The sequence below is a fragment of the Amphiprion ocellaris genome, chromosome 19, assembly GCF_022539595.1.
Source record: "Amphiprion ocellaris isolate individual 3 ecotype Okinawa chromosome 19, ASM2253959v1, whole genome shotgun sequence".
Lineage (NCBI taxonomy): Eukaryota > Metazoa > Chordata > Actinopteri > Pomacentridae > Amphiprion > Amphiprion ocellaris.
The window spans coordinates 9,291,860-9,411,607 of record NC_072784.1 but is presented as its reverse complement, the minus strand read 5'-3'; the positions used below and the strand labels follow the sequence as shown (position 1 = coordinate 9,411,607).

The 119,748-nt window shown below is 39.9% G+C and overlaps 5 protein-coding genes and 1 long non-coding RNA gene across 17 annotated transcripts; all 6 read left to right on the top strand.

The window, feature by feature from the left end:
- Positions 1 to 3,058: 3,058 nt before the first annotated feature.
- On the top strand, positions 3,059 to 12,050 carry LOC129347663 (uncharacterized). Its single transcript, XR_008599864.1, has 3 exons — positions 3,059 to 4,379; positions 4,940 to 5,098; positions 10,713 to 12,050. It is a non-coding gene; the product is annotated as an uncharacterized LOC129347663 (long non-coding RNA).
- Positions 12,051 to 15,966: 3,916 nt separating this feature from the next.
- LOC111583433 (rho GTPase-activating protein 27-like) lies at positions 15,967 to 47,841 on the top strand. 3 transcript variants are annotated; one of them, XM_023292534.3, is made up of 22 exons: positions 15,967 to 16,095; positions 25,995 to 26,098; positions 26,220 to 27,088; positions 31,793 to 31,987; positions 33,067 to 33,213; positions 33,962 to 34,099; positions 34,207 to 34,263; positions 34,630 to 34,713; positions 34,792 to 34,887; positions 35,266 to 35,346; positions 36,181 to 36,237; positions 38,302 to 38,369; positions 38,442 to 38,529; positions 39,428 to 39,529; positions 39,728 to 39,826; positions 39,919 to 39,988; positions 40,756 to 40,869; positions 41,555 to 41,653; positions 41,905 to 41,982; positions 42,197 to 42,331; positions 43,064 to 43,169; positions 43,957 to 47,841. In XM_023292534.3, exons 2-22 carry the CDS (start codon positions 26,068 to 26,070, stop codon positions 44,132 to 44,134), a joined length of 2,892 nt encoding a protein of 963 aa, XP_023148302.2. In that variant the 5' UTR covers positions 15,967 to 16,095; positions 25,995 to 26,067; the 3' UTR covers positions 44,135 to 47,841. The 3 variants fall into 3 exon arrangements, with proteins under 3 accessions (XP_023148302.2, XP_054861109.1, XP_023148304.2); XM_055005134.1 differs by lacking the exon at positions 34,207 to 34,263; XM_023292536.3 differs by lacking the exon at positions 36,181 to 36,237.
- A 1,050-nt stretch (positions 47,842 to 48,891) lies between these two features.
- Positions 48,892 to 51,800, top strand: ccdc103 (coiled-coil domain containing 103). Its single transcript, XM_023292543.3, has 3 exons — positions 48,892 to 49,008; positions 49,807 to 49,982; positions 50,837 to 51,800. The coding sequence occupies exons 2-3, from the start codon at positions 49,834 to 49,836 to the stop codon at positions 51,012 to 51,014; spliced, it is 327 nt and encodes a 108-aa protein (XP_023148311.2). The 5' UTR covers positions 48,892 to 49,008; positions 49,807 to 49,833; the 3' UTR covers positions 51,015 to 51,800.
- Positions 51,801 to 51,944: 144 nt separating this feature from the next.
- abi3a (ABI family, member 3a) lies at positions 51,945 to 62,696 on the top strand. Of its 2 annotated transcripts, XM_035958296.2 has the most exons (12): positions 51,945 to 52,213; positions 53,484 to 53,697; positions 54,232 to 54,402; positions 54,771 to 54,947; positions 56,256 to 56,314; positions 56,389 to 56,442; positions 58,593 to 58,906; positions 59,789 to 59,926; positions 60,736 to 60,870; positions 61,513 to 61,644; positions 62,051 to 62,179; positions 62,346 to 62,696. In XM_035958296.2, exons 2-12 carry the CDS (start codon positions 53,566 to 53,568, stop codon positions 62,507 to 62,509), a joined length of 1,605 nt encoding a protein of 534 aa, XP_035814189.2. In that variant the 5' UTR covers positions 51,945 to 52,213; positions 53,484 to 53,565; the 3' UTR covers positions 62,510 to 62,696. The 2 variants fall into 2 exon arrangements, with proteins under 2 accessions (XP_035814189.2, XP_023148310.2); XM_023292542.3 differs by lacking the exons at positions 60,736 to 60,870; positions 61,513 to 61,644 and having other exon boundaries at positions 51,949 to 52,213.
- Positions 62,697 to 66,405: 3,709 nt separating this feature from the next.
- Positions 66,406 to 80,698, top strand: LOC111583435 (globoside alpha-1,3-N-acetylgalactosaminyltransferase 1-like). Of its 3 annotated transcripts, none has more exons than XM_023292538.3 (11): positions 66,406 to 66,662; positions 68,973 to 69,216; positions 70,394 to 70,426; positions 72,000 to 72,047; positions 74,135 to 74,191; positions 75,726 to 75,758; positions 75,870 to 76,004; positions 76,081 to 76,213; positions 76,282 to 76,477; positions 76,563 to 76,782; positions 76,850 to 80,698. In XM_023292538.3, the coding sequence occupies exons 2-11, from the start codon at positions 69,158 to 69,160 to the stop codon at positions 76,986 to 76,988; spliced, it is 1,053 nt and encodes a 350-aa protein (XP_023148306.2). In that variant the 5' UTR covers positions 66,406 to 66,662; positions 68,973 to 69,157; the 3' UTR covers positions 76,989 to 80,698. The 3 variants fall into 3 exon arrangements, with proteins under 3 accessions (XP_023148306.2, XP_054861165.1, XP_035814187.2); XM_035958294.2 differs by lacking the exon at positions 66,406 to 66,662 and adding an exon at positions 67,682 to 67,831; XM_055005190.1 differs by lacking the exon at positions 72,000 to 72,047.
- A 1,465-nt stretch (positions 80,699 to 82,163) lies between these two features.
- LOC111583436 (integrin alpha-3-like) lies at positions 82,164 to 112,475 on the top strand. 7 transcript variants are annotated; one of them, XR_008599757.1, is made up of 31 exons: positions 82,164 to 82,434; positions 83,373 to 83,542; positions 87,298 to 87,425; positions 88,339 to 88,424; positions 89,158 to 89,294; positions 89,371 to 89,477; positions 89,659 to 89,751; positions 89,921 to 89,980; positions 90,084 to 90,237; positions 90,818 to 91,011; positions 91,092 to 91,180; positions 91,603 to 91,736; positions 91,850 to 91,927; positions 92,102 to 92,169; positions 94,572 to 94,708; positions 96,502 to 96,645; positions 97,185 to 97,282; positions 97,470 to 97,638; positions 98,421 to 98,507; positions 98,605 to 98,684; positions 98,760 to 98,837; positions 100,163 to 100,265; positions 100,339 to 100,515; positions 100,640 to 100,759; positions 102,343 to 102,453; positions 103,269 to 103,367; positions 103,455 to 103,580; positions 105,058 to 108,508; positions 109,238 to 109,379; positions 110,363 to 112,196; positions 112,301 to 112,475. XR_008599757.1 is itself a non-coding variant. In XM_023292540.3 (29 exons), exons 2-28 carry the CDS (start codon positions 83,385 to 83,387, stop codon positions 103,845 to 103,847), a joined length of 3,126 nt encoding a protein of 1,041 aa, XP_023148308.2. In that variant the 5' UTR covers positions 82,169 to 82,434; positions 83,373 to 83,384; the 3' UTR covers positions 103,848 to 103,885; positions 105,079 to 105,216. The 7 variants fall into 7 exon arrangements, 2 of the variants coding, with proteins under 2 accessions (XP_023148308.2, XP_023148307.2); XR_008599758.1 differs by having other exon boundaries at positions 112,267 to 112,475; XR_008599756.1 differs by having other exon boundaries at positions 112,260 to 112,475.
- The last annotated feature ends 7,273 nt before the right edge of the window (positions 112,476 to 119,748 follow it).

Here is a 119,748-nt window from a genome sequence, read left to right as displayed (position 1 = left end):
CCAGACGGAGGCTTCAGGACCAGACGGAGGCTTCAGAGTTTCTGTCTGATTGTGTCTCAGACTGTCGGAGGCTTCAGGTTTATAGACGGATGAATCACGTGACTTTCCTCCTCTGTGATGCTGCAGACACAGAAGATAAGATAAGAGCCTTGAACATTATCAGCATCCAGTCAGTGTTTAAACTGTTACATTTTTTCTCCACTGATAAGACACTGTTCCTGAAAAATAGCACACATTTCCCAAAACACTGCACCCTATTTTCTTTACAGTTTTTTACGAATGCTTAAGCACGATTTGGAAAACAGGACAGGGCTCAGAATTTCAAAACACTACACACAATTAACGCAACCACACACACAATATGCAGAACACCTCAGATCCTGTGCAAAATGAAACACTCTTGTAAAAAACTATATACACATTTCTAAAAACCATATTATGTTACTATATGAAACACACATTTCATAAGGCTTAATTTTGTTTGAACTGCTGTGTTTAACTTAAAACACGTTTAGCAGTTCTACCTCTCAGTGAATAGATTACTGTAAGTGAAGTACACAGAGAAAGTGCAAACATACAACATGGTAAATTCACCAAAGACAACACAAGATCAATGCTGCAGACTATTGAAAATATGATTTATTTCTCTTCATATAACCAAAATCAGTCAACATCGACAATCACAACAAAACATGTCCCAACAGTGTAAACCCAGAAAATAGACAAATAAAAATACAGTACTCCCACTATAGGTTAAAAGTACTGTAAAGTAAGAGAAGAAAACAAAAAAGAAATCTGAATAAAATAAATACTACCCATCTCTTCGCCTAGCTGGATCTGGCCAGAGAATTTCATCAACATTGCAGGCAATATCCTCATCGGCAAGACAATGTGGGAAGAACTGTCTTGAATGACGAATCCATCCTTGCACAGCTGCAGCGTCAATTTGGTCACAAGTCTTCTTCCATGGCCTGAATGAGGAGCACCTGAGCCTGGGGCCAGAGATCATAAATCTTCCACCACCATGCCGAGAAAAACTCCTGGATGGGGTTTAGCAATGGAGAATATGGTGGGAGGTACAGTGCTGCAAACTGTGGATGGTATTGAAACCAGTTCTGGACCAGAGCAGAGCGGTGGAAGGACACATTGTCCCAGATGACAATGTGTTGCATCTGGTGTGTTTGGTTAATTACTGTGACGAGGTTGTGCAATCGGTCCAAAAATGTGAGAATATGATCTGTGTTGTAAGGGTCCATATTGGCATAACGGTGGTTTTATTATCGTGCTCAAACCTGATAGGTTTGTCTACAATAAAGTAATGATGTGTTTGCACACCTGATGTGTGTGTTTAACCAACTGGCTCATGGGTGTAGTGATTTGTCAGTCAGTGCTTTGGAACTGCAAGGAAGTGACATCATGATTGACTTCTGTGTCTAATGTGTGTTTCGTGTTCGCAAATCACTGTGTATTGTTCTGCACAAAGTGTGAGGCTGACTTTGTGTTTATAGTGGTGAAAATCTGGTCCAATGTTTTGCTCCTTGAATGTAAGGTGTTGATAGTTATGTTATTCTTTTGTTTTTAGTGTTTATGCAATCATAAAAAAAACTGTGTAGTGTGCAGTTCATTGGCAAAAGTGTGTTCAGTTTTGACCTGTTGTGTCTTAATTGTGACAGCAGTGTTGGAACAGTGTCCCAATTCTGCTTCCCAGTGTTTACTTTTTGAAAAATGTGTGCTATGAGTGAAAAGTGTGTTCAAATGAGCAAAAAAACATGTTCAGTGTTTTGCTAAAAGGGTGCAAGAGTTTTGGAAACTGTGTGCAAACCAAGAATAGTGTCCAAGGTTTTGACATCAGAGTCCTGTTTTTGAGAAATGTGTGCAGTGAATGGAGTTTAGCGTCTTATCAATCGAGAGAGAGACTCTGAGCAGTCGTTTCTGTCTATTTGTGGTGGTTTTCTGTATCCTTGAGCTATTTTTGTCTTTTTGTGTCTCTTTGTGGATATTTTGAGTCTTTTTGTGTTTTTTTTTTTTACTCTTCGTGGTAGTTTTGTATCTGTTTGTGGTTGTTTTGTGCATTTTTTTCATCTGTGTCTCGGTGGGCTTAATTTAGTCTGTGTTGCTTTGTGTCTCTTTGTGGTTGTGTTTTGTTTCTTTGTGCTGTTTTGTGTGTTTCTGTCAACTTTTTGTGTCTCGTTGTGGTTGTTTTATGTCTCGTTGTGGTGGTTTTGTTGTTGTTTTGTGTCGTTTTGTGCTGTTTTATGTGTCTTTGTGGTGATATTTTCTCTTTGTAGTGCTTTCTGGTTGTATTTTTGTCCCTTTGTTGTAGTTTTGTGTCTCTTTGTGTTGTTTTGTGTATCTTTGTTGTTGTTTTATGTGTCTTTGTGTTGTTTTTTGTCTATTTGTGGTAGTTTTGTATGTCTCTGTGGTGTTTTTTGTCTCTGTGTGGTTTTGTGAGTCTTTGTGATGTTTTTTTGGTCCCTTTGTAGTAGTTTTGTGTCTCTTTGTGTTGTTTTGTGTCTCTTTGTGTCTTTGTGGTGTTTTTTTGTCTCTGTGTTGTTTTGTGTGTCTTTGTGGTAGTTTTGTGTTCATACGTGACACACATAGCCTCAGAATGTTCTACTTTGACCAACTTTACTGACTTTTGGATAAACTGGTGACAAATGTCATCATAGATACATTTGAATTGTGCTCATTTCGCAGTTTAACTCTTGTTGTCGCCTCCTCAGAGAGTTTCACATCCTGAATCCAACATCCTCAATTCAACATCCTGAATCCAACATCCTTTACAGTTATTTCCACATGAACATTTACTGGAAATCAAAGCAGTCCAATAGTCCAGTTTGATTTGTTTAAACTGTCCTGTTTGTATTTCAGTTGTAAAGCCAAAGTCTGTCAGTACAAGGACAACCTTATGGACAGCCGCTGAAAGAAGCTTTTGCAGTATTTATCCTCCTTCTCTCATCAAAAAAACTGCTTTAACCTGAACTTGGCCTCATGTTTCTTATGTAATATGATTTCAGTGCATCAAATTTATCCCTTGAAAATGGCCATATTACTCCTGCAGCGGCAAAGGAGACGCTGCAAACATTTCGGAAATATCAGTAGAAAAATTAAAAAATACACCAAAAATATGGGGAAGTACTGGTTTAGATTTATCTGATACATTCATTACAGTATTGGACACATCATTAGCATTGCAGAGATTCTTTCTTAAATAAAAATACTTACCAATGAAGTATTAATATTGGACAGACTTGTCTGTAAGTACAATAGATATTGCAGAGTTTTCAAAAGTACAGAATATACATAATTCACAGCTTTGTGTTGATATTGCACAAAAAATCCAAAACAAAACAGATGTACCAGAACCCCAGGTAGGGCATGTGGGAAGTTTACATATCTGAAGGTTCACACTGATCAAACCTGTTGAAGAAAAGGTTCAACTCCCCGATCTTTGTTGTCTCTTTGTGGGTTTCTCGTGGCCAGAGATGTTTATTTTCTCTCCAGACCCTGCTGATGTTCTGCTGCTCCTCCTGTCAGAGTCTTGATCCTCTTCTTCCTCCCTGACTCTCCACCTCCTCTCTCCCTGAACAACCTCCAGCTTCTATTTGCTTCCTGATCCAAAGGCCTCTTCTCCTCAAGAAGAGTCTTTATGTCCAGAGAGATCCAAGGTTTATTGCCGGAGGAACATTGTACAGTCCTAGTGGGTTCGATGTTTCCACACAAATGTTGACGGAGCTGTTAATGTTCTAATCCTGACCATCAGAGAACCTCACAGTCCTTCAGAGCCTCATCAGAACATCTCCTCACAGTCTGGCTCACAGCTGGCTGTCTCTGTCTGCAGGTCTGTACAGGCTGGAGGTGGTCGGATCTTCTCAGGGCAGGAAGAGCTGATGAGCTGGAGCACTGTTCCCTCTAAGCTGCGCGCGTGCGCACTGCTGACAAGCTCTCCGTGCACAGAAAATCTGCGCTGCGCACACACACAAAAAATCCAACCTAAATTGTAAATAAAATTCTGTGCTATTTTTCAGTGTGAGTCAGTGAGTGACCGGTGACTGGCTGCTGCAGCCAATGATGCGATTCACATACGTATTTACCATAGACTGTATATAATGGTATTTACGCAGCTAATCAACGTCATTGACAGGCGTCCTTATGTACAGCCATCGTTGTTGTCATAGATATGAATGAGTAGATAGGACACGCCCCTTTGAGCTGCGGCTACAGCGAGGCTAAGCTAGTGGGGGCAAAGTTTCAGTGCATTCCGTTGATGTAGACGGCGTAAAAACGGAAACAACAAGTATGCCGGCTCACTATGCTGCATACAGTTACACACTACGTCGTACGATTGAGACAAGGAAACTTGGAATGACTTTTCATAGGTAAGAATAGTTTTTGGCTCTTTTTTCATTATGAAATCTTGTTGAGAGCTTCCAGTCTATGAGAGCTAACTAGTTAGCCACTAGCAAAAAGCTAAGGCGAGCTAGCAGCTTGACAACCAAATACCAGACGATTAATAGTAGCTGTAGTATAGTTGTACAAGCAGTAGTAGTAATACTAAAAGTACAAGCAGTAGTAGTATAAAATAGCTGTTAGAGTCATAGAAGTAGTATCAGCTACTACTAGTAGTAGTCACATTGCTATTACTACCACCAATACTACCAATAGTAGTTATAAAGCTTAACTCATGTATATCCAGATTACCATGTATGTTCTTCCTCCAAACCCATTTTATGATTGGGATTACAGGCAGTTCTTTAGGACTGCTCTCAAATAATTGAAATGTTACTAAACAAGGTTATACTTATCAAATTAAAAAGCTCTGGTCTCCAGTATATTGGCGAATTCGGTTCTTTGTACTTAATTTATTAGTATAATTTCTTTTTAATATGTTGTGTACAGACTTAATTACTTCTCTGTCTACTTTTCTTACTCCATGTAGGTTTCCCAGAGACTATGGGTTGAGGAGGAATTGGAAGTTTGTCGGCTTAGACCTGGTGTCATTCCATCAGTGTTAAACTTCCCGGCTCATCTTGGAAGAGTACGTGCCAGAAAGACCACGACCAAGCAGCCTTGAGATCTTAGGCAGCGTCTCCCTCAGGTGGGTGTCAACGGTGTTCACAGTCAGGTCTGTGGTAATCCTGTCAAAAAACAAAACAGAAAAAAATCTAGATTATAAATCAACATGTAACCAAAGCACTCTGTGTATAACGCCATAGTATAGGATGTAGTTCAGAAAATGTCAAAGTATAGTATACTTTACTCAAGAATAACATAGTATGGCCTGTAGTTCATAGTGTAGCATGTCGGCAAAAAAACCCCATAGATTATTATGTGGTTCAAAAAGCACAAAATGATAGGATGTTGCCTAAAATTGTCATGTATGATATGTGGTTCAAAAAATGTCATAGTGCAATATATTGTCAAAATAGTATGTTATTCAAGAAAACATCAGAGTATAATATGTCGTCTAAAAAATGCCATAGAATAATATTTCATTGCACAAGTAAAAGTATAGTAATTTTTAAAACTGTTCAAATTCTTATATGTTGCTTAAAAAAAAAAAAAAAAAACTAAAACAAAAAAAAGGTCAGTAATATGTCAATTAAAAAAGCCTATAGTATAGTGTGTCGCCCAACAAACATCATAGTATAGCATGTTGCTCTAAAAACGTCACAGTATAGCCTTTAGTCCACAGCTGTCAGTAGGTGAGGAGCAACACAAAAACAGTCCAAACGCTGGTTTCCAGAGGGTTAGACGAGAATTTATTTGAAAGAGTAAGTTTACAACAACACAACATTTGAGGGGGTTAAAAGCAAATAGGTGTTAGTAAAATAAAAATAAATCAACAGAACTAAAAGTGAACTTCATGTTGACATTGATGGGCAGTCCAACCAGGAACAAAGTAAAAGATAATCAATACGAAAAAAACCCTCTTCCTGTTCACCTCTTAAAACCCAAAAACACACCACAGTAGCACCCTAAACTAAAACTACCAATGGCTTCCCTGTTTTCCTTTCTGAACAACTCAAAGGTCCCTCTCTATCTCCCCACACATCCACCAACCACTGGAACACATCTCCAAAGTTCTGCTGGACCAGCTCAGCTTCCCCTCAGAAGAAGTTCCACCACCTGCCAGATGAAGGAGCCTTTTGAGAGGCAGCTGGCATCGTGATTGGACTGTACTTTGGTCTGTTCCAATCCAGCTTCAGCTCCAGAGACGGCAGGCGGGACGAGTCAACGGAGGCCTGGTGGACGAAGGCATGAAGCTGAGTACAATCCAGAAAACAACAGAGGAGTGCAGGGCCAGAACAAAGAGAGTAGCATCATATGTCTCTTAGAAAACATCATAGTATAGCCTTTGGTATGAAAAAACACCATCATATACATCGTATATTGTACAAATAACAAGTCAAAGGAAAGAGATCAACTGTAGAATTGTAGTAATTGTGGGCTGACTGATTTACTGATTATCAGTATTTTATTTTTTACTGATTTACGGTAATAAATACATTTAATAATGGCGCTACTTTGGCTCTGAACCTTTATCTATCTGTGGTTGCTCTGTCTTCTGGAGTGATTTGATTGGTTATACGTCACGGATAAAACTCCTTTAACATCTGTAAACAAAACAAAAACATATCAACAAAGTTTTCTGTTAGAGTTTGTGTTCCTCTAAGTTTAACTCCAAGATTTTAAATACTTTCATTTACTGCAAATGAATCTCTACTCCAAATGTCTCACTAATAATCATTATCAGCCTTAAAAACCCACAAAACACCCCTCTATACTCGACCACACTTAGTACAGTCTGGTTCCCCCTTCTATAAATCTGGTTGGAATCTTCCACTTCCTGTTTGTCAAAGTGGCCTTCTACCTGGACAGGTTTTGTTGGAGCTCATGCAGCAAACATTTTGGGTAACTGCACTTTAATATGGATAGATGACACTGAATTAGAGCCTGTTTTAATGAGACTGAGTTAAGATGTGTAGCTCTGTCATTAAATAGGAAATTATTTCTCAGAATTCACAGAGAAAAATCTGAAATGTTTGCTAGGTTAGCGTCCCACAGGTTCTTTGGCTCAGCTAAAGCTAACTCTCTCCAACTTCTGGATCTCTTGAGTTACTTGTTGTTAAAATATCTTGCAAGAGGTGCTGAAGCTCAGAAAGTCTGAGATGTTTGTTCAAAATAAGCTCATTCTCAAGTCTTATCTGAACTGTCCTCTTTTGTTTGAACTTTCCCTAAACTTAGGAGTTAATGACAGAGCAGCACATCCAGACTCAGTCTCATTTATGTAGAGATTAAACTTAAGTGTCATTCATTGATGTTAAAGTGCAGTTTTTCAAATGTTTGTTGCACATGCTCCCGACCAAACCAGTCCAGGTGGAAGACGATGTGAAGAGAAAGCTCCAGAGGATGAATATCACACATTTACGTTGGAAATAAATGTCCTTTAATTTGACATTGTCATGCGAAAGTTGGATTTCCCTTTAATGATGTTCAAATCTTTGTTGAGTGTTTTGTTGATGTTTGTTTCTAAATGTTTTTTGACACTCTGCCCCAAAGATTAAAACATTTTACGCCTCACAAGCTGCAGCAATTCACACATTATCAACTATCTTTCTGACTAAACTAAGATAAAAAGTGAAAAACTGCCTGATTCCTGCATCATGAATGTAAATCTTTTTGGTTTTTATGACAGTAAACTGAATATATTTGGGCTTGACATTTTATAAACCAAAGCAAGAAATGAATTACTGGAGAAAACAATCAACAGATTAATGGACAAAGAAAGTGTGTTTTCTAACATATAAGGCTGAATTACTCCAACATTACAAGGTACATACAATTTGAATTCAATTTTATTTATATAACGCCAATTACAGGTCAAATTGTCTCAAGATGCTTTATTTTTATATTTTTTTGTCATATTTAAAATATGACAAAGTAAGAAATTTAAACCTCTTGACTAATCCAATTTATTGTTTACTTTTTAAGAGACTAATTGACAAAACTTTCTCCACTAAAACTAATAAACATGAGGTCAAATAGAAGGAACAGTTTTAAATACTGCAGTCCTACGATGACAAGAATAAAGTTTGTCAACAAAAACTAAATCTGCTGGTGGATTCCATTAAAGTCCTAATAAATGATAATAAAGTGTGATACTAAAGGTTTGTGGTGCTAAAAATAAAGTAAAGATATCAAGTTGAACATCTGGATGGAGGTTGATAAAAGTTGACCTTCCTTCATTTCTCTGGAGCGACTCCATGGATTTTATGGATGGTGGTTAAAGACCTGCTCTTCTAGTTGTCTTCCTTCTAGTCGCTGTAAAAAGTCAGTCCATCCTGGCCGACTTCAACACCTCTTCATGACAACTTGTTCTGCCTCCGACCTGGTGGAAACTCCAGAAACTCGGGAAAACCCGTGGAGACTCGAAGAACTCGTGGAGACTCGAAAAACTCGTCGGGCGGGGGAAGGTGTGGTGGGTGGTGGGGGGAGGTGGGGGAGTAGAGGGGGGAGGCCGCCACCCACCTCCCCGCCTACTCTCCGCCCTGACTCCACCCAGACTCCGCCTTGGCTCCACCCATGTGGTGACTTCAGAAACTACGATGACAAAGGGACGACGAATTTATTTCTTTTCATCTGATCTGTAGCTCAGTGAGTTAAGGATTTGCCTATGGAGCTGCAGGTCGCTGGTTCAAGACCAGACACTTCTTAAATTTTCTCAAAATCCTGACAAAGACAAAGAAAGAAAAAGGCCGGTGGCGGGTCTTGAACCTGCGACCTTCCACTTGGTAGTCCTCTTCTTATCCCCCTGAGCTACTCGCTCAGATACTAATTCTTCTTTTTTTTGCGCATTTATCATCTATTTTTTGTCGTTTTCGAGTTTTTTTTTTTAACTCGAGTCTCGACTCGACCGTTTTTCTCAGGAGGTTGGACTTCAGCCTTTGTGCTGGAGGGTTGAACCCTCAGTTCCAAGACTTTCCAAGCCTCCACACCTCCCGAGTCCTCAGGACCTGAGCTTTCACACAGTCTGAGGGCTGAAATTTTCTAAGTCCCACAGTAGTTCTCTGTTAGATTTAACTTTCAGACAGTCCAAGGACTGATATCCTCTAAGTTCCAGAGTAGTTCTCTGTTCGTTTGAACCTTCAGACAGTCTGAGGACTGAAATTTTAAAAGTTTCTCAATACTTCTCTGTTAGTTTGAACTTTGTGGTTAACAGAAGCCTTAAAAATTGTGACCATGAGTCTTGATTTCACATTTAGACCATCCATCTGAGCTCTTCCCAGACCTTCACCTGTGGGTTTTTTAGAAATCCTGAACAAACTTTGATTCTCTTCACTGAACAGTAAAGTTTGTGGCGATCAGAAGGTAACATTAGTTTGATCGATGCCTTCAACTACTAGTAGACTTTATCTGGAAATCAGTTTTCTGAAATGAGTTCTTAGTAAATCTGTCCACAATCAAACCAAGAACATAGAAAGAGGAAATGTTTGAAGAAACAACTTGATGTTTTCATTTCAGACTAGAAAAGGCTTTAAGACCTTCATCTGTTTTTGCTCTTTTTGATCGTTTTGTCTCCTCTGTTTAATTTGATCTTCTGAAGTCTAACTTGTGTCTTTTCAAAGGTTTTATCTTTAGTTTGACTCTTCTTAAATGATTAGTTTTGCTCTTTTCTCACCTTTTATTCTGTTCTAATGTCTGATCTGATTTCGAAATGTTTTGTCTTTTTAATGTTTAATTGTTTTTTCAAATGTTTTATTGGCTTGTTTGAAAAATTTCCTTTTCTTTCCCAATGTTTAATTTTTCGATTAAATCTTTAAGGTTTTTCTTTTTAAATGTTTTACCACCTTTTAATGTTTAATTTTCTTTTTTAATGCTTCATTGTATTTTCTGTTTAATTCCTATTTAAAGTTTTATTGTCTTTAAGATTTAATTTTCTAATTAAACATTTAATTTTTTAATTAAATGTTTTGTCTTTTTAAAGGTTTACTAATCTAATTAAATGTTTTGTATTTTTTTAAAAAAAGTTTAATATTCTACTTGTTTAATTGTATTTCTTAATTGTTTAATTATCTAAAATATTTCATCTTTAATGATTTATATTTTTGTTTAAAAATGTTTGTTTAATTTCATAATTACATGCTTTGTATCTTCTGTTTAATTATCTAATTAAATATTTTGTCTAATATAATTTAATTGTATTTAATGTTTAATTTTCTTTTTAAAAGTTTTATTATATTAAATGTTTTTTTCCTTTGATTTAAATGCTTTTTTACTGTAGTTTATTTCTTTAATCTTTTTTTCTGTCAAGATTTTAACCCCAACCTTAAAAATGAAACAAACCCTTAAATCACAATGAAAATACTTCTGTTGTCACAATCATGAGTTAGTCAATTATTCAGTTTATCAATTCAACTTTATTTCTTTAGCACCTTTCACACAGATGACAAAACTAAACAAGCAAAGAGAAAAAACTATGGTAAAACTATGATTAAAACTCAAAAACAAAAAATATATATTCAACATTGTAATAAAATATGTCGTGTCCAGGGGATGGAGGGAGTTTATTGAAGTCTTCTTGGGCTCACATGGTAAATCATTTAAAATATAAACTTGATATTCAGTCTAAGGAAACTGCAGAGCGACAGAAGAACCAACAATATCTCCTGTTTTCTCCTTTAATGAGTCGACTCTTCTTGTGCTTTCAGACCAAAGAACTACAGACTCTTCACAACCTGCTCAAACTCTTGGTACAGGACCTCACCACACGGGTCAAGAAGGTTTCTGTCTCATTTCTACTCTGAAGCTCACCTTCTCCTGCTCAAACTGCTGATAAATGTTTCTGCTGCTCTAAAGTCTGGTCTCCAGAACTTCCTAAAAACTCTCAAAGTCTCTTCTGCTGCAGGTTGCTTTGTAGAACTGTTCCAGAAAACCTCACTAAACCACATGGAGGGGCCTCAAATAGTCGTCCAAATGAAACCATACAAAAACCAAACTAGCACAACCCAAACGCTGAAGTCTCCTGCAGCCTACCAGAGAACCTCTGAGAACAGAGAATCAGGACAGGAACTCTTACCTTCTGGACAACCAACGTTGGTTCTCAAACCAGAATACAGATTGTGTCTGACCAAAAACCTCTAAAGACTCACTACAGCCAAGATAAAGACACAACTCAGCTGCACCAAATCCACTAATCACTGCACACATTAGCACCATGTGCTAACTGTGGCTAAAGCACCACATTTACCAAGACAACTATCCAGTACAAAGCCCTAAAACACACCAAGAAACACATTAAAGATGATTTTACTGCTGGAAGCTGCAAGCCAATGCCTAAAGAACAAACGAAAGCAACGGAGCCAAACCCGGTTCACTGGTGAAGAGAAGCAGAGGAAATGTTTGTCTGCAGCTAAATAAAGCAGGAAGACACTGAGCTGCTCAGGTGTTCCTGATAACACCAAGCTGCTCAGGTGTTCCTGATAACACCAAGCAGCCACCTGGACAGCCAATAGGAACACAGCTTCCTGGAAGTCCAGAGGGCTGGGTTAGTGAAGGAAATTTAATTTAAAGTTGAAGCACAAAGTTAACAAAGAAAGTTGAAAACCACCTTCTGATACCTGAAATCTCTGAGTTTTCACACAAAGAACACCTGAACATGTCAAACTGGTTCCATAGTAGAACCAGAATTGTAAAAACATCATAGTATGGTGTGTTGCTCAAAAAACATTAGGACCCGGCTGTCAGGGGACAAACATGTAAGAAACATGAGAACAGAGAGAATCCAACCAGTAGGTCACAGTTTATCATCCCCCAGTCATCTCCTGAAGTCCATATGGTGAGAGACATCAGTATCTGGTTGTTAATTTACCAGAGGATGCTTATAATCATGCTGATGTGGTCTGTACAGTATTTTAGTGACTCAATAAATGCCTAAGTTGTTTTTTTAAAATGCTTTTTAGTTTTTAATAAACATTTAACAGCCTATATGTAATCAATAAATGGCCTTTGCCTGTATTAAGAAAAATTCACTCAGAACTCTGATGTGTTAACAGTACTAAATAAATCAATAAATACATGCATACACACAAAAATAAGTTAATACATTAACTGTGTTAAGATAAGATTTAGATTTTAAAAAAAAGTTGTTTATGTTGTTTCAGAACCCAGTATTGCTCACTGGTTGGTCATTACATTTTGTTAGTTTGATTTCACTGTTTAAAATGATGCCACCTCTTTTCAGACAGAACCTGTGATAATAAAACAATACAAAATGTTTAGTTCTGTGTTAATAAAGCACTTAAAGTTTTAAGTATGGCTAAATGCTTTTTTCAAAATTAAATATATCACTCCTTGGGTGGTAGTGGCCCCGAGTTCAGTAAAGTTGGAAAGATATTCACAGATTCGGACTTCCAGCATCAATAACTCATTAGATATAGGTTGTCAAAACATAAACGGTGCCTCTTTCCCATTGTTGCAAGGCAGACAATGTGCTACAAGCCCAGTTTTATCAAAAGTAGCTGTCTTTCAAGCTACAGGAATAACATTGGTGTCTATGGAGTGAACAGGGTCCGTCTGCAATTTGCAAAACCACTGCAACAGTAAAGAGAGACAAATATTCAATAACTTCACTCTTATACATTGTAGTGTCACTAAAATCACTGCAGCCTTCAACTGGCTCCTGTTGACAAAGTGTTTTAACAGAAATGTAAATGCTGTAATGTGATTCTTTTAATGAACCATGTAACTTGAATGGATGTGATGCTGGTGTGACCACAGTGCACACGTCTGATGTTGCTCACAGTGGTCCAAGGGACGCTCAGGGAGTTTGTGTGTTTGCTCAGACTCAGGAAAAATTACAGGGAACATTACAGTTTATCCCATCATCTTATTATCGAGACTGGAATATGTCATTGGTATTAAATGGACTGAACTGGTTTAAATCATATTTCAGACAGATTCCAGTTTTTTCATGTTGATGATGATGATTCTTCCAGCAGAATTAGATATGGAATTGCCCAGAGTTCTGTGTGAGGACCAATATTATTTACTTTGGATATGCTCCCCTTAGGTAATATTAATAGGAAGCACTGCATAAATTTCCATCGTTGTGCAATGGCTTCTTCATTTAAATCCAGAAAACTGAGGTTACTGTATTTGGCCCTAAACATGTCAGAAACACACTGACCAGATAGTTACTCACATGTCATTGCCTTAGCCTGCAGTTCCATTGTCAAGAACCTTCAACATATATATAAAACAAGTTTGGAGGACAGCTTTCTTTCAACTACGTAATTTGTAAAAATCAGGAACATCTTGTCTCAGTGTTAGAAGGCGGTCATAGAGCTCAGGTGCAGACACAGAACTGACAGACTGATGGATTAAAAAAGGGCTTTATTTTATCCAAAAAAAGAACTAAATCCAACACACAAAGTGGGAAACAGAACTAAGGGGGAAATACGACCAAATTCAACTTGAAACTAAACAACACTACAAGAACCTAAAACATTCCCAACTAAACCCAAAAATGCAAATAACCAAGAAATAAAAACAATAAACTAACAAAACTAACTCAAAGGGGTACTCACAAAATGGGGAAGTGAATACAAAAGGGGATGGCAGGCTTGGGGAATACAAGGTCTGTGTGAGAGGCTCAGGACTTAGACAAAGACTTTATTATCCCTGTGGGGAAATTCTTCTCCACAGCACCATTCCATTTAATTTACATTAACAGGACAGTACAAAAAAAAAACCAAAAACACATTCTACAGAAATGCAGAGAGTGGTCTGGGATGTCGCAGCAGTGCATGTGCCATCTTGCTGAGCTGAGCTGGTGGTAGGCCAGGCAGGTATGGGCCAGCGAGAGTGTTGCCGATGCAGGGTCGGGGAGCTGGAGCAGAACCAGCAGCAGTCAATGCTAGAGCGGTCTGGCGAGTGAGTTGCTGAAACCGGAAGGCAGAAAGCGGTTCGTGGAAACAGTAGACTGGGGACAGAGCAGGGACGAACAGGAATCCAGGGCGAGAAGAGAGCCCATGAGTGGCTGTTACTGTCTGGAGAAAGAGGGAAAAAGAGGGAGAAGGACATAGGCTGGAGCAGGGATCATAACACAGTGTGATGCTGAGAAACTAGACCATGCATTTACAACTTCTACTGTTGTAATTCCTTATTATCAGGATGACTTCAATAATTATCCTAAAAACCTCCAGCTAATACAAAATGCTGCAGCCAAAGTTCTGACAGGAACCAGCAACAGAGATCTTATTTCTCCCATATTAACTTCTTTTCAGTGGCTCCCTGTAAAATCCAGGATAGAATTTAAAATCCTGCTTCTAACATATAAAACTCGTATTGACCAGCTCCTTCGTCTCTTAAAGACCTTATTGTACAGGGATTTTTAAAAAGAATGAACCGATTTTATTGCACAATATTTTAATAAGGAAAAGCAATGGAAAACTCCAGCCAAGTCATAAGTATTCTACTCACAATCAACTTTTATTTCCTGTCCTACAAGTGCTCCATGTGGCCACCACCTGCAGCACAGGCAACATCAGTGCAATAAGAGATTTCCTCCCAGACGCGTATCAGCATATCACGATCCACTGAGTTGATCACTGTTGTTATTTGATGTCATTCGATGACTTTAAACATCAAATTAAAGTTGATTGTGAGTAGAATACTTATGACTAGGCTGGAGTTTTCTATTGCTTTTCCTTATTAAAATATTGCACAATGAAACTGGTTCATTCTTTTTGAATAACCCTGTACCATATCATTCTATCAGAGCCCTTTGCTCTCAAATGACTGGTTTACTTGTGGTTCCCAGAATTTTAAAATTAGGATTAAAATTTTAGTGAACAGAATAAGTCTTTGAAGAAGCTGCTGTCTTGGTCCAGTTTGAAATGCAGGAGCAGGCAGCCTCCAACATCCAATAAGATGCAGTCAATTTTTGCGCATTTTTGTCATAAGGGGGCGGAGTCTGTGCAGATTCCTGTTGATGAGCAGCTGTCAATCATCAGTCGTACACTGACGAGTCATACAGTAATCAAGTGATCAAGTGTTGGACTTTAGGAAGCGATGCGATCCTTCATCTGTAAAGACGCCTGTGTGGACATGAATGCTAACAAGAGCTATGTTAGGACGCCTGACTAGCTGCTACAGCTACAAAGTTGTTTAATGCGGTACAGAGCTTCCAGAATAATGAAAATACGACATTTATTACAAGAACTATTACTATTATTAAAGGCGGTGAGTAGCTGAATATACGGCGCACTGAGCAACACAGCGATAGAAGCCATATGTAGCTTGTTAGCTGTTCGGCTAGTGGATCTGAAGCATCAAATTATATTAAGATCTGTAACCGGGTTTTGCACGAGTACTTTAGGAGAAAGCTTGTATAATAGATTGAATTTAACTGATTGTACAGAAGGTTTCAGTGCTAATAGGCAGACTTTAAAATGATCTGAATCCCTGAATATGTCACTTGTTAAATAACTGAAAGCCATTGTGTCCCTGAATGCAGCACATGTTAAATAACTGAAAACCATTGTGTCCCTGAATGCAGCACATGTTAAATAACTTAAAGCTTAGTGTCCTCGAAGTACCAGGTTAAATAACTGAAAACCATTGTGTCCCTGAATGCATCACATGCTAAATAACTGAAAACTTTGTGTTCTGAATGCACCACATGTTAAATAACTGAAAACCATTGTGTCCCTGAATGCATCAAGTTAAATAACTGAAAACTCGTGTCTCTGAATGCATCACGTTAAATAACTGAAAACTCTTGTGTCTCTGAATGCATCACATTTTAAATAACTGAAAATTTTGTGTCCTTAAATACATCACGTTAAATAACTGAAATCTCTTGTGTCCCTGAATGCACCACAGCACTAGTCAGTGCTGCAGTTTGGTGCCGCCTGGAGGCTGCCTGCAGGTGGCGCTGCTGCTCTGTTAATGAACAGGGAGGTTGACTGACAGGTCGGTGGGTGGAGCCACAGAGAGAGAGGAACCTGTGTGAGTGGGTTGGACTGAAACCTTCAGGAACAGAAGAGAAAAAAAACAGCAGCAGGATGGTTGATCTGACTTTAACTGCAGGTAAAACTCAACAAACTCTGTCTATTGATCGATCAGTCTATCAGTCATTGATCAGCTGTAGTCAGGATCCAGGTTTCTGTGAATCTTTTGTTGGTTTTTGCGCCTTAAGTGTTGTTTTTAGTGCAGAAATCTGAAGAACAAAACTGTTTTCACTGAGAGTTTATAAAACCTCCTACATTACAGTTTAATTTTAGCTTTCAGATGTTTGGTGGAGGCCACAGTGTGTGTGTGTGTGTGTGTGTGTGTGTGTGTGTGTGTGTGTGTGTGTGTGTGTGTGTGTGTGTGTGTGTGTGTGTGTGTGTGTTGTGTGTGTGAGTGTGTTGCTGGTTTGGGTGTTCGGGTGTGTTTCACTCAGAGAAAAACACTGTGTCCTGGTTTCAGGCTCCACTTACAGCTTCTATATGTTTTACTTTGTAGAATGAAATGAAGCAGAAAGAAAGAAAATAAAAAATAAGTCAAACTCATTTTGCTGTGAAGATTAGAGTTGTTGGTTTAAATTGGAAAGGAGACACGACGGCAGCACGAGTTCAGAATACTCTTTAACAACTGGAATATTCACATTTTTGTATTTTAGTGACAGAAGCAGAATAAAAATCGAGGTGATTCTGTTTGCTTTATGTGATAAAATGATCAGAAGTCTGTTTATTTGATTTGTAGTCAAAGAAAGAAAAGAACTGAAGGAAGAAACTCAGATCTGCTGACATGAGCTCTGAGCTGGAAAAACTCATGTGGATGACAAATGAAATGCTTCACTTCAAATGTTTAATGTATTAAAGTCTCAGATAAGTCCAACCTGATATATATTCATATATATTATGGAATATATCTTTAAAAATGCAATAGATTACTCTGAAAATCATTTGTAAAATACTCCAGGAAACATGCGGTACATGTACTTTTATTTTAGTTTACTTAGATGTGAGTGAATGTCTCACATCCTGTCACATTTATCTGACACACATGATAACGTGTATTTGTGGAAAAAATACGTAATTTCCTAGTTCTTCTAGTTTTTTCTTAAAAAAGCACTAGTTTGTTTTTTTAATCAACATTTATTGACTTTATTTTCATTTAATCCTGCAGCTTTATTAACACACATTTTAACTTAAACAGAGCAAACTAATTTTACATGATTAAAGTGCTTTGATTTTAAACATCTTACAAACATTAAAAAAAGCTGCATTTTAAAACAGTTTGGCTTCTGTCAGCTCTTTACTGAAGTTCTTTTATAGTTAATCCATTGGCTTCATTAAAACTAATTTTCCTTTGAGAAACCAAAAAGTTGGTGAACATTTACTGTGTTTTAATAATTAAAATCATATATTGGAACATTTTTAATAGAATAAATATAAACATTTCTGATATGTATACAATTAAAAGTAAAGCACAGACACATAAGTATATATAGTCAGTTTTTACTGTGAATTCAATGCTTATGAATGCATGAATCTCATATCATCTACTCTCAGTAAAAATAATTATCAGGCATAAACACCTTAAAATAAGACATTTACATACATACTGTGATTTCCATTAACATATATTAGAACTGTGTGCGTCTTTGCTACATGTTAATCTTTATTAATCTGCAATATAAGATTTCAGCTAATTGAATTTACATTTTTGATTAGTTTCTGTTTTATTATCTTCTGGTCTTTGTTAAAAGATGCAAACATATGGAGCCACATTTTCTACCTCAGAACATTTAAATCTGACAGTTCGGACCAGCTGCATTATTTTATTATCATCATCAAACACGTGAATTAATGTTCTGAAAACTGTAAAAATGTGTTAAAAAGCAGCACAGGTTCCATAATCTGCATCAAAGCTCCAGAATTTTGGGGTGACGAAGATATTTGTATGTTTCTATTAGTGTTTAAATATCTGAAATTAGGTCACAAAAATACAAACAAATTACGAGAGAAAAATTTTATTGTGAAAGAGGCCCGAGAGGGAGGATGTTATTGTGAGCTTAGCACAAGGAGGTGAAGCTACGGAATGAGGGCTTGAAGATCCTTGATCACATTTTAGAAGGTTGTTTTGGTCTTCCGGAGGTTCCTGTGATCAGCGAGCTCGTGGGAATGGTAGTGGATGAAGTTCTTGAGGTCCTTGAGGTCCTGCATCAAGTTCAGGGGTCATTGACTAAATCATACAAGTCCCTGATGAGGCTGTAGTGGTTCTTCATGATGTTACTGTTCTGCTTTAGGTGCTAGTAAAGGTAATGGATAACAGATAGAGGTCCTTGAGGTTCTTTCACCAGGTTCAGGGGTCCTTGACAAAGTTGTATAAGTCCTTGACAAGGTTGTAGTGGTTCTTCATGATGTTCCTGTTCTGCTTTAGGTGCTAGTAAGGGTAATGGATGATGGTTAGAGGTCACTGAGGTCTTTGAGGTCCTTCATTAGCTATGAGGCCCTGGAGGACATTATGGAGATCCTTGATGGCAGTCTAGAAATCCTTGAACAAGTTGTGGAGGTTCTTCAGGAAGTTCTCAAAGTCCTTGGGGAGATTGCAGATGTACCTGTTGAGGTTTTCAAGATCTGTGAGGTCCTTGATCAGGCTTTAAGGATCCTTGAGGTGGTGGTTTTTATTCTTCAGGAGGTTCCTGTAGTCTTTGAGATAGCTGCAAAGGTAATCAGTGAGGTCCTTGAGGTCCTTTGTCAGAAATTATTTGTCATTGAGAAAGCTGTAGTGGTCCTTTCAGAGATTTTGGAAGTCCTTTACAAAGTTGGACAGGTCTTTGAGGAGGCAGGTCCTTGTAGTACCTGAGGCCATTGTGGTCCTTGACCAGGTTTAGGGTCCTGGAGAAGATGGTTGTGGTCTTTTAGGATGTCATATCTAGGTTATGGAGAAAACTAAGCAGGTCTTCCAGGTCCAAATTTGTAGATGTCCTTGAGGTCTATGAGGTCCTTGACCAGGTTTAAGAGTCCTTAAAGAGGTGGTTCTGGATGATGCCTTAATAGTCCTTGAGAATCTGTATCAGGTTTAATGGCCCTTGAAATGTTGTTGTTTTGTTGGTTCCTGTCATTTGTGAGGTGGCTGAGGTCTAATAGGTCCTTGAGGTCCTTACAGTCCTTTATTAGGTTTCAAGGTCCTGGAGAAGGTTGTAATGGTGGCTGAGCAGGCGTTCTTCATCCTTGAGAACGTTGAGATGGGCCTTGAAGAGATCCTTGAAGAGGGTCACAGCGTAATTAAGCAGATTTAAGGGTCCACTGGGACAATGTAGAGGTCCTTGCAAAGGCTGCAGAGGTCTTTAAAGGCGCTGTAAGGGTTTTAATGAGTGAGCTAACAGCTAGCAGAGCATTAAACATCAGTCCTGTTGCTGTAGAAACCTGCAGCCATTGAGCGCTGTCAGCCAATCAGAGAGCAGCGCTGTTTGTGTGTCACTGACGTCGTCTGAACCGAGCGTGTGCAGATTCTCTCTGTACATTCCTGCAGCCTCCTGGGGGCGGAGCCAAGTGACGGATTTATGACCCAGCTATTTCTGTGTCTGTGACCACACCCACAAAAACATACAAAAACACACACACAGGGTAAAGGTTCAATTTACTGCGCAGACCCAGCTCTTATTGGCTGCTGGCTTTATGATGTCACATGTGTTCCTGGTGAGCTCTGACTGGTCGACGTCTGCTGCCACAAAACCTTGACCTCAGTTTGATGATTGACAGCTCAGTTTGTTTTCTCAGTGCTGTGGTTCAGTGTGTGTGTGTGTGTGTGTGTGTGTGTGTGTGTGTGTGTGTGTGTGTGTGTGTGTGTGTGTGTTACATACCAGCAGGTGGGTGTGGTTCAGAGCAAACAGAGGGGGGAGGGGTGGCTGCATTCCAGCAAAGTCTCTCTCACCTGGTTCAGGTGAGCCTCAGGTGTGTTTGAGCCAATCTGTGTTTTTACATTTAAAGCTTCAAAGTTCCAGTTTCCATTAGATTAAAATCTCAGAATGTTTCAGAGATGATTGATTCCTCCAAGACTGTATAATTCTGGCTTTATTCTTAACAGTTACAGTGTCTGTTACGGTGTCTGTAGTGCTAAATGAGCTGCTGCTGGCCCCGCCCCCCTTCAGGAAAAAGGCTCTCTGTGTCTGTTATTAATAGATGAATGAGACTTTCTATTTCTAACTTTCTCTCCAAGGATCATTTCATAGTAAATCTATGTGAATTCTCAGCTGTCATTTTTAGCTGCTGTGTTTGTTGTCAGACGACGTTATAAAATCTGTATTTTAATGAAGCTACTGCTGGTTAGCATGTTGTCTGGATGAGTTTCACTGCTTCATTCTGAAGAGAAACATCTGGAAATATGATCAGTTGTGTTGTAGTTCAGCTGTAATAAATGCATTTTATTGAGCACAGAGAGCAGGAGAGAAGTTACCAGATGGAAACATGAAAATACAGTAACCCACCCAATTATGGTTTACTGGGTTAAATTAAAGTTTCCACAGAGATCTGGCCATGAAAGCTAATGTTAGCCATATTATCCTGTAACATGCTATCACTAATTATTGTCCTATTGTTGTAGCTAATGCTAATGTTAGCCATATTATCTACAACATGGTATCACTAATTATTGTCCTGTGGTTGTAGCTAATGATAATGTTAGCCATATTATCCTGTAACATGCTATCACTAATTATTGTCCTATTGTTGTAGCTAATGCTAATGTTAGCCATATTATCTACAACATGGTATCACTAATTATTGTCCTGTGGTTGTAGCTAATGATAATGTTAGCCATATTATTCTACAACATCCTATCACTAATTATTGTCCTATTGTTGTAGCTAATGCTAATGTTAACCATATTATTCTACAACATGCTATCACTAATTATTGTCCTATTGTTGTAGCTAATGCTAATGTTAGCCATATTATTCTACAACATGCTATCACTAATTATTGTCCTTTTGCTGTAGCCAATGTTAATGTTAACCATATTATTCTACAACATGCTATCACTAATTATTGTCCTACTGTTGTAGCTAATACTAATATTAGCCATATTATCCTACAACATGCTAACACATTATTGTCCTATTGTTGTGGTTAATGCTAATAGTAGCCACATTAGCTGTTCAGTATGCTAACTGAGGATTATCCTGAACCTCTGAATGTTTCCATGTTGACCTCAGCTGAGTCAGTCCTGGAGAATCAGAACCAGAAGGAAGAAAGTTTTGGTTTTGCTGGATTAGTTTCAAACTCTTTATTTTTGGAGAGTTTTACAATGAGACATGAAGAATAAAATTATTTCGATTATTTTTTTAAGCTCAGACTTGATCAGTTTTCTTGCTGGAACTAAATGATACTTTTGAGGACAGTCAGAAAGTGGAAAATCTGATTATTTTTATCTGTTTTTACAGCTTCTAGCTGATAAATGTTGTAACTTTTCAAAGGTTGTAGGACTACGAGGGTCCATTGATTAATATGTTTGTATCCAGTGATGTTTCCCACTCAGACAACTAACGTTTGACTACAGCAGCTCACGTGATGATCAGTTATTGATCAGTTATCAGAAACAGTCGCTGGTCAGATGTGAACACTCGGCTCTCTGGATGCCGGTTGCACTCTGACTATTGTTCCTGCACAAAGACAGGAAACACAGCGCTGTGTGATGTCAGCGTGGGTGGGGCCTGAGCAGCAGAGTGGGCGGGTCCTGTGCGGCAGGAAGAGCAGAACTTCCCTTCATAAACACAGAGCAGCTCCTGCCATTGTTCCTGCCTGGCTCAGAGGCAGCCAGGTAGCTTTAGCTTTCATCAGGTTGGAATCAGCCACTGAACCACCAGTTACACAAAAAGAATGACACACTAGTTTAGAATGGTTTAGATTGGTTTAGACTGGTTTCAAATTGGCTTCAGATTGTTTCCAGACTGGTTTAGACTGGTTTCAGATTGGCTCTAGATTGGTTTAGACTGGTTTCAGATCGGATTCAGTCAGGTTAGTACTGGTTTCAGACTGGTTTAGATGGGTTTCAGATTAGTTTTAAACTGGTTACAGACTGGATTCAACTGGTTTAGACTGGTTTCAGACTGGATTAAACTGATTTAGACTGGTTTCAGATTGGATTAAACTGATTTAGACTGGTTACAGACTGGATTGAACTAATTTAGACTGGTTGCAGACTGGATTAAACTGGTTTCAAACTGGTTTAGACTGGTAACAGACTGAAGTAAACTGATTTAGACTGGTTACAAACTGGATTAAATTGGTTTCAGACTGGCTTAGACTGGTTACAGACTGAATTAAACTGGTTTAGACTCTTACAGACTAGATTAATCTGATTTTGACTTTTTGGACTGGATTAAACTGATTCAGACTGGTTACAGACTGGATTAAATTGGTTTTAGACTGGTTTAGACTGGTTACAGATGGAATTAAACTGGTTTAGATTGGTTTATACTGGCGTTGGACTGTTTATTGAACTCGCCACCTCCTGTTGGCTGTTTGAAGCTTCACTTTTCAGCCCTGGCGGCTGCATCCATCTTTTTTCCTGCTGGTTAATATGTCATCTGGATTAGTTTCACTGTTTCATCCACGTTCTGCTGCCTGACAGCGGGGGCATCTGGAAATAACAGCTTTATTGTAGTTCAGCTGTAATAAAATGTAGTTTAATGTGCACAGAGAACAGGAGAGAAGCTAAGCACTCTGTGGTTTATTTTTAGTGTAAAAGCAGCTGATGGTGTTTAATCTGCACTTTATTCACATTGTAAAGTTTCATTATCTGCTTGCTCCACTTTAAAGTCTTAAATGGACAGTAAACTTCCTGTAAAGTCGCATAAATCCGTCAGCCTGAAAGCACCGAATATCTTCACTGTCAGAACATCTGATGTTACTTCTGTTTGTGTGAAATGTCAGAAGACGGCCAGTAGAATTGAATTACAGACACAAATTGTTAATATCCATTTTAACAATAAAGTGTCTGTGATTGTTGTTTTCAAAAACACACAAGATCCCATTAAAAAGAACAAACTCAGGGAACAAATGTGTCTTCACAGCTGCTGACCATGAAGCATCAGCTGGTTCAGCAAAATTTAAAGTGCAGGTTTTTGTTTTCATTCATTTAGGACAGATTTTCTCTGAAGATTAACTTCTCAAATAATCAGTTGCAAGAAATAAAAAGTGTGAACTTAGAGAAAGCTGGTGTTTAAGGACAAACTGAAGGAACATTAAGCAGAGAGACATCTGTCAGCTCTTCAAACTCTCAAACATTCCGCATTTCTATTGGCCGGACTCACCTGTTCATCAAAGCAAACATCTCCTGCTGAAGCTCTGAATCCAAAGCTGCCCGAACTTTTATGTGAAACGTGTTCAACCACAAGTCCCAGCCTGCAGGCTTCACTCCAAACCACAGGCTCCGCCCACCCAGGTAGAGAGGCGGAGCTTCAGGATTGTTCACTGAGACTGTAGATTCATGTTCAATTTGTTATCAGCACTTTATTAAATTCATTGATGTAAATAAACCTTAAAGTTTAAAAAATTTTACATCAACTTAATATTGTGAGAAATTAAAACCTTAAAATTTGTTGATTTCAGGATTTAACTATTGAGTGTTGAGTCACATAAAGTTACCAACAGTTGTATTGTTGAATTAAATAATTTCTTAAAAGCTGCTACATGAACAAAAACATGAAAAAATCCAAAACTACTAAATAAAATCTAATTAAATCAATTAAATTTTAAGAAAAATCCCTGCCAACTTAAAAACTTATGTTTCTGCTGCTGATCATTAAATAAACTAAAGTTGTGTTTGAAGAGGAAACGCTGATTCCTTTTAGTGGTTGAACAGAATTTCATTAGAATGTACCTGAACTCAAAAGCATCAGTGCAACTGTTGCATTCATTTATCCTGTCGGTTTTTAGACGTTAAGTCTGTGTGCTGCTGTTTGGTGGAAGTTTGCATCAGTAAATGAATGAAAGCTTCACATGAACCTGAACCTTAATCTCAGCTGCAGGGGTTGAACAGGTAACAGCTGGATGCAGCAGCTGCAGGACTTCACACGTTTCTGTAGCTCGACGTGCTCCGACAAGAAGCAGCTCATCGCTGTCGTTCCTCTGCTGCTGCTGGAAAACAGAGAAACACACAGAGAGAAAACATTTAACCCTCGTGTCGTCCTGAAGGTCAAATTGACCCGTTTTAAAGTCTGAAAATGTGGAAAAAATATATATTTACACACTGAAAACTTCCACATTTTCAACATTTTTGGGAAATTTTTGAACATTTTTTTGGTGGAAAAAAGAAATGTTCAAAAAAAATTTTCCTGAATGTTTTTAAAGAAAATATTAGAAGTTTTACTGATATATATGGAATCACTTTAGATATTTTTAGGATTTTTTTGGAATTTTTAAAAAAAAATTATTTCTTGCCAAATTTGGGGATTTTCTTTTTTAAATAAAACTTTTAGGGGAAACTTTTAAGGTATTTTCTTCCTGAAGATTTTGCAAATTTTTATAAATTTGGGGGATTTTTTGCTGAATATTTGGATTTTTTTTCAGACAAGGGAACAATATTTTTTGGTGCCGCAAATGAGGACAACAGGAGGGTTAATTCGCTGCTGATCAGATGATTCAGTTTCTCCAGCCGATGATGCAGAAAACACATTCATCTGTAGAACACTGATCAGAAAACTGATTATTCTGTTGATCACATTCGGAATAATCAGCTGCATCGATCAGTAAACTAAATGTATTAACAAATGATTAACAGTTCTCTACCAGCATTCTTGTCCTGCATTATTTACAGCAGCAGCTTTTTGCCATCATATATTTTTGTGTTCCTCAATGTTCTCCATTAAAACAACCTGTTGACTGAAGGAGGAACATGATTGGTCCGTTTACTGCAGAAGAGTCACATGCAGGAATGGACTGGGACAAAAATCGAGCCGTGGCATTTTTGGCCCAGACTGGCCCACAACATTATCAGTTGACTGAATCAAGCACTAATTTTTGAATGCAAGGACAAAAACTGACAGAATGGTCGGATTTTCAGAACAAAAATTCAAAAACATCTTTAGAGACCTGACAAGTTGGAAAAAAAATTGCAATCCAGTAGAGCAGAGCATTCAACTAAAATTCAAAGAGGTCCAGTCAGACAAAACGTATTAAAGCAAAGATCCAGATCATCATAATGTCTAACCTGAATTAGTGCAATATATGTTGATGTAACCTATACAAGAACTTTATTAATCCCCGAAGGGAAATTCAATTAGTAAACCTAGTAGTTTAATTAGCGTCTGCATGTAATCAATAACTGACCATCAAATCAAATAAATTCAGTACGGTTCAAAAAACATTTTGACAGCATTAATTAATAAATAACTTTTGAAATAACTGTACATCTTAATATAAAGTGCAAAACTTGAAAAAATAATAACTGAACAACCTGAACCAACTTATAAACATCTCTAACAATACCTAAATCTGAAAAAATGTAAACAATTGAACACTTTAACATTTTTTTCCTGTCTTGTATCACTCCCCTCATATCTCTGCTGCTTAATGGGACAACTGAGCTTTAGCTTATCCAGACAGTATTTTGAATCGTGGCCTGAATGGTGTCAGGGTCGTTCTCAAACACATCTAGAGCTCATTTGTCAGTCTGGTACGATATTTAGTTTTGATTATGTTCATAGTTGAGACAGCTGCCTCACAGCTGCATGTTTAGCCGAACATAGTCAGCATGTGCAGGGCTACTTTCTTCTTGGTGTCGCGTTATGTGTCTTTCCTCCTCTCGTCTGTCCCTGGCCTCTCAACTGTTTTCTGAATGCTGAGCTTGCTTAACTTAGCGGCTACAATGCAGAATCTTCATTGGCTGAGTAGCGTCACATGGGATGTCTGAACTTGTACACAAATGGTCTAGATGAACTGCTAACAGAGAAAGTCTGGATCTGGTGAACCTGCTTCATCTCGTGTCTTTTTCAGGAGGCTGACCATCAGCTGTGACCTTTGACCTTCACAGCCGTCTACCTGAGGGGGCGGGGCCCGAGGAGCCAACATGGCCGCCACCTCGTCGCTGCTCAACAAAGGTCAGTTCTTTACCTGCTGTTAGCAACAGTATTAACATAAGCGTCTGTCCCTGACTTCCTGTCCACTGTTCTTCCCTCTGACCCGGTCTGGACGCTGTTTGTCCTTGACCCGGTGCTGCAGGTCTGGGCCTGGTGCTGGTGGAGTTTGAGTACGAGTATGAGGGTCGTGACGGAGAGCTGGTGTCCATCAAACCCAATGAGCGCTACGTTCTGCTGGCGAAGACCAACGCCCACTGGTGGCAGGTCCGGAAGGACGCCGTCTCCAAGCCCTTCTACATCCCCGCCAAGTACGTCAAGGAGCTTCCACCGGACTTCCCCTCGCCGCTGGACTTCGCCGACCCACCCAGTCCAGAGCCAGTGCTGCTGCCTGTAGCGGCTCCGGTCCCAGTTCCGGTCCCTGTCCCGAAGCCTCTGGAGGAGTCTGGTGGCAGCAGGACCAAAGCGGGGGATGAGGTGACCATTCGGCTGCGACCGGACGCCGCCTCCAGGCCCCATAAGAACGAGAACCGCATGTCCACGTTTGGCGTGCTGCTGGACTTCCACGACCCGGCGCCGTGGCGTCCCAGCAGTCCCCCCGCTGCTGCAGACACCGGCGCCACAGCACCCGGAGAGACTACAAACACGTCCGATGGAAAAAAGACAGCCCACCTGGACGACCCGGTGGATTCTGGGAAATCTCGAGTTCCCACCTTCAGCCCGGCTGATCCGGTCTCCACGCCGCCACGCCAGAACCTGCCAATCCCAGTAGAGACGCCGGTGGTCCCCCCCCTCAACAACACGGAGCCTGCAGGTCGCCATGACGACCAGGAGTCTGCGATGGAGGAGGAGGTGGCGGAGGAAGAGACGAGCAGCGAGGACGGCACCGAGGACAATCACAACCACATCTACGAGTCCATCCAGGACCTGAACCTGGACCTGGACGCTCTAATTGGAGGACAAGAGAGTCCCGGAGCTCCGCCTCCATCTACACCGGCCCCGCCCCCCACACAGGTGAGAATCCTGTCAGTCCAGAACCTTCCTCAGAGCTAGAATTATCCAGATATTTAAAAGTCAAGAGTTAAAATCACAAACTTTAATTAAGCAAGATGTTAACACAGAAACAAGACAACATATTTTAAATAAATGCAAAACTAAAGAAAAGAAACAAAAATTTGAGCCCTAAAAATACAGAAAATAAATACATTGAAGTAAAACTGCAACAACTAGAACACCATTAACAAAAGGAGGGAAAAAAAACGTAACAGGGCAGCTGGGGGTCTGTGTGGTGATGTCACAGCAGGATGTGATGTCACAGCAGGATGTGATGAGGTCGCAGCAGGATATGTTCGGGGTCGGACAGGAAACAGGAAACTGTGAGATGACGAGGCGCTGCAGCGACGCCTGCAGGTCAGACGGTCGCCAGGGCAACCAGCCAGAGAGAGAAAGGGAGAGATTGTTAAACTGGTCCGACTGGTTCTTACCTGTCAGGTGTGTTCAGGTTTGACTCTCAGCATTCAGCAGTTTGTTGGATTTTGGTGTAAATAAAAAAAAGTCAGACAAGAAAAACTACAAAGTCTCAGTTCTTTTTAAACTGTAAGAACACAGATTTGCACTGAAGTTCTAAAAAATGCTGTTAAAAACGGTCAGATCTGAGGTTTTCTCACAACTCAAAAGACAGTTTTTAATTCTTGAAGCTGTTCAGATTTGATTTCTGCAGCTCAGAGTATTATTTTTAGTTCTTACAGTCTAAATTTTTTAATTAATCTCTTTGTTTTTAACTGCTGTTTATTCCCTCAGACTAAAACTGACACTTCAGCTGTGTTTACCGACTTTTTAATTCACTGTTTTCTGTAGTTTTCAGTCTTTGTTTGTTGTTGTCTTCAGTCACTGACTTCTGTTGTTTTCATTTGCTGTTTGTAATTGTTTTTAGTCGGTGTTTACTGTCATTTTCAGGCACAATTTATTGTCAGTTTCAGTTGTTGTTTACTGACACTTTCTGTTGTTGTTTCTCTTATTTTCAGCTGCTTTTACTGTCACTGTTTTCATCATTTTTAGTCACAATTTTCAGTTCTTTTCAGTCACTATTTTCTTTGTCTTCAGTTGCTGTTTTTACATTCTTCCTTGCATTTTACTTATATTTTTAGTCACCGTCTGTCATTTTCAGCTTGTATTTACTGTCGGCTACAGTTGTTAGTGGTCGGTGTATTGATCCAAATATCAACAATATCGATACTAGCATCAGTACTGATATTGAACGATACCAGTGTAATGAGATCGATAGTTTAGTCTCAGTTTCTGTCCTGTATATCTGAACTGCTGCGGTTTCATCAAAGAGGCGACCTGACTGTCTGTCAGAGCTGAAATCAGGATACTTTCTCACTCTTTTCAAAGTGATATTTGCTCACACACCTTTCTGAGTACCGCAGCCACTGAGCAGCATTAGTCTGCACTGTGAGGCATTTAGGCAACATCGGTTGATGTAGAGTCTGTCGATAAGCGAATGTTCAGCTATTGAAGTGTTTCGCATCTAACCAGATAGGAGCGACGAACTGAAAATATCTGTCACACCAGTGCTATCAGTATCGATATCTGCAATACTGGCCCTGTATTTACTTGATATCGGATCAATACCAAATCTTGCGGTATCGCACACCACTAACAGTCATTGTTCACTTTGTTTTTGGTGACTGTTTACTGTTTTGATTGGCTGCGGGTTTGATTATGTCTGTCTGATCATCTGATTGGTTCTGCTGTTGTCTCATTGGACTGGATTCATTACGAGTCTCTTCTGCAGAGAAAAAACTGAAACTGTTCAGTTACTTTACTGTCCTCATGTGGTTCAAACCAGTGTTGCCAACTCTTCAGTAAGAAAAATAGCTATTGGCTGTCCCAAAGGTCGCTCGAAGTCATTAAATGACGTCATCACCTAGTTTGCATAATTTTTCGTTTGCATGTAGTTGTAATCAACATTGTAAGAGAAAATAATAACGTTGTGGGAGAGACAAAAAGTTTGTAAAACACCCAAAATATGTCTTTGAACGAGAGGCTAAATGGAGTGATTGGAGTGCTGTCTGGCCACAGAGTGATGTGGGTCTCGTCTAATCAGACAGTGGGATGCTGCAGGTTACTAGACTGACCGGCTGTGCTTTGTGAAGGGGAGGATCTGACAGCGCCACCTGCTGCTCATTGAGGACAGTAACTGCAGAACGATCCGAGCTTTCATGTCAGTCTCCAAAATGCCAGAAAAAGTTGCTAGATTTGTCGCTAGTCGCTTTTGACAAAAAAAAGTGGACAGGAGGATTTGGAAAGTCGCCAGATTTAGCGAGAAAGTCGCCACGTTGGCAACACTGATTCAACCTCAGAGGTCAGTTTTAACGGTGACCCCTGTTTGGCTAGTGAAGCCTCCTCTCTCCTGATTGGCTGCTGTATCTGAATTTGTTCACTGTTTTTGGTCACTTTCTAGGATTGCTGTCACCTGTCCTTTTCAGTCACTGCTTACTGACATTTTTGCAGTAATCCGACATGAAACTTTTTTAACTGTTAGTGGAAAATAAGCTCATTTACGGAAACAACAGATTTAGACTCTTCCAGTTGTTCCTGCAGTGACCAGCAGGTGGCAGCATCATTTCTGGGAAACCTGTGTTTTCTGCATGTTGTCAAAGTGTGTGTGTGTGTGTGTGTGTGTGTGTGTGTGTGTGCAGACTCTAAGTGTTTCCTCCCTGCAGACTGATCACACTGATACTGATCTACTGTGTTTACAGAAAGGTTCCAGGAGTCAGTCAGATAATTGTAAGGGGTCCTTGAGAGAGTTTTCAGTTGGAGGTTTAATGAGTCCTTAAAAGTATCCAGGATTCCCTTAAAAACCTGTAGAGCTGCAGCATCGAACAGACCAGGGTCCACTAGGGGCAGGGCTATACATTAAGGGGCGGAGCTATGATGCAATAGGCCTGTCCTTCTGCATCAGTGGGCGGAGCTACAGAGCAGCCCTGCAGTCAGTCATGATAAACTTCAGTCCCAGACGGATAGAACAAGACAGAATTTAAACAGAACAAGACGCTCAGCAGCACTGAAACAGATGCATTATGGGTAAGTTCATCCTGAATTAAAGCTTGAGCTGTCGTTTCTGTTTCCAGCTTCAGGTTTCGTGTTTCAGAGCTGCTAAAGTCAGCTGATCCAGTCGAGCTGCTGCAGGTTTCAGGTCTGATGTAATAATATTAAAATAATAATAAATAAATGTTCTGCAGCTCAGTTGACAGGTTCAGTTACTCAGTTGCATATTAAAGTAAAATATATTTAACTGTTATTGAAGATGAAACCACCTGATGACTTTAATCTGAAGTTAGAATCACAACTTTCACTATTTTCTGCAATTTTCTTCCATTTTTCCGCCCAAAGTAATTATCTGATTAAACAAAAATGATGATGACGAGAATAATAATTTTCGTTTTATCAATGAGTTTGATTTTACGCATCGTTCGAGTAAAACAAGAAAGAAACACGAAGGTCTGAGTGTGTGTGTGTGTGTGTGTGTGTGTGTTTACAATGTGTGTGTGTGTTTACAGAACCCGGGTGGAGTTTCTTCCTGCTGCAGTCGACAAAATCAGATTTAGTCGTTGGTGAAGCTGAAACTCTGCAGCAGCAGACCAGCATGTGACTCACTGTGGTCGACGATCAATAATCAATAATCAGCTGTTATTATCAGATATTTCCTGCTGACATGTCGTCATCGTTTCTGATCACCGATGATGTCGTACTCAATGCAAAATGTCCAAACAAACCAAACAGTGATTGAAAACACTGAAAACAGAGAGACAAAGAGTAACAAACAAAAGCAAACAGTGAGTCAAAAACAAGTGACAAACCTTTTAAAAAAAAAAAAACTGTGAGGGAACAGCAGCTGGTGAAACTGCTGCTATAAAACAAATAATGAAAACACCAGTAAATGCTGAGTCAAAAACAGCAAGTTAAAATGAGCAAAAAAACAGCAAGTGAAAAACACTCTGAAGAACAGTACGTAAAAAAACAGTGAGTGAAAAGTAGCAACTGAAAAACAGCATAACAAAGTGACCAAAATACATGCCAAAAGTTCAAAATAAGAATTAAAAAAGACCAAAAGGACACTTTATTGTCAAAAATAAAAACCAAAATGACCAAAAACAAATGCAAAATATCCTAAATATAATGAAAAGAGAGCAAAAAGGCACTTCAAATGTCTAAATCAATGCAAAATGTCCACAATATGAGGAAAAATGATCCAAAACACATTAAAAATGTCCAAAATAAGACACAAAATGACCAAAAAATAAATTAAAAATGTTCAAAATGAGACAAAAAATTATCAAAAACACACTCGAAAACACAAGTACACAGTGAGTCAAAAGCAGCAAGTGTAAAATAAGCAATAAACAACAGATGAAAAACAAGTGCTAGTAAACAAGAAAAATATGACTGAAAAAAGGGAAAAAGGGTAAGTACAGAACAGTTAGCAAAAAACAGCATCTGAAAACGGCAGCGACTGAAAAACAGCGAGTGAAAATGAAAACTGATCCGAAACTTAAGCAGCAAAAATATTAAATAACTTTCTGAGCTGATCAATAACATCTTCACAGGTAAATAATTAACAGATAAATGAAAACGTGTTTGTGAAGCTGTGAATAATCTCTGCTGGATTAAAGTGTCCAGGTACCGTCCCTTTAAGACTCTCTCTCCCTGCAGGTCGTCACCTCACCCATCTACGCCAACGTCTCCCCCCTGAAGAAAACGCTTCACCTGTCTGTTCCTGGCCCTGCCCTGCCCTCCCCTCCTCCCTCTGACCCCGCCCCACCTGCAGGCCACACATCCTCCACGTCAGGCTCCTCCTCCGGGATGTTAAGCCCCGCCTCCCCCATCAGCCCACAGGACGGATGGCAGGTAAGCTCACCCGTTCAGACTATGATACATCCCATTTGATCATTAATAAAGTTACTGTAGATGAAGAATCAGGTGGTTCTGCAGTAAACAGAAGAAACTGAATAACTGAGAGAAGCTGAAGATAAAAACCAAATAAAGGTAGAAAATTACATTTTAGGACTTAGAGAATTTCACAGATAATATTACAGACAATATCGAGTAAAATCACATCAATTTAAAAACAGTATTATGTTAAATTACAACAAATTACACAATTTTACTGTATTTAATTAGTTACAAAATATTATTTTACAGATATTTGCTGTTTATAAAGTTACAATATTTGATAGATTTTCACCTTTTTTCCAACAGAACAACTTTTTACTGTGAAATTACTGCGGTACATTTATATAAATGAAATTTAAAGACTGAAGGAAGCTGAAGTGAAACTGAAGCCAAACTGCTCTGAATCACAAATGTTTCCACACTTTCCCTTTAATCTTTATGTATAAAGGCGTAGTTTTGTGTTTCTGTGGTTCAGGTGTCGTGTGAAAAGGTTTTTCAGTGTGACTCGCTGGTTTCTCTGCAGCTAATTAAAGTTTGATCAGCTGAAACCGGAGCAGGTTTGTTCCATCAGATGATCAGTTTGTTGTCACTGAGAAACAGGAAACGCTTCGCTGCTAAAACTGATGTCTGAAACTAAAACTGACAGAAAACTTTATTACACTCAAGATTAAAATGATGCAAGATTAAATTCACATCGTGGCAGAACTCAGCTGCTTAAAATCAGTTTCTCAGTTTTGTTTTATTTTAAATCTTAAGAAACAACAAAAAACTCAATAACAATGTAAGAAAAAGTCAAATCTTACATTAAATATATGTAAATATATAAATCTAAGTATCTTTACTAAATATAAGTACTAAGTATTGAAAGTTATTTTAGATTTTAACTAACCTGAACAGCTGATTTTTAAAAAGGTTATGTGAAATCTGACTTCTTTTATTCTCAGAAATAGTTTAACATTAGACTTGTTTCTCAGAATTCTTCTAAAATAACACCTGAAAGTGTTGATTGGTAAAGTTCTGACCCGGTTCTTCAGGTCCACACTGACCAGGACAGTGGGAAGGTGTTCTACTACCATCCACTAACCAGACAGACCACCTGGTCCGACCCACACAGAACCCCAGAACAGAACCAGACCAGAGGGCCGCTGGGCTCCCCTCTGCTGTCCCCCGCCTCCTCCCAGGTAAGAAACACTTCTGACGGTGGATGAAAACACCTCTGAAACTGGATAAAATCACCTCACAGCAGTTTATAACACCTCCTAATGGCAGTTTGACACACCTCTGACAGTGGATAAAAACGCTTCTTCACAGCAGTTTAAAATGTCTCCTCACAGCAGCTTGAAGCACCTCTGACAGTAGGTAAAAACACCTCCTAATGGGTAAAAATGCCTCTGAAAGTGGATGAATCACCTCTTACAGTGGGTAAAACGCTTCTTAATTTGTAAAATGCCTCTGACAGTGAGTAGAATGCCTCAGAGCAGTTTGGAAACACCTTCTTTCTGCAGTTTAAAATGCCTCTTCATGGCACTTTAACACACCTCTGACAGTGGATAAAAACACCTCTGACAGTGGATAAAAACACCTCTGACAGTGGGTAAAAACACCTCTGACAGTGGGTAAAAACACCTCTGACAGTGGGTAAAAACACCTCTGACAGTGGGTAAAAATGCTTTTGACAGTAGGTAAAATGCCTCTGACTCGGTAAAAACTGCTGAGAGGTGCTTTTACCCAGTCAGAGGCATTTTACCTACTGGGTAAAAACACTTCATCACAGCAGTTTAAAAGGCCTCTGACACTGGATAAAAATGCGTCCTCACAGCAGATAAAACCACCTCCTCAGCAGTTTAAAATGTCTCCTCACAGCATATTAAAACACCTCTGACAGCAGATAAAAGCACCTCTTCTCAGCAGTTTAAAATGCCTCGTCAGGGTTCCTGTGTGTGGGAGCAGCTGGTGGACGAGGTCTCGGGGAGGTTCTACTACTACAACCACGAGACACGAGTCACATCCTGGTCTTTACCGGAGTCCCCCTCCTCCCCTCCTGGATCCAGCCGGGACATCGGGCCGGTCAGTTGTGGTTTCAGGTTGAGGATTATTTCAGGTAGTTTTATTGAATCAAACCTGCTGAATGTTCGTTCTTGACTCTGTTCTTGTGGTTCTTTGGTTCCTTCAAGCCTCCGCTGCCTGAAGAAGATTATCCAGTAGAGAATGACAACAACGTGTTCACTCCGGTACGAGTTCATGTTTTCACAGTTTGATCCCAACAACACCTAAAGTCTGTCCAGAACTATCACAGCTGGACCAAAGCTGGTACGGACCAGGCAGGAATAAGGTCAAAGACCAGACCAGAACCAGGTTAGAACCAGGCTGAAACCAGGTCAGACACTATCCAAAACCAGGCTAAAACCAGACCAGAACCAGCCTAGAACCAGGCTAAAACCAGGCCAAAATCATGTCAGAGACTATCCAAAACCAGGTCAGAATCAGGCTAAACCCAGGTCAGAAAAATGCTGAAATCGTGATAAAAGTGCTCAAAAGTAGTTAAAACGCTGATCAGAAATGGGTCGATGACTGGTTGTGCCTGATTCTTTTCCCAGAATCCTCAGCAGCATGTAGGTGTGATACCAAGAGCGCAGCTGGACCCAAAGGACCCGATCAGCGCCCAGTGGAGGCAGCAGGAGGTGATCAATAAATCAATAAATCTTATCTTATCTTATCTTATCTTATCTTATTTATCATTGGTCGATTTCATGTTGCAGCCGCTGCATTTGCCCCAGAGGATGATGGGAAATGGAGTTTCTGAGGAGGGTCCGGCGCTACAGATCAGGAACTGGAGACACAGTGTGGCCGAAGACGTACGTCACAAATCATTTCTATTGATCAGGATAATTCCATGATTTTCACATTGAAACAAACTGAATTAAAATAATCTGCAGCTGAGCCCAGAACATCTCCTCGAGGTTAAATATGGGTTAAACCGAACCACAACTTCTCCCTGGATGAACATCTGCTGATTCCAGATGTTCCCGCAACTCCTGTCAGGCGTTCAGGGAACATCTGTAAACTGCAGCGTCTGTGGATAAGCAGACATTCAGTCATTTAGTTTATCATCTTTTTTTTTACAGTTTTTTGTCTTCTCGTTCTAAAGGGAACTGTTATGTCCAACAGACTCACTGTGGTCCTGCATATGAACCTTCTGTCTGTTGAAACTGACCGAGAACGTTTTGTTTCAGACATTCACTCTGAGCCACCGCAGGAACTTCTCTGACGTCACCGAGGTGTCCAACAGAAGACTCTCCCCCGACAGTCAACAGGTAACTCACCTGGTCATCGCATTACGTTCACTCACCTGCTCCTCCTCCTTCATTCATTCATTCATTCATTCATTCATTCATTCATTCATTACTCTGCCAAGGAACGCGGTAAAGTTATATGACGATCGGCATACGTTTGTCTGTCCGTCTGTTATTCCCTCTGTGAGCAACATTACTCAAAAACAGACCAACGAATTTGGATGAAATTTTCAGGGAAGGTCAGAAATGACACAAGGACCACCTCATTAGATTTTGGCAGTGATGCGGCTTATAGTCTGGATCCATGGATTTGTTAAAATTTCTGTATCATTGCAAGATAGCGTCACGGCATCACTGGAACTATGATAACAAGTGAACGCTACGTCAGCTGCCTGCTGATGATCACATGATTGTGATCCTACTACAAATCCACCACTGCGGACTTATCGGGACTTATCCATTGGAAATGATACAAGGAACAATTGATTGAATTGTGGGGTGTTTCCGAGTCCCATCAATTCCTGCCGCTCGCTACATATTTAGGTCACGCAATTCGGTATCCGTACATAACGTACACATGCATAACACACACCTGTTCTCAGCGCAAGGTCATTTTAATTGTGGGTACATCTATATTAAATGGCCACATTCTATAGTGCTGTGATTTCTGATCAATAACTAATAAACAAATGCTGCATTTCTGACAATGCTATATGGGGGAATGAGCAGCTTTGGCAGAGTACTGCGCTCTCCGAGTGCTTTTCTTGTTCATTCATTCATTCATTCATTCATTCATTCATTCATTCATTCATTCATTCATTCATTCGTTCATTCATTCTGTTCTCCTTCACCAAGTTCGACAGGAACAGACTGAAGAGGAATCTGTCCAATCGGAGCACAGGCTCCAACCATGTAGGTCCTGATTGGCTGTTAGGTGTTTCCATGGAAACGTGACGACAGCTACTTTTACTAACATCTGATTTCTGGGAACTTTTTGGGCCGTTTCAGAAGCACAGCGCCTCCTGCAGGGTTCCTCAGCATCATTAAAGATCAGTCGATTAGTTGTCAGATTTTAAATTCATCTCCAGCTATGTTGATATTTGATCAGTCAAGTCATTTTGTAATATAAACAGTCTGAATTCTTTGATTTCAGCTTCTTCAGTTTGAATATTTTCTGGTTTATTCCCTCTCTGACAGTAAACTGAGGCTCTTTGGACTAAACAAGACATTTGAGGAAACTCTGATCCACATTTTTAACATGTTCTGATGTTCTAGAGCCAAACAGCTGATTGATTCATCAACAAAGACATTGAAGTTTTATGGCCCAGAAGGTTTCTCAGTGTTGCTCCACTAACTCTCCTCCTCACAGCTCTGGCTGGGTTCTGCTGGTGGTTCTGTGTTTACTTCTATACTTTATGATTCTTCTCAGGAGGCTGAGGACGTTCTGCTGTCCTAAGGGTGCTTTACGGTGCTTTTTCAGGTTTTGTGTGTCACTGAGAACGCTCTAGATGTTCTTTGATAAGCAGTGCAGATCCTCAGTTGGCTCAAGGTTCCTCAGGTCCTGGAAAGTTCTCCAGGTATTGGAGGATGTTTCCAGGATGGAGCGGACTGATAGATAAACTTCCTAAATGTCAGGTTTTCTTTACAGATTAGAAAATATTCAGATAAGATCAAAAATACTCATTTTAACCAATCCAGTGAAAACTACTCAAGGAAGTAACTCACTTCTTTGTGATTTGGGACCAAAACTGAGATCTGAATTTAGAGGTTTTTTCTGTTTTCACCCTCAAATAGAAACCTGTGAAGCCATTTTCATGGTTTAATATCTTTGTGAATAAATCTAACAGACATGAAATGTGGTGAGAACAGACAGAATAGTTTCATCAGATCATAATTTTTAATTAATATTTTTAATTATTGGTCCTTGAAAATGGAAACAAGTGCAGAATTGTGAATCCAGGCTAGTGTTGTGTCACTATAAAGTTCCTGTCAGTGAATGAATGTGGATGTAATGTACCTCAGATTCAACATCTGCACTCAGAACACCAACATCTTGACCCCTATGATCATCAAGAAAACTGGAACCTTGTCTTGTCAAACTTTCCACACATCAGATTCTACTGATGTTAGAGCAGCAAAATTGGTCAAATGTCGACCAAAGACAGTATTTTAGTAGAAATAAGCATCCATCCACATATATACACTTACAGGAACTTTATAGAGACACAACACCAGCCTAGATTGAACATTCTGCATTTTCAATGTCCAGTAATTAAAATATGTCCTCTGCTGGATCCATTCAATCATTCCAATCTGATGAAACTGTTCTGTCTGTTCTCAACACATTTCATGGCTGTGAAGATACTAGACCTGTAAAATGGCTTCTCAGGTTTGTTAAAGGTGAAAATAGAAACATTTCCAGGTCTGGAAACAGATTAAATGCTCCAAATCTCAGACACAGCATTGAACAGAACTCACTTTTGGGGCTTTAGTAATGGCATCTCCATATACTGTAGTGGATAGTCTATTAAAGGAAGAAACTTTTACTTCTTTCAAAGAGGATTTTTGTTTCCTTTCTCAATTCCTTTTTTTTTAAAGGATTATGAAACGGAATAATAAAGTGAAAGGGGGAGACAAAATCTTACCACCCGTTTTTAATTTTCTTCTTTATAAAACCCAACATAAATGAGATTTCTTTGCTCAATTTGCATTTTATTTTGTTTTCATTTCATTAAACTTACACTTTTTTGACTTCAAAATATTCCCCATGTTTTGTTTTGGTTGACTTCAAATTTTCTCCAACACCAGTTCTGGTGTTCTGGTTTTCTAGTGTTAAGGTGTTCTGGTGTTGTAGTGTTCAGGTCTTTTGGTTTTCTGGTGTGCTGACAACATCCTGCAGGTAGAACCTCTCCCTGTTTACAGAGGAGTCATGTTTCTCCCCCCTCCATCAGCTCACCTGTGTGTCTGTCTCTGCAGAGCCACCTGCTGGAGAAAGCAGGAATCCTCAACAAGACCAAAGTAGCCGATAATGGAAAAAAGATCAGGTGAGATCAGCAGCTTGTTTTGTCCAGCAGGATTCACCCGACAGCTGCAGTAACTGTGTGTGTTCTCCTCAGGAAGAACTGGAGTCAGTCCTGGACCGTCCTCCACGGAGGGATCCTCACGTTCCACAAAGACCCCAAGTCTGCCCCCGCTGGGAACGCTGTAAGAACCAAACTAGAACCTCTGCACAACTGGTTTTCTTTCACCCAAAGTAGAATTCAGATCCTTGATGTTTTGGACATTCACTGGCTTAACAGCAGCTCTCTTATTATAAAAAATTATCAAGAAATATCAGTGTTTTTAACCCTCCTGTTATCTTCATTTACTGGCACCAAAAAATATTGTTTCCTTGTCTGAAAAAAAATCCAAAAATTCAGCAAAAAAATCCTCAAATTCCTGAAAATTTGCAAAACCTGCAGGAAGAAAATTCCAATAATTCCTTAAAAGTTTTATTTTTAAAAAAATCCCCCAAAATTGACAAGTAAATTCTTGTAAACATTTTCAAAAAATGAGCAAAAATCTTCCAAAAAAGTCCTAAAAATATCTATAGTGATTACATATATATCAGTAAAACTTCTAATATTTTCTTTAAGAACATTCAGAGAAAAATCAACCAAAATCCAGCGAATTTTGCTGGATTTTGGTTGATTTTTTTGTGATTGTTCTTAAAGAAACATTTTTTTAACATTTCTTTTTTCCACCAAAAAAATGTTTGAAAATGTGGACATAAAAATATACATTTTTCCACATTTTCAAGCTTTTAAATGGGTCAACTTGACCCGCAGGACAATGTGAGGGTTAATCCTTGCAACTAAAGGTTAATCTGTATAATTAATAGATCATATTTAAATTAGTCTGGTTAGTCAGTATGTGGTGCAGGTGTTGATTCTGATTATTCAGAATGACATCATATTTAATACGGATAAAATTTTAACCTCAATATTTAAACTTAGAACCCTAATCCAGAAGCTACTGTTCATCTAAATGTTCAGTATAAATAACAATAAGTTGATGATGGTGATGATGATGGTGATGATGAAGATGTGCTGTGTTTCCTCAGAGTAAAGCATCCCAGATTGTTCCTGAATACACCGTCGAACTCAGAGGTTCTTCAGTTTCTTGGGCCTCCAAAGACAAGTCGTCCAAGAAGAACGTTCTCGAGGTACACGGTTCTGCACACAACACAGCCTCTGTTGCCATGGTTGCAGCCTGCCGTAGAAGTCACACAGCCGTTACCATGGTTACAGTCACCCTCATCGTCATTTACTCTACCACTGTCTTGTGTGATAAAACCTTTCTGACCTGACTGTGCAGCTGTTGTCATGGTTACTCAGTGTTGTTGTGTTGTGTGTGCGTGCAGCTGAAGACTCGGCAGGGTTGTGAGTACCTGATGCAGTACGACACTGAGAGCATCATCTATGATTGGCTGAAAGTCATCCAGGACACAATCAGACAGCTGGTAACACAACACAACACACCACACAACATTAATTAATGAATTAGTTCATTTATTTCTTTATTGTTTATTTGTTTGTCCTGCCGGTGTTGCAGGAGCTGGATCATCTCTCTGAGGACGAGGATGAAGCTTCAGACAAAGAGGACAAGGACAGGAAGAGAACCTGTGAGTTGTACCGAAAGCTGAACGCACTAAATGGACTTCAGCTGTCTGACTGTTTCACATCGTTCAGAATGCATCCAAAAGATTCAAAATCTGCAGAAAAGACACAAACTCATCTGAAAATGTCAGAAAATGTTCAAAATTAGTAAAAAAGTGACTCAAAGTGTAAAATCAGTGGAAATAATTTGACTGAAATACGAACCTTTAGTCGACAGTTTTCTGAACGAACAATAGCTTCATTTAACAGCGTCTGACTGACAGACAGGAGGACATTAAAGATCTGTTCTATATTTTACTGGTTCCACCTCTGCATGCGTCACTGTTGGTCTTTAAGAATTACATTGAAATTAAAACACCTTCTTCTTGTTCTTCTTCTTCTTCTTCTCCTTCTTCTCTTCTCCATCTTCTGCTTCCTCTCCTTCTTCTTCTTCTCCTCCTCTTCCTTCTCCTCCTTCTTCTTCTTCTTCTCCTCCTCCTCCTGATTCTCCGTCTTCTCCTCCTCTTCCTTCTCCTCCTTCTTCTTCTTCTTCTTCTTCTCCTCCTCCTTCTGATTCTCCATCTTCTCCTCCTCTTCCTTCTCCTCCTTCTTCTTCTTCTTCTACTTCTTCTCCTCCTCCTCTTCCTTCTTCTTCTCCTCCTCCTCCTTCTCTTTCTTCTTCTCCTCCTCCTCCTTCTTCTTCTCCTCCTCCTTCTTATTTTCCTTCTTCTTCTCCTCCTCCTTCTTATTTTCCTTCTTCTTCTCCTCCTCCTTCCTCTTCTTCTTCTTCCAGCCACCAGGGGTTCATCAGGAGACCCTGAGCAACGGCGAGTTCGAACCAAGCTGCGACGTTTCCTCCAGCGACGGCCGACGCTGCAGAGCGTCAAAGAGAAAGGATACATCAGAGGTCAGAACCAGAACCAGAACCAGAACCAGAACCCTTCCTGCTCTGTTCACAGTGATGTCACAAACATCCAGTCTTCAGAAGAGCACTGAGGTTCAACAATTTGCTGTTAGCTTCAGTTTTAATGTTTAAACTGATGCAACAGAGTAACAGAAAAACAGCAAGATAGAAGTAAGAATTAGAACTGGAGATGAAAGTGAAGTAAAACTGCACATACTAATGAAATAATACACAACAGTCATTTCACATAATTCACATTTATTTTCCTGCCTTCATTTAAATGAGGTCATGTGTTGTTTTTCTTTTAAATGTTTAATGGAGGATTTTTAGGAACAGTGACATGACCTATAAAACACAATATTCTAACTTTAAATGATAGAAATAATAATAAAATGATCCTTTCATGTTCTGAACGACCACCGTCACACATGCTGATATGAAACATTATCCAGAATGCACCTTTATTTCTATGTGATGAACTATGAGTGAGATTGAGCTTGAAATCTTCACTGAAATCAGTAAAAGCTGCAGATGTGATCTAAAATAAAGAAATAATATTAAGTTTGTTGAGAAAAGCTTTGGTAAACCTTGAAATTGTACATTTTGTGCCTCATTGAGCCTTTTCTTGGTTAAATCAAGCTTCAGTAAACCCTGGAAGGTTTTCTCAGTGTTTCTTCATGTGTTTTAGATAATGTGTTCGGCTGCCACCTGGACACTCTGTGCCACCGAGAAAACGCCACCATCCCCAAGTTTGTGGAAAAGTGCATCCGAACGGTGGAGAGGAGAGGTGAGCACACGGATACAGCAGCAGACAGGATGGAAAATGAATCAGTCAGAGCTGCAGCGTCATCTTCATCAGTAATCAACCTCATGTTTAAAATGCCAGAAAACAGCTGTAACTTAAGAGATATCAGACATGTTTCCTGCTTGGATCGGTCTGAATCTCTGGCAGCAGTCGGGTCTTTGGTTCTTGAGATGAACTCCAGCTGTCCTGATCATGCTGAAGGTTCTGAGTCTGACCTGAACTTCTGGTTGCAGGTCTGGATGTTGATGGGATCTACAGAGTGAGTGGGAACCTCGCTGTGATCCAGAAACTGCGGCACAAAGCCGATCACGGTAACAAACCACCAATAACCAAACCATGGATCAATAACCTGTAAACGGACTGCATAATCAATAACCTGATCAGGATTTAGAGGATCAGGGGCTTAGAGGAGGATTATAATATGAATCTCAGAAAGAGACATGAAACAGCCCAAAGAGTCCAGAGAGGTTCTGCTGGAGGCGTTCTGGTCTAACTGATGGTATTTCTTCTTCTGTGGTTCCTCAGAGGAGCAGCTAGACCTGGAGGACGGACAGTGGGAGGAGATCCACGTCATCACTGGAGCTCTGAAGCTCTTCCTCAGAGAACTCCCAGAACCACTGTTCCCCTTCAGCTGCTTCGACAAGTTCATCGCAGCCATCCGTCAGTACACAATAATCACAGTAATCACAATACACAGTAATCACAATAGTCACAATGCTTAATAATCACAGTATTCATAATACACAGTAATCACAATAATCACAGTGCAAAATAATCACAATTCACAATAACCACAATAAACACAGTACACAATAATCACAGTAATCACAGTACACAATCACAATACAAAATAATCACAATACACAATAATCACAGTACACAATAATCACAATTCACAGTAATCATGGTAAACAATAATCACAGTACACAATAATTACAGTACACAGTAATCCCAATAATCACAATACACAATAATCACAGTACACAGTAATCACATTAATCACAGTACTCAATAATCCAGTACACAATAGTCATAATAATCCAGTACACAATAATTACAGTAATCAGTAATCGCAATAATCACAATACACAATAATCACAGTACACAATAATCACAATAATCACAGTACACAATAAGCACAATTCACAGTAATCACGATACAAAATCACAGTACGCAATAATCACAGTAATCATAGTACACAGTGATCACAATAATCACAGTATACAGTGATCACAATGTGCTGTTAGACAACAGCAGGAACATGTTTCAGTCACATGCTGCAGTTTTTACTGTTAAATCCTGACCTGGATCCTCAGGGTTCCTCCTGTTTGTGTTGTTGTTGAGGAACCATCAGAATGTGACTGCAGCTCTTTGTGTTTGGTTCCTGCAGAGGTTTCAGACTACACTCTCAGAGTCTCCTACATGAAGGACCTGGTCCGGACTCTGCCTCTGCCCAACCACGACACCATGGAGTTGCTGTTCAAACACCTGCGCAAGTAAGATCACCTGAAGACCCAGGACCAAGCAAAAGACCCAGGACCAACCAACAGACCCAGAACTAACCAAAAGATCCAGGACTAACCAACTAGGACTGGCCCAAAGAACCAAGACTAACATAAACAACCATGACTGACTGAAGAACCCAAGAGTGACCTAAACACCCAGACCTAACACACACACACACATGACAAATTGACATTTTCCCATGACTTGTGTGGTTACTACAAAATGCATAACATATTTTTGAACTTGAAAACATCCCATCAACACTCTTTAAAGTTATATATAAAACGAGGTGCCTAACGTATTGAGCTACCTAAAGTCATTCACTACTTCAGGCTAAAGGACAAAATATGAAACAAGTTTAGGTATATTCTCCTTCAAAAACATAGCTACCCAGCTAGGACTAACCTAAAAACCAGGATTGAAGGACCACAGCTAACCTAAAGACACAGGACTAACCCAAACCTGACCAGCCAGGACTGACCTAAAGACTCAAGAGTACCTTAAAGACCAAGGACTAACAAACAATTAGAACTAACCCAAAGACCCTGAACTGTCCTGCAGATCCAGGACGAGTTTGCTCAATATTTTTTCTTAACCAGTGATAGAAAGCAAGAATTACATCTTTCTAGTGTTTGATTTTTACCTGAGAGGTAATTCTGATCCTACACTTGACTCCAAACAGAATTGAACAAACTACATCTGCTGGGCTCGACTGGATCAGGACTCACACCAAGTCTATCTGCTTTGAAATAATGACACTGTTCTATCTGTCTCCAGGGTGATCGAGCACAAGGAGTCTAACCGAATGTCGGTTCAGAGCGTTGCCATCGTGTTCGGGCCCACGCTGCTTCGGCCTCAGACCGAGTCAGCCAACATGACGATCCACATGGTGTTCCAGAGCCAGATAGTGGAGCTCATGCTCAATGAGTTCCAGACCATCTTCTCTGGGAGCTAGAACCGCCTGGAGCTCCTCTGTGACCTTCAAGAACCCTTTGAGGACCTCATGGAGGCTTTTTATCGGAACTGCCAAAAGCCTTCCAACACCATTTTGAAACTTTACCTCTTCTCCAAACCAAGTTCACATGGACTGAATCTGCAGACTGCATGATGTCCCTTCTAACCACTGTGGCTAAAATCATCCAAGTAGAACCTGAATGGAACCACCTAAAACCCTGTACTGGTTCTGAAAAATTGACCTTCCAACTTACTTCTTCTTCAAGGACCAAACAAAACACCTGTTTTAAATTTTTTCTATTTTTTTTATCTTTGAAAAAGAGCTGCTCTGATAAGTTCCAAGTCCTCTCTCCAGGTAATGATCCTAGTAGGACCACTTAGAACCCTGGACTGGTTTTGAAAACTCAACTTACATCTCTGCTTCTCTTTGAAGAAAAAAGATCAAACAAAACATGCAGTTACACCCCCCAGATATCTCCCCATGAGTAAAACAAGTTACAGATTCTTTGACAAACTTGGAGAACTGCGGATCTGAATTCATGTCCTGTTCTTAATTCATCTGACTTCTAATTCTAGACATTCATCTTCTTGGGTTTTGAATATGGAACCTGCTGGATAGATGAGGCCCCTTTCCAACCACTGACACTAAAATGATCCTAGTAGAACCTGAGTGGAACCACCTAAAACCCTGGAACAGCACCTTTAAGGCAACAAACAAAATAAAACATACTTTCTTAAAACGTCCATGTGAACTAGAATTCTTCTTCAGCAAATTCCACATCCCTCTAGAACCTTTTCACTCTCTGGACCTAAACATCATCTCCTTTTTAATAAATCAAAACACTGTGACTTACATAATCTAGGATGAACCCGAATAAGAACAAGTGAATCCTTGGACTGGCTTCAAAACCATAATCTGCCTCTTTGGTTCTCTTTAAAGAAAACAGACCAAACAAGACTCTAATGAAAAACTCCCAAGGAAGTTCCAAATATTTCTGAAAGGTCTGGATCCAAACCTCAGGTTCATAAAGGATCAAACATGGAACTTGTTTGTTACACTACGCCCCTTAAACCACTGACTATGCAAAACCTGAGAGGAACCATCTAAAATCCTGGACTGGTCCTGAACCTATAACTTCTCCTTTAAGAAACAGACCAAACAAAACATATTTTCTAACATTTCTTAGTGACTAAAATGATCCAGTAGATCCCTCTAGAACCCTGCACTGGTTTTGAAAACTCAGCCAGAATCTTTGCTTCTCTGTCAAGACAGACAACCAAACACAGTAACTTTAAACCCCCTCATATCTTCGAGTGAACAGAACAAGTTAGGGATCCTTTAAGGAACATGGAGAACTCTGGACTTCAACTCATCTGCTGTTCTCCTATAACTCCATGAATACTCACTCATCTTTGTGGGTTCTGGACAAAGTAGTAAATAATACAAATGTCCTACTTTGGGAACAAACCAATTCAGTCATTTCCAGGTTTTTCGAGAACCTTGTAGAACTCCGGATCTGAACAGAATTTCTTGGGACTGGTTCTGAAAGCTTAACTAGCACCTTCACTTTGCTTTTGAGGCAGCTGACCAAGCAGAACACACCTGCTCTGCACCTGAATAAAACCCCAAACCAAATCTCTCATGTTGCATCCAAAAAATACTGGGTAATTTTGGAATCTGGTGGAGCTACAGACCCATCTTCCTCTTTTAAAAAAATCTGTGGACATTCAAGTTGAACATGGACCAGCACCACCAGGCCTGAACTGACCCAAGTGCAACTGGAACCATCTACAACCGGTTGTACGGCTGTTTTCAAAGACATGAAACTTTGAGGTATTTTGGTATCCAGAGGTTCACCAGGACCTGAAGAGCACATCACCTCCAAGGAGAACCGCCTCTGAACCTAAACAACAGCTCGATCCGAACAGGATTTATACACTTTCCATGGAAAGACTTCAGATTTTGGATATATGCATCCTGAAGAAACACACTATGGAGTTTTATTCGCTGTAGATACGATACAGGATTGTTTTTAGTCAAATCTTAAAATGTGGGCCTGGGGAACAGAAAAAAAACATTCACTAAGAGAACCTCGGAACAACAGATTCAGACTAAAAATGCTGCAGTTACTGAGTACCTGCTAGAACAAACTAGTCTGACGTATTAGTTTAGTGAAAACTAGCTGTTAAACCGACTCCATCGGAGTTTACTGGTAATTCTTGGTGACTCTCAGCTCTCTTACTTTATAGATCTATTTCAGTAAATCTGTGTTGAACCTTTTCTGCTGCATTCTTCTGTTCATCAGTTTCAAGCTGAGGATCAACACTCAGCAGTTTACCGACAAACATATTTTTGCCAGATTTTTTCATCTGAAAAATAAAAATAGTGTCTGCAGCTCATTTTCTTTAGGCCTTTTATAAAAAACTGATGGACACTGATGTTAGTTTATCAACTATTTTCTGCTTTAAACACACATCCTTTTCTAGTTTCATTCATAAAAACTCAGATGCACCAGCAGGTACTTAATAACTACGTCAGCTATTCTCCAGTCCTCCATAATTAGCACTAAACTGTTATTTACAGCTGATTTTTTTCCCAGAAATTACAAATAAAGTTTCAAAGAAATTAGCTGTAATGCAAAGTGTTTTCATGTTTTTACTATGAGATTTGTCTCTGTTTTGACTTTATATTCTTTATTATATTTTGTCACTGACCCTTGGTTTTATCATTGTCCTCAGATTATATATTCATGTGGGCAGTTAAAATTAAAAGGTTTTGCACATGAACAAAATTTTCTAAGTCAGTTTGAAAAGAACAAGACCATCGTATTTAACACAACATCATCAGTCATGTGCAGCTTGGCGCTAACGAACCAAGTGTTGTTTTAAAGTTGTGCTAAGCTAGGCTAAACACATCCTAACAGGATGTGAAACATGTGACTGTGCAAGAGAGGTTATTTAAATACTAAAATCTATCTTTATATCTGAATGAGGTGTAATAGAAAGTTTAGTGGACCAAGTGTGTTTCCCTGAGGAACGTCACGTCTTATCAAATGCAGTAAAGGAGCTAAGGAAATATTACCTGTATATCTAATAAAAAGGTTAGGTTATGTTTCTCTGAGGAAATTCATGACTTTTTGAGGACAAAAGGTTCCAAGAAATATTGAAGTGTATCTTGAAATGCAGTAGAAAGTTTGAGGACCTAGGATGTTTTTCTGAGGAACTCCGTTACCTGCTGAGAACAAAAATCTCCCAGAAACACTAAACTGCATCTTTGAATCTAAATAAAGTCTCATAGGAAGTTAAAAAGGACCAAGTACATTTCCCTGAGGAATGTCAGACTTTATCAGTGACAGTGAACAAACAGATTTACAGAAATATTAAAGCTTATCTTTAAATTTAAGTGAAATCTAATAGAAAGCTGAGGGGATCCAGAACATTTCCCTGAGGAACTGAAACAGAACACGACGGGATTTACAGGAATTTTAAAGTGTTTTTAAGGGTTGAATTTTCCAGGAACATTTTTTACTGTTGATATTTGTGTCCTGCTGTAATCTGTGCAATGCTGTATGTTTTTATAGTGGTGAGTTTATACTTATTATAGATACTGAACAAAGTTACCATGGAAAATATAACAGGCTAATTTCTGTACATAAGAGGGTATTTTACTGACTTTTATTAAAAATAAAGCAGATCTGTAAGACAGTTTGCGGGTGTTTTTAGTCCAGTTTATTGGTGAATGGATTCATATTAAAACCACCAGTATGAGACATGAGCAGCAACTGCATTTGCTCCAAACATGATGTCAGAGATGGCTATAAATGAAAAGTTCTTCAGAGCTAAAGCTGGGCCTCAGGTGTGCAGAGGGAACAATGATGGATTTCCTAAAGGCTTTTATTTAAAACCAGCAAAGTGTTTGTGCCTGCAGACTGTACAGCAGAACATCAACTTTATTTTTTCCATATTTTGGATGATTTTCCTTGGTGTAAAAACTAAGATTTCTGGTAACCAGCTTTTAATTTAACCAAAAATCTGCCATGAACTTACTCTGAGACAGAAAAACCACCTGAGCTCTGCACTATGAAGCAGGACTGAAGGTTAGCGAGATAACTTCAGGTTTAACTCTGGTTTTAGGACTACGACATGGTCCATCACCATGGTAACAGATGCTGAACCTGGCAACCTGTGGAGCAGATAACGTTCAAGATAACATATATGATTTTTATGTGAAGCGTCTTTGAGTGTTTTGAAAAGCGCTATACAAATAAAATGTATTATTATTATTTTTATAAAAACGCTGCATCACCATTATTAGAAAATCCCATTGAGCTCAGAGGACATTAGTGAGTACAGAAAAATAGAAGTGCCATAAATTGGATGTTTGCACATAGTTTAAATCAAAACTTGTTTTACACCAAAAGCTTCCAAAATGCTTCATTTTAATCCATTAAAGTACTGTGAAAAAATTTAAAGCGTTTGATTTTTTTTTTTTTTTATTATGGAGGAGCTGCAGGGATGTGAAACATATGAACCATTAATGATGCTGCAATCACTGATTAATTTATTAATTCATTCATATCACTATTCTAAAAGCTCATATGGACGCAGATCAATGGCGTAAACTCATAAAAACTCAATTTGTCAGAAAAAAAATTTCCAGATGTTTACTGTGTGTGTGCACGTGTGTATGTGTGTGCGTGTGCAGGTGTGTGTTTTCGTGCCTCTCTCAGCAGAAATCTGTTGCAGAATGACTCGCCGCCCTCCACTGCGCAGGCGCAGCCGGCTGCTTCTCGTCATGGAGACGGTTTGTTGTTTCCGAAGCCCAAAGTGATTAAAACCACTTGAGACACAGCGCGAGGAGGCGGTCTGCTGCAGGTAAGAGTGGAACACCTTCACCTGCTGACCTGACGTTGCAAATTAACAACTTTTAATTATGGTTAAAGTGGTGACCGCTTTAACTGACCTGTTATTGTGGGAAACTACTGACATGAATACGCAGCTAACTTTAGCCAGAGCTAGCTGTAGGCAGTAGTTAGCTGTGCCGTGTTAGTCGGGGTTAGCTAGCATTAGCCCCTAAACTGCGGTTTGAAGAACGTGTAGTTTCTCTGATGGACTCTGTTTCTGGAAATGTTGGTGGTTCCTAAGTACCGGTTCTGGGTGGTTCTGGTTCTCTACGGGTTCCAGCTTCAGGATCCAACTGATAGAATCAGTAGAACTTTCAGAACCTCTAAAACGAGAAGTGGGTGAATAAAATGATGAACTGTGTCTGGGCTGATTTTCGCTCTGACCAGCAGGAGGCGCTGCAGACTCACAGCTGATTGAAGCAGCTTTAGTTCAACTCAAATGACCAGAAAGAACCAACAGGTTGCTGTGTTCTGCTACTGCTGTTTTAATAGTTTCTAATTAACTCTGGTATATGATGTTGTTTAAAGTTTTTAATTAATTCTGGGATTTTATTTTATTCAATATTTTCTCATTAATTTTGGTATATGGTGTTATTTAGCAGTTTTTAATTAATTCTGGCATATGACAAGATTTAATATTTGATGTTTGATTCTGGTTCATGATGATATTTTTACAGCACAGCAGGTGTTTTATTCTGTCGTGTGTTTTAGCTGTAAAGTGCACAAACCTTCATATAAAGTGTAACTTTGATTCTAAAATTTTCCGCAGGTTTGTTTTAAAGTCTGACATCACCAGATGGTAATGATGTCACAGCGCAATGTCATCAACTTCTCAGCGCTGGACAGAGAGCTGCAGGCCGCGGTCGAGTCTGAGCGACGATACAAGCGAGAGAACGAAACCAAGTTGAGAGCTCTGAGCCAGAGAGTCTGCTACAGCCAGTTCAGGTAGCTCAGGGCCTGGAAACAACTCTAGGAGGGCCTGAAACAGGCAAGGGTCTTACCAGAGGGTCCTGGAAAGAGTTTGTGAAAGGGTCCTTAACTTTATTGAAGCTCTCTGAAGTCTTGGGAAGCTCCTGAAACTTCTGCAAGACATTCCAGGGATCCTTTAAAGACCATTGGAGCTCTCCCAGAATGAGCTCCTGGAAACCTTTGCAAGGTTTCGAGACTCTTGGGAGTCTCCAGGGGTTCTTGAATAGATCCTTGAAATCCTTGAAAACTTTCCAGATATCACTGGAGGTGTTCCAGGATACTTGAAAGCAATATTGAAATATTCAAATAGCATTTGTTAGAATTCCAGGATGCTTTAAAAGAATCCCTTGAAAGGCTCTTGAAATCTGAATAAGAAATGTCAGGGTTTTGTTTACAAGTGATTCCAAAGTGCTTGAAAGATTCCAGGCCCCCTTCATGGCCTTAAAATTTCTCTTGAAGACCTTTCAGGAAGTGTTTAAAGACTCCTGGGATATTTCAGGACATCGTAGGATTTGAGCCTTGAAAGGTTTCTGGAAGCAAAATATTTTCAGAGTCTCTGAGAGAACTCCTTCAAGGACCTTGTGGAATGTTTTTAAGGTTCCAGGATGTCTCTGTGGGCTCCTGGGCCTTTTAAAACATTACAAGGGTTCTTGAAGTAGTTCCAGGATGTGATAGGAGCCTCTTTGTGTCTTTGATAACCTTTAAGTCTCCTTGAATTAGCTGCAGGGTGTTTTAGAGGCTTCAGGGGGTCCTTGAAGACCTTCCAGGATGTTCCAGGCTACTTTAAAGCTTCCTTGAAAGTGTTTCCAGGCTGTGCTGTGTGTCCTCAGAGACCTGGTGCTGACCTGCCACCTGAAGCCTCTGAACCGCCAAGACAGAGACGGAGCTTCGCGGAAACCCTGGAACCCCGTCGTCCCCGGCAACACGTCGCATCACGTCACCCCCAGTAACACTCCACATTCTGTTGCCCCGGGCAACGAGGAAGACTTGGGCCCACAGACTGTTTAAAGCTCTGATTTATTTCTACAATTTAGATGTTCTGTGGTTAATTCTTTGGTTTAGTGAATGTTTTAGTGAAAACAACAAAACAACAGTTTCACTTCATGATATTTGCTAATAAACAATGTAAAAGATTTTAGTACAAACTGTTACTACTTTTGCAATGGATGAGTTCTGCTGTTCTCCACCTGTCCACCAGAGGTCCTCAGATTTTCCTTCCAGTCACAGTTGACTGATTTCTCTCACCTGTCTGAACATCTGTTTCTGTTTGTTGCGGTGTTTTCCTGCTGCGGCTCTCTGGCCTCTTTAAAGTTCTGGACACTGTTGAAGTTCATCAGGCTGGTTGTTGGTCTGACCAGCAGGAGGCGCTGCAGACTCACAGCTGAGTGAAGCAGCTTTACTTCAGCTCAAATCACCAGGAAGAATCAACACATCACTATGTTCTGTTACTGTTATTTAATGGTTCCTAATTATCTCTGGTATATGATAATATTTAATAGTGTCTAATTAATTCTTGTGTTTTATTTTTTAAATAGTTTTTAATTAACTCTGGTATATGATTTAATAGTTCCTAATTAACGCTGGTATTTGATTTAATAGTTCCTAATTAACTCTAGTAAATGATTTATTTAATAGTTAATTAATTCTGGCATATTCTGTTCTTTGAAAGTGCTTAATTAACTCTGGTATATGATGTTATTTAATAGTTTCTAATTAACTTTGGTATATGATTTAATAGTTCCTAATTAACTGTGGTATGTTATGTAATTTAATAAATTTCAGTTAACTCTGGTATATGATGTTGTTCCTTAACGTCAGTTCAGTTTGTTCCTTAAAGTTTCAAGATTATTCTCACAGATCAGAGTGAGTATTTCAGGTTTCAATCTTCGTAAAGTGCGTCTTTGCTATGGTGTGAAACAGGAAGTGGTTTATGTTGAGCAGGTTCACACACAGACAATGAAACACAGCAGAAATGACTCACTCTGACTTACTTTTGTAGACTGAAAGTCGACACATAACGGTGTTTGAAGGTTGAGGCATGAGCCGGTGCTTTTGGAGGAGAGGAGTGACTCCTCTGTGTGCGGAGAAGATCTCTGACTGATGTTGGGCAGCACAGAGGAAACTTGTAGCTGCAGACTGAAGTTAAACCAGACAGGAGACTCCAGCAGAACTGCAACTCATCAAACTACATCTACTGTCTGACTCTGGTGAGTTTTTACTTCAGTCTGCTTCCCTTCTTCTTTGCATTTAATCTGCATCACCAAACAGGATTTAAAATCAAATATATATTGATCAGACGTAGTATATATGGTACATTCCGTCATTTTTATTCATTCTGTGATAGACTCTATACAGTGTTAGAAAATATTCACCCCTCTGGAAGATTTCTCCTTTTTATTGCTTTTCAATTTTGAATCATGGTCAGTTAAATAGGCTTTTTGACAAAAATTTAAAAATAAATGATTTTATAGGTATTGGTCCTCTTTAAAGTGACTCTAATCGAACTCAGCTGCACCCAGTTGGTGCTATAAGTCAACAGTTAGTAAATGAATCATCTGAGGTCAGTGAATGTGTCTCAGTGATTGTAGCATAAAGACTCCTGTACCTGGAAGGTCCAGTCACTGATGGATCGGTACTCCTGGATAGAACTACACCATGAAGACTAAAGAGCACTCCAAGAAACTCTGAGAAAAGGTTGTTTAAAAGCATCAGTCAGGAGATGATACAAGAACATTTCCAAGTTACTGATTGTTCAGACTATGTTGAAAAAAGCTCACAAGATGTTGAGACTCTAAAATCAACTGGAAGGAGGTTCTTTGGTCTGAGGAGATCAGAATGGAGGTTTTTATTGATCAGACTAGATGATATGTTTCTTGGACACCAAACACTGAACATCATTACAAACACATCATCACCACTGTGAAGCATAGTGATGACAGTATCATAATGTGAAGCATGGTGGTGGCAGCATCATGAGGTTTGGCTGTTTCTCGGCAGAACGTCCTGGAATGCTTGTAAAGGTAGAGGGTAAAATGAATGCAGCAAAGTGTAGAGAAATCTTGGAGGACGACTTGTGTCAGCATCCAGATGTTCAGACTGATTGAGATCAGCACAGGATCAGTGATAGAACTGCAGCCAAAGGTTCATCTATTAAACACTGACTGGAAGGAGGTGATCACTGATGGAATCGCTTACTTTGTTTTATATTGTTGATTAATTGACATTACTTTTTAGAAATCTGTTTTTACTTTGACATTTTTTTTTCTTTTCTATAGTCTTGTCGAAATACCAAATTTTATTCCCCATGATTTGATCCTTCCACCCTTCAGGAGGATAAATCCTGTTTATAGACTCTACATCCTGATCTTATCAGTAGTGTTCTAGTGGACTCTCCTTGTGTATACTGCATCTGTTGGTGTGGACTTCCAGTGATTCCTGAAAACTGGTTATGGGTGGTTCTGATTCTGATCTCTGCAGGTCCCTGCTGGTCTTCAGGATCCAACTGATAGAATCTCTAGAACCTTTCTTATCAGTACTTATAGAACCTTCAGTGTGGATCATGAAGGACCAGAACTTGACTGATGAAGTGACAAAGATCCTGGAAGAAGCTCCGAACGCCAGGAAAGCTCTACGTGAAAACTACGACAACCTGCTGAACGTGGCCGAGTACTGCTACAACAACTATGTACAGGTAGTACTACATACAGGTACTACTACTGCTACAACAACTACATGCAGGTTGTACTACATACAGGTACTAATATTGCTACAACTATGTACAAGTGGTACTCCACACAGGTACTACTACTGCTACAAAAAATATGCACACGTAGTACTACATACAGATGCTACTACTAGCAAAACAACTACATACATGTAGCACTACTGCCACAACAACTACGATAGATAGATAGATTAGATAGTAATATATACAGGTACTACAATATACAGATAGTACTACTGCTATAACAAATACATGCAGGTAGTACTGCTTCATACAAGTACTACTGCATCTAGTGTTAGTGCTAAGCTAGGCTAACAGTTTTTCTTCGTCTCCCATCTTCATGCTAAGATAAGCTAACAGCTTCCATTTGGTTTCATTTCTCGTGCTAAGCTAAACCAACAGTTCCCTTTGCCTCCAGTCTACACGCAATGCTAAGCTAACCATTTCTTTTTGTCTTTAGCCTGTGTGCTAAGCTAAGCTAACACGCCTGTTCTCCATCAGTCAGGTGACAGCAGCATGAAAGCGTTGGAGGAAACTAAAAACTTTACCACCCAATCACTGGCCAGTGTTGCCTACCAGATCAGCACTCTGGCCAATAGCGTTTTGAGCCTGCTGGATGCTCAGACCAATCAGCTTCGCCACATGGAGTCTTCCATCAACCTGATTGGTCAGGTGAGTCACAAAACCACAAAGAGACACAAACCACAATCAGACACAATACAACCACAAAGAGACACAATACAACTACAAAGAGACACAATACAACCACAAAGAGACACAATACAACCACAGACACAATACAACTACAAAGAGACACAATACAACCACAAAGAGACACAATACAACCGCAAACAGACACAAAACAACCACAAACAGACAATACAACCACAACGACAACCACCACAAAGAGATACAAAACAACAACAAAGAGACACTAAACAACCACAAAGAGACATGAAACAACCACACACAGACATAAAGAGACACAAACCACCACAGAGCTCAGTGTTCCTTCTGGTCATCCTGTTGTTGGTCCTCAGACAGTGGAGATGCACAAAGAGAAGGTTTGTCGGAGGGAAATCGGTGCCTTCACTGCGGTTAGACGAGTTCCTCGCAGCCACAAGATCCTTCCCCTTACAGGCTCCCAGGCCCGCCCACCGTACAGCCGCCGACCAATCAACTACCAGCAGCTGGACGACGTTGGCCACGGCATGAAGGTACCACACACCTGAGTCATGTGACCCAACTGTTAAACCACTGAGTTCATCTGGAAAAGAGACGATATTACACATGATGGTTAAACCTGGCTCATCATCAGCTGTTAGTGTTGAACATTTATTTAGGTTATTTCAGTTCAGCAGGCGCTGTGTTCACTGTCACTTTGGAAACTCTACAGACGTTCTGGCGACTCTCCAAACAGGTTTCAGCAAATAGCAGACTCAATAAAGGAATATTTGAACCAGTTTAGTTCATTATTCAAGGTTTTATTTAGTCAGAATAACAGATAAAAATATCAGGAAAATGCAGAGATTTCTGTCCAATAAAGAAAAACAGTCTCACTGTTTTTACTAAGAAATTCACCAGTCTTCAGTCAGTGTGATTCTTTTCTAGTTTCTTTCCTCCTCTGTAACAGTTAACTGAATATCTCTGGACTAAACAAGACATTTGAGGAAACTCTGATCCGGATCTTGCAGACAAACAGCTGATCAGTGAAGCAGTGACCTTTGTTTGCTGTGCAGACAGTTATTCTGAGCAGAAACTCTGAGAGGAATCTAATCGACCAGAACAGAAGCAGAAGTGAAGCTGGTGGTGAAGCTGCTGAACCTCAGAAGCAGAAATGATGCAGCAGTTAAAGTTCCTCCTTCAAGCAGCTGATTCAGACACACATCTGTACATGTACTCAACAACTGGATTAAGTTGTTCTTTACTTGAATGTTTCAGTATTTACTGTGTGACACATTTGAAACCTGATGAACCATGAACACATGTGGCAGCATGAAATAGGAACTGCTCCGAATTGTAACCAAACATCATGTAGATCAGAGAGTTTTCAGCTGAACTGCAGGCAGTGGTTCCACAGAGAGACTGAGGGGAGAATTAAATCTACTGGATCAGTAAAATGAATACAGCATGGCTCAGAAACAATAAACAGAGGAACAAGTTGTTGGAAGATACATTGAGCATGGGGAAACATCTTTCTACAGCTGATGAGCAGAGTAGAGAGAAAAAGCTTGGAGAGGAGACATGAAGATAGTTCAATATCTACAGTGTGAGGAGACAAAAGGACCAGAAGCGTCCGGTTTAACTAGAACTGTCCTCTTTAACCGGACCGGTCCTGGTGGAGCTACAGTGTCCTGGTCGGTCCTCACAGATCCAGCAGATCAGACTCACACTCCTGCCGCCAGAGTTCTTTGTCCACCGTGGGAAAATGTTTGTAGAGACTAATTAGAGGCTGAGAGGCTCCATTCATGCTCTATGTGCCCCCTCCCAGGTCTATTGATGCTCTATCTGCTCCCCCCCTCCAGGTCTCTGGGAAACAGTCGGACCGAACAGGAACCATCCGGAAACAGGGACCCTCTGTCAGGTTGGTTCTGTTTTCACTGTTTCTTTTCTCAGCAGCTTCTTCTGCCTGCAGCTTCATGTTTCTGTCTGTTTCAGGTCCAACAAGCCTGTGGAGGCGGTGCAATGCCCGGTGGTGCCCCCTGCAGGAGGGTAAAGTCACCACACATTAGAAACTTTCTTTTTTTTCATCATTTATGTTTTTATTAATTTTAAACCAACAGAAACAATATAGAAATTAATTTTTAAAAAACACAAACAACAAACCTGATACATTACTCAAAATGATGCAGTCAAGATATGTGGTGACCATGAGTCAATAAAGAAAAACAAAAAAAAAACAACAGACAAAAAAAAAAGGACAGCAATTGCATATCAGTTTTACATCTCATGAATATCATAGATTTTCTACAGATGTTATGCATCACTAATGCGAGCCAGAAAAGCCTGCCACATTTAGCTAATTTTACTTGGGACATTGTTTACCCTGGCGATCATATTCTCAAAAGCAACTGTCTCTGTCGTCAGCTTAAGCCATTCCGCAAATTCTGGCTTCTTCCAGTTCCTTAAAATGATTCTGGCCCCGACCATACAGCCTGTTAAAATCAGTCTAAGCTCTACCTCACACAGGCTTGATGGTATAAGAGACGTGTCTCCTAACAGACATAGCTGAGGTGATTCTGGTAGAGATAATTTAAGCCACTCCTCCATGAAAAAATATACCCTCTTCTTTACTACATTTCCAACACTTTTTGTCTTTAATTAATCCCATTTTAAACAATTTCAGGGTGCAAAATTATATTGATGCACAATTTTATAATGGATAAACTTACTCCTCGCATCCCTCGTAGCCTACCCCACATTTGAAATCACATCTTGCCATGTTTCCTCATTAATCTCTTTACCAAGGTGTTGTTGCCATAACAATCTCAGACTTTCACACAATCTTCTTTGTATATTTAACTTTTTTAAAAATAAAAACCTGATGCAGAATGTGAAATATGAAGTAAATTTTGAAATTTTTGGACTTCATTCTCCTCTCCCTCTACCCTTACTGGTTTAAAAATTGATTTCATAGTACTCCTGAGCTGCAAATACTTCCAGAAATCCCCTTCATTATTTAAATGAAATTGCTGTTTAAGGTCCTCAAATGATATAAATGTAGAGTCTTCATAAAAATCATTGACAACACATATCCCCTTTGTCATCCATGTATCCCAATAAAATGCCTTTTTTTCAGATACAGATAGAAGAATTATTCCATATAGAAGAATAGCACATTCACATTCACACATTAGAAACTTTATTTTTATGCCTTCAGCATCACCTCGCAGGCAGGTCTAGGCTGACTTAAAGCTGCATACAGCCTGCAGTCAGTGTTCAGGGTTAAAAACACAGGTTGAGTGAATGTTTTGAATGAATGCAGAGTGCAGCTCTGAGGAATATATACGCAGAAATATTCACTGGTTCTAAACTGGGTCAGCTCCAATTAACTGCTTCCTCTAATGAACAATCACAAATACAGTAGAAAGCACATTGAAAATCCTCAAAACCTGTGTAAAATAACTCAACATTTGTCCAAAATGAGGTCAAATTGTCCAGAGGGACTCAGTCATCCAGGACCTGGACAGTGTGAGTCCTGACCTGAACGCAACAGAACCTTTGTGGTATTTTCCAGAGAATGGTAGAGCAGCACAGGCCCTCTAACAAAGAGCAGCTGAATAAAACAGTGTGTGAAGAATGGGACAAGATGTGAGCTGAAATTAGTGAACTCTGCAAGTTTTCGGCAGGGCATTAAAAAGCATTAATAGTCATCAAGTTTGTTTTGCGAAAATTAAGGCCTTAAATGGCATTAAAAATCATTAAATTTAATTCTCAGTGGCATTGAAATTTTTTTCTGCAGTTTTCAAGAAAATATTTCACAACAAAATTAAAATGAAAAAGTATTCAGTTTGTCAGCTGATTTCTGCAGAAACCCTGCTCTGGCTTCCTCCATGCTGAGGAGGATTGAGTCTGTTCAGAAATAAAGGTGGACATACGAAGTACTGAAGGAACCAAAGAATCTGATGAAACATGGACTCCCTTTCGTTTCACTGAGTTACGCTGAAATAATCTGAAATCAGAACTGTAGTTTGTAATCTGATATCACACTCATTTGACATTTGTACTAAATATGTAGACATTATAGTCCAGACAACTATTGCTGTAAAAGATATAGAATCACATTTCTGTTTCCAGAAACATTAATCATGTGAAAATCATTTCAACTTGAGGATGTTTGTTTTCACCTTTCTGCCTTTCAGCTCCAGCTTTGGGAAACCTGTAGCTCCACCCACCATCCCGCCTCCCTGGCAGGCTCCACCTGAGTGTGACCTCATCACCTCCCTGCTGGACGACACCTCGCCCCCTCCGCCGACGGACACTGTCATCTCGGCTCAGGATGATGAGGTCACTAACGCCTCGAGCCTGCCCCCTCCCCCTCCGCCTCCCCCTCCTCCGGGTTCGTCAGGCGATATGGTGGCCCCACCCCCTCCCCCTCCACCAATCCCTTCTCCTGCAGGAGCTCTGACCAATCACAGCACTCCTCCCCCGGCTCCACCACTTGGCCTTGAGACAGGTGAAGACAAAAACTGTTTTACGACGTAATCATTAGTCTTAAACTTGGATTAGATAAACCTGGATCAGTTAAACTTGTATTACTTTAGCCTGAATTATTTAAATCTGGATAAGATAAATCTAGTTAATGTTGGGTTACTCAAATTGTCTTTACCAGGATTACTTAAACTGTGGATAGTTACACCTGAATTAGTTGAACTTTAAATATTTTAGCCTGGATTAGGTACATTTAGGTTAACCTGTATTATTTAAATCAGGATAAGCTAGGTCTTTCTTGGCTAAATCTAGTTAAACGTAAAACTTAAATTAGCTTAACCAGGATTAATTTACCCATGATCAGTTTAAACCTTAATTAAATGAACCTTATATAACTTTAACGTCGGTTGATTTATATTTAGTTGAACCATTATTTTATTATTTTAGGCCAGATGAACTACATCTTCTTCAACTAAATCTGGTTGAGTCACCCTAGTAAAAACCTAAATTAGCAAAACCCAGGCTCCAGATTAGTTAAACCTTGACTAGATTGAAACTCAATTCATCACAGCAATCATGGTAATATTACATCAGCCTGATTAGTTAAACCTGGGTAAATCTTACACTGTAATTGATGAGGTTAATGTAGTTTCATTGAATCTGGTTGGCTGAAACATTAATAAGTTAAATGCGGTTTTGTTTAACCTGGTTTAGTTAAACCTGGTTTAGTTCAGCCTGATTAGTCAACCCAGATTCCTTAATTGTGGTTTTAATAAACCTGGTTTATTGAACATAGTTCAATTGAACCATTTATCTTCACCTTCATCTTAATTTTTCCGACAGTAAAGTTCTCATTGGTTAAACTACTTGACATCACAATGACATCACATCTCCTCTCTCTCCTTAGTGGTGGAGGAGAACAGCTTCCCCTCTCCTTCGCCTCCTCCTCCCCCTCCTCCCTCTGATGATGACGGTTTCCCTCCGTTGTCCAATGATGGTTCAGAGCTGCCGGCCCCGCCCCCTCTACCCAGCCAGGAAGTAGACGGTAACGTTCTGTATTGTACAAACAGCACCACCAGACTCCATCAAACTCCATTTAATAATCACACAATTTAGCATCTTTCTGGTGCTGTACGTTTGGGCTTGTTTAAGCCTGACTTCACAAATAGAATAATCCTGAGTAACTTCCCCTGCATGTCACAGAAACACATAACTCATTAACTATATACACATAAATTACTTAATTTCTTTTTTATTTGTGGCCATGAAAACATAGAACAATTATTAACATTTAAGCCACGAACATTTATTCAGACTGATGCGGTTGTTTGGCTCAATGAGCAATTTGTTTCACATATAAACACACTGTAAATATTTGTATCTACCCAACAGGGTGCTTGATTCTGTGTTCCTCTCAAATCCTGAACTCTGTAGCTTTCTGTTTCCAAAGGCTCTACAGCAAAATGCAGCTACAAAAAAGGTTGTCCTGCTTTTGTACAAAACTACAGATGAGAAAATGAGAAAAGAAGCATAGTTTATCACATTTATCACATAAGCGGATGACATCAGCCAGACTTTTCACACATTTCACTGGTTCTACGTTGGATTCATCTGTGAATTCCTGAAGAGGTTCAGGTTGTAACTGCTGTAACATTCAAACCTGCATTTTTAGGCTTTCGTGTTCATTAACAAGCACCAGAAAAAGTTTAGAGACTGAGAATCAGATACCAAACTACACTCAGAAAATGTGCAATTATTGTCTTTGCTTCTGCTTGACTTCTTCTGTGGTGTTTTCCTTCAGTGTCTGCTTCTTCTGTGGTGTTTTTCTTCAGTCTTCTTCTTCTGCGCTTTCAGTGACCCTCCCCAACAGGAGGAGTCGCCGCCGCCGCTCCCCCCCAACCACACGCTCCCTATCTCTGAGGGTCCGCTCAGGCCCCGCCTCCCGCTGCCGTTACACCCGCTCCCTCTTCCTGGCTGCCGGCCAATCACGTAAGCCGTTGAAGGGCTGGGCCGACATTGTCCAATAGAAACTCAGCAGACGTAATCAGCGAGAAACTGACTAATAAGCAAACAAAAATGGTAGTTTAAGTTCTACAGGGCCTTGGGAAGATTCCAGGACTCATGCCAGGATCCTTGAAGCCATTGTGTGGATCCTTAAAGAAGTCACAGTAGCCCTTGAGAATGTTCCAGGAGTCTGAAAGGCAGTTCTGAGGTCCTAGAAAAATATCCAGTAGTCACGGTTATGAGGTCTTTGAACAGGTTTAAGGCCTTTTAGAAGAAGTGGTGAGCACCTTGAGGAGGTTTTAGGAGTCTGAAAGTCAGTTCTGAGGTCCTTGAAAAATGTCCAATAGTCACCAACAAGGTTATGAGGTTCTTGAACAGATTCAAGGTCTCTTAGAAGAAGCTGTTGAGTGCCTTGAGGAGGATTTAGGAAGTTTGTTGGGGTCCTTGAATTAGTCACAGTAGTCCTTGAGGAGGTTTTTTGAGGTCCTTGAAGTAGTCACAGTAGTCCTTGAGGAGGTTGCAGGAATACTTCAGTCAGTTCTAAGGTCCTTGAGGATTACAGGTTGTCTATGAATGAATGGATGCTCACTCTGTCTCAGATTCTGACTCTGCTTCTCTGCCTGTCAGTCATGATCCCTCCTCCCCCTCCTTACCCACCTCCCTGCACCCCTCCTCACCCCTCATCCTCCCCCCTCCACCTGCTGCCTCGCCCCTCCTCCTCACCTCGGCTCTGCTTACCTGCTCGTCTGCAACACCTGGGTAAGAACACACTGTACGCTAATATACAGTTAGTAGTCCTAGTTATACTAGTTAGTGGTACTAGTTAGTACACAGTTAGTATACAGTTAGCAGTAGTAGTTAGTACTAGTTAGAAACACTAGTTGCCACACATTTAGTACACAGTTAGTTTACAGTTGTAGTCATAGTTAGTACACAGTTAAAACAGTAATAGTAGTTAGTACGGTTGGTAAAAAGTGTTATATATGTTTTTGACCAATCGTATTAGCATCCCTTTAGGTAGTATGTTTAATTGTAGTACTGTAGCACTAAAGTTGTACTGTTACAGTAGTACAGCCCTAGTACTACACACCAAAGTACACACTCCGCCTCCTCAAACCTAATTGGTCAGTCACAGCTGTCACTCACTGGACTAATGTTTTCTTAGATCTGGAGATCCTGGCTCCGCCCCCTGCTCTCCTATTGGACAATGAGGTGGGCTTTGATGACATCTTGCCACCCCTCCCTCCACCAGTGGACTACGACACCAACGCCCCCGCAGAGTACCTGGAAAAAGGTACTACTACTACACCTAATACTAGTACTTTGAGCACTGCTGCTACTACTAATAGTACCACTGCTATTACTACTATTACTGCTACCACTACTACCATCCACACGTATATATACAGTATACGTACAGTATATGACCAGCGTATGACTGCAGTTCCTTGTGTGTCCAGTGGTGGCGCTCTACAACTATGAAGCGTCGAAGCCTGATGATCTGTCCCTCACCGAGGGTGATGTCATCTACGTGACTCATCGCCATGACGACGGCTGGTGTCAGGGCTTCCTGAACGGCCAAGAGGGATTCTTCCCCAACAACTACGTCCAATCATGTGACTAGAGGATGCCCCGCCCCTCCATGTCACCACCATCCTCTGCCTCAGATGTATTAATATTACAGTAGTACTACTAGTAATACTGCTAACTGTAGTACAGTGAAGGTTTCAGTGCTGCGTCCTGCAGGACACTGAACCAAACTACAGATGAAACTTCAAACTGAACCTCTGAAATAAATGTTCTTTATTCTGGTTCTGTTTGTTTGTTCTGTTTTTCCTCCTGAAATGTCATGAGTCTGTCTGCCGTACTGATGAAGTTCTGAGGCTCAGAAATGATGAAAAAAGTCCATTAAAAAGATTTTTAAAAATCTGGACCCACCTCTGTGTACTTCAAAGGCCAGGAACTCTGGAAACACTCATAATATGAAGGTAAAACATTGATCGTTAATAAAGTTACTGTAGGTGAAGAATCAGCTAATTGAGCAGGTTCTAGGAAGAATTTTATGAGATTCAGTGGATTTTATATGAAATGATCTTAATATGAACAGCTCTGACAGATGTTTCCAGACCTGAGAATTGTTTTTCTTTTTGCCTTCATAACAACACGTGAATCATGCTCATGGTTGAATTTATCCAGAAATAAAACTCACAGACATGATGAGGACACAAACTTCAATCAGCCACAATATTTGACAGAACTTAATTTGGTTCTTAAAAAAAAAAAAAAAAGCTCTGAAGTAACTCAAACTGACCTACTTTAGTACAAATACTTCAATAATAACCTTTTATTTAAAAAAATCATCAAATCATACTTTTTAGTCTCATCTATGTTTTAAAAAATTATGTTCTGATAATTTTTACTGCAGGAACCTCACAGACATTAAAGAATGATCTGATTGGTTCTACTAACAGCTGGAGAGACACGATCAGATCCGATGTTCTCAGTGTGATCACAGCATTAGATTCTTTCCAGATCAAACTGTGGAACAGGGTGTTCTGCTAACTACCTGTTCCTCTCACATAGAACTTGTGCTTTCTTAGAACATTCTCAGATAGTTCTGCAAAGTTCTGGGGATGTTTTGAGAAGCAAGTTTTGAGTTTTAATTCTAAGAATGTTCTGTGTAAACACTGGATAACTACAGACATTAACAATGTTCTAACATTCTTAAAACGGAACATCCTTTTTTTTGTTGTCATCTAACACTGTGGAACATTCTACAGACGTTCTCTAAAGTATTCCCTCACCACCATCCACCTTTGTTGATTCATCATGTCTCAGAAATGTTTTATAAAAATCATCTGAGGCCTGAAGAACATCTGGAAAACAATGTTCCTGCTTTGTTAGCATGGAATCCAAGCTGAAAACGTCCTCTGAATGATGCAGGTAAAATGTTCTGTCTTATAGGAACACTATTTAAAACCACAGATGTTCTTGAAATGGTTCCTTAACATTAGATTAAACCTTTAGAATGTCATTAGAATGTGTAGGTTGTGTTGACAATGTTGTGGGAACGTTCTCTGCTCTGAAAACACTGAATCCACACAGGATTTATTTGTGTGTCTTTGTGTTTGCAGGTGAAAGAAGTGGAGCAGAGGAACACGTTGGTTCCATCAGAGATGAGTCTGAGAACCCTGAGGAACCTCCATCACTTGACTGAGTCCACAGAGTCTCCCTCTGCTTGACGCTGTGTAGCGCTGTGTAGTTTGTTTTTGTTGTGTTGTTGTGTTTATGAGAACTGAGCTATCAGTGAGTCTGCAGGTATATTGAGCTGAAAGGTTCTCTTTCAACACACTAGATCTCCATGGTAACTGATGCTGTGGAATTAGATCTCCATGGTAACTAATGCTGTGGAGTTACCTCTCCATAGTAACTGATGCTGCAGAGCTAGATCTCCATGGTAACTGATGCTGCAGAGCTACATCTCCATGGTAACTGATGCTGCAGAGTTAGATCTCCATGATAACTGATGCTGTGGAATTACGTCTCCATAGTAACTGATGCTGCAGAGATTGATTTCCATGGTAACTGATGCTGCCCAGTTAGATCTCCATGGTAACTGATGCTGCGGAGCTACATCTCCATGGTAACTGGTCCTGCGGAGCTATATCTCCATGGTAACTGATGCTACAGAGATTGATTTCCATGGTAACTGATGCTGCCCAGTTAGATCTCCATGGTAACTGATGCTGCAGAGTTAGATCTCCATGATAACTGATGCTGTGGAATTACGTCTCCATAGTAACTGATGCTGCAGAGCTAGATCTCCATGGTAACTGATGCTGCGGAGCTACATCTCAATGGTAACTGGTGCTGCTGATAGAGCCCTAATTAGAACATTGATTATCTATTGGTATTTATTACAGAGAATATTAAGTCAGTAGCATTAATTTATTTTGATTTGCCATAATTAAAGTGATATCCTGCATTATGGGACAGTTTCAGAGCTGAATACACTTCAATGCAACATCATGTTTTTATTTTTTATATATATATATATATATATATTTCTATATATAGTTCTCTACCAGCATTCCTGTCCTGCATCATTTACAGCAGCAGCTTTTTATCATCATATATTATTATTTTCCTCATTGTTCTCCATTAAAACAACCTGCTGACCTGAGTTTTGTTGTGTTTGCATTGTTGTGTTTTTGTGTTGTGTTTCTGTTGTTATGCTGTGTAGAGTTGTTTTGTAATGTTTGTCTTGTTTAGAGTTTTGTTGTGTTTGCGTTATTGTATATTTATGTTGTGTTTGTGTTGTTTAGAGTTTTATTGTGGTTGTCTTACTGTGTTTTTTTTTTAGCTTTGTTGTGTTTTCATTGAGTTTCTGTTGTTGTGTTGTGTTGTTTTGTTTGCGTTGTTGTGTAGAGTTGTGTTGTTGTGTTTGCGTTGTTGTGTAGAGTTGTGTTGTTGTGTTTGCGTTGTTGTGTTGTATAGAGTTATGTTGTTGTGTAGAGTTGTGTTGTTGTGTTTGCGTTGTTGTGTAGAGTTGTGTTGTTGTGTTTGCGTTGTTGTGTAGAGTTGTGTTGTTGTGTTTGCGTTGTTGTGTTGTATAGAGTTATGTTGTTGTGGTTGTGTTGTTGTGTAGAGTTGTGTTGTTGTGTTCGTCCCACAGCAGAATCTAATGGATCTCTGGATGAACTCAGTCGCTGGTTCTAAATCTTCTCTTCGTGGACTTGAGGAACCAAAACCAGACCAGTGTTCTGCTGGTTCTGGTTCTGGTCTGTCGGTGTGTGTCCTTCAGCAGCAGTGACACCTGGTGGCAGGTTCTCTCCTCTGCAGCAAAACACACTAAATCTCAGAAAAACCACAAGGGAAACAAAATGACGACAACGTGCAAACCTGCACCAAGCAAATAGAAAGAGTCAAAACTTAGATAAAATGACGCACAACTACATAAAACAAACACAAAAGATACAAAACTACACAAAATGACTACAAAGAGCTGCAAAACTACACAAAACCGTGATGAACGTTTGTAAAACTACACGAAAAAACTAGTAAGAGATGGAAAATACACAAAACGACTGCAAAGAGACACAAAATTACACAAAACAACTAAGAAAAGATGCAAATTATCATGAAACAAACAGAGACCTGCAAGCGCAACTGAAAGACACAAAACTGCACAGAATTACCAAAATGAGCAGCAAAAATCACACAAAACAGTTACAAACAAAATACACAAAGTCCACAAAATTACTAAAAAAGATGCAGAAGTACAAAAAAAAACCAGGAGTAGTCTCACTAGACAAAACAACGACAAAAAACCCCAAACTGTCTGAAAGATGCAAAACTACACAAAACAGCAACAAACATATACAACTACTGACTAAAAATAATTTAAATAGACAAGTTCATGGGTTTTTCATGACGGAGCCTCGGGCAGGTGTCCGGTTTCTCCCTCAGTGGTTCCGTTTCTGCGGTTCCCGGGGCGACGGTCCTCCTAGCGGACGCTCTCGGGGTGTGGTCTGTATAACGGGCCGCTGGACTCCCGGAAGAGGATGCAGCGAAGCGGCGGCGGCTGTTTACCGGATCAATAATCGTTGATCGGGGGGGCGTTCGGCGGACACAGACACGGTGTTCGTGGCCGGGTGGAGGGAAACCGGAGGTCTGAGTCCGCGGAGCACCGTACAGCGGCGGCGGCAACGGCGAGAAACGCTGGAGCTTAAATCCAGCGTTTTGTCAACGGAGTCTGGTACAGAGAAAAGCTAACGGTGAGGGTTGTGTTAGTGTCACACACAGACGCACAACACACACAGACACACAACAGACAGACACACAACAGACAACACAACAGACAACACAACACAGAGACACACAACACGCAAAGACACATAGTAGACACACAACAGACAACAACACACAACAGACAACAAAACACAGAGACATACAACAGACACACAACACACAGAGACACACAGTAGGCACACAACATACAGACACAAAACACAGACACACAACAGACAGACAACAGACACACTACATGCAGATGCACAACAGAGACGCAACAGACACAACACATAGAGGCACACAACAGACACAATAGACAGACACACAACACACAGAGACACACAACAGACAAACAGACACACAACACACAGATGCACAACTCAGAGACACAACACATACGACAGACAACACAACAGACAGACACACAACACAGAGACACACAACAGACAGACACACAAAAGACACACAACAGACAGACACACTGAGACACGACAGACAACACAACACACAGACGCACAACACACAGTCACACAACACACAACAGACAAACAACAGACGCACAACACAGACACACAGCAGACAGACCACATAAACAGACACACAACACACACACGCACAGCACACAGACACACAACAGACGCCTTTGTGCCGTTCAGATTACCTGTAATGACCATAACCAAGATAATAATGCATCAATCAGAGTGAACTGCTGTCATACGTGTCCGACTTCTCTCAGTTATAGTTGTTTATTCTGCAATGCCAAGTAGCTTGATATGAAGGACCATTCCTGTTGAGAGGACTGTTGTTAACAAAGGTGTTAATCTGAAGGCGTCTTCCCAGTAATGGATCAAGTTCACGAAAACCCCTGAAGAGGAACCATGTTTAACTCAGCCCTCTCGTAGGTGCACAGGCATGTCCTTAACCTCTTAGCGCACAATTCCTCCAATCAGAAGATCCCGGATACTGTAAATTAGATCCTCCCCGTTGTGATTCATATGTATCTTTCTTTACTGTTCCCTTCTCCATTAACTGCTGACTTCCGTCTCAGTTATATATTGTCCAGCTTCTAGTTGACGCACTGACTCCAGTCATCAGTATTTTATCAGTTCTCTAACAAGAAGTCTTCAGGACATGGAGTGACCTTCAGTACTAAGTGAGTGTGTGAGAAAGTGCATGTATGTATGTGTGTCAGCAATGAGTGTTGGTGCATTTGGACGTAGGCTTCTGCGATTTGCCCTCTATTGACCTCATCAGTTTACCTTTGGCTTATCCCAATTCACATAGTGTGGGATAATGTTCAAGACCTGTGGTCCTATTATGACTCTTGAACTTGTTTTATGACTCTTATCCAGGTTGTTTTCTCTTGACTAGATCCTTGCTTGTGTTGTATCTACTCTCAGATGTACGTCGCTTTGGATAAAAGCATCTGCTAAATGAAATTGTAGAATTCTCATTCTTCATGCCTTTTTGAGTTGGTATCACCCCAATTTGTAGTTCCTCCTGCAAATCTCAGTGATACAGCAGTTTGAAATCATGAAGAGCATTAAATCATAACATCTGTAGTATCTGACCTGAGACGTGTGTTAATCATTACATGTTCAGGAATGTTTAGATAATTTGATGTCGATGAGAAGGGGCTCCTACGCCCGGGTCTTGAACATTGTACTTTTGTTTGATAAGAGGGACCCCATAGGTTGGGGTTTCACAATCAACCACAAACCTATATAAGTGAACTCAGAATGTTATTCTCAAAGGTTCATATTGGCTGAATCCTAACGGACAGTTTCTGTTTGATCGATGCTCGTCTTCTTTATAATAAACTTATTATGAAGAAAGTCAGTGTCAATGAACAGTTGTTCTTCACCTGCACATCATGAATGTCTGAGAAACTACACATCATTATAATTTTACTACACAGACACACAACAGACACACAACACACAGAGACACACAACAGACACCCAACATACAGACAGAGAGACACACAAATGCAACAACACAAAACAAACAAAAAGACAGAATGAAGCAAAAAGAAACACAAAACGAACACAGAGACATGGGTCTGTCTGGTTTTGGTTTTGTTTGTATTTGTGTGCTTCTGGCTCTGTTTGGTTCTGCTTTAGTCTGGTTCTGGTTCTATTTGTTTTTGTCTTCTTCAGTTTACATCAGTTTGGTTCTATCTGGTTTGTGGTCGTGCAGCAGCTCATCGAAGACTCCTAACTCTCTGTTTCTAGCTGACTCCGCCCCCCTCTCTCTCTCTCTCTCTCTCTCTCTCTCTCTCTCTCTCTCTGCAGCTCGATCAGCCCACTGCTTCCTCATCACTTCCACTCAGTCTCAGCAGGATGACAGGCAGGATCTGAACCAGAGCCAGGATCTGAACCAGGACCAAGACCTGAACCACTATCTGGATCTGAACTAGGAACAGGAACTAAACTCACCACAACTAGGACGAGGAACGTGTCATTTCTCAGAACCAGAGATGCCCCTGATAAACGGAAAAGCTGTGACTGCGGTGCTGCTCATAGCTCTGCTTCTGGTGTGAGTACAAATACTCTGACTGTACTACTAATACTGCTGCTGGAGTGAGTTAATGTACAAATATTACCACTAGTTCTAATACTGCTGCTAGGGTGAGCTCATATGCTTGTCTGTGTCATAGTATCCTTCTGTGCTGAGTGCATTTGATTTATTGTATTCAGAAATGGGATTTATTTAGATGTGATACTGATAAACACATAAATACTACAGAGTAAGTCAGCAAATTAAAATGAAAACATCAGTGATTCAGTCAGTGTTCTCCTCTGTGCTTAACATCATGATACTGCCACCACCGTGCTTCATATTATGATACTGCCACCACCGTGCTTCACATCATGATGCTCTTGATGGCCTCTCTCACTAGTCTCTTTCTTGTAACTCCTTCAGAAAGTCATAGTTGCCTTGGTGGCTACAACTCCAGGTTTGTTTTCAGCTCTGTGCAGTTTCATTCTTTCCAACTCAGCAGTGATGATTCATGAGTAAATATAGTCACAGATTTTGACCACAACATAAGATAAACTATATTGATCCATCACCAGTGGAATTTAAATGTTACAGCAGCTGGATACAGACGAGGATGAAAGCAACAGGATGAGAATAACAAAAGTACAGTAAAAAATAACGATATAATAATAAGAGTGTCATAGAGACAGTGCATAAGACATAATGGACCTACGTATGAATGAGTACATATTAGACGCGCTGAGTAAACATATGGATAAGTACACGTTTGACTTGATGAATTCCCATGTATACCGGTTTGGTATGGAGGATAAATGTTTCCACAATTCTGTTATTGCAGTGAAAAATGTTATTGGGTTTTAGATTTCTGAAGATGTCGGTCAGGCTCCACAGGTTCACTGTAGCTAAGCTGCTGTGACTGAGGCTGGGGGATTCATGCTGTTTCTGTTCACATTCACTCCCCTGAGTTCTGCTGTGTTTTCTGTAATCTGAGAACCGCTAAAAAAGGAGTGGCTTTAATGAACCGTCGCACTCTTACCAACATACATCAACACACACCAACGCATACTAACGCACAGCACACACCAATACACGCCAACACGTTAACATATACCAACACACACCAACACTGAGTGCCATTTAACTCCACTGTTTATCCAAAATTAAATTCCCTTTTTTAAAACAGATTACTGTTTGTTTGTGTTTGATCCCACAGGATTCTGTACTGTTACGTCTCCCAGTCCTACAGGTAACACACACACACCTACACACACACACACACACACACACACACACACAGTGAACAGAGGAGCAAGTTGTTGGAGATACATTGAGCATGGGGAAACATCTTTCTACAGCTGATGAGCAGAGTAGAGAGAAACGTCCAAAATGAGAAGCAAAATGACACAAAAGGGACAAAACTGTACCAAAAACCTATGAAATGGCTGATGAGATACAAAGTGATAAAAACAAGACACAAAATGACACAAAACAAGAAAAACTTGACCTAAAATGACTGCAAAGAGACACACAACAACATGAAGACAAAAAGACCAAAACAAGACGCAGAATGGAAAATAAAACTGTCCCAAGGAGACACAAAGTGACACAAACGAGACAGAAAACAAACCAAAACAAGGCAACCAAGGCAGAAAATGTCAAAAACAAGATATACAATGCAAAAAAATACATAAAGTGAGAAGAATGAGGAAGAAAACAGCCAGGGGATAAAACTGGAAGAAGGAGACATGAAATGAATCGACAGTTTCATGGTTTATTGAAGGGATTTAATCAGGCTTCATGCCAGTGACCAATAAAGCTTCATGTTTTTGTGTTCAAACTTGTTTTCTGACCTCATTGTGTCCAGTTGAAGTTGATTAATTAACAGTAGCGACGTCCAGATTTGAATGTCAATGTGACTCAGCTGATTCGGCTTCTCTCGCGTGAGTCCAGAACAAACCAACAAACCCAAGGGAGGAAAAGGGAACTGACCACAGAGACATGCAAAACTACCAACTCTGACTTCACCTCTAAGAGACATCGCTGCAAAGACACGTGAAACCAGCAAAATTCAATGTGAAGACAAGCAAAGCAGTATAAGTGAGACACAAAATGACCACAACAGATTAAAACAACACCAAGAAAAAGAGACAAAACTACAAAAAATGAGACACAAAATGACTCCAAAGAGAAGCAAAATGATCCAAACGAGACATAAAGGGACCAAATTTGACAGAAGACGACGTTAAATAGACTAAATGGATCATGAAGAGTCAGTTTGTGATTTGACAGATGAAATTTTCTGCTTTGAGTTTAGTCTCTTTCTGAGGGTTGCAGCAAAAACAAACTGAAGTCTTTGTGGTCTGACAGTGTCAATAAAGAAATTCCCCTGAAAGAATCTGGAAGCATTTATCCAGTTTCACCACTGACTCAGAGCTACGGTGGCCCTGAAGGCTCAGTGCAGCTGCTTAACCTCACTGTGGAACAAACTCGGCTGCAAAACGGCCGAAGTCTAACACAAACTGAACACAAATACACATAAAGTGAAAACCCGACCCAATTGCAAAATATCAAATACATAAGACGTGAGTGTGACACGACAACGTTAAAAAGAGAGAAAGTGAAAAGGAGAAACTTACAGATCTGTAAAGAGAAACCTAAAAGAGAAATGAGACTAAAATGAAACACAAACAGGAACAATAAAAACATCACTTAAAAGATGCAGAACGACCAAAAAATGAGACACAAAAGCGCAGAAATGAGTTTGTTCTTATCGTCTGTCAGGAGGGTCAATAACCGATCGTGTGTTGATGTCTTTGTAGAGTTGTTCTGTCCTTTCAAGAGAAGAGCAAAGCTACAGAAGACGACACGTAGGTCTCACCTGGAACACTGATCATCCAATCAGAGACCTCTAAACACACACACACACCTGAACGAGACTCTTCACAGGTTCAGTTTGTCATTTTAGACCAAAACTTCTGTTAAATATTTTGGCTTGACTTCAAGAGTTTCAGACCTGAGAATTTTATTTTCTCCCTAAAACACAACTGAGATAGATAGATAGATAGATAGATAGATAGATAGATAGATAGATAGATAGATAGATAGATAGATAGATAGATAGATAGATAGATAGATAGATAGATAGATAGATAGATAGATAGATAGATAAATACTTTATTAATAGCAGCTAACATACAACAACATAAAACAACAAAAAGGCTGGTTAGTAACATTAAAGGTTAGTATATACTCTGAAAATCTTGCTGTACAATACTATAAAAAAGCTTCTATTTTTAAAATCTATAGAATATTAAATGTAATTAAAATTCAATATACAGTATTTACACATTTCAAGGCACGGTGATTTTAAAGTGAAGCTGAGTGATTTAAAGTGACTTGACAGGTAGTAGGAAAGCAGTTTTGTCGAACTACCTACGGTTCATGGACATTCTCTAATAATCACGTTGGTCCTGATGTGATTATGACTGTGAGCCCCCTGACCACTCAGTGATGAGTTGTACAGTCTGATGGCCAGGGGGACAAAAGAGGTCCTGAGTCTGTTGGTGGAGCAGGTCAGAGACAGCAGCTTGGAGCTAAAGTCGTTTTTAAGGTTCAGTATCTCCAGAAATAAAACCATCAGATCAGAATGACTGAATGGATCCAGCACAGGACACATTTATAATTAGTAAACCTTGAATATGGAAAAAGGTACAAAATATTCATGCCAGGCTGACGTCGTGTTTCCAGAAAGTTCCTGTAAGTGACAAACTTTAAGTCTAAATATCTAAAAATTGGAACCTTGTCTGAAATTCTCTAAATTCAGCCAAAAATATTTAACAGAACTTAGTTTTGGGGCTTCAAGAAGTCATAAACTGAGTCAGACTGAAGCAGTTTGAAGTTTCTAACAGACTCAATCAAATGTATTTTAGAACATGGAACCTTTATGTAAAGACGCAGACCTGTTCTGTCAGTGTTCTGGTTTACACTGTTCCTAACTGTAGAGAAACCTTTAGGCAGAGAAAGCCTGAAACCTTTATTACCTGGAATCCTTTACATATTTGTTTTCCCTGCATAACGTCTTAACTCTGTGATTTATGACGTGATCTAAGTTCACCTGGACAGGTACGCTGAGTGTTGTGTGTTCAGGGTGGAGGCACATTAAAGCCTTTTTAATCTTTGAATCAGTAAGTGTGATAAAGCTGCAGGTGTGTTCGACCTCAGACCGACAGTCCTACTCGGGTAAGAGCAGGAAGTCACATAGTATCTGCAGAAAGTTCTCAGCTGCCACAGTTGCGGACATTTTCCATCTTTTGTGACTGTTTTACATCATAATTTGGCATCTTTTTTGTCTTTCTGTATTTATTTGCATTTAGCTTTTGTTGTTTTGCTCATTTTACATCTTCTTTTGTTTGTTTTTCGTTACATTGTGGTAATTTTATGTGTTATTGTGATTCGCTGCATTTGATTTCCTTGTTTTGTGCTCATTCTCATTTATTTGACTCGTTTTTGTGGTTGGTTTATGTATGTTTTTGGTCGCCTTTTATCTTATCTTTTATCTGTTTTTGTAGCCTTTGCATTTAATTTTATTCTTTTTGAGTCTGGTCTTGACTGTTTAGAGTGCCAGTGGTTGTTTTTGTGTCAGATGAATAACTTCATACAAATCAAAGTGTAACAGGACAGAAAAGACAGAAAAGACAGAAAGACGATCGAGTCGTTTTATCTTGAAAATGTTCAAGTAAACTGCAGCTGATTGACAGATAATAACAGGTTAATTGGTTGATTTAATCTGTTTCAGTGTGAAGCTGCACAAAGACGTTCCTCACATAACTTTACATCACAAAAACACACAATGTCGATAAAATGACTAAATCAGTCAGTAGGTGTTTCACCTTTAACATGGTCTGTGTGTGTGTGTTGTGTGTGTGTGTGCCTGTATATGTCGGTTGTTGTGTAGATCTGATCCTGAAGCATTTGTGACTCGTCATGAGCTTCACCTGGTGTCTCCAGACCAGTAAGAATTCTTCTTCTTCTTCTTCTTCTTCTTCTTCTTCTTCTTCTTCTTCTTCTATGAATAATTTTCATCAAACATGTTAGTCATTTTCAATCATTAATCTGAATTTTTATTTCTAATATTCTTACATCGTGCAATAACTTTAGTTTCAAAGTTTTTCTCTTTAATCAGTTTTGTTTTGTTTCTCACATGCAGATGTCAAATAAATCCATGTTTTAGTCCACAGTCACAGATATGTTACTGCAGTAAAAGTTCTGGCTGGCGTCGGATCAGCAGCAGGTTTATATCAGTTTATATTCAGCAGATTAATCTGACAAAGACGAACAAAACAAGCTGATCCACTAGTCTGGCCTCAGTTCTTCTGCAGTCTTTAACTTCTGCTCAGATGTTGAATCGTTGGAACATTTAATAACATTTACTAAATTGAAATGAAATGAATGTTACAATCTTTTAAAGTCTGCAGACAAAATATGAAAAATCTAAACTGATTTTAAAATGTCACAAACTTGTCCCCCCCAAAATATAAATCTAAACTTACAATCAAAGTGTCACAAAATATAAAAACAATGTAAGATTTCATCAAAATATTTTTTAAGTCAACGGTTTTATCAAAAGATCATTTTAAGAAATAATCATATTTTAAAATGTCAAAAAACCAAATTAAAATCCAAAACTCCTGGTTTAATCTGTAACTATGAGTTGTATGTTAAACGCTTGTTCTGTCATTCTGTCCAACTGTCAGATTAATGTGGAAACTACTCAAGTAGAGTAACTCAGAGCTGGATTTAAATAAATGTACTCAGTTACTTCCTGCTGTCAGTAGTGTGTGAACGCTGCCACCTGCTGGTCAGAAGCAGCACAAAACATGTTTTATTTGAATCACAAGGCGTCTTAAGTACAACAAAGCTTTTTATTTTTCATCCTAAAACAAGAACAGAAGGCAGAATGAGTATTAGACCCCATGTTAAACACTAATTCTTTAATCTACAAAATGTCAACATTTATCAGATAGACACCATAAAAACAGAATCATCATCATTCTCTTTTAAACAGTCTGTGAACGTATCATCTGTGATGTGTTTCCATCAAGAAAATTTACCAAATCTGAGCCTAAAATCTGATAATCCAACAAAATCTCTTTATTCTACATGTTTCCTTTAAAGATTCTGCTAAAACAAAACACCTGCAGGAGATTCTTCCTTCCTGGTTCCAAATGATTCTTCATGACAAAATGAGCAATGACACAAAACTGTCCTAAGGGGTCTTGAAGTGACACAAAACACGAAAAATGAGACCTTTTGTAAGAAATAAATGTATTTATTAGTCAGACTGTTAGAGAGACTGAAAGCCATTTAGAAGCCCGTAGAAATGATTTTAGAATTGTGTTATACTGCACAGAAAATGAAAAATTAGCCCACTGTAAAGTGTCCTGCAGCGCCACCTTCAGGACAAAACTGTATGTCTGCAGCTCCACTGTGTTCTGACTGTCTGTATGAGCTGTTTAGATTGTTGATCTCTGATGTTTGTGTTTCAGTTTGCGGTACAAACAGCCAAGCATCGTGCAGGGGTGAGTTTAACCTGATGGTCGCTGCTGCTGCTGCTGCTGCTGCTGCTGCTGCTGCTAATGTTGTTGATCTTGCTGTTGTTGTTGATCTTACTGTTGTGTCTCTGACTGCAGTCGCACCGATGTGGTGGCGGTGACGCCTTGGCTTGCTCCTGTTGTCTGGGAGGGAACCTTTGACTCAGGTTTACTCGACAGCATCTACAGACCAAAGAACATCACTGTCGCCGCCACCGTGTTTGCCGTCGGAAAGTAAGCGAAATTTCAATGCCGCGGTTTCCACGTCACCCTGAAGGCTTCTGGATTTGACCTCTGATCTTGTGTGCAGGTACATCATGTTCTTAAAAGACTTCCTGGAAACAGCAGAGAAGTACTTCTTCGTTGGTTTCAGGGTGCATGTATACGTGTTCACCGATCGGCCAAATGAGGTGCCCCAAGTCAAGATGGCTGCCGGCCGACAGGTAAACAGTCACCTACGCAGACGCCAGCTGCTCATTTGGACTTTCATTAACGCCTCTTCCTCCTCCAGCTTACAGTGATGCCGGTGCCCAGCTCCAACCGCTGGCAGGAGATCTCTGCTCGCAGGATGGAGCTCATCCAGACGCTGATTGAGAAGAAGCTTCGCAATCACACTGACTACATCTTCTGCCTGGACGTCGACTCCAAGTTCCACGGTCGCTGGGGAACCGAGTCGCTGGGCGGACTGGTGGCCGTGATCCATCCAGGTCAGGGACGTTCTCCTCAGAGCTCTGTTCCTTATCCAATCAGATGATTCAGACTGTGTGACATCACTCCTACCTGTGTCCATAGGTTACTATAGAAATGAACGCAGCAAGTTCCCCTATGAGCGAAGACCTGCCTCCAGAGCCTATGTGGCTCCTGGGGAGGGCGACTTCTACTACTGTGGTGGGGCCTTCGGAGGCCTCCTGCAGGAAGTTCATCTGCTCGCCAAAACCTGCCGCCAGAACTTTGAGGCCGACGCCAAAGTTGGCATCGAGGCGGCATGGCAGGAGGAGAGTCACCTGAACAGGTAGGTGGTCTGTGGACAGGTACTGACCCTCAGTGTGTTCTGTAATGACCTGTCTCTCTCTGCTCAGGTACATGTGGATCAACAAGCCTAGTAAGGTTCTGTCACCTGAATACCTATGGCAGGATTTCAAGTCCAAAAATCCAGAAATCCAAATCATCAGGTTCTCTGGAGTCGTCAAGAACTATGCTGACATCCGACCGAACTGAACCAGACTCCCCTGGACTTTACATCAGCCTTGCCTGAACTGGACTTACCTGCACCGGACTTCCCTGGACCAACCTGAACTTGACTGACTTGGACCAAACCTCATATAAACCCGACTCACCAGATCCAGACAGGTGAGCCTCATCCAGACCCACCAGGAAGAACTGAATCAACCACAGATCTGGAGCTGGTTCACATATGTCTGTAACACCTGAGCCTTACCCACAATCCACTTCACTAAGCCCCATGGGTGGTTGCGAACTCAGGACCTGTAGCTAACACTGCATCATCTCTACTGAGCATGTGTAGCTCTGAAACTCTGGATTCACTTTAGATGCCTTTCAGTTGACTGATGCAACGTGATGACGTTTAGTCTCAAACCAAAGAATCGAAACTCAGGTGTCCCACACTTGGTGCAGTGCCTGAATGTACCCTGCTGCAGGTGAAGGTGATAGTGTTAGCATGCTAACAACAACGAGCCACATAATCAAAGGGGACTTGTGCTAAAATGACCAGCACTAACCATCACTAGCTTTTGTGTGATACAAAAGCTACTAGGTGATTTTTGCACTATATTAAAAAAAATAAAAGGTAGGTCAGGTGAGTCAGATACTATAACATTTCTGTAGCTTGTTTGGCCCCAAGTTTGGCCCGTGTGTCCTCAGACATGCTTTTAGCTTTCACTATGTTTAGTTTGTTTAGCTAAGTTTACCCTGTTTAGCTTAGTTTAGCCTTTGTGTGCTCCACAGATTTTTCAATAGCTTTAGTTACGTTTTACGGAGCCCCTCTGGTGACATGGTAAAAAAAAAAAAAAAATTGTGGCCACAATATAGCTATAACGTGCGCACAAAATACTAATTCGTGGCCACAAAATACTAATTTGTGGCCACGAAATAGGTATAATGTGCCAGTTCGGTAAAGTTGGAAAGATATTCACAGATTCGGACTTCCGGCATCAATAACTCATGAGATATACGTTGTAAAAACATAAACGATGCCTCTTTCAAATCGTTGTAAGCTAGACAATGTGCTACGAGGCCAGTTTTATGAAAAGTCGCTGTCTTTCCAGCTGCAGAATAACTTTGATGTCTATGCACAGCCGGCTGTGCGACGAGTGAACAGGGACCGTCTGCAAAAAGCAAAACCGCTGCAAACAGCGAAGAGAGACACTACACAAATATTCAATAATTGCACTCTTATTTACTGTAGTGTAACCAAAATCACAAGTTTACTCTGTTAAACTAAGTTTCAGCTGTATGTACAGATTTTCTGTTGCTTTTGCTAAGATTAGCGTAATGCTAAGTTTAGCCCGTGAATATCACACACTGTATTGTACCGTTAGCTAAGTTTTGCCAGTTTATTTAAGCTTAGCATGTTTGGCTGAGTTTGTAAATGGTCCACACGAATATAGCACTTTAAATCTGAGCAGCCTTATCATAGTGGACAATCCGCTAACACCTCGGCCACGACCGCCAGTTTTGCATGTTAAGCAAAGTTTTGCCTGTGTGCAGAACAGGAAAAGCTCTAACGTCTGATTCACACCTCAGATGTATGTTGGATGGATTCATGGCACCACTTTCAGGTCTCTAGGAAAATGCTTCTTCCTCTCAGTCTGCTGTTTCTGTTCTGTCTTGTGACCAGTCTTCATCTGTCCAGGTGAGGTTTGGATTGTTCCATGTGGTTGCGCTGGTGCTGTTTGTGCTCAGGTGGGTCTCACCTGTACAACAGTTTGAACCTGCTCAGGTGTGACACTCGCTGCTTTGTGTTGCGTCTTCCTGTCAGCTGATGATGAACTATTTAATCTGCTGCTCTCATGTAGTTGTTGCTGATTTCATGGCTTTCACCAAAGAATAAAACTATTGTCAAAATGTATTTAATGTGTAAAATCTACCATTACAATTGACACATCTGAGCAAGAGTTTTATGTTTAATAGAAAAATGTTGATGTTTAATGAGCTGATTGTGTTGATTATGTCATTGTTAAAGTCTGACTGACCAGATGTAGACTTCAGGTATAAACCTGTGGTTGACTGCTCAGTTCACACAACATTCTGTGCTTCCGCTATTATTAAAATCCACTTCGCTTCAGGAAATACCACGTTTAAAACAGAAGGTTCTGTACAGCTTTTAGATTGTGCGGTAAAGCAACACTGCAAGTTTTTTAGTTTCTCCAGTGAATTTTACATTTTAATCAGCTCTCTGCTACAAATGTTCTACCAAACTTCGACCGTCTCTATTTAAAGGAAACCCTGCAGCTGCACCGTTTTTAGCTCCGCCCACAATGATTGTGGTTGGTTTAAAGCATTGTTTCTCAAAGGGTGGGGCATGACAAGGAGGGCACAAGCGACTGGAAGGAAAGGTCCATCTTCACAGAACTAATCCGCTGAACTATTGTTTTAACATCGGCCTGTTTAACGTCGGCCCAACAATACTCAAACTGCGCTGTCACACTAACCAGCCCCAATTCATTCTGCTGCGCCCACGGCGATTAGCTATTAGTAGTTGCAGAGAATGGAGAAATATTTGACCAGGACGAAAAGGAAAACAGAGCAGGAGATAAACAAGATACAACCTCCTGAAAAAGTCAAGAAAATATGACAAGGCTTATCTTGCGCTTGGCTTCACCGCGAATGTGGTAGGAAGTGAGGAGAGACCCTTGTGTATGAGACCAAACAAATTAAGAAGACAAAGATATTACATCCCTTAGAATTGTCTAAACTAGGTTTAAATATTTAGGATTCGTTTCATACTGGTGTCAGACTGTTTAAGTAGGTTTAAATCTTTTGAACTGGATTCAAACTTTGTTTTGGACTGGTTTCCCTTTGTAGATGTCATGGTCGGGATTCCGATGTTTGCAACTGCAGAGCACATGGAGGCCTGAGAACTGGTTCTGTTTGTGCTGTCTCTGTTTAATAATCTGTTATCAGTCCACAAACAACAATTAGCACTTCCTGTTCAGCCCATCAGACTTCCTGTGACACTCATCAGTGACCGAGTTTCTCTGAAACTAATGAAGATGTTAAATCAGATGTGAGTCCGGTTCTGCTGGTTACTGAGGAAACAATATCTGTGGTGGCTGATTGCATTCAATAAGTCAAAATACTATGTACTTTAAAAGTAAAAGTACTTATTCTGCAAAATATTGCATATAATTGTGAGATAATTATTGGTTTATCGTGTTCCGCTTGTTAATGAAGCTGATGATAAAAGTGAGTTAACTGTGATGTTTCGTTTATTCCTCACTCATTGTTTTAACAAAGTAGAATAAGTACTAGCTGTTCTAACCGTCCGTTTCTACAACAGAACAGAAACTAACAGTCTAACGTGCTGGTGAATGATGACGTACTCTTCTTAAAGGACTCTGAGATGTTGGAGGACATTTTGTGGGACGTGATGCCTTTTTTGTGGTTGTTTATATCAAATTTTGGTCATTTTTCATCTTTTTGTGGTCATTCTGTGTCACATGTTGGTTGTTTCATGCGTTTTTGTGATTTTGTGTCACATTTTCATTGTTTTATTTGCATTGGATTTGGGTTGTTGCTTGGTGAATATCATCCTTCTTGAAGGACTATGAGGATGTGGAGGACATTTTGGAGGGCAACATCATATTTTGTGGTGGTTTTGTATCACATTGTGGTCATTTGTGTCTTTTTGTGGTCATTTCAGGTCACAAGGAAATCGGCTGCTGAATCTGAATAAAGTGTGAAACATTTTCTTTGTGTTTTTACAACAACAGAATCAAGATCAGACTCAAAATTAGAAAAACTTTGTTTGACGTGTTTTCTGACGAGATGCAGGACGTCAGAGTTACTCAGCTTTGATCAGATGCTCTTTGTTGGTTACTAGTGAAGCATCTGATTGGCTATTGTGTGTGTGTGTGTGTGTGTCTGTGTGTGTGTTTTTATCTGTCTCCTGTTGTGAGGGCGGCTCTGTGGGCAGGACCTACTCTAGCTGATTAACTTGACCTAGTTAACTCTGTCACACTTAAACTGACCTAGTAAATTTAAGAAAATCTAAACAGAACCTGCAGACGGTGTTCAGTTCACAAACCATCGGCTCAGCTGCAGTCATTTCAATGAAATGTTGATTTAATCAATATAGACAATGAAAAAATCCAGACTGATTCTCTGTTCATTGTCCTGGTCGTGTTGTAAAGCAGCTAGAAACTGTTGGAAATAAATATTAAGCTGCAGCTCACAATTATTCTCTCTGTGGAGTTAATCTGTGGATTATTTTCTGGATCAATTGATAAACTTGGTTTCTAAAATATCACAAAATGTTAAAAATGTGGATCAGAGTTTCCTCAAATGTCATGTTTCATCCAAAGATTTTTAGTTTACTGTCATAAAGGAAAGAAATTAGAAAATATTCACACTGAAGAGGCTGAAATCACAGACTTTAGACTTTTTATATTAAAAATGACTCAAATTAATGAATTAACGATCAGAATAGTTGGAGATTAATTTAATAATTGACAACTAATCAAGTGTTAATTGGAGCTATACATGCCTTTACTATTATACATGTTTATAAGAGTCAGTCTGCTAAATAGAGCGGTTTGGTTTGATAGTAACAGAAGAAACGACCCTTATATTTACCAGCTAGCAGGGTTCATTCAAAATCACACACGTTTAAATGACATCAGGCGAGCTGTGAAATGTCCCTCCAGAGTGTGCATGTATTTGTGCATGAGTGGAAGGTTCACTGATTAGCTGTGTTTTTTAAAATCAGAAAAGCGAAAACCACAGAACGGAAACTGCAACAAAGACAGGAAGTTGAATCAACGCAAAACAAATACGTGTGTGTGTGTGTGTGTGTGTGTGTGTGTGTGTGTGTGTGTGTGTGTGTGTGCGTATACAGTCAAAGTTCAGCTCTTATAATGTAGTGTTAGTAAAACATTCACTTTCACACCCACATATAAAATGAGTGTGTAGAGAGAATCAAGGTGCCCTTGCTTGCTCAAATGTCCTACATCCATTTATGACCTTGTGTGTGTGTGTGTGTGTGTGTGTGTGTGTGTTTTATTATTTTTATTTCTGTCTCTGTGAGGACCTTTAGTGTAGGACAAACCTGTGAAGACCTGTTGGATGGACCAGTGAATCCGTGTAATAATGGCGGCCCCTACAAGGACAGACAAACTTAAATTTTAACAAGTGTGTGTGTGTGTGTGTGTGTGTGTGTGTGTGTGTGTGTGTGTGTGTGTGTGTGTGTGTGTGTGTCTGTGAGAGACATTATTTCATTGAGGGCGAGCGAGAACAGCTGGAGAATGAGAATGAGAGAGGGAGAGCGAGAGCGAGGCACTGAGCGTGTGCAGATCAGTCAGTCAGCAGACGCAGTAGAAGTGAGACAGAGCAGAACGGGACGAGGACGTGCTTTACCTTCATAAACAAACAAACAAACCAACAAACAACCAAAGCGACGAAGGGGCTTCAGTTTGAAGACAAACAGGTCTGAGTCTTTGTTTCTGCTTTAACGTCATATCTCTGTGATTCTCAAACTTCACTGTTTAATGTTGGTAAATTACCTGATTTATTAAAACTGACATTTTGAGCTGAAGTTACAGTGTAGAGACACTGTAATCAGAGTATAAATACTGTAAACCTGAAGCTGAACAATCAAGTTCTTCCTTCATGAACAAGAAGCTACTTCTTTGTTGATGTTAAACTCAGCTTAATGTTTGTTTTGTAACAGATGCAGTTCCTATATTTATGCTCATGTATGTAAATAAAGTGTTTTATTAGGTGTTAGAACAAGTTGCTGCAGTGAAAGTAGAGAAACAAAATACGGTAAAAATCTGAGGAAAATAGTGTTTTTCTTTATTTACCAACATGAACAGCAGTAGAACCACAGCCGTAGGATTAATACAGACTTGCAGACATTTCTAACACACCGTCCATGTTGAGTGCTTAAAATATATTTTGCATAAAATACTAAGCTGACAAATAAATAATATACAAGTTAGAAACGTCTGAGGAAATACAAATAATTATGAAACAGTTTAAACTCCATCGGTCTGATTCTGTTTGTTGTTTATGTTGTTGGTAAATTATAATGAAAACAAGGATAGAAGAACTTTATTTCATTCATTAATTTCTTTAATCCCAAATGAGATTTTAAGATTTTAAGCTCAGTAAAACACAGTATCGTCCATGTAGAGAACATCAACGCTGCCTCTCCACCAAAACTTGGGTAAACACTGAATATTTCATGTGATCATACGGCTGAGATTGGACTCACACCTGTCCAATCACACCTGCAGACGTCGGCCAATCAGGTCACATAACCTCAGAACAAACACCTAACAGTCTGGTTTTCTGTGTTCAGTCTTCTCAGGCAGCTGCAGTTTTGTTCTACCTGTTCCACTGATGCTCTGGTGTCGTCCTCAGGTGTGTGTCTCCATGGCGACAGGTGTGTGTGTGTTGCTGAGTGTGTATGTTGGTGTGTGTGCAGCATTTAACCTCGACACGGAGTTTCCACTGCTGAAGACGGGAACCGATAGAAGTCTGTTTGGACTCTCTGTGGCTCTGCACCAAAACCTGAGGACAGACAGTTACCTGTGAGTACCAATTACCTGTATGTCTGTATCCTGTCTGTCTGCCTGTCTGTCTGTCTGTTGCCTGTCTGTCTGTGTGTTACCTGTGAGTGTGTCCTCAGGTGTCTCCAGGTAAATGATTAATCTGATCTCAGACTGTAGTTTTGTACTGAAACCACGTCAACATGCACAGAGCAGCTGCTCTCTGATTGGCTGACAGATGACCCCATAAAGCCTGATTGGACTGTGTGTGTTTTCTGACGAACATCAAAGAACTGACTCAAGACCTGAAAACTGTTCGGAGAAATACATGAAAACACATCAGAAAATATTAATGAAATATCAGAAACTACAGTAAAATATGAAAATATTTTATGAAAACACACCAATAATAATCTAGAATTATATGTAATTATAATAATATCAGCCGTCTTTGGACTGAACTCTGTTCAGGTGAACGTTTCCATCACCCTCTCAGTCTTTCTGTTCCACTGTAGATCCCACAGCTCCAACATTAACTCAAAGAACCACTTACTGGACTCCAGTTCTATGCTGGAAACAGAACAACTTTGTTCTGTTAGAACATCTGGAGAACATTATGTTGTTGATGGTGAAGTTAGAGAGGAGACGCTGTAGAAGAACATGGAGAAGACAACATGTCGTCCTCTTTGAGCTTAACCAATCACCATCAAGCTACTCAGAAGTTCTTCTGTTGTTCCTGCAGCTGTTTGAAGTTCTCCTCCATCTTCACGACGCTCTGCTGGTTGACAGAGCAGCTGCTTCCATCAGATCAAACACACCAAAACTCTTCAAACCCTGTTACCCTCCAGGAATTCAGAGTCAGGTGGATCCTCTGCAGTGTTAATAATGTCTCTGAGGAAATATCAAACAAAAGGACGAGGAACTGGATTTAACTGTCTTTATTGGGGCTGTTCAGGTCCTTGAGGGGTTCAGGAGGTCCGAGAACGGTTGTTGAGTCAGTTGTAGTGATCTTTGAGGATTCTGTGATGTTGCTGTAACATCATTAAAAGATAGAGTGAGTGTTACATTCCTGCTCTGCTGGACAGTAAACGTTTATCACGCATGTTGGCGTCAGAGTGAATCAGACGCTGACAGGTCACATGGTACTGCAGCTTATTCTTCTCTGGTTTCTAAGTAGATTTACAAACAGCAGCAGTGAGAACAAACCTGTAGAATTTCCTCTGAGATGAATCCTTCAGAAAGACAATATTCAAAATTCGGCCTCCAAAGTAGAAACTTAGTGAACCAAAGTGAATCCAGCTGTGATCAATGAAACTAAACAGAGTCCATCTGTGATTCCCAGTCAGTCTAACTGATGGACATGGTTCTAAAATGAGCTGTGAACAGCAGAACTTTCTCAGTTTTGGACCTCTAATTGGATTGGAATCTGTCTATGTCTGCATCATGGCTCCACATGGAAAACAATTGAACAGAGGAAGTGAAAAATCTGACTGTGAGACTTGACAAAGATGGAAAAGGATCCAGGAAGATCAATGAGCAACTAAAACCAGTGAAGCACAGAGTCAGCAGTAATCAGGAGGAGACATAGTACCACTAATCAGAGCCCCTAAAATGACTCATGGATGGAAAATGGACAGTGAACTACTTTCACATTCTAGCTGTGAAAAACAGACGGCAGCTGCTTCAGATGTGGCACAGGGGTTATCAATGGAAATCACAGTTTGTGTGAAGCTCAGACAGTGTGAAAGACACTTCAGAACATCAACCTCTATGGATGAAGGACAAGAACAAAACCTGACTGCTGCTCAGAAATAAGCTTCCAGATGAAAGTTTGCTGAAGAACATGAAACGAAGTCCGATGACTGTTGGAGAACATTCTTTGGTCAAATGAAGATAAATTAGTTGGGCTCAGATGGAGTCCATCATGTTTGGTGTGAACCTGACCAGGACTAAAACAGTGAATGCAGAGTCCTGACAGTGAAGCACGGAGGTGGGAGTGTGATGATATGGGGCTGCATGAGTGCAAAAGTGTTGATGACATTTCTAGATGCACTATAAATGCCTGAGGATAAACCAAAATACTGGCTGATAAGATGAGTCTCAGTCAGCAGAAGCTGGAAGACGAGGAATATTCCAGCAGGAGAACCATCCAAAGAACATCACAAAGAAGCTTCTACACAGGAATAAAGTGAAAACCAGAATGTCTAAAATGACTAAATTGTTTCAAAATAACTCAGACTTTGTCTAAATTACTGAAAAATTGTCCAAATTCTCAAAAAATTTCAAAATACTTTGAAATTTAAAAAACAATGATTTTGAAATGCGTATCAAATGATGCAAACCTCCCAACTGAGTCAAAATTTGTTGAAAATTACTTGAAACTGACTTGAGTTTTGTCCTGAATTAATTAAAACTTGTTAAGAACTACTCTGACACGAGCTGGAAGCGTTTGTTTACCAGACTTAAGTCCAACCAAACTCGTCTCTTATTACTTTGAAGTCTGTCAGCAGAATCAAGCCGCTCCATGGGCGGGGCCTCACTGAGGTCACTCAGAGGTCACCCAGCTGTCTGTCTCTGCCGTCAACATGACGACGGCCTCTCTGTGTTCTCTAATTGGATTGGTTGAAACAGTAATGTGGTTTCCTTCTGGGAGCTCTTGGGTCAGGAGGTCAATGTCTCCTCTGATTGGCTCAAAGTCCCGCCCATCAGACGTCTGCTCCTCTCTGATTGGTCGAACAAGAACATACAAATCAATAATTAGATTTAGCAGATTTTATGGATCCTTGAGGCTCCTAGGAGACATTTGGAAGGAAGGTCGTGCAACCTTGAGAAAGCTCTTCGGTTGGTACACCTTGAGGACATGAAGAGGGTCATTGAGTAACCTGTAGAGGTCCTTGACAAAGTCATAAATTAGTTTCCAGGACTTATGATGAATTACAGAGTTCCTTCAGAAGATTCCAGATGCTGTTGAGCAAAACCTTTTTTCATCATTGAATAATCTCTAACAGTCCTTGAGAACATTCTACATACCTTGAAGGGCTCCCAGGAGTCCACCAGAAGTCTATGTAAATTGTAGAGGTCCTTGAGACGTTCCAGGATTAATCTGGAAGTCAGGATGTGAAGGTTAGAGGAGGAATCAAAGTATCAGTCACTGAGAATGTTCAAGGAGAGCACAAGGAGGTTTCAAGGTTTCAGGAAGCCTTTACTGAGTTCCAGGTGTCCCAACAATCTCTACATGACACCTCTGTCATGTGACACCTGTGACACCATCATCACCATGGTAACACATCTAAGATCAGATCAGAGATCACGGAGAGGTCAAACAGGAAAGAAAACACACACACACACACACAAACACACACACACACACACACACACCTACACACACACACACACACACACACATGCATTTCTATGACTTTCTTCAGACCTTCAGCCAAGAAACATATATTGATTTATGGGGACTTGCTGGTTTTGTCCCCAAAAGGACGTCGAGTCCTGACAAAGTGAGTGCGTCCCCACATTAGTAGTCCCCACAGTAAAACACTCAACAGTCTGTGTCAGTGTGTGTGTGTGTATGTGTGCGTCTGTCTGTGTGTGTTGTGTGCTCTTGATGCTCTTCAGACTCAGACGCCTTAATTATTTCACGACTATAACACAAAGAAAAGTCAAATATAGAAACATTACACCAATGGTGGGACCTTCAAGGACCTCCAGGACATTCCAGGTGTCCTTGAAGGGCCTCCAGGATGAGCTAGCAGAACCTCTCACCTGTCTCACCTGCGTTGTCCCGACAGGCTACTGGTTGGAGCTCCGAGGGAGAAGGCCGAGCCAAATGTTCCAGCCAAGCAAACAGGAGGAGTTTACAGCTGCCCGATCACTGCCAACCAATCAGACTGCAGCAGGATGAAGCTCATAGATCCAGGTGAGTCACACCTCTGGAACAGGTGCTACTGATATACGAGGTGCAGATAAAAGGTCTAGTGACTATCTGAGTTGTTTGTACACAAATTGCATCAAGGTGACGAACACAAAGAAACACCAAACCACCACCGTACAACTTTACATCTCATGATTTAATGTAAATAAATCATTCTTATTGGTTGCTGTGTAATTACTGATGTTTGTGTCAGCTAATCACCGAGCACCTTGTTATTCACTAAAGGAGAAATCCTGTACGTTTAGCTGATTGGCGGACTGATTAGCCCTGGCTAATGGTGTAATTACTGGCTGCCTGTGATGTTATCGGCGCCCTGGTGCATTATGGGTCGTCCATTCCTCACTGAGCAGTGACAGCTACTGTCTGTTTCTGCTTTATCTGCTGCTGAAAACAACACACTCTGATAGGATGATAGGTGGTCACCATGGCAGCAACCAATCAGACGAGGTAATTTATAACATGACACAGTAAAAAAAAATTCATCATAAACCACTGCAGCTGCTGTAGACACACACACGCACACGCGCACACACACGCACACACACACACACACACACACACACACACACACACACACACACACACACACACACACACACACACACACACACACAGATGTTCTCTATATATGGGAATAAACAGGATGGAGTCAGTTGGTTAAAATACTTATTGAAAGGTAGCAAAAATGTAAATGCTGTAAGTAATTTACTATGTTAAATCAAAGTTAAGTCAGTTAGTTATTATATTAGTTTATTACTCGGGTTCTTTCAGTGGGTGGAGCTACCATTACTCAGTGGGCGGGGTATTATACCTGGGAGGAGTCTCTTCCTGTGGGTGGAGTTCTTCAGTGGGACGAGTCTGTCTCTCTGTTGCTCACCTGTGCTGCTGCTTCTTCCAGACTTCATCCTGTCTGACGACCTGATTGAAGACATGTGGTTGGGAGTCTCAGTAGCCAGTCAGGGCCGACCTGGGGGGCGGGTCTTGGTGAGTCAGTGTTCTCATTGGTTGATGGAGTTGTTTCTTTGTAAGTATGAATGTAGTTCAGTTGAACAGAACTAACTAGGTAGCTACAGCCACTTGCAAGGACAAACTAACTAGGACTAACTATTAAACAGATTGACTAACTTTTAACTAAGAGATTAGCTAACTAGTTAGCTGTGACTAATTAAATAACAGGCCAGCAAAAAATTAATTAATAATTGACCGTAACTAGTTAACTTACCGACTAACAGATTAACCAGATAACTAGATCTAGTTAACTAACAGATTAACTGATTAACTGTTGAGAGTTAACTAACAGATTGACTGATTGTCACCTAAGTAGTTACCTCTAACTGGTAAATAACAGATAACTGTTCAACAAAAGGTGGTTTACAAACTACTAATACTAACTAGTTAACTAGCTACCATTAACTAATGTACTACTAACAGAATAACTAAATAGTTAACTGTAGCGAGTTACAAATTGACAGATCAACTAGATAGTGAAATATTACTAGTTAACTAATGGACTAACAGATTACTAACAGACTAATTATTTATAACTAGTTAACTAACTGACTAACAGCTTAACTAATAGTTCACCGAAACTAGTTAACTAACAGACTAACTAATCACTAACTTTATCTAGTTAACTAGCAGATTAACTACTAAACCAACTAGTTAACTGTAGCTAGTTGACAGGCTCACTAGCTAACCCTGTCCTCCATCTGTCCAGGCATGTGGTCATCGGTTTGTTAAACTCTATGGAGCATTTCAACTCAGACACATGATTGGCCGATGTTATCTCCGTGGAAACGACCTCCGGTATAATGAGAGCGATTTCCACTGGCAGAACCCGGACCAGGCCTGCAGGTAGGTCACATGACACATAACTGAAACCTGATGACCAGAGTGTTGCTCCGCCTCCTCACCTGCTCTGTGTGTTCAGTCACCTTGGTGATGTCACAGGTGAGGTCATGTGTAACATGGGGATTTCAGCCTCCATCACGCAGACGGAGGTCATCGTCGGCTCACCTGGAAGCTACGTATGGCAAGGTGACATTCCACTGTGTTCTGTCATCTACACTGTGTTGGATCGTGTTGTGTTTCTTCTGTTCTACTTTGTTCTATTCTACCATAATGGTTTTCTCTTGTTGACTCAAATTTAGAAAAAGGAATTTATCTTCAGCTGAATATTTCAAGTTGTGTGCATGTGTGTGTTTGTGTGTGTGTGTAGGAAACGTCCACGTCTCCTGGACAAACCCAGATGTTGAGTTTGACACGCAGAGAAGCTCCTTCCCCGACCTAGATCGCAGGAACATTTATATAGGTGCACTGTCCTTTTAAATCACACTCAGACCTGAACTCATGCACATGAAACATGTATGTTCAGACCCAGTAAGCAGATCATCACCCGTAATGTCTTTTCTCAGTATCAGTGATCAGTCAGACAGCAGCTGTGTAACAGACGGAGGATAAAATCTGAACTGTGTTTTCAGGATATTCAGTCACTCAGGCTCATCGCGTTCTCTCTGAGGATGATGAAACCATCATAACAGGTGACTGCTTCACTTTCATCCTTCTAAAAACAGTCCACTCGGTGACCAGTGGGCAGACAGATTGATTGGTATATTGATTGGTGCATTCATTGTTGATAAACAGGAGCTCCAAAGGACAGTAAAGACGATGCTTGTGGCTCAGTCCTGCTGGCGGTCAAGCGTTCTGGTAAACTGGTGATCCAGCAGACCCTCCGCGGCCAGCAGACGGGTTCGTACTTTGGTAACGCCGTGGCAACCGCCGACCTCAACAACGATGGGTAAGAAGACTTTGCAGGTCCTGTGACTGGTACTGGTTAGTAAGCTGTCTTGTCTTTACAGAATCAACACAGAGAACCAGGAGACCTTGAGCTGCTTTTTTACTGTCAATTATTAATATAGCTCATTTTGGTTATTTATTCTCAATTAACACAAACCAATCCATCAGGCTGTTTCTGTGTGAACATACTGAACTGAGCCTTTAAAAACTCTCAGTTTTCTGAATGTTTACTCTGATCCCATCATGTTCCCATTACATTAACTAACTCATTAACTCACTGGGTGACTGATTATGACTAACTGACTAACTGGACAATCCTGAAGCCAAACTAACTGTTGACTTTGGTTTTATCATTTAAGGAGGTTATTACTTCTATAACTGACTAGTTTAATAAGTGAACTTGTTAACTTTGACTAGAGTATTTGATGTATTTCATTAGTTCTGTTTGGCCTCACGGTGTAGAAATATTACTGAGAAGTCACAAACTCTAAAAAGGAGCTTTAAAATTATGTTAAAGAGAAACCTGAAAAAAATGTGGCCAATATTTAGATTCAGATTCAGCCTCAGACTGTGTCCTGCAGGTGGAACGACCTGCTGGTGGGCGCTCCTTTCTTTTTCCAGCGTCATGAGGAGGCGGGTGGGGCTGTTTACGTCTATATGAATAGAGGAGGGATGTTTGATTCTGAACCCAGTGTGGTGCTGAGAGGGCCGGCCGGGTCAGCCTTTGGTATGGCTATTACTGCGGCTGGAGACCTGAACCAGGATGGCTTCCAGGGTGAGGACGAGACATTGCACCACTCAGTGTTAATCAACAATATTTAGTAACTAATAATCAAGTGACACGTTATTTTCCAGACTTTGCAGTTGGAGCTCCTTTCCACGAAACAGGAAGTGTGATGATCTGGACCGGGAGCAGTGAGGGCATATCTCCGCAGCCAAGCCAGGTCTCATTGACTTTCTATAGGAATGTCTCCACAGTGCAGAAGTGTCCTTCCAGTGTACGAAATGTCCCTAGAGTGTAGAAATATAATTACAGTGTAGAATGTGTCAACAGTGTGGAAAGGTCCCTACAGTGTAGAAATGTTCTTATGGTGTAGAAATGTGTCAAGAGTATAGAAATGTCCTTAAAATGTAGAAATGTCTTTACAGTGTAGAAAGGTCCCTACAGTGTAGAAATGTCCTCACAGTGTAGAAATGTCAACAGTGTAGAAATGTCCTTACAGTGTAGAAATGTCCTTACAGTGTAGAAATGTCCCCACAGTGTAGAAATGTCCATACAGTGAAGGTTTAAACTGAAGCTGGTTCCCACAGAGTGTAACACTGAGTGTACAGATGCACTTTTGACTTCACCCCTGTTTCTGTCCAGGTAATCCATGGCAGCAGTGTGTCTCTTAGGTTCAGGACATTCGGGTACTCCTTGTCTGCAGGTGTGGATGTCGATGGGAACAAATATCCAGACCTGCTAGTTGGATCTCTGGATGACACTGTCGCTCTGCTCAGGTACCACTTACTGTACTGCAACAGTATTGAGGTAGAGTCTGAAATACTTGTACTTTACAGAGTTTTTCTGGTGTTATGCTTCTCATTGATTGGTTGATTGATTGATTCCTCAGATCACGTCCAGTTGTCCAGCTGAATAAAACACTAAGAGTTGAACCGAAAATTGTTGACCCGAACAGCTGTGACTATTGGTAAGACACAAAGCTAAACCTTGCTAACCATGCTAACAGACTAATGACCGAACAGCTAAAGACCTGACAGCAACCTGACCTACATGCTATCAGTTTTTCATGTTAGAAAAACAGACTGACCCTCGATGTTGAGCTGGAGGTGTGTTTAGCATGCTAACAGACTGTTTCTCTCAGTGTTCAGGTGGAGGTGTGTTTCTCATATTTGTTCAGTAGAGGAGAGAAGAGCGACAGAGACAACATCAGTAAGTAAACAGACAGTTTATTCATTTTTTTGTCTTATGTTTCTGATTTTAGGAAACTAGAAATGTTGCACTGACAGCTTTAGCTTTCTGTTTTCTTTGTGCAGTTTACAATAGCAGTCCTGTGAAATATCACTTAAAGGTGAAATGATTCTAAACTGTATTATTATGTCAGTACTTGGAATACTCCTTATTAATTCTAACACCAGAGTGTTCCCTCTGACAAGCAATCAGAAAATAATCCTTTATAAAGACAATATTTAAAGTTCAGGCTCCAGAGTTGAAATTCAGTGAATCCAGCAGTGACCAATGAAACTAAACTGAGTCCAGCTGTGATTTCCAATCAGTCTAACTGATGAACATGGTTCTAAAATGAGCTGTGAACAGCAGAACCTTCTCAGTTCTGCACCAATGGACTGTGTCTATCTATGTCTGCATCATGGCTCCACATGGAAAACAATTGAACAGAGAAAGTGAAAAATCTGACTGTGAGACTTGGCAAAGATGGAAAAGGATCCAGGAAGATCAGTGAGCAACTAAAACCAGTGAAGCACAGAGTCAGCAGTAATCAGGAGGAGCCATAGTACCACTAATCAGAGCTCCTAAAATGACTCCACGGACAGTGAACTACTTTCACAATCTAGCTGTGATAAACAGACGGCAGCTGCTTCAGTCTTGGCACAGCGGTTATCAATGGAAATCAGAGTTTGTGTGAAGCTCAGACAGTGTGAAGGACACTTCAGAACTACTACAGTGAATGCAGAGTCCTGACAGTGAAGCACGGAGGTGGGAGTGTGACGATATGGATGAGTGCAAAAAGTGTTGATGACGTTTGTAGATGCACCATGAATGTCTGAGGATAAACGGGAATACCGGCTAACCTTGACTAAGTGTCACTGAAACTGTCCCTGCAGATACTCACCTGTCACCTTTTACCTGATCATGTCTTCAGCTCGTCCAGTTTCCAGCAGGAACAGAAACGTTCTTGTCTGATGTGAACTCTGACAGCAGCTGCTAACCAGCGTGTCTACAGTCAGGATGTTAATTACAGCAACCAGCTTCCTTTGTGTGTGCGCGCGCGTGTGTGAGTGTGTGTGACTGATTGACAGGACACAGCTGTCAATTAACACCAGCTGTTAATCAACAAAGTGACACACACTCCTCAGGGAGCTGCTTGTTCTCCTGTCCGTCCTGTCTTGTTAATTTTACCAATCACAAATGAGGTCACACTGTTGCTATGACACTACGCCTGCACACACACACACACACCTACACACACACACACACACACACACACACACACACACACACACACACACACACACACACACACACACACACACACACACACACACACTGCTGATGACATCATGCAGTGTCCTTGTGTGTCCTGTGTGTTTCTCTGAATGATAAATCACATTAGAGAAACTGATATTATTACATCTGAGACGCCCACGCTGTTGTGTATGTGTGTGCGTGTGCGTGTGTGTGTGTGTGTGTGTGTGTGTGTGTGTGTGTGTGGTGTGTTCTGGTTCTGTCTTGTTAATTTGACCAATCAGACACAAGGTCATACTGACTGTGTCTCCGTGGATCCTGATGTGTCTGTAAACTGTCCACTACGCTGGAACCAACCAGACTCCATCCAGATACCTGCTGATTTAACACCAGGCCACATGTAGAACAGACTGAGGCTGAATACTGATGTACTGAGTTCAGCTGGAGCAAATAGTGGGAATCCACAAATGGTTCCATTCAAATTTCTACTAATTTACAATTTTATTTGCTGACATCTATTACTTAAAGGAATATCAGGTTCTGTTATCAAAGTGTAATCATGTGGATCCACAGATTTGTCAAAACGTGAAAAATGTTTGTGTTTTCATGCGTTTGTATTTTCATACGTTTCTGTCTTCGAATGTTTGTGTTTTCGTATGTTTGTGGTTTTTTACAGTTGTGTTTTCATACATTTGTGTTTTTATACATTTGTGTTTTCTTTCATTTGAGTTCTCGTGTTTGTGTTGTCATACATTTGTGTTTTCATGTTTGTTTTCTCACATTTATATTTTCATATTTTTGTGTTTTCTTACATTTGAATTCTCGTATTTGTGTTTTTATTTTTAATGTTTGTGTTTTCTTAAGCTTTAGTTCTCGTGTTCCTGTTTTTGTATGTTTCTATTTTCATAAGTCCAGAGTCAAAATATGTCCAAAATGTTTGTTTTCATGTTTCTGTTTTCATGTGTTTGTGTTTTCATACGTTTCTGTTTTCATATGTTTGTATTTTCATACATTTGTGTTTTCATGTGTTTTGTTTTCTTTGGTTTTAGTTCTCATGTGTTTGTTCATACGTTGTGTTTTCATACTTTTGTGTTTTCATACATATGTATTTTCATGTGTTTGTCTCTCAGCCGTCCACTTCACTGTCACTGCTGACGTAACCAGCCTGAAGCCCCGCCTCCGTTTCCGTGACAATGGACAGAGCGTGTTCTCCGGTTACCTATCGATGCCGAAGAAGCGGTGCCAGAAGCTGAGTGTTGGACTACAGGTGAGGCACATTTATCCCGATGGTGGCGCTGCTGAATCAGGAAAGACTGGACTGATAAACAGGTTAATTCAGTTACAGCTTGTGCACTTGATAAGAAGAAATGGCTGCAAATTTTTTATCTTTATCTCATTTGTTTCACACTTTTCTTGTTTTGCTTTGTTTCATGTTTCTTTGAGCGACTTTTGTCTTAATTTTGTCATTTGTGTCTTAGTACTCCTCATTTTGGATCTTGTTTTTCTTATTTTGTCTCATTTTTCTCGTTTTCTATCTCTATTTTCTTTTGTCTCATTTTTCTCATTTTTATCTAGTTTTTCTTCATGTTATCTAGTTTTTCACGTTCTCATTTTACATCATATTTTCTCATTTTCAATTCAATTTATATAGCATCAATTCAAAATATATCATCTCAAAGCACTTCACATAGTGAAGACCTGACAGATTTCCAGTCTTTGTCATTTTCTGTCTCCTTTCTCTCATTTTATGTCTATTTTTTTCTTTTCTTGAGGTTGTTTTTCTTTCACATCAATTGTAGAAAAACATTTCAACAGATGAATTAAGTGAAAACCACCACAGTTTTTGCTGCTGATAGGAGGAAATGAAACCTCAGAGATCTGAAAACTGATGCAGAAGTTTCACAGTTTCCACCTTTAATCCCAGCCGACTCTCTGATTAAAGGAGGTTCTGCTGTTTGAGATAAAACTGACTGGTTCTGATGAAAGTCATTAATCAGTGAGCTGCTGATAGATTCACATCCGGATTCTTCGGCAGAGTTCAAACTTACACATCAGTTTGTGAAAACAGCAGAGATTCTCAGGTTTTAACCTTCTGAACTCCAGCAGTTTGTCTTGTTGACTGTTTTCTGTGTTGTTTTTGCCTTTTGTGTCTCTTTGGAACAGTTTTGTGTAGATTCTGTTGTTCTGTTAGACTCATTTTTCTTCCAGTTTTTCTCATTGTGCACTTAGTTTTTCTTGTTTTGGGTCATTTTCTGTCCTGTTTGTCTGGTTTTGAGTCTTAATGGCAGAGCTTTGACTTTGTTCTTTCGTTCCATTTCTCATTTTTCTCATTTTGCTTCTCTTTTCAGCCATTTTGGATCTATTTCTCTGTCATTTATCATCATTCCACATCTCCTCTTCCTCATTTTGTATCTATTATTTTCTCATTTTGTGCCTTGTCTTTGTGGTTTTGTCTCATTGTGGTCTTCTTAGGTTTTCATTTTTCTCATTTTATGACCGTCTCCACATAGTGTAGATATTGAACTCCCCATGTTTCCCCTCCAGACTGTTTCTCTCTACTCTGCTCATCAGCTGTACAAAGATGTTTCACCATGCTGATTGTATCTTCAAACAATTTACTCCTGTGTTTACTTTTTTTGGAGCCATGCTTCATTTATTTTATTGACACAGTAGGTTCGATTTTCCTCACATTCTCTGTTGTCATCATTTGCTGCAAATAATTTATTTCATAGATTCATTTTTGAAATTATTTTAATTCAAACTCTTTTAAGTTCAGGTTTGGTAAATTTTCCAGATGGGACGACACACCACAGAGGATACATGAAAGTGCTGTCAGAAGCATGAAAATTTGATGTTTTTACAGTTGCTGGTTCATAAATGTCATTTTTGAGAATGGTAAAAGAGAATCCATCTTGAACCTACTGCTGCTGTTTTTTACTGTTTCAAGTGAAGTTTGTTATTCTTTCACGTCAGACCTTCATGTTTCTGTTCGTCCTCTGAAATGCCTCTCATGTTCTGATCCATTACTGTAGCTCTGTTCTGTGTATTGTTGTTCTGCAGAGTCCGATCAGAAACAAAGTGGAACCTCTAGTGTTCTCTTTGAACGCATCTCTGTATGAAAAGTTCCCAAGGAAAAGAACTGCTGTGCAGGACCTGAGGCACTTCCCTGTGCTGAGCCAGACTCCCCGACCCAAGAGAAAAGAGGTCAGAACCCCCAGAACACAGTTCAGAACCTTCAGAATGGATTCCATCAAAACCTACAATATTAAAATCAGAGTCAAGCAGAAGACTGGTCAGAACCATCAAAACCCAGTACACGCCAAAGACGTTAAGTCAAAACCGTCAGAATACAGGTAAGAACCCATTAGAACCCCCAGAACTCAATTCATAACCTGAAGAAACCAATTAGAACCCTTTTAAAACCACTCAGCACTCAGGTAAAAATGCAGCAGAACCCACGTTCAGAGTGATTAGAAGGATCAGAATCTGGCCCAATTCAAAAACCACCCATCTCAGAACCAGTCAGAACCCAGACAAATAATATGTCCATGGTCAGACCTAAACAGAATCCAGCCCAGTCTGACTTTAGTCAGTACTGAAGGAACCCATCAGAGATGTGGTCAGAAACCAGTTACGAAATGAGGCCACAAACATCTTTCATGTAGACAACCGGCCAGAACCATCAGAACCTGTCAGAACTTGCCAGGTCTCACTGTTTGACACTGTCTCTCTTCCTTCATCAGATCCACATCCAGAAGGCCTGTGGTTCTGACAACCGCTGTGAAAGTAACCTGCAGATGGCGGCCCAGTTTACCGATGAGAACCAGAACCCCTTCAGCAAGTGAGTGAACACAAACAGCTGCTTTCACTGATCTACTAACAACTGATTATTGATTAGTGATTGTATTGATCGTTGAAACATTTTCTTTAAATGTTAAAAATATCTAAAAAATAAAACAAATCGTATCCGTGACTCGGACTTGACTCTGCTGCTGTCGTGTTGCTTTACCTGCTTTATGTGTTTTCAGGCAGGATGGCATTCAGGTGTTGAACTTCAATGGCAGCATCAGGCGTTTGTTTCTGGAGGTGAACGTCAGCAACACGCCATCTCCTGGACGACCAGCAGAGGACGCTCACAACACCCAGTTGAACATGAACATCCCGCCATCGCTGATCTACTCTGGAGTTGACATGAAGGTAGAAACCAATATGGCTGCCTTTAGATTAGTGGCTATTAGTGAATTTTTTTCTTCTTTCTTTTGAAGGTCACATTCAGACTGCAGGGAATCTGGGTGTCTTCATTTACATGAAGGACTAGCTTATAAAGACATGACTTGGACCAACCCTGAAGGACTTGATGTGGAACTTCACCTGGACTTACGTCAAAAGGACGTTATACTTTAATTTGTCCACACAGACTTGAGATCTGTCTTGGAGACTACCTGGAGATGGAGTGACTACATTTGAAACCCCACATCAGTCAGTTAGAACTGAAGAAGCACCTTAGATGACACCTTGAACTGAAAAGAGAAGTCACCATGACCCGATGACAGAGAATCTACGCAGACTCCTGAAACATTCATCTTGGAATTTCTTACCTTGGACCCGTCCAAAAGACCTTGGGGTTGACTTTAGACTTGTTTTGAAGTTAAACTCATACCTGATAACTGAATTGCACTCTAATGGACTGGAAGGACTCTTAAGGACATGGTCCTGACTTGGACTATGAAGAAGCTGGACTTGGACTTGAAAGGGAGCTAGAAGGACCTGGACCCGACTTGGACTCTTACAGAACTGAAAGGACTCTCAAGGACTTTGACAGATCTGGACCCGACTTGGAATCTGAAGGACCTTAAAGGACCTGGATCTAACTTTGACTCCTAGCAACCAGAAGGACCTTACAGAACTGGAAGTACTCAGAAGAACCTGGACCTGACTTGGACTAAGTGCCTCCTTTCAGTGCTGTGTTTGTGTTCCAGGGTGGGGATCCGGCTGCGGTGAAGTGTTCTGCTGAGAATTCGGTTCTCAACTGTGAGCTGGGGAACCCTTTCAGAAGCAAACAGAAGGTACCTTCCTTTTACTGTAGTACCAGCAGTACTGCAGTCCATGCAGTAGTACTGCAGTACTCATCCTGTCCCTGCTGGTTTTGTGTCTCTGCTTCAGGTTCAGGTGTTTATCAAGTTCCAGCCATCTGAGATCAGTCTGGACACACGAGAGATCCGCTCTCTGCTGCAGTTGTCCACGTAGGAGCTCCACCTCATAGCTGGTTGTGGTGGTGTCGGTCGGCCCGGTACTGACCCATGTCTCTGTGTGTTCAGGCTCAGTGAACAGCTGGATCTGGCTCCGGTCTCGGTCTCCATGTTGGTGGAGTATTCGCTACAGACGTCCTTCACTCTGTAAGTGTGAGCACATAGGAAACAGGTAGGTTCATGTGGTTAGCTCGAGTGCTAACCTGCTAACCAGCAGATAGACCACCTGAACCAGTAAAACCGGACCTAATCAGAGATAACCTTTACCTAGTGGAGCCTGGGCTGGGCTCGGTGCTCCATCTGAGACTCGTCATGAATAACACTGACTTGTGGATTATTTTATTGTTAAAGTTGTGTTCTAGTTTGTGAGCTGAACATCAGGTTTGTTGATTGAAGAACAGTTCAGAAGACATTTCTGAGTTCTCGCTCCTTCTTTATGGTTCTTCTGTTTCCATTGAGGTGTAGGACTTTAGATTGCAGAGAAAAATGAACTAAAGTGAAGAAAAACGAGGCAGGAGCAGTACATAACCAGAAACTGTTTGATTTCAGAGGGTTAGAAAACTCTTTGGTCACCTTCTGGTTAGTTTTTGGTCATTATTCATCTGTACTGACAGTTTGCAGAATTTGATTGAACCTGAGCAGCAAGTGAAGCTTTGTAGTCTCCAGAAGTCTTCAGTTTGAAAGAAGTTGGTAAATATATGTAAGATTCAACATATGACTATTGTTGAATAAAAAATGTAAAAAAAAAAAAAAAAAAAAAAAGAATTACAACTGAAAGTCATCTCTGTAGTTCGAAGTGCAGAAGTGACATCGTGTGGACAAGATGTGAATTACATCCTCACTGAGTTACAGCAGCAACACATGAAACGGGAGGTTAACAGTTAATGAGCCCTTCTCTCAGAAAAATTAGGATTCTTAAATGACACCATCACCAACTGACAATAGTCTTTATTTAGAGAATCATTCTTCATTACGTGGTTCTTTAAGGCTTCTTTCAATGATACAAATTCTTCCATTTCACTTTCTTTTGCTTCAAACTTAATTTAAACAATATCGTTTAAATCAGGTGGATTCACCCATTTGTCCAAAATGACTGAAAATTTGTCTGAAAATGTCTAAAAATTCCCTGAATAACTCAAAATGGGTCCAAAGTGACAAAATATTTGTCCATAATGACAGAAATTTCCAATAGATCATAAAAGTTGCCCTAATTAACAGAAATTTCTGTAATCTCAGGAAATTATTTAAAATGACCAACACTTGTTCCAGAACACCGTTCAGAACCCAAAATATTCAGTATATTTAATGGAAGGAGAATTGAAAACTCTTTTTTTGTTGTTTTTTTTGCTGCGGAATTTTAGTATTCAACAACTTCCATCATTTATTAAAGCAGTTCATGCGTTCCAATGTACAACAAACAAGCAAAGACATGTGACCCTTGACTGGCGACCTGATTGACTGTGTCCTGACAGGATCAGTCCGCCAGGCCCCGCCTCCTTTAGCGGTCATGTGATCGGCGAGTCGGCCATGAGGACTACGGAGGACGTCGGCAGTCTGCTGCTCTTCACCTTGCAGGTGTGGACTGTAGAACAGCACGGAACCTAGCAGGTGAGTGACCAGATGTGAGTAACCAGGTGTTCTCTGACAGGTGACCGTCCACGGGAAGCCGCTGGGTCACCTGGGCAACCTGGAGGTGGAGTTTGATTGGCCGAGGGAGGCGACCAATGGGAAGTGGCTGCTGTACCTGACAGAGATCCGACTGGACGGCACGTCGGAGCCTCGCTGCGATCCGCCCGACGACATCGTCAACCCCCTCAACCTCGTGGTAACCATGGCAACATCATCATACGCTAATTTCGAAATAAAACTCCTGCACTGGGGTCTTTCAAAATAAAGTCCAGGTGAATGATAATCTTTCTGAATGAGTTTGTCGTCGTCATTCTGCTCAGCTGTCCGAGGAGAAGAAGAAGACAAAGAGGAGTCTGGAGGAGGTGAAGGAGGAGGAGCAGAGGGTGGAAGGTCTACCTGTCCTCCACCTGCAGGCACAGAACAAGAAGCTCTACACTCTGGTAAAGCTCAGCTGCATGTAGAACATCTGAAAACATGCTTTTACTGTATGTCAGGACGTTCTAGGTAGGGGAGAAAAGTATCAAATAACGTTTGGGTCTAATTTTGCATCAGTTTGCATAAATCTTTCTGAGATCAGCAACAACATTATTGCTAATTAAGTTTTTTTTAAAAATTTATTTTGAACTCCACTTGTGAATTTGAACACACGAAATTTAAATCCTGAAACCAAATGGAACCCAATCAAATTTCCCCTCAGATTATGGATGATTCTGAAAAGCCCTCTCTGGCTGAGCAGATCTGTTAAAAGACTCTCATACACCAGTTTGCTAAACTGAAGGGCTAAATACGACTATAACAATACATTCCATCAACTGTGTCAGCAGAATAAACTCTGAACACAAAGTTAACTCAACTTCAATGTAGCTTTAAGTCAACTAACATAGAAACTTGAGTTTAAACGACACGCAATATTGTTATGTTAACCATCAGGAAATTAAATTTTTTGTGTTGCAGTTTCAGTGTTGGGACTAAGTCGGGCTGGTTCATTCTTCAGGTTGTCTTGGTGTAGTTTAATAAATATATAATATAATATAATATAATATAATATAATATAATATTATATAATATAATATAATATAATATAATATAATTAAGGCTGGGACTTTAATGCATAAATTCAGATTAATTAATTACATTAAAAAAATGCGTTAAAAAATGCATTTAATCGCACCTTTCTCAGTTCCCTAATTTCAGGCACACCAGTAACACTGATGCACACTCCAGCACAGTAGGTGGCAGTAGTACACCTAAAGTCTGTTTGCCAACCATGAAGAAGATGCACAAGACGCACTGAGTGAATCAGCGCACAAGAAAGTTTAGTGAACAGTGACGGAGGACCAGACAAAAAAAAAAAAAAAAGAAGGAGGACCAGACTGTATTGAACTGGTTGGGCGGAAAGTTTTCTTTTATGAATCTTCCCGATGGCAGCTTGGATAAAAACGTGGTTGTGTGCAAATTGTGCAGCAAAGAGTTTTCTTTTCACTGCAGCACTTCAAGTTGACGGTATCACCTCAATGCAAAACATGTTGCTGTTAGCACCAGAGCTAATGTTAGCTATGACAATCCTGGTACCGGCAAACAGTGTCGCCATCCCACAATAGACCGCTTTTCAAGACATTAAAAGTGCTGGAGTTTACATAAAGTCTTGAATATAATTGCACTTGAGTTTGCAGTAATCTGTGAATGTAGTAGACGGATAAAAAATGCAGACAAATATAAATGAAACAAACATTTTTGTTGTTTAAGTTCACGTATACATCTATTAATCAATTCAGTAATCAAAATTTATTTGAATTGAAAAACTTTGCTTGTTGTGGCAAATATTACTATTTGACAAAAATGTGATTAATTGTGATTAATTAATGACAAAGCCTCTAATTAATTAGATTACTTTTTTTATTTGCGTCCCACCACTGAATATAATATAATATAATATAATATAATATAATATAATATAATATAATATAATATAATATAATATAATATAATATAATATAATATAATATAATATAATATGTTGCAGGACTGTGTCCATGGTTTGACCTGTGTCAGGTTTGTTTGTCCTCTGATCAACATGAACAACTCAGCGACTCTGATGGTTCGAGCCAGACTGTGGAACTCCACCATGATCGAGGTACAGACTTCACATTTTATTCAGCTGTCAGCTTTTTAACCTCTGTTAGCTCCTGATTTAGTGTTTTGGTCCACAGATGCAGGTGAAGTCAAGACCTTGTTATTAATAAAGCAAATTAAACTTAGTGTTTTTTGTTTGGCAGGTGTGCAGGTTGTTTGTATTTGTCGTCATCTGTAGTCTCTGGTTGGTATCATTGTGGTTTATGAAGGAAAACCTCAAAGTTGAGACAAAACCCAAATGACATTTTTTGACATATAATCTTACCTTCTTATATTATCATCATGTTTGATTTTGACGCTAGAAGTTTTGTAAGAGCTGTAAAACAGGTCAAATTAAACCATGGGGACCACAGTCGAGTTAGTTAAAGATAAACGGAGTGATCGTCACTGCAAAAGGATGATTTGTTTGTAGACATAGAAAAATGCTGCAGAATCCTAGTAAATTATAGGGCTAGACCTAAATATCCGAATATTCCGTCGTTGTGGTGGTATCCCACGGACCTACCAACTCTGACATCATGCTTCACTTCGCCCTTGTTAGTGAACAGAAGACAAAAGCCGAAGACAGAGATATCCATGCTAACGCTATGCTAATGTTATGGGACTCCGAAGCAAGATCAAACCTCTCGAAAATGCGCTTCAGGAGGCACAAACCCTTCAAATGAATCATCAAGGTCTAACTGCTGGAAATAAAACCGTGGACCTGCTGAACTTGGTGTCTGAACCTGCAGAGACTCTGTGGTTCATTAGTTTGTGTTTTTCCGCCCTCTAGTGGCCACAGACTTAAAGCCTCTTTAAGTAAGCCTCTTGTTTCAGGACTACAGCGATGCGAGGAGTGTGTTGGTTCGATTCGGGGCGACTCTGAAGCTGCAGACCAACAAACCGACCATCAACATGGAGCCTCACAGCTCAGAGGTAACTGCTGCTGCCCCCTGCAGGCAGCACAGATCACAACACCTTCTGTCTGTCTGGGGTTTACATCCTGGATCTTCTTCTCTGCAGATCCAGATCCAGATTTATCCGGAGTCGGATTTGCAGGTGGACCGCAGCGCCCCCCTGTGGATCATCGTGGTGTCGGTTCTGGCCGGGGTTCTGCTATTGGCTCTGATCTGCCTTCTGCTCTGGAAGGTAAACTGATATCTGGGTCTAGTTTTAGGTTCCGCTCTGGACCAACATCCACAGCAGCATGTTTATTTTTAGTTCTCATCACCATGACATCATTTGAGTTTTATGAGCGAACCTGCGGGTTGGTCAAGTCCTGTCATGTTGCCCCCTGCTGCCTAGTGCGGGTTCTTCAGGAGAGCCAGCACCAGGCAGCTGTACCAGGCCAAGACCCAGAAGGCCCACATGAAGAGCCAGCCGTCAGAGAGCGACAGGCTGACCGAAGAGCTCTGAGGCTGGGCATGCTGCTGCTAGAGAGCCCCTCTGTAATGGTACGTGTCCACAGGGGTGTTTTTCCACGCGGAGCAACACGCCGCTCTTGAACATTGCCTGCTTGGTGTGCGTTCCCTTGTGGGCCACTAGGTGGTCACATGACAGGTGTTTTACTGTCAGTCTAAGAGAGGCGTCGAACCAACATGATGGCTTGGTTGCAAACTTTCTCTTTTACTACGAAAACAGTTCGAGGTGGCCTCATTTATAAAAAGTGTAAGTCGTGTCTATCTGAGTGAGCTGCTGGCAGAACGTGACATGGGGCGTTTCACATAAACAATGAATGGGAAGCGTGAAACTGACGGATCCTGTGGACACACACCATGAGGACCAGCTGTTTACTGACTGTTTACCAACTAGTTACTGGTTACTGAGTAGTGAGTGATTACTGGTTGCTGTCTTGTTACTGACTGGTTACATCCTGGTTAGTGACTGGTTCCGGCCTGTCTAAAACCCGGTTACTGATTCATTACTAGCTGTTTGATGACTACTTGCTGACTGGTTAGTGATTGGTTACGTTACTAGTTTGTGACTGGTTCCGGCCTAATTTAGTGTCTGGTCATTGGTTAGTTCCTTGATAATAAATGGTCAATGACTGGTTATTAGTTACTGACTAGTGTTACTGTTTATTGCCTTGTTCTGGCCTGGTTAGAGACTTGTTATTGGTTAGTGACTGGTTATTGGTTAGTGGCAGTCTGGTTAGTGACTAGTTATAGCCTGGTTAGTGACTGATTAGTGACTAGTTACAGCCTGGTTAGTGACTGATTAGTGACTAGTTACAGCCTGGTTAGTGACTGATTAGTGACTAGTTACAGCCTGGTTAGTGACTGGTTAGTGACTAGTTACAGCCTGGTTAGTGGCTGGTTATTGACTAGTTACAGCCTTGCTGACTGTCTCTCCCAGCAGAGACTTTTAAATGTCTTTTTACAGCTGCTTTTCTGATCAATCAGAATCAATTCAGCTGATCAAAGTAAAATGTTGAAAAACTGATGACAGTGAATAAGAAAAACCATGTAACCTGCTGCATGTTTACCTCCTCACCTGCTTGCCTGCTCACCTGTTCATGTCTCACCTGTTCATGTCTCACCTTTTCATGTCTCAGCTGTCCTTCTGTCCACTCTCCTGCATGTTATTGTGTGGACTTTTGTGGCGTCTGACCCTGTTTTCTCTGCAGTGTGGTTTTTTTGTGCGTCAGGGGGCGTGGCCAGCGACTGCACTCCACCAGGGGAGGATTATGGGTAAAGACGACCAGCAGCAGCAGTACACGGACGCTGACGGGTTCCTGATCCAGAACCAGGGACGAAACCGGAGGTCACAGAAACAATGGGTCACCTCCTGGACTGAGACTCACTGAGAGACTTCCAAATCCACGGAAACACATCCTGAACCAAGCCAAACTGGACCAAACCAGACCAGACCACTTTACACTAAATAAGATCAAACTATACCAGAATAAACAAAACTGGACCAAACCGGATCAGATCAAACCAAACAGGATCAGGTCATGCTGAAACAGACTGAACCGGACAAAAACAGACTAGACTAAAATGAGCTGGACCAGACTGGATCAAACCAGTCCAGACCAGACCAGAACAAAGTAGACCAAACCAGACCAGCACACTGCCAGTCTGTGTCTGCAGTTATATAAAAAAAACTCTTAACTTGTTTACATTTAGTTCAGTCTTTTGGTGTGGAGATGTGAGTTTTACAGCTGACAGCAGGTGATTCATGTTATTAGTGTGAATATTTCTACAGTTTCGTTTAGCAGACACTTTTCTCCAAAGCAACATACATCCCAGAATGCTCCTGGGCTCTGAGCTGCAGCCTGATTGGATTGCAGCCTGGTTGTTGATGATCACTCTAAAAGTCTGAGTGCTGCTTTAACCCTTTAAGACCCACCATTGTGCAAGTCCGCCAGGACATATTTTTTACATGCTTTAGTGCCATTTTTTGGAGTATTTTTATTTGCTTTACATCAAAATAACCGTGATATCCCAAATTTTAATAATATGTATTGACTTATGTCTTAACTACTACAAAAAATTGCTTAAAAGTGCAATAAACGATAAAAAAAAATGAAAATCGTTTTTGTTTTTTTCACATATATTTCAAAATACAGAAATTGAATAGCTGTATCCCTCAAATTTGTAAATGTAAAAAAGTTGCACAATATCCTTTGGAACCACAGGAAATTTATTTGGAGTTTGTACATAATTTGCTTTTTGAGATATGGTCAATTTTGTAACGTGTAAAAAAACCGAAAATAAACAAAACTGCAAAATTTGCAAACAGACATCAACATCAAAACAAATAATTTACAACAGTGCAATCAAATTTCTAAGTGTGCCAGATACTTATGAACACACATATTTTATGTACAAAACCATGGTCAGACCATAAAAAGTGCATTTGAAAATAAAATCATTTTTACTGAGTTGAATCAGAAACAGTATTTTGATGGTCTCCTGGTCCAAGTACTTGGACAGGTCTGATGGAGAAGGGCTGTCCACATATTCTGACAGAGGTGGCTGGACATCTGGCCTCCTTTTCGGCAGGAAATGTGGCAGAGAAGGTAAGCTGTCAGGTTCCTTCTCAGTTTTCCAGCCAGCTGTAGGGAGCGCCTCTGGCCCGGAGCGCTCGCTGGTGGAGCGGCTGCTGCAGCGTCTCCTGGCTGGAGGACGGTCTGTCCCTCTACCTCTCGCTGGGGTACCAGGACAGCAGGAGACCTCCATTCTCTCCTCTTCCTCCTCCTCCTCCTTCCCAACATTGTAAATGCTGCACACAGAAAAAGTTATGTGGTACGTTAGCTGTGCGCAGCACATGACTTGTAAACATGATGCGTATTTTGCGCGGAATGCTTTCGGCGGCTTTGCATGTATATTATACTTTCTTTACTTTTCTCCAACCCACAACAAACAATTTCTCATGAATACAGACTTACATGTCACTGGAATGATCAATTCCTTCGATAAGATCGGCTTCATCCGCGCTGGTGGCAGAATCCGGGCCAGACGAGTGGCTGGACTCTTCATCCGACGCTGTAGTTTGCTGGAGAGCTTCGCCAGATTTAAAATAGTTTGGTGCGACCAGGTTTTCGCAGCTCCTCAACTAATGTGTGGAAGTGTGTCAAAGGTGTGTGTGGTGGGTCCGTGTACGGATCTGGTAATTGGATTTTCCGTTCTGAAACAACGGGTATTGAAAAACAAAAAACGAGTGGTTATTTGATTTTCGTTTTAAAATACAAAAATTAAAATTGAAATACAAGGCGTTTTTCCTTTTCACGATCAAAAAGGGATATACGATTTTTTTTAAATGCTTTGATTTTCGTTTTATATTTAGAATAACAAGAAGTAAAATCAGTAAGAGAGAGAAACGAAAAAAGGTCAGTTTTTTTCATTTTCTGAGACCGGAAGTGGTCATCAGCAAGTGTGGAGCCAAACGACAACAAGATTCTCAGAGGGCGGAGCCAGAGAGCAGCGATTGGTCAGACCATAGATAATATAGAAGACAGCGCGCTAGCGTATCTAGTTTATGTATATCTATGGTCAGTACGTCTAGTAACTTCTCTGGCTGCTGTTGATCTTATTTTTGGAGTAAGACACGGTAAGAAGATAAATACTTCTAACCTGTAGCGTTATTTTGTTGTACGTTAAGTCAGCGACTTGTGAAGAGTTGTGTTTTGTCGTGTTTGAGCAGTTGGTCCGGACGCGTTAGCTAGCTAAGCGGCTAAGTTAGCTAGCTAAGCGGCTAAGTTAGCTAGCGGGCTAATTAACACAGGTGGCTAACTTACCGCTGAACACCTGTGTAAGTTGCTGCTGCAGTTGTCCTCATTATTAGAACGACCTTCTCAACCTGTATTTCTCTGCTGTGTATTTTAGCTTTTAAAAAAGTTATTTTACTTCAAGGTTAACTGAAACCCGTTGAGCTGCACTGAAGTTTAACATTCAGCTGCTTTGAATTAAACCTCGCTTAACTTAACATTGCGCAACATTACCTCTCTGATCTCCATAATTTCATTAAATTCCTTCTCTCTTCCACTGCTCATGTTCAATCCAGTATATAAAATGACATTAATAGTGAATAAACTAACAACCAGCCATTGTATTTATTTATTATTGCATGTATTTGTAGTAAAACATGAGATAAAACATCCTACTTTTGGATCTAGAACTGCACAAGCCGTTCATTTTCAGTCACCTGATGAGTTAAACTCCCCTTTTTATGTGAGGTTGAAGCAGAAAGTCTGAGTTAACAAAGAAAGTTGTTTATAATTTGCAATACCTGTTATCTCTGACTGAGGCTTAGTTTTTGTTGAGCCGATTTACACGTAGAAACTTTGTTCAAGAAGATTTCTCAGTAGCTCAGAGGACAGGCTGCTTTTTACACAACCTTGTAAGAGAATGTCTGTCAATGCTTTCAGCAGAATTTAGAAACACAACACTTCCTAAACAGATATTTTGAGGCTGTGAGGTTGAACGTTTGAGAGTATATCAGTGTGTTTGTTTGTGGTCTTTCTGTTTCTAGGTGGAAGCTGAATTAGTGAGGATGACTCCTGCTCCTGTCATCTCTAAGCTCCTCACACATCTTTACCTGCACATGAGGAAAATCACTCCTGTAGAATGCAGGTATGTTTGTCATTATTATAAAAAGATGTTGCCTGGTGACCTGTCAGAAACCTATCATACAGAGTCAGCCAAAATAATGTTTACACACATCAGGAAAAGAAAAACTTGCATAAATATTTCAATATCAAATTTATTCAGACATAACGAGATTAATAAAAGTTATCTTTGGCCTCTACAATTACAAGAGATGCTCAAAGTGGTGGCCACTGGCTTCCAGACATTTCTGTTGTGTTGTAGACGTCACTTGTTGATGCTCCATTCATGAGGGTAGCGCCATCTGTTGGGAAAACATCATACAACAGGACACAGAGTTATCGTGATTTGATCAAACTTAGAAAGAGGAATCTATATGTGTAGAAGTACTTATACAAATGAAATATTTATAAAAGTTTTTCTTTTCCTGATGTGTGTATACATTATTTTGACCGACTCTGAACTTAATGAGAACAAAACTGTCATTTAATTGTTGCTCTAAAAGCTTCTTTAGTGAAATCTGGCTGGTGTTCTGCTTTGAAACAAACTGCTGTTGAGGTCTGTGTTTTTAGGTTTAACTCCACAGTTTCTGAATGAACTGATAGTTGTTTTTTTTTCCTGATCAATGTGGACGTTATAATTGATGGTAAATTTACTGATCATATAATCAGCATGACAATATAACAGTAGAACATTCTGACCACCTGACTAATACTGTGTTGGTCCCTTTATGCTGCTAAAACTCCTCTGACCCAGTGGTTCATCAGAACCTCTGGGGATGTCCTGTGGATTCTGTGGATCCTGTGGGTTGCAGGGTGGGTCCTACCTAGACCAGGCTGATCCTGGACCATCCCACAGATGCTCAATCAGATCTGGATGTGGAGAGTGTGGAACCCAGGTGAACAGCTTAGCTCTGTCGTGTTCCTCAGACCACTCCTGAGGAGTTTTAGTTTGTCCTGCTGAGGGTGGCAGCTGGCATCAAGGACTGCTGTTGCCATGGAGACAAGAGGGTTGTTTGTCCTGCAGTGTTTAGATGGTGGTACATGTCAAACATCCACATGAACATCAAGGTTTCCCAGCAGAACGTTGCATTAGAACAAGATGATGGATGTTGTTCTCTTCAGCTGTCAGTGGTCAGAATGTTGTGGCTGATCAGTGGATCTGTCTGCCTTTACTCTGACATCCAGAGTTATACAAAAGTGTAGTATGTGTGCAGTGCAGAAAAGATTTACTTTATTGTATGCATTTTTTTTTTGTTTTTTAAGGGAGAGCATCTTTTTTATCCACCTGAATAAAGACCTAATCTTTCCCTTCAAAGGATAGTTAATAATTACTACAGCTTCCATAGTGGTCCCATCAGAGAAAATCATATCCATATACAGATTTTTATTAATTCCAGGGCTGGTTCAGTAAAGATTATAATAATAACTACATCAGATAATTCTTGGTCGCAGTTGGAATTTTGCAGACTGAGAGATGGTTGAGAAGGTTTGCAGTTCTTGTTTTAGCAAAATATGTTATAATAGAAGATCTTTATTGTCATTGTACATGAAATTATCTGCAAACCAGCAAAGTGCATCAGTCTGAGGTATCTAAAAATAAATAAGTAAAGAAAAATGCTTCTAAAGCCAATAATAAACAGAATATTTTGAGGGAATATTCTAAAAAGGAAAGAAAAGCTCCATTCTCACTCCTCTCAGGATAAACTGTCATTAAAATTGACTTTAAATTTAGCTTCAACACGAGATAAAAACATTTACTTTCATTACTGATATTGTCAAGTTTTAATAAAGTTCATGCTACTTTTATAAAATGATGAAAGTGAATAAATTGTATTTCTGTGATCTGTGTTTGATTTCTGTCTTTTCTCCTGTCATCCAGATGTTCAGAGGGAGATGATGCCACATCTGGTCCAGCTGATGGAAGGTCTTGAAGTTCTCTGACTGGCCTCGACTGAAGATGGTCGTCTCACTGGATTTAAGGTTCAGATGCTCAGTAACAAACTCCACCAATGAGCCAACAGGGAAGCTTTAGGTTTATTAAATGTTGCTATGAAGGTATCGCTGTTTTTCTTTGTGAATGCAATGTGCTCCAACTGAAACTTGAATTAGAACTTAGAAGTAAATCCTTCCATCTGAAAGGATTTAGTTGCATTAATAACCTCATAACATTCTAATTTTTATTCCAGTCTTGGTTGGAAATAGAATCTCTGTATTGATTCAGGTAAAAACTGAACTTCACAGCATGTTGGAGCAAAACAACCAGATGAAAACTGTGATGGTGTTGGATTGTCAGACCGTAATGTTGCAGCTCAAAGCAGCTTTTCTATCTCAGTTCATTCTGACATTCAGCTATGAATCAACACAGCAGATGGTGATCCATGCTGTGGAAGTCTCACATCTCCTGATTTAATGGAGCTGCTTTGCACTTTTTACACTGTTTATTCACCAACACTTTATTTAATAAAAGTCCCATCTAGTTTTTTATGAGGAATGTGATGTTTTAATTTCTCTGTGAATAACTGCAGTCTAATGCAACAGCTGGAGTTGTAACATCTGTCCTGATATTGATCATGAAGTATTGATCAGAATACTTATGGTTCAGCAGTCATCCCTGAAGTTTTACATTAAAATCTTTACTTGTGTTGTGAACTTTGGTAAGAAGCAGAAACGTTAGCGTTGCCATGGATACATGAGTGTTAAATTCTGTCCATGTTTCATTTTGGGAAATGCAGTCCAGTTCCAGAATGTGGAGGAATTTAGTCTCACAATCACAGACAACAAATATTATCTGAAAGTCGGGTTATTGTTGTTTATCAGCACAATACAAAAAGATTAATGTTAGAAATATTCCAGTTAAGACTCTAGAATATCATGATTTATGTAAATTTACCTCAATAATATGAATGTTCAGGTTAAGATTGTACAGTGATATTTATTATGTAAGTTTAGCTGATTAAAGTTTATGACTCTGCACTAAAATATTATTTAAATTGACATCATTATTATAATATTTAGGGTCAGACCCTACAGTATTGAGATTAAGAAATCAAATATTCTATAAAATGTAAATACACTGAACTCATTTGGATATATTTAAGTGAGACTCTACAATATTATTTGACACAAATCTATCTAAATCAAAATTTTAATAATTTTCACGCCAAACATTTACTGGACTGATTTAAATATTAAAATCACTCCTTTCTAATCCTCTGCTGTACGTTCAAACCTGAGGCCTTAAATAGAAACACACAAGTATCTGATTGAAGGAACTTCTGCAGAGTCCTGGTTCCAGAACATGATGATAGAATTATAGACAAACTTTAACAAAAGCTGCCTGAGAGTTTACAGGTTTTTATGTTAGATTTCTTCAGTAATTTAATGAGAGTTATCAGCAAAAATCAAGTGTTCATTTGATGAACTTCATTTCCTAAAACATCCAGAATTGGAGCTCATATCTTTGGCAGCTGTAAAGTTTCTGCTCCTTCAAAGTTCACAACACAATGAATGAATTCCTAAAACACTCTCAATGCTGGAGAGCGTTTGTGATGCTGAAGCAGTGACCAGTTTTTCTGTTTCTTCTCTGGAGATGCACAATGAGGGACGTCTGCAGAGACTGAGAAAGAGTCTCACCACATCCTGACATGAGGAAAAAGACTTTATTGAAGACTACAATGAGAAAAACTATCAGACAGCAGACGGCTGCATTCAAGGTGAGCTCTGAACATTTGATCTGGAACAGGAATTCAATAACGGCAGCATGAGCTTCATTTCAGTCTGTAGCTGCTGAATTCATGGATGAATCATCTGGCACTAGAGAGGAAGACCATCAAACATCCACGTCAGCTGATGGAGGTCCAAGAGTCTCACCAAACAAACAACCTACAGAGTGAAGACCTCAAATCTGATTGGACGGCCTCCTATTCAGCCACGTGTGAACAAATGCCTCTAAGCTGATTTGTTTTCTAAAATAAATCTAGTTTGAGTCCTAATCTATGCCTGTGTGTTTGCTTCTTTACACCGCTGTTAACAGTTTAGGCTGTTAGATTGTTCCAGATAAGACAAGTACAAGATACTTCAGAGCCGTTCTACCACGAGCCTGACAGGAAGAACTCCAACAGCTACTGAATGTTCCTGTGGTCCCCTCAAGGCTACAGGAGGAGCCCTACGAGGACGAGCCGGTCCACCTGATGGTGGCCAGTCGCTGCGGTTCAAAGCCAACACCGACTACGTGGACTTCTACTGGACCACACGGAGGCCTTCAAACCGGACCAACAAGTTCAGCGACTCCCCGACTCGTGGGTCTGAGGACGCCGCCGAGCCTCGGCCCAGCCGGCCTCCTGTCTGTGGGTGTTTGAGTGCTGAGAGGTTTGTGGATGCATGTGAACGTTCTGTGTTGAAACAGCAGCTTTGGACTCACTAACGCCTGGGAAAAACCAAGAGCTCCTTTATTTGTGACTTCCACTAAAAAAACTGATGAAAATAAGTTTGCCAGGGTTCTGACTGATAACAGATTATTAAATAATGAAAATAATCGTTTAAATATTCCTTTAAACAATCCTTTTAGGTCTACATTTCCTTTACACTGACTTCTTGGTATATGTACAAGTATTTTGGGTGGAATATACCATTAAGCCCAATGTTCAAGGGTTCTTCTGGGAATATACCATTAAACCAACCTTTTAGGTAAATGTTCCAGGATGTTGGGTAGAATATACCATCAGATCAACCTTTTAGGTCTACATTGGAAGATTTTAGAGTAGAATATTACTCCAAACCATCCTTTAGGTCTACATTTAAGGTGGAATACTCCTTTACACCAAGATTTTTTGGTCTACATTGAAGGATTTTAGGTGGAATATTCCTTTGAACGAACTTTTTAAGTTTATGTTCAAGGATGTTGGGTGGAATATACCATCAGACCAACCTCCAAGGTCTACAGTAGTGAATTTTAGGTGGAATATACCATTAAACTCACCTTTTAGGTCTACATTGGAGGATTTTAGGTGGAATTTTCTTCCAAACCGTCTTTTAGTCTACATTTAAGGATGTTTAGGATGGTATATTCTTCCAAACCAACTTCTCAGGTCTACATTTCAGGTGGAATATTCCTCCATACTAACTTTTTTGGTCTACATTGAAGGATTTTTTCTAAACCACCCTTTCGGGTCTATATTTGAGGTTTTAGGTGGAATATTCCTTTTAACCAGCCCCTCAGGTCTCTGAGGATTTTGGATGGAATACTCGGTTAAACCAACATTTTAGGTGCATGTCCAAGGATTTTTGGTGGAATGTTCCTTTAAGGTGGATGTTTGAGGACCTTGTAGGTGGAATACTTCCTGAAACCAACCTTTTAGGTCAACATTCAAAGATTTAAGGTGGAATATTCCTTTAAACCAACCTAAATTTCATGTTTTGATCATTATCAAGTGAGAAACCTCAATCCAGACTCCTCATAATGACGTTTGAGATTTATGCTGCTGTTATTTGTTTAGTCCAGACTAAATGACAGAAATCCACAACTGTAATTTTATTTCAGGACTCGGTTATTAAATGTCAAAACAATCCATGTGACTCTAAAAACTCAACAGCTTTACAAACTCTAAGATTAAACTCTCCACAAGGATCCAAAATAAGTTGGACTTCTACATGAGAGCTTTAATTATTCTTCATCTACTTCCTGAAAAGTTTGGTCAATAAAAAAGACAAAAACTAATATTTTCAGCTGAACTAAAGACAGACTTTGTGATTTTTCTGCTCACATGTTGTGTTGTTGTAAACTTACTCTTTCAAATAAATAGCCGCCTAACCCCCTGGAAACCAGCGTTTGTCCTGTTTTTGTGTTGCTCCTCGGCGACCCTAGACAGCCGGGTCGTAATGTTTTTTGAGCAACACACCATACTATGACGTTTTTACAATGATGGTTCTACTATGGAACCAGTTTGACATGTTCAGGTGTTCTTTGTGTGAAAACTCAGAGATTTCAGGTATCAGAAGGTGGTTTTCAACTTTCTTTGTTAACTTTCTGCTTCAACTTTAAACTAAATTTCCTTCACTAACCCAGCCCTCTGGACTTCCAGTAAGCTGTGTTCCTATTGGCTGTCCAGGTGGCTGCTTGGTGTTATCAGGAACACCTGAGCAGCTCAGTGTCTTCCTGCTTTATTTAGCTGCAGACAAACATTTCCTCTGCTTCTCTTCACCACTGAACCGGGTTTGGCTCCGTTGCTTTAGTTTGTTCTTTAGGCGTTGGCTTGCAGCTTCCAGCAGTAAAATCGTCTTTAATGTGTTTCTTGGTGTGTTTTAGGGCTTTGTACTGGATAGTTGTCTTGGTAAATGTGGTTCTTTAGCCACAGTTAGCACATGGTGCTAATGTGTGCAGTGATTAGTGGATTTGGTGCAGCTGAGTTGTGTCTTTATCTTGGCTGTAGTGAGTCTTTAGAGGTTTTTGGTCAGACACATTCTGTATTCTTGTTTGTGAACCAGCGTTGGTTGTCCAGAAGGTAAGAGTTCCTGTCCTGATTCTCTGTTCTCAGAGGTTCTCTGGTAGGCTGCAGGAGACTTTAGCGTTTGGGTTGTGCTAGTTTGGTTTTTGTATGGTTTCATTTGGACGACTATCTTGAGGCCCCTCCATGTGGTTTAGTGAGGTTTTCTGCAACAGTTCTACAAAGCAACCTGCAGCAGAAGAGACTTTGAGAGTTTTTAGGAAGTTCTGGAGACCAGACTTTAGAGCAGCAGAAACATTTGTCAGCAGTTTGAGCAGGAGAAGGTGAGCTTCAGAGTAGAAATGAGAAGGAAACCTTCTTGACCCGTGTGGTGAGGTCCTGTACCAAGAGTTTGAGCAGGTTGTGAAGAGTCTGTAGTTCTTTGGTCTGAAAGCACAAGAAGAGTCGACTCATTAAAGGAGAAAACAGGAGATATTGTTGGTTCTTCTGTCGCTCTGCAGTTTCCAGTTTCCTTAGACTGAATATCAAGTTTATATTTTAAATGATTTCCCATGTGAGCCCAAGAAGACTTCAATAAACTCCCTCCATCCCCTGGACACAACATATTTTATTACCATGTTAAATCTTTTTTTTGTTTGTTTTTGAGTTTTAATCATAGTTTTAGCATAGTTTTTTCTCTTTGCTTGTTTAGTTTTGTCATCTGTGTGAAAGGTGCTAAATAAATAAAGCTGAATTGATAAACTGAATAATTGACTAACTCATGATTGTGACAACAGAAGTATTTTCATTGTGATTTAAGGGTTTGTTTCATTTCTAAGGTTGAGGTTAAAATCTTGACAGAAAAAAAAGATTAAAGAGATAAACTACATTTTAAAAAAGCAATTAAATCAAAGGAAAAAAACTTTAATACAACAAAACTTTTAAAAAGAAAATTAAACATGAAATACAATTAAATTATATTAAGCAGACAAAATATTTAATTAAATAATTAAACAGAAGATACAAAACATGTAATTATGAAATTAAACAAATTTTTTAAACAAAAATATGAAACATTAAAGATGAAATATTTGAGATAATTAAACATTTAAAAAATAAAATTAAACAAGAAGAATATTAAACATTTTTTAAAAATACAAAACATTAGATCTTTAAACCTTTAAAAAGACAAAACATTGAATTAAAAATTAAATGTTTAATTAGAAAATTAAATCTTAAAGACAATAAAACTTTAAATAGGAATTAAACAGAAAATACAATGAAGCATTTAAAAAGAAAATTAAACATTGAAAGGTGGTAAAACATTTAAAAAGAAAAACCTTAAAGATTTAATTGAAAAACACGGGGAAAGAAAAGGAAATTTTTCAAACAAGCCGATAAAACATTTGAAAAAACAACAATTAAACATTAAAAAGACAAAACGTTTGGAAATCAAATCAGACATTAGAAAAGAATGAAAAGTGAGAAAAGAGCAAAATAGACATTTAAGAAGAATCAAACTAAAGACAAAACATTTGAAAAGACACCAGTTAAACTTTAGAAGATCAAATTAAACAGAAGAGACAATAAAACGATCAAAAAGAGCAAAAACAGATATAGGTCTTAAAGCGTTTTCTAGTCTGAAATGAAAACATCAAGTTGTTTCTTCAAACATTTCCTCTTTCTATGTTCTTGGTTTGATTGTGGACAGATTTACTAAGAACTCATTTCAGAAAACTGCTTTCCAGATAAAGTCTACTAGTAGTTGAAGGCATCGATCAAACTAATGTTACCTTCTGATCTCCACAAACTTTACTGTTCAGTGAAGAGAATCAAAGTTTGTTGAGGATTTCTAAAAAACCCACAGGTGAAGGTCTGAGAAGAACTCAGATGGATGGTCTAAATGTGAAATCAAGACTCATGGTCACAAGTTTTAAGGCTTCTGTTAACCAGAAAGTTCAAACTAACAGAGAAGTACTGAGAAACTTTTAAAACTTCAGTCCTCAGACTGTCTGAAGGTTCAAACTAACAGAGAACTACTCAGGAACTTAGAAGATATCAGTCCTTGGACTGTCTGAAAGGTTCAATCTAACAGAGAACTACTGTGGGACTTAGAAAATTTCAGCCCTCAGACTGTGTGAAAGCTCAGGTCCTGAGGACTCGGGAGGTCTGGAGGCTTTGGAAAGTCTTGGAACTGAGGGTTCCACCCTCCAGCACAAAGGCTGAAGTCCAACCTCCTGAGAAAAACGGTCGAGTCGAGACTCGAGTTAAAAAAAAACTCGAAAACGACAAAAAATAGATGATAAATGCGCAAAAAAAAGAAGAATTAGTATCTGAGCGAGTAGCTCAGGGGATAAGAAGACAGACTACCAAGCTGGAAGGTCGCAGGTTCAAGACCCACCACCGGCATTTTTCTTTCTTTGTCTTTGTCAGGATTTTGAGAAAATTTAAGAAGTGTCTGGTCTTGAACCAGCGACCTGCAGCTCCATAGGCAAATCCTTAACTCACTGAGCTACAGATCAGATAAAAAGAAATAAATTCGTCGTCCCTTTGGCATCGTAGTTCCTGAAGTGACCACATGGGCTGGAGCCAAGGCGGAGTCTGGGTGGAGTCAGGGCGGAGAGTAGGCGGGGAGGTGGGTGGCGGCCTCCCCCCTCTACTCCCCCACCTCCCCCCACCACCCACCACACCTTCCCCCGCCCGACGAGTTCTTCGAGTCTCCACGAGTTCTTCGAGTCTCGACAGGTTTTCCCGAGTTTCTGGAGTTTCCACCGAGGTCGGAGGCAGAACAAGTTGTCATGAAGAGGTGTTGAAGTCGGCCAGGATGGACTGACTTTTTACAGCGACTAGAAGGAAGACCACTAGAAGAGCAGGTCTTTAACCACCATCCATAAAATCCATGGAGTCGCTCCAGAGAAATGAAGGGAGGTCAACTTTTATCAACCTCCATCCAGATGTTCAACTTGATATCTTTACTTGGACATTTTTAGCACCACAAACCTTTAGTATCACACTTTATTATCATTTATTAGGACTTTAATGGAATCCACCAGCAGATTTAGTTTTTGTTGACAAACTTTATTCTTGTCGTCGTGGGACTGCAGTATTTAAAACTGTTCCTTCTATTTGACCTCATGTTTATTAGTTTTAGTGGAGAAAGTTATTTTAATTGTCCATTAGTCTCTTAAAAACCAAATAATAAATTGGATTAGTCAAGAGGTTTAAATTTCTTACTTTGTCATATTTTAAATATGACAAAAAAATATAAAAATAAAGCGTCTTGAGACAATTTGACCTGTAATTGGTGTTATATAAATAAAATTGAATTAAAATTGTATGTATCTTGTAATGTTGGAGTAATTCAGCCATATATGTTGGAAAACACATTTTCTTTGTCCATTAATCTGTTGATTGTTTTCTCCAGTAATTCATTTCTTGTTTTGGTTTATAAAATGTCAAACCCAAATATATTCAGTTTACTGTCATAAAAACCAAAAAGATTTACATTCATGATGCAGGAATCAGGCAGTTTTTCACTTTTTATCTTAGTTTAGTCAGAAAGATAGTTGATAATGTGTGAATTGTTGCAGCTTGTGAGCCGTAGAAGGTTTTAATCTTTGGGGCCGAGTGTCAAAAAACATTTAGAAACCAACATCAACAAAACACTCAACAAAGATTTGAACATCATTTGCATGACAATGTCAAATTAAAGGACATTTATTTCCAACGTAAATGTGTGATATTCATCCTCTGGAGCTTTCTCTTCACATCGTCTTCCACCTGGACTGGTTTGGTCGGGAGCATGTGCAACAAACATTTGAAAAACTGCACTTTAACATCAATGAATGACACTGAAGTTTAATCTCTACATAAATGAGACTGAGTCTGGATGTGCTGCTCTGTCATTAACTCCTAAGTTTAGGGAAAGTTCAAACAAAAGAGGACAGTTCAGATAAGACTTGAGAATGAGCTTATTTTGAACAAACATCTCAGACTTTCTGAGCTTCAGCACCTATAGCAAGATATTTTAACAACAAGCAACTCAAGAGATCCAGAAGTTGGAGAGAGTTAGCTTTAGCTGAGCCAAAGAACATGTGGGACGCTAACCTAGCAAACATTTCAGACTTTTCTCTGTGAATTCTGAGAAATAATTTACTATTTAATGACAGAGCTACACATCTTAACTCAGTCTCATTAAAACAGACTCTAATTCAGTGTCATCCATCCATATTAAAGTGCAGTTACCCAAAATGTTTGTTGCATGAGCTCCAACAAAACCTGTCCAGGTAGAAGGCCACTTTGACAAACAGGAAGTGGAAGATTCCAAGCAGATTTATAGAAGGGGGAACCGGACTGTACTAAGTGTGGTCGAGTATAGAGGGGTGTTTTGTGGGTTTTTAAGGCTGATAATGATTATTAGTGAGACATTTGGAGTAGATATTCATTTGCAGTAAATGAAAGTATTTAAAATCTTGGAGTTAAACTTAGAAGAACACAAACTCTAACAGAAAACTTTGTTGATACGTTTTTGTTTTGTTTACAGATGTTAAGTTAAAGGAGTTTTATTCGTGACGTATAACCAATCAAATCACTCCAGAAGACAGAGCGACCACAGGTAGATAAAGGTTCAGAGCCAAAGTAGCGCCATTTTTAAATGTATTTATTACCGTAAATCAGTAAAAAATAAAATACTGATAATCAGTAAATCAGTCAGCCCACAATTACTACAATTCTACAATGTATGTCTCTTTCCTTTGACTTGTTATTTGTACAATATACGATGTATATGATGGCGTTTTTTCATCCCAAAGGCTATACTATGATGTTTTCTAAGAGACATACG

Excerpts from the sequence above, each read along its gene's own strand:
- LOC111583436 (XM_023292540.3), top strand. The coding sequence starts at position 83,385 with ATGGCGACAGGTGTGTGTGTGTTGCTGAGTGTGTATGTTGGTGTGTGT. Across the intron at positions 88,425-89,157 it reads GACCTGGGGGGCGGGTCTTG|GCATGTGGTCATCGGTTTGT; the intron begins GTGAGTCAGTGT and ends CCATCTGTCCAG. Across the intron at positions 91,181-91,602 it reads TATCTCCGCAGCCAAGCCAG|GTAATCCATGGCAGCAGTGT; the intron begins GTCTCATTGACT and ends GTTTCTGTCCAG.
- LOC111583435 (XM_023292538.3), top strand. The coding sequence starts at position 69,158 with ATGCCCCTGATAAACGGAAAAGCTGTGACTGCGGTGCTGCTCATAGCT. Across the intron at positions 69,217-70,393 it reads CTCATAGCTCTGCTTCTGGT|GATTCTGTACTGTTACGTCT; the intron begins GTGAGTACAAAT and ends TTGATCCCACAG. Across the intron at positions 76,005-76,080 it reads ACCGTGTTTGCCGTCGGAAA|GTACATCATGTTCTTAAAAG; the intron begins GTAAGCGAAATT and ends TCTTGTGTGCAG.
- ccdc103 (XM_023292543.3), top strand. The coding sequence starts at position 49,834 with ATGGTAATGATGTCACAGCGCAATGTCATCAACTTCTCAGCGCTGGAC. Across the intron at positions 49,983-50,836 it reads GTCTGCTACAGCCAGTTCAG|AGACCTGGTGCTGACCTGCC; the intron begins GTAGCTCAGGGC and ends GTGTGTCCTCAG.
- LOC111583433 (XM_023292534.3), top strand. The coding sequence starts at position 26,068 with ATGGCCGCCACCTCGTCGCTGCTCAACAAAG. Across the intron at positions 27,089-31,792 it reads CGGCCCCGCCCCCCACACAG|GTCGTCACCTCACCCATCTA; the intron begins GTGAGAATCCTG and ends CTCTCCCTGCAG. Across the intron at positions 31,988-33,066 it reads GCCCACAGGACGGATGGCAG|GTCCACACTGACCAGGACAG; the intron begins GTAAGCTCACCC and ends CCGGTTCTTCAG.
- abi3a (XM_035958296.2), top strand. The coding sequence starts at position 53,566 with ATGAAGGACCAGAACTTGACTGATGAAGTGACAAAGATCCTGGAAGAA. Across the intron at positions 58,907-59,788 it reads ACCACTTGGCCTTGAGACAG|TGGTGGAGGAGAACAGCTTC; the intron begins GTGAAGACAAAA and ends CTCTCTCCTTAG. Across the intron at positions 59,927-60,735 it reads ACCCAGCCAGGAAGTAGACG|TGACCCTCCCCAACAGGAGG; the intron begins GTAACGTTCTGT and ends CTGCGCTTTCAG.